Source organism: Jaculus jaculus, chromosome 9 (assembly GCF_020740685.1).
Source record: "Jaculus jaculus isolate mJacJac1 chromosome 9, mJacJac1.mat.Y.cur, whole genome shotgun sequence".
Classification (NCBI taxonomy): domain Eukaryota; kingdom Metazoa; phylum Chordata; class Mammalia; order Rodentia; family Dipodidae; genus Jaculus; species Jaculus jaculus.
The window spans coordinates 133653161-133795642 of record NC_059110.1 but is presented as its reverse complement, the minus strand read 5'-3'; the positions used below and the strand labels follow the sequence as shown (position 1 = coordinate 133795642).

General features: G+C 46.6%; 5 protein-coding genes, 1 non-coding gene and 1 pseudogene across 9 annotated transcripts in view; 5 read left to right on the top strand and 2 right to left on the bottom strand.

Annotated features, from left to right (window-relative positions):
- Gosr2 (golgi SNAP receptor complex member 2) overlaps positions 1–2488 on the top strand; it is a 20475-nt gene extending 17987 nt beyond the window's left edge. For all 4 annotated transcript variants that reach the window (XM_045158558.1, XM_045158556.1, XM_045158557.1 and 1 more), the window contains one exon: positions 1–2488. This exon is cut by the window's left edge and continues 193 nt beyond it. The gene's annotated coding sequence lies outside the window, so the exon portion shown is untranslated.
- Positions 2489–41800: 39312 nt separating this feature from the next.
- On the bottom strand, positions 41801–42953 carry Rprml (reprimo like). Its single transcript, XM_045159482.1, has one exon. The coding sequence runs from the start codon at positions 42704–42706 to the stop codon at positions 42353–42355; it is 354 nt and encodes a 117-aa protein (XP_045015417.1). The 5' UTR covers positions 42707–42953; the 3' UTR covers positions 41801–42352.
- A 17751-nt stretch (positions 42954–60704) lies between these two features.
- Lyzl6 (lysozyme like 6) lies at positions 60705–64401 on the top strand. Its single transcript, XM_045158023.1, has 4 exons — positions 60705–60843; positions 61679–61837; positions 62929–63007; positions 64332–64401. Exons 1-4 carry the CDS (start codon positions 60705–60707, stop codon positions 64399–64401), a joined length of 447 nt encoding a protein of 148 aa, XP_045013958.1.
- Positions 64402–78755: 14354 nt separating this feature from the next.
- LOC101616918 lies at positions 78756–82917 on the top strand (annotated as a pseudogene).
- LOC123463634 lies at positions 80727–80917 on the top strand. Its single transcript, XR_006639038.1, has one exon. It is a non-coding gene; the product is annotated as a U2 spliceosomal RNA (small nuclear RNA).
- A 2971-nt stretch (positions 82918–85888) lies between the features above and the next one.
- Positions 85889–118497, top strand: LOC123463555 (leucine-rich repeat-containing protein 37A3-like). Its single transcript, XM_045159572.1, has 15 exons — positions 85889–86185; positions 86783–86931; positions 89544–89615; positions 91163–91234; positions 95499–95570; positions 97106–97186; positions 98800–98871; positions 99458–99532; positions 102013–102131; positions 103994–105708; positions 106807–106911; positions 110807–110826; positions 116040–116085; positions 118123–118265; positions 118419–118497. The coding sequence occupies exons 1-15, from the start codon at positions 85889–85891 to the stop codon at positions 118495–118497; spliced, it is 3117 nt and encodes a 1038-aa protein (XP_045015507.1).
- On the bottom strand, positions 89186–89477 carry LOC101617204 (thymosin beta-10-like). The gene is made up of 2 exons (XM_045158398.1): positions 89384–89477; positions 89186–89334 (listed from the first exon to the last, which is right to left on the bottom strand). The coding sequence occupies exons 1-2, from the start codon at positions 89475–89477 to the stop codon at positions 89186–89188; spliced, it is 243 nt and encodes an 80-aa protein (XP_045014333.1).
- Positions 118498–142482: the final 23985 nt, after the last annotated feature.

Genomic DNA, 142482 nt, shown 5'->3' with positions numbered 1-142482 from the left:
CCATGTGCGAGTGTGTGTATGCGTGCGAGTGAGCAAGCAAGCGAGTAAGGAGGCGGGGAGGCTGCCTTTCAAATGTATGCCTGCCTTCACTGTGAAGACACCCCGCCCAGACTAACCACGGTCTAGTTTCAAACCTGCTCTGCTTTCTGTGACATCTTGGGAGGGGGAGCTGATGCCGCCAAGATGCCATGGTGCTTAGGAAGTGGAGGACATCCCTGTCTTCTTGCCCTCACTCTCACTGGGAGAGGGAAGGAATGGCCCTGGTGGTTTTGTCTACACAGCTGGTGCGCACCCTGAAAAGTTTACGTGGTGAGCCTTGCACGTAGGCCTGCCCACACCTTGTCACCCAGTCTTTGTGGCTCCTGATGGGTGGGTTGGAGCACAAGTGGAAAGAGGGGGAAGAGGCCATCTTTTCTTGCACCTTCTTAAGTATATTAGTTTTTACACACTTGCTCCTTGCCAACACCCTACCAAAAAAAAAAAGACATTTAGATGACTAACTGCTGACACCCGTCATCCTTCCCCGGAAACAGTTTCCTCAGGAAGGCAAAGATGTTGAACTATTACTGATAATGTAAGCTTTTCCATTCTGTGGTTGCTGGGTGTTTGTCCTTCCTGTAATGAGGCCAGTGGTGTTCCTGGGAGGGTTCAGTCTGAAGACTGCGGGCCCAAGTCATTTTTCTTTCCAGTCACTAATATAGTGGTTGGCTCTTATAGTTCAGAGACTTCAGCTTAGCACCTCCACCCAAGTCTCCTTAGGCCTTTGCCTCTTAGAAAGTAGTGATGAACAAAGGCTAGTGACTTGTCAGTTACAGTCTCTTCTCTACTTCTGCCATCTCGAATGCTTCGACTTTTTCTTGAAATATCTCAGCAACTGCCAGCTAAGCCTTCCCTGCATTCTGCCCATAGTAGGCTGCCCTGGAGATGTCCCTGGTCAGTATGTGTTTGTGAGACAATTTCAAGGACCATGTCCTTTTTTCCTTCTTTGTCCAGACTTAATTAGGACTGTATCAGTACCTGGTGTACTGTAGAATTTGTTAGATCATTAATCTGTCTTGAAGCTCATCTAATGTGATTAATCTCTGAGAGTACCAGAAAGACCTGGCAAGCATATTTGTTCGTTGGTTACAGGCCACACCTGCCTTGTCAACTCAGCATAGTAGCCTCATGGCAGGACAAAAGGACACTCAAAATTTCCCAGAGCTGGGAACTTGGTCAGTATTAACCCCACCTTTTTCTTACCCCACCTACTTCCTTCCTTTTATGCTTAACTCTCCTGTCCTATTTCCTCTTCACTGTATGTGTCCCATCCCAGCTCCCTTACTCCCATTGATACAGCAGAATGGGTCTGTTGTGTAAAACTGTGGCATAGGTGAACCTACTCAACTGTCAAGATTTTTAACATGAGTTTCATAGCTAATAATTTCATACTTCTGGTCAGATATGGTATCCGATGGTCCTACCTACCCCTCTAACCAAAGGAGCCCAAGATAGTCAGAAAGGAAGATTCTGTGACCCTCTTCTAGGAGGGATTGTTAAACCTGCAGAGTTAAAACTGGCCCCTGGCAGGGACAGAGCTGTGGCATCTTCACACCTATATCTGACTTTGGGAAGGCAGTGTAAAATTTTCATCACACTGAGCACAGAGCTCTTGACTGGCTATAAAATGAAATTTTAGACTGCACAGACCTGGCTATTCTGTCTCCTGGGCTCCTGAGGATCGTACTAAAGAGCATGCTTTGGAGGAGGGTATGTAAGCCACAGCTGAGCCACTTGACTTGAGCCATGAGTGGCAGGAACTCCCGTCCCCATGCCTTTTGTAGTGGATCATGGCGTTTCCACACTTGCCTTATAGCCTTATGAACTTGATGCTGTACCTTTAGAAACAGGTCTCCCTGCTCTGGTATAGAACTTGTGGTAGGCTGGAGATCTCTACTGTTTGAGGCTAGGGAACAGCAACATGGACCCCTGGGTGAGGAGGGCACACTGAGTTGGTTGTCATATAACTGCCAACTTTCACATTCCCATGTGTCCAGTGAGAACGCTTTGATATGATTGGGTGAATGCAGCTGTCTCCACAGCAGAGAGAAGGGGCCCATGCCAAGGAGGGAGCGCCCTCTGGCGGAGTAAGGGTGAATTCTTCATGGAGCTGGCTAGACGCTCCAGCTCGTGGTCTCTGCCCTTCGGGTGCAGCAGTTAGGTGTACCTGATACAGTTTGAAACAAGTGAGGTACCAGGAAGAATTTTGAGCTTAGGCTGTATTAATTGGATGAGTATTCCTGGCATAGCCACTTAAGAAAAGCTAAGTACAAGGGACCAAATAAAACAAGAGTCTTGGTTTTATAGTAAGATTTTGTTGCTGGATTTTCCCCTAAAATCAGCTTGCCTTGTTGAATTTGAGTGGGTTTGATTTGCAGATTTGGATTTACGCTCCTTGTTTTCAAAACATGTCAGCAGAATAAAATTGAGATCTATTTTACTTAGGAAACATTTTGTGCAAATATGTTTGCCATTCTTCATCCTGACTTACCCTTTTTCGTGTGTCTAGGCCAGAGGCACTCGGGGCTGGGTAGCTGAATTAGAACAGTAAAAAGAAATTATTGACGGGGGGGGGGGGCCAGGCAGAGGAGAAAGTCCAGCAGGACGTCTAGTCATGCCAGGTGCACGCACCACCGTGTGTGTCTGGCTTTATATGGGCACTAGGAAGTTGAACTCAGGTCCTTGGGCTTTCAGACAAGTGCCTTAACTGCTGAGCCATCTCTCCAATTCTAGAAAGTTTTTAGGTCTCTAAAGTTCTGATGTGTGTGTTTTGGAACCACCATCTCACAGACAGGCTTGTGTTTTAAAGATGATAGCATTGGAAAATAGCTCAGCACATATCTGTGACAGGCAAAAAAAAAAAAAAAAAAAATCTAAAAGAGGTGTTGTGCATCACCTGCCTAACTCCAGAAGTGTTGGAACTGGAGGAGATAACGGCTGGGGCTGTCCTCTCGCAGAGCACTCGCCTCACGTCACAGGGTCCTGGGTTCCGTCCCCAGCACCACGGGAGCAAAGTGGGAAGCAAAAATAAGGAAAAACTGAAACTGAAATACACAGTGAGGACCACAACCAGGTCACATCAGAGCAAAATGTCAATAAAAGAAAACAAATGCAAGTCGTGAAGTACTGCAGACGCACTCGGGGAGTCCCGCCTGTGGCTGTGGGCCGCAGCAGAGAAATTCGACCTGTTACTGGCTGAACAGGGGATGTGTCACCTGTGCTCTGGCCAAGGTCAGGCCCTTACTGTTGCCTTTACTGCAGGTGAGGCAATCTCTCCTTCCCTCACTGCTAATCTTTTCTGTACTATGCTGTACGAATAAGGGTCTGAGCCTGAGTGACTTCAGAGGCCACCCAGGGGCCCCAGAGAAGCTGGCCCTCGTTTGGCCAGTCTCATTGCCCGGCTCTGTACCGTCCTGCCTCGTTCTGGAGCTGCTCTGCTTGGCTGGGAGTCAACCACAGGTGTGTGCAGACCCAGGTGGCCTGCTAGTCCCGAGTGAGGAACTCTCAAACACGGCTTGTTGCAGGCCATTCAGACTGCATGGCTGGTTCTCCATTCCAAATTGTCTGAAAGTGGAAGATGGAACTGTGTTTGCACCTTGCCACTAGAGGGGACTGTAGCCCAACCTCTGGGTCTGCCCAGAGTCCTAGCAAGGGCTTCAACTGCAAGTTGGTTGGCTTCCTTTCAGATCCAGATTCTCTCGAGTGCGGCCAGAGCTAACCTTGGAAACCCCAACTGGTCTGGAGGCTCTGTCCCATTCCGCCCTTGTCTCAGCATACAGACAGGCATGGAGAACATTTCCCAGAGCATCATCATTCCTTGTGTGCATTCACTTTGTGTGGCATGTGGGGTAGGAAGGGGGTAGGCTGAGTGTGGCAGAGGCTTACCCTCTCCAGTGCAGTTGGTAAGTGTCCCACCACAGAACCTCTGACATCATCCCTCCCCTACCTCATTCCTGTGGTTCCAGCAGTGGACCCTACTCCAGAGTCCTGCGAAAGGTCTTAGAAATACCCATGTGAAGGTCTTGCTTTGACCCCTTCTGACTAATTGGCAGGGTTGGGGCTCGGCATTGTGCACTGCCCAGGTGATTGTCAGGAAGGTGTGGCTCATTGTCACCTCAAGCCACAAACTTCACGCTGGTGACACTACATTAGAGCAGCTGGAGAGGATGAAAGCCTGGTTATCTGGCTGGGAAAACAGCCAAATCCTTGGCCGCTGGTGCCTCTCACTGACTGATGTCCCTCTGTCTGCTGAGCTTGGCACTCCAGGGAGACAGGCAGCCCTGCCGTGCCTCTCAGGAGCCCCTGCCCCTCCCCCCCAGGGTTTCATGCTCCCTGACGCTTTCTGCGCTTCTGCACAGACGCACACGATGTTCCCTTTGCGCATGTCACACCCGGCCCCACAAGCTTGCCTTCTACCCCCATGCCATTAGCTCTGCTGTCTCCCGGGGAGCCGTTCTTTACGACAGGGAGGTACATCTCTTCCTCACAGCAAGCAGTCAGGAGCTATTGGGTCAGAAGCTGCCAGGAGGTGCTTGAGTCAAGCCCTTGTAGGTAACAGACTCCGAGATGGGTGCAGCTGTCCTGAAAGCTGCTGTGTGTGGCCAGGCCCGAAGGAAGCCGAAATCCAAGGGCACTGCTGGGCCACTATGGGCCGTGTGTTTCTAGGCCTTCGGCAATAGTGGGTCAAGTGAAAGGGAAAGTGGCTTTATCCCCCATGAGGGAAAGTGTCAGTGAGGCTGGGGTGTAACCATCTTATCTGCATTTGCAACAAGAGCCTCGGGCTCTTGCAAAGCCTAAGGACCCATGTTCAACTCTCCAGGTCCCACGTAAGCCAGAAGCACAGTGATGCAGGGTTGCACATGCACACAAGGTGGCACATGTGTCTGGAGTTTGATTGCAGTGGCTGGAGGTCCTGGTGTGCCAATTCTTTCTTACATTAAAAAAAAAAAAAAAGACCAGTCTGTTGGACTTACCTCAAAAGAAAAGAAAGAAAGCCTGGATCCTGGCATCCTCCTCAGTTCAGAGTAAATGGGGCTGGTCACCCTAAATAAGCTACCGGTTGACAGTTGTGACTAATGCAGAGCACCAAGGAAGGGGACGGTAGCCTCAAGGTACATGCAGGTACTGGTGACATAACAGAGCTAGCCAGGCCCAGGAAGGAAGAGGGGGGTTGGCCACAGCAACAGTCCATACGCTTCGGTGTGCTCTGGCTTCCAGCGCCTGCTGGCAGAGCCCTGCTTGTCCAGCACCATGTCCCCTGCCCTCTGCCATGTGCAGGAGTCAGGGAGCATGAGGCAGAGCCCCTCAGGTTGCAGCCCTGATGGTGGCAGCCACATGTGACCCCTCTCGTAAACTCAGCATTCTCCTCATTAGAACCAACTGACAGCTGGGTCATGTCCCTTCCCTGGTGGGCACGAGGCCTAAATGGTGGACTAGTGTTGGTGATGGACTCCAGAGGACCTGAAGTGGTACTCTTAAGAGTTAGCTGCCTCCTGGAATCCCTGGAGGGTTTTTAAAGCCTGACTCGGGCTGGGGATGGCTCAGTTGTTAAGTGCGCTTTCTGTGCAAGAACGAAGGGGCCTGGAAGTTCTAACCCCAGCTCTGGAGAGTGGGGACTGAAGAATTGCTGCGGTTCATAAACTGCAAAGTGGAGACAGGTCACAAGGGTGAGTCATGGGGGTTGCTGACGTTCTCCTGCCAACATCGGTGAACACACACAGTACACACAAGCAGGGAAAGATAAAAAGTCCTTATTTGGGGTTGGCAGATGCTCTGAACTGCGCAGTGGGCCGAGCCTGGCCTCAGGACCTCTTCAACTTCCGAGGGACTACTCTCGGAAGGCCTGTCGGAATGTCCTCTGGGTGTGCCAGGCCGTTAATGCTATTTAGCTGCCAAGACAGCACTGTTCATGAGTCCAAGTAGCACAGTCCCTGCAGTTGACGGAGGTTCCGAGTGGCCGTCTCAGAGAGGGAATTGACCAGGGAGGGCTTTCACGGAGACGACAAAGTGATGAGCAATGGCTAGGTTTTAGATGAGTGGCCTGGGGTATTAATAAGCCCTGACCAATTTTTTTTTTTTTTTAAGGGAGAATGGGTATGCCAGGGCTTCAAGCTGCTGTAAGCAAACTCCAGACTCATGTGCCACCTGGTGCAACTGGCTTACATGGGTCCTAGGGACTTGAACCGAGGTCCTTTGGCTTTGCAGGCAAATGCCTTAACCTCTAAGCCATCTCTCCAGCCCCTGACCAACCTTTTGTTGTTGAAAGCAGTGAGGCAGCCACTGGAAGTGCTGTGACCCCGGTTTCTGTGGCTGACTTGAAGCCCATGGAGAACCAAGGCAAAGGAGCCTTGGTGGATGGCTGTGTGGTTTATCTTCCTCATTGCTTTGACCAAATGCCGGACAAGAAGCAGCTCCTGGATGACAGCGCTTGTTTTGGCTCACAGGGTTAGTGACTACAGCCCACCATGGTGGCAGGAACAGGATGAAGTTGGTCACATTGTATCCAGTCAGTCAGGGCCCTAAGCTCATGAAGTGGTGTCACCTACATTAAGAGTGGACCATCTCATCTCAATTAACCTGATCTAGAAAACTCACAGACATGTCCAGAGATTTGTCTCCTAGGTTACCAATCGAGATTAACCGTCATGGTGGTGACTCATCAGAGGAACAGGTGTGGGCTGGGCAGAAAGAAATTGATTTGTTTCTTCCCCTTTACAACCCGGCAACAGGCACTATGTGGGCAGAGCCAATCCCCAGTGGCGCCGTCCTGCATCTCTGCTAAGAGTTTCTTTGCCCAGGGCGTGTGTAGGGACCCAGCGAAGGGCAGAGAGTGGGTGCCTCTGTAGGAGGGCCAAGTAATCATGCTGCCCCAGGACCGCTGCAGGTGAGAGTAGAGAAAGATGTTGTAGAGATAAAGACGTGGTCTCCAGGCACTAGTCAAATGCCCGCGGCTACATGACGGTGTGCACTCAGTGACCATGGCAATCTAGTCCAGGAAACCATTTCTTTTTCCGCTGTGGCAGTTGGCAGTCCAGGAGCCTGAAACGCCTTCGGCAGGGAGCCCCACAAGTTGAGTTTCTGGATGAGAGCTGTGGCGACCTTTGGGCCAGCAGACATTTTAGAATGAATGAGTTAAGATCACTCTTTATCTGCCTTTCACTGAAGACGTGGGAGAGTTGGGAAGTTCACTGAAGGAGAAAAATGGCTTAGGTTCAGTATTAGCACCTTATAACACAAAAAGCCAATTTTGGCTGGATATGGTGGGACATACTTGTAAACTCAGCACTTGAGAGGCAATGACGAGAGGATCATGAGTGAATTTGAGGACAACTTGGGCTGCACAGGGAGAACCTGTTTTTGTGGGGTTGTTGAAATTTCTTTTTAATTTTGTTTATTTTTATTTATTTGAGAGTGACAGACAGAGGGAGAAAGGCAGAGAGAATGGGTGCACCAGGGCCTCCAGCCATTGCAAACAAACTCCAGACGCGTGCGCCCCCTTGTGCATCTGGCTAATGTGGGTCTGGGGAATCAAGCCTCGAACTGGGGTCCTTAGGCTTCACAGGCAAGCGCTTAACTGCTAAGCCATCTCTCCAGCCCTTTAATTTCTTTTTTAAAGATTTTATTTTTATTTGTTTATTAGGGAGAGAGAGAATGGACATGCCAGAGCCTGTAGCCACTGCAAGTGAACTCCAGATACATGCGCCACCATTTGCAGCTGTCTTAAGTGGCACCTGGAGAATCGAACTGGGGTCCTTAGGCTTCATAGACAAGCACCTTAACCAGTAAGCCATCTCTCCAGCCCCTGTTGTTGTTGCTTTTTAATTTATAACTTATTTATTTGAGAGAGAAAAATGCCGAGAGAGAATGGGTGCACCAGTGCCTCCACCTGTTGCAAATGAATCCCAAATACATGCACCACCTTGTGCATCTGGCTTATGTGGGTTCTGGAATTCAAACCTGAGGTCCTTTGACTTTGCAGGCAAGTACCTTAACTACTAAGCCATCTGTCCAGCCCCCCCGCCTTTTTTTTAAATGGCTAGACTAGATTGCATTCTCACCAACAGTGTAGAAGGGTTCCTCTTTTTCCGCATCCTCACCAGCATTGATGGTCATTTGTTTTCATGATGGTAGCCAATCTGACAGGAGATGGAATCTCAACATAGTTTTAATCTGCATTTCTCTGATGACTAGGGATGTAGAACATTTTTTTAGATGTTTATTTGCCATCTTTATTTCTTCTTTTAAGAACTCTCTATTTAGTTCCATAGACCATTTTTTAAAGATTTTATTTTTATTTATTTATTCATTAGAGACAGAGAGAATGGACATGCCAGGGCTTCTACCCACTGCAGATGAACTCCAGATGCATGTGCCACTATGTCCATCTGGCTTAGGTGGGACTTGGGGAATCAAACCTGGTTCCTTAGGCTTCACAGGCATGTGCCTTAATCGCTAAGCCATCTCTCCAGTCCCATAGCCCATTTTTTAAATTGATTGTTTGATTTCTTATTAATTTTTTGAGTTCTTTGTATATCCTAGATATTAATCTTCTATCAGATGTATAGCTGCAAAGATTTTCTACCATTCTGTAGGTTGCCTCTCTGCTCTATTCATGGTGTCTTTTGCTGTACAAAAGCTTTGTAATTTCATGAGTTCCAGTGGTTAATCTGATTTTGTTGCCTGAGCAATTGGGGTTATATTCAGAAAGTCTTTGCCAAGACCACTATGTTGAAGGGTTTCCCCCACTTTTTCCTCTAGAAGTAATTTTTTTTTATCAATTTTTATTAACATTTTCCATGATAATAAAAAACTCCCATGGTAATACCCTCCCCCCACACTTTCCCCTTTGAAATTCCATTCTCCATCATATCCCCTCCCCATCTCAATCATTCTACTTACTTATATAGAATACCAACCTATTAAGTACCCTCCTTGCTTCCTTTCTCTTCCCTTTATATCTCCTTTTTAACTTACTGGCCTCTACTACTGAGTTTTTTCCTTCTCATGCAGAAGCCCAATCATCTGCAGCTAGGATCCACATATGAGGGAGAACATGTGGCGCTTGGCTTTCTGGGCCTGGGTTACCTCACTTAGTATAATCCTTTCCAGGTCCATCCATTTTCCTGCAAATTTCATAACTTCATTTTTCTTTACTGCTGAGTAGAGCTCCATTGTATAAATGTGCCACATCTTCATTATCCACTCATCTGTTGAGGGACATCTAGGCTGGTTGCATTTCCCAGCTATTATGAATTGAGCGGCAATAAACGTGGTTGAGCACGTACCTCTAAGGAAATGAGGTGAGTCCTTAGGATATATGCCTAGGAGTGCTATAGCTGGATCATGTGGTAGATCAATCTTTAGCTGTTTTAGGAACCTCCACACTGATTTCCACAATGGCTGGAGAAGATTGCATTCCCACCAGCAGTGTAGAAGGGTTCCTCTGTTTCCACATCCCCACCAACATTCATGATCATTTGTTTTCATGATGGTAGCCAATCTGACAGGAATGAGATGGAATCTCAATGTAGTTTTAATCTGCATTTCCCTGATGAGTAGGGATGTAGAACATTTTTTTAGATGCTTATATGCCATTTGTATTTCTTCCTTTGAGAACTCTATTTAGCTCCATAGCCCATTTTTTGATTGGCTTATTTGATTCCTTATTAGTTAACTTTTTAAGTTCTTTGTATATTCTAGATATTAATCCTCTATCAAATATATAGCTGGCGAAAATTTTTTCCCATTCTGTAGGTTGCCTCTTTGCTTTATTCATAGTGTCCTTTGCAGTGCAAAATCTTTGTAATTTCATGAGGTCCCAGTGATTAATCTGTGGTTTTATTGCCTGAGCAATTGGGGTTGTATTCAGAAAGTCTTTGCCAAGACCAATATGTTGAAGGGTTTCCCCTACTTTTTCCTCTAGCACTTTTAGAGTTTCTGGTCTGATGTTAAGGTCTTTAATCCATTTGGACTTAGTTCTTGTGCATGGAGAGGTAGAAGGATCTATTTCATCCTTCTACAGATGTATATCCAGTTTTCCCAACACCATTTGCTGAAGAGGCGGTCTTTTATATATATATATATATATATATATTTGCAAAGAGGGAGAGAGAGAACAGACAGAATAGGCGGGCCATGGCCTTCAGCCACTGCAAACGAACTCCAGATGCATGTGCATCTGCCTTATGTGGACTCTGGGGAGTCAAACCTGGGTCCTTAGGCTTTGTAGATAAGCACCTGAACCACTCGGCTATCTTTCCAGCCCCAGAGGCTGGAATATTTTTGGCATTTTTGTTGAATATCAGGTGGCTATAGTTACCCAGATGTACATCTGGGTCCTCTGTTCTGTTCCATTGATCTACATGTCTGTTTTTGTGCCGGTGCCATGCTCTTTTTGTTACTATGGCTCTGTAGTGTAGGTTAAAATCAGATATGGTGATACCACCAGCCTTTTTTTTTTTTTTTTTTTCCAAGATAGGGTCTCACTCTAGCCTAGGCTGACCTGGAATTCACTATGGAGTGTCAGGGTGGCCTCAAACTCATGGCAATCCTCCTACCTCTGCCTCCCAAGTGTTGGGATTAAAGGTGTGTGCCACATGCTCTGCTCCACCAGCCTTATTTTTGTTGCTCAAAATTGTTTTAGATATTTGAGATTTTTTGTGCTTCCAAATGAATTTTTAGATTGTTTTTTCTATTTCCATTAAGAATGCCATTGGAATTTTGATGGGGATTTCATTAAATGTGTAGATTGCTTTTGGTAAGATTGCCATTTTTACAATATTGATTCTCCTGATCCAAGAACAAAGGATATCTTTCCATTTCTGTCTTTTGCAATTTCTCGCTTGACTGTTTAAAGTTTTCATTGTAGAGATCCTTCACTTCCTTGGTTAGGCTCATTCCAAGGTACTTTTTTTTTTCTTTTTCAAGGTAGGCTCTCACTCTGGCTCAGGCTGACCTGTAATTAACTATGTAGTCTCAGGGTGGCCTCAAACTCACCCTACGATAGTGTCCATCTTTTGTAGAAAGGTGAGTTTCTTGGAGGCAACAAATTGAAGAATCCTGCTGTTTAACCCAGTGTGCAAACCTATGTCTTTCGGTTGGGGCCTTGAGGCCATTGATATTAAGAGTTATTATTGAAAGGTGTGTATTTATTTTTGCCATATTGCTTATTTTGTAGTTCTTCCAGTCTTATCTTTGCCTTCTTGTATTAACTAGTATTTGAGTATGGATTTTATTTTCCAGGATCCTTATATGTGTGCTTTTCTTTCTCTTCAGCATAGAGGATCTTTTCAAGTATTTTCTGTAGAGCTGGTTTTGTTTTCAAATAGTCTGTTAGCCTGATTTTGTTGTGGAATGTCCTTATTTCTCCATCTATTTGAATGGGTAGCTTTGCAGGATAAAGTAACCTTGGTTGATAGTTGTTATCTTGCAGAAATTGAAATATATCATTCCAAGCCCTTCTGGCTTTTAAAGTTTGTGTTGAGTAATCTGCTGTAATCCTGATGAGCTTGCCTTTGTATGTGACTTGATTTTTCTCTCTAACTGCTTTCAATATATTTTCTTTGGTTTGTATGTTTGATAGTTTAATTATAATATGGCAAAGAGAGGTTCTTTCCAGGTTTTGTCTGTTTGGTGTTCTAAAAGCTTCCTATATCTGCACTGGTATCTCTTTCCCAATTTGGGGGAAGTTTTCTTCTATGATTTTGCTGAAAACATCTACTGTGCCTTTGGAGTGAAATTCTTCTCCTTCTGCTATACTCTGAATTCTTATGTTTGATCTTTTCATAGTGTCCCAAATATCTTGAAATTCCCATTTGTAATTTTCTATTAGTTTGTCTTTCTCTTTATTGGACTGTATTAGATCTGCCACCTGGTCTTCTAGTTTAGATATTCTGTCCTCTCCTTCATACATTCTACTGGTGAGATTTTCTAGAGTTTTTTATTTCATTGTGTTCTTCATTCCTAGTAATTCTGACTTGTTTTACTTTGTTATTGCTGCTTCCTTATTTATGTCTTGTATTGACCTTTTCCTTCATTAAATTGGTTTCCTGTATCTTCTTTGATTCCTTTGATTTCCTCTTTGATTTCTTTAAACATATTTATAATCATCCTTTTGAAATCTTTCTCAGGCATTTTGTTTAAATCAGTCTCACTGGAGGTCATTTCTGATACATTAATACTTTTTGGTGGATTTATATTGTCTTGATTTTTTTGTGTTTCTTGTGTTATAATGTATATATTTTTGCATCTTAATGCTTTTGGATTTTCTAATTATCTACAGTATTATTAGATGTATCAGTCAGTCTGATGTTATATATCTTCAGGGTAGGAGCTTAAGGTGCTAGATGTGGCTTAAGACTCTCAGAGTATCTACAAAAGTGACCCTACATGTTGGGTTTGCCTTCTATGAGAATATTCAAGAAGACTGAGTGGAACAAAATACAGGCAGATTCTAAAATTTCACTAAACAATGTATACATTTAACGAAAAACAGTGCAGAGGACTGGAGAGATGGCTTAGCGATTAAGCGCTTGCCTGGGAAGCCTAAGGACCCCACTTTGAGGCTCAATTCCCCAGGACCCACATTAGCCAGATGCACAAGGGGGTGCATGCATCTGGAGTTCGTCTGCAGTGGCTGGAGGCCCTGGTGCACCCATTCTCTCTCTCTATCTGCCTCTTTCTCTCTCTGTCACTCTCAAATAAATAAATAAAAATAATAAAAAAAAAATTTTAAAAAAAGAAGAAGCCAGGTGTGGTGACACACACCTTTAATCCCAGCACTTGGGAGGCAGAGGTAGGAGGATCGCTGTGAGTTCGAGGCCACCCTGAGACTATGCAGTTAAATCCAGGTCGGCCTGAGACAGAGTAAGACCCTTCCTCAAAAAAACAAAAAAAAAGAAAAAGAAAAACAGCACAGAGTATTTATGCAAGAGTAGGTATTATGACAACCAGATCCTCTAACAAAGTCACAATCCCTAAGGTTATATGTTGCCCCACACCCTTAATCCTGTCAAGTAGGAGACTAAGATTTCTGGTCTGTTGGGGGTTCCAAGTCAGCTTGTGATCAAGTGAAACCCTTCCCTGGTGAACAACAGAAGAGGAAACAAAGGCATTATAAACCAGGAAGCACCAAATGACAAGCCCAAAATATAGGTTGTTTAAGAATGGAAAATCTGGCCACCCATCGGATTTAACATATAATTTATACTGACATGGAAGGTGCAAGTAGCACTTCTGATTCAAGCCTATATGCTAGGCTTATTTGGCAGGTACTGGCCTGATGTAATCCCAGTTGCTTTTTGGGATGGTTTTGGTCTCAATTATGGTACACTTCTGCTTGGGTCCCTCCTTGCTGCGCTGTGGGCTCAGGTAAGCTGGCTGAGTTGCTGGGTCGCTGCTCTGATCACCTGTGCTGGGTGCTGTGCAGGTGAGCTCCCTTCCCCAGGTCTCTGGTGCTTGTGCTGGCAGTGGGGGAGGGGAGGCTGTGGATGGTTGCTAAAGTTCCCTCACTGGTCCTCATAGTGATCCTCTTCCTCACGAGCTGCTCTTCCATTCTTCCCTGCTGTCTTCCCTTCACGTTTCTTGAGTTTGCGAACAGGCTGGTGTGAGTGAAGAATCCCCTCACCTGGCTTTTCCTGTGGCTGTGGCCCCGCAGACCTGGTGCCTCCACTGGTAGAGCTGCTTCTGCCTGCTTCTGTGGGCTCTAGACAGTCTGGATCTCTCCTACTTCTCTGCTGCAGTTGATAATTTCTTATACACCTCACTTTTTAGTAGAAGAGTGTATTTTGCTGGGTTTTGTTGTTGTTGTTGTTTGTTTTGGCTTTTTCTCCCCTAGGCTGCTTTGGTGTGGTTCCTACACTGCCATCTTAACTGGAAATCTCTCCTTTTTTTTTTTTTTTCTTAAACAAGCCAAAATTTAGTTTAAAAATTACAAAAGATATCATAGGGGCTGGAGAGCTGTCTTAGTGGTTAAGGAGCTTGCCTGCAAAGCTTAAGGACCCATGTTCAATCCTCCAGATCCCACGTTAGCCAGATGTAAAGGTGGGCAAGTGCAAGTTTGCACATGCCCACTAGGTGGCGCAAGCATATGGAGTTCGATTTCAGTAGTTGAAGCCCTGGTGCCCCGATTCTCTCTCTCCCTCTGTCTCTCTTACTCTATCTAAAAATAAACTTCTAAAAAAGATGTCATAGGGCAGCAAGTAGGTATCAGACAGATATTAGAAATCTGCATTCAGAGGGCAGAGAGCGCCAGAGGGGGAAGGTGCCAGCAATGAGGCTTCCTTCTAGGGCTGCAGTGGGCTGGAAGTTGAGGGAAGGAGCTGGGCTGAAGGGAAGAGTGGGGACCCAGTTCTCAGTGGATTGGGCTGGGGGACTGCAAAACATAGGGAGTGTTGGGGGGAAGCAGGTGAAGGCATGGAGTGGGTGCACAAGGAGGCACCAAAGGTAATGTCCTAGAGCCACAGCACTAGGGAAAGACCCATCAGGCCCTGGATCCCGTGGTCCCGGGAGCCACTGCTTGGCAGCCTCCTTTTGGGTGTAAACATACAGGAAAGGGGCATATTGGGGCTCTGTCAGTCTCCCCAGGAGCACCCAGTAACCCGGACTCCCCATCATCACCATGTGGTGAAGCCATTCACTGATCAGAAGCGGGGGTTGGGGGGTCAGTGCTGGCATTGCTAAGCACCAGAAACTCATGCTCACTTAGACACATTGCCGAGACCTAGTGGGAAGACTGCCAGTCGGGTGTGGGGTGTACACAAGCTTTATTCCTAGGAGGAGCCTTACCACCAGTGACCTTGGACATGACCCACTGGGATACATCATGGTGGTGTTACACAGGTGGCAGCCATGGCTTTGAATCCTGACATGAGCATTTGGTCACAGCAGAACCCTGGGTTTCATCACCTGAACCTGTTTCCTGTCTAATGGGGATCACACCTCCCCAAGGGTGGCTCATGTGTCTGTGTTTGAAAGCCCAGCCAATGGAAGTAATTTTTGTAAGAGGACAAAAGAGTCTACGTGACCTGGATGTGACCATCAGCTCTGCTCTAATGGTAAGAGACGTGTCACCTCTCCCTTGTCTCTCTCCCCAATGATGCCCTGGTTCCAGGGCAACTACAGCCAGCACCAGCAAGTCCTACCATGCATATGCAAAGATTGTCCTCCAAGCTTGGTTAATTAGCATTATGTAAATCTGGCATCAGAAGACCTGCCTTCAAATCCTCAAGTTGTTTCTTGGCCCTCACTCACGCTGCTCATCTCCCTAGCAGTCTGTGTCCTCTTGCTGGGAATGCTAATGATGGCTCTCAGCAGGACGGACTTTGAACTCCATACACCCTGCAGGTACTGCAGATCCCAACAGGTTGATGGAGGACTCACTGTGATCACTACCACTGAGACAGGCTTGGGCCTCCTTGGGTTTCCTGTGACCAGTGGGGACAGGACATAGGGAAGATGGCAAGAGTGGTTGAAAGGCCAGACTGGAATCGGTCACCTACTGCATTGCTGGTATTTCTCGCTGCTATGATAACATATCTGACAAGAGCGACAAAAGGAAGGGTGGGTTTATTCAGGCTCACAGTTTGGGGTTCAGTGCTTTGTGGTGGGGAAGGCATAGCAGCAGGAGTGTGGGGTGGCTGGTCACATTGTGCTGGCAATAGGAAGTAGAAAGAAAGATGAATGCTGGTGCCCAATTCAATCTCTCCTTTTAAAACTCCCTCCCCCCATTTTATTATTTATGTCTTTATATGAGAGAAAGAGGCAGATAGAGAGAATGGGCGCACCAGGGCACACACCACTGCAAATGAACTCCAGATGCATGCGCCACCTTGTGTATCTGGCTTACATGGGTCCTGGGCAATCAAACGTGGGTCCTTTGGCTTTGTAGGCAAAGGCCTTAGCGGCTACGTCATCTCTCCAGCACAATTTCTCTTTCTCATTCTATCTGGGATCCAAGTCCTCGGAATCTTACTAGCCACATTCAGGGTAGGTCTTCCCACCTCAGTTATGCCTTTCAGAAAAGACCTCACACAGGTGCACAGAGGTTTGTTTTTCAGCTCATTCTAAACCCTGTCAGGCTGACAATCAAGATTAATTAACAGGCCCTTGGTTTCCCACCAGAAATAGATGGTAAAACCCTATTGCTGAAGACTCCACATACTTGGGCTGCAAGGCCACTGAGTAATCCTGCTGGAACTGAACTGATAACCTCCTCCATGTAGACCAGCTGACAGAAATCCATTCTGCTTGCAGTTCAATGGGAGAGAGAGAAATCACCAGTGAAGATATTCAACAGTGGACACTGCAAGCCTTATATTTTGCCAGCCAGGCCAAATGAGCCAATAGGTGCAATAGTGGCACATCTGTCATGGTAGAAATCAACTGCCCTCTAATTGGATTGGAGGCCTGCTCCATGGGAGGGAATACACCCCTGATACTTAAAACAGGGGTAGTCATGAGCCCTAGGAGTGTAACATCTGCTGCTGTCTGGATAAATGTATATACTATGCTCATCAAACTGCCCAGTAAGCACTTCTCTTAATGTTCATACCCATATATTAATGCTACTCTCACTTTTGGTAGAGAACCTTCTCCTTTCAGATGGCAGTGACCTTGGGATGACTCAGAAGGCATCATGGTGCTGGAAAGAAGTGACAGGAGTGCCCAGCACTGCAATATATCCATCACACTTTCCAAGGCTCAGGGTCTATTGTGGAAGAGATGGCAGAAAGAATGTAAGAGCCAAAGGAAGGGTAGGACCCCTTACAATGTGCTCCCCCCAGACACAAAATGGCCTGGATATCCTTGACCTCACAGTGCCTGACACTACCTACATAAGACCATCATAAGAGGAGGAAAAGATGATGACATCAAAATAAAAGAGAGACTGATTGAGAGGGGGAGGGGATATGATGGACAATGGAGTTTCAAAGGGTAAAGTTAGGGGATAGAGGGCATTACCATGGGATATTGTTTACAATCATGGAAGCTGTGAATAAAAAAAAAAGATTAACATACCTGCCATAGTCCATTCATCCATTTGTTCAATCACTACAAGCTGAACGCCCACGAGGTACCAGTCACAAGGCTGGACTTTGGAGTCCACACACAATTCAAAAGGCCCTGTCTGTGTCAGTGACCTAACCCTGTGGCTGTGTGACAGACCCCGGCCTATGGGTCAGGATTTGGGACCAACACATGGCTAATGCAGTACGTCACTGCTCTGTGACATCTGTGGTCTCAGAAGGAAGATTCTAGAAGTGCAAAGGAGACATCTGAATGTCTGCACACCCATACCACCACATCTGGAGGTCAGTGTTGGCTAAGCCCTGGGCTGGAGCTGTCCACCCAGCACCTGCACACAGCTGCTCCTTTTGGCCACACAGCATGGCTCCTGGGATACAAGGCTGAGTGTCTCCAGAGCAGGAGCCAGGCAGGCGCTGTGTCCTTTCCATGCATTCCTTGCAGGGGTTACTGGCATTATTTGGGCATGCCGCTTGGGTTACAGCGGTCACGAGCTCCCAGCTCCCTTTCTCGCTAGGAGGAAGAGTGGGTGGCTGGGTGGATGAGATGAACACATGGGTGCGGCTGTCTGGGAAGTACAGTCGGCCATACTCCTCCAGATCACGCACACGCCTGGCTGAGAAAACTCAGTGATAAAATGCGCAAGTTCCGTCACTAGGCACAGCACTGTCCATGCATCTTGGGACAGTGGCTGAATTGGAGGCTCTGAGCTGAATGTCAATTGAGTGAGCCGTGATCAGGGAGGAAGGGCCGGGAGGAGGAAGGGCTGAGTGGAGGGGTGTGCTCTGGGAAGCGCCAGGGGACCCCAGACCGGAGCTCAGACTTGGGGTGGAACGTGGCAGGAAGGTGAGCCGAGCCAGACGCACAGTGCCTTGAGAGCAGGCTCTGCCCCGAGCTCCCCGTGTCTGCACACAGCAGGCACTTGATAAACATTGATGGAAACGAGAGTGAGCATGGAGGTGAGGAAACCATCTCCCACAGGTATGTAGTGGAGCCTTCTAGAAATATGGAACAAAGACAGGCCAGTGGTCAGTTTCTTACTGCAGGAGCCTGAGTTCTTCTTTCTTAGTTGTTGCTTTATCCATGTCTCAGAATCCACAGCAGCTGGTGGCCCCTGAGTCACTTCCCTTTCCTATCCCTGGTCCCCTGCAAGATTTTTGGGTTTTCTTCTCTCCAGGGCACACCAGCCCATGCTCTGAGCTTTTCCTTGTAGGGTAGGGGCCGAGGCCACTGGTTAAGAAGGTAACAGAGGAACAGTGATAAGGCCAGGAGGGAGAGGAGGGCGGAGAAAACGAGGCTGAGGCATGTGTGCGCAGTGGCAGAGCTAAAAGCCCCCGCTGCAGATTGCTTTTTCCTTCATCCTTGTCCCAGAGGAAGGCCCAATTAAAATAGCATCTGTGGGAAATGGAAGCGCAATTGCAACGGGCTCTTTATTAGGACCAGCGCAGGGCGAATGGGGGCTCAGCGGTGAGCTTCAGGAACCTCTGGGCGTGAGTGAAAACAATCCGAGCTCCTCCAGGGCTGTCCCAGCACCTGGCCTGCTGTAGAGAAGAAGGTGCTCTGTGTGGGGTGGGGTCATTTAGGCCCAATGAGCTCAAAGCTATGCAGTTTAAATGTAAGAACAGAGGAACTGTGGGGCTGAAAGGACATTTAGAGGCCATTTACCAAAGGCCACCCAGTCAGCTGGGGATGACAGATCAGGAATCAGAGAGGAAGTGACTTATTTGAAATCCAGTGCATTTGTCCCTTTGAGACAAGCCGCCCCGTGCTAGCCCTGGCCTGTAGCCATAGGCCCAGCTTCAGGGCCACATCCTGGCACTGGACAGTATTCCCGTCAGGCACAGCTGGTCAGGGAGGTGGGAGCCATGCTCATGGTTTTCCTGGTATGAAGGCATCCCACCAGACCCCCCAGGGATCGACCTAACCTCTCATATGGTCAGATTGTGACGTCCCTAGAAGAGACAGACAGATGAACAGAGGCCCCGAGCTGGCTAGAATGATACAGGAGGCTTCAGAGGTGTCTGCTGTCCGCCCACAGTGGAGCCGGGTGGTGGGTGGCATTCTCCCCACAGTTACCCATAGGGCCATGTCTCATTTACCCATAATTGGTTTCCATGACAACAGCAAACTCCTTACCCATCCGGTTCATCCTTAAAGATTCCCACCCCAGCTGTCTGAGCCCAGGCTCCTCGCCCAGCTGCTACACCAGCCCACGGGCTCCAGACCGAGGTTTAGCAGCGAACTGTCAACGCGCCAGTAAGAGCCTTCTGGGAGGTGCCCGGTGACTAACAAGCCCTGAAAACACCCACCTGACCGCTTCTTAATTGGATTAGGGACTCGTTCCCAGGGGCTGTCTGCTCTCCTCCAGAATTTAGCATTAGCGATCTTTCCTGTTCCCTGCCTAACTTCCCAGGCCAAGAGTGCCAACCAGGGCTGCCCCCAAAGCCAGTCACAGACCCCGTGGGAAATGAGTGTCCACTTGGCACAGGGGGATCAGGGGCCTTCTGTAAGAGAACCGGCCCCAGCGTGGCTACGCTCAGGGCCCATCCCACGCTCTCCCAGCCCGCGTGTTCCCGGCCTCTGCTTTTGCATTAACCTCCCGCTGCTTCTCTCTACACACCCCCAACCACCTTCACAACCCAGCTCCCAATTCCCTCCCATCAGGAAGTCTTCCTTCCTAAGCCATTCTCCTCTGGGTCTTCTCAGAGTGGCTATATTTGGTTCCTGAAGCCTAACGTGGTATATTTTGTATTGCAATAGGAGGGGGGATCCCTAAGGCTATTTATTTTCTGAAGTTATTTTCTGGTGGTTTTTTTTTTTTTTTTCTATGCTGAAAAATTCTTACAATGAGCACATGTTGTTTATCTGCCCAGCGCCCTCTCTTCACTACAAGGCCTGTCTCCTTGTGGAAATCCTGTTCTGTGGGCCAGTTAGGGCTGTGTCTTTCAACAGGGGTACGCCCCTGAAGCAGGCCAGGCCCTTCGGGACACTCACCAATTGGTAGGTCATAAAGGTTGGTTCAGGAATGATCACATGACTATGCAGGGCTAATTCAAATCTTCCCTGGTATTTGTGGGCTAGGGAGATGGCTCATCCTGTAAGAAGACTTGTGGTACAGACGTGAAGATCTTAGTTCGATCCCCCACACTTACTGGGCTGGGCTATGCATGCCTGTAACCCCAGCGCTGGGTGTGGGGCACAGACAGAATTGCTGGGGCTCGCTGGTCAGCCAGTCTCAGTGAAAAAACAGCAGTTCCAGGTTAAATGGGAAGTTTTATCAAGGAAATAAACCAGAAGAACATTAAGGAGGACACCCAACATTCTCTTCTGGCCTCCACAGATGTGAACATGGGGTACACACACACACACACACACACACACACACCCTTCCCTAGTAGTCCTATGGACTCTTCTGGTCCCTTGACCAATATCCATTGTCCCCCTGGTTCTCGCTTAACAAAAACAGTTGGAGATACTTGCAGTTAGGGCTGGTGGTGGCATTCAGTTCTGGTCAATAAGATGTGGGCGGAAGTTGCTGGAAGAGACATCTGGGAACAGACTTCAACGGGTGCGGCTCCTTTCACCATTACTCTAACGGAGCAGTCCCCTGATATCACTGCATCTCAAACTGGAAGCTTTTGTTTCAGCCATGTGGGGGGCCGCCCGACCGTGCAAGGCCCCAACGCCCAGCTCTGGAGCCAGAGCTGACAGCGAAGGGTCCATGGAAATAGCCATGAAGCCCCTGCACTGAGCCACACCGGGGGCTTAGGAATGTCCCCCTGTGGGGCTCTGTGTCCTCTTCCTACCTGAGCAGGCTTGCACTGGGTGTAGCAGTCACCTTCTTGTTGCTCAGACAAAACCTAGCCAGAAGCAGCTAATGGAAGGAAAGGGTTCATTTCGGCTTCGTTTTGGGGGCGTCTCAACATAGTGAGGAAAGAGTGGCGGAGCAGACAGCTGGGTGTCACGTCTTCATAGCGGCAGGGAGGAAGAACATGGAGGGAGCTACGCGTGCAGTGGCAAGGGGGCTAGACCACCAAGGTCCTCAGTGACACACCTCCTTCAGCTAGGTTCCACCAGCTGGGAATCAAGTATGAGGTTTAACCACAAACATATAAGGCTGTGGAGGACATTTTGCATTCAAACCACCTCACTAGGTTTCTTTCTTTCAGGAAAGAGGAAGAATGAAAATCTGCATAAGACCACAAAACCATCTCTTTGCCTGTCTGTTCCCTGCCCTCTAGGCGATCCCACATGACAAAATACTAAATACACACATGACATACTGTAAATATTCACTCAAGTGACTTGGAGCTCCCAAAATTCTTATCTCAACAAGAAGAGTCAAGATCATGGAAAATGTTAATAAAAATTAAAAAAAAAAAAAGAAGAGTCAAGAGACTGAAAAGACTTTGATATTCAAACTAGATTCATTCACTAAGGAACAGCTGCCGTAATTCTTGATGTAGATCTCAGGCCAAGAACACCTTGGAAGTGGTACATGACCTGGAATCCCTTTTCTTCTTGCCCAACCATTCCTTTAGCTCTCGCCCCTCCAGGAAGCTGCCACACCCAGTCTCACTCGCATCGCCCTGTCCCTGTGATCAGTCCCATTGGCTTTCCTCACTGCTGAGGGCCATAGCCCTGCACAAGTTAGGCACCTGTTATTTCACATCCCCAATGACCATTTACTCATTTTATTGATCTGAGAGAGAAAGAAGAAGATAGAGAATGGGCGTGCCAGGGCCTCCAGTCACTGCAAATTAACGCCAGACACATGCAAAACTTTGTGCATCTGGCTTATGTGGGTATTGGGGAATTGAACCTGGGTCCTTAGGCTTTGTAGGCAAGTGCCTTTATTCGCTAAGCCATCTCTCTAGCTCTCACTTATTTTTAAAACTTGACCCAGCTGCAGCTAGTTTCATGTATGAGCATAGTTATGTGTGTATCTATTCCAGACGCTCCCGACAAGATGACTGAAGAACTCTCTAGAACATGCACCGTGTCTCTATTTCCAGAGTAGGAAGTCCGTAAGGGTAAGGGCTCTAACTCTCCCAATGAGATTGGGGATACGGAAGCTACCTCTCCTTCCATCAGACTGGGCAAACCATCTGTCCATTTCTCAATGGTGAGATAAGAAAATGCAGAGTCTAAACTGCTACCCTGTGAAGATGGAGGGGGAGAAAATGGAAGAGAAGTGACCAGCAAGAACCAACCTAACCCCTAGGGAAAATGAATCAACAGCCGATAAGGACCAGCTGTGGATCCGAATCCATTACTCAATAACACTTAGGACATTTCGACCCCGGTCCTGTCCCTTCCTACGTGGCAACGTACGTGGAATGTGGCTGAAATCCTGCCTTCAAGCTGTCAGGTCTGTGTAGGCATGGCCGAGAGGGTGGGTGGCTGTGTGTTTGCGCCCCATGGCTCCCACTGACCACGAGGAGCCCACGGAGTTGACAGGCCTGCAGGAGAAGGCGCCGCTGTGCCATTCTCTCCAACATGCTGCCCTGTCACTGCCCTCCCTCTGTCCAAAACACTGAAGCCACTTAAACAGCAGCTGCACAGTGCACGGCATAGAGAAAGGATTCTCGCAGGAGGTCTTTTAATATTTAGAGAATTTTAAAACCTTTATATGGTTTTTAATTTTTAAAAATATTTTCTTTATTTATTTGAGAAAGGGAAGGAGGGAGAGAGAGAGTGAGCACGCCAGGGCTGCCAGCCACTGCAAGCGAACTACAGATGCATGCGCCCCCTTGTGCATCTGGCTTACGTGGGTCCTTTGGCTTTGCAGGCAAGCGCCTTAACCATTAAGCCATCTCTGCAGCCCCCAAATTTATATTTTTGACCATTTCATACATGTATATAATGTATTCTGATTATATCCATGTCCTATTATCCTCTCTTATCTCCTTTGCACTCCACCTAACTCTCTATTCTTCCCAATTACTTTCATATCGGGGTTTTTGTGTGTGTGTGTGATCCGCGGAGTTTAATTAAGGTTGCTTGCACAAGCGTGGGTGGGTTTATTTACTGGAGCACGGACAACTGACCAGTGGCTACATCCCAGAGGAAAATGATCTCACCTCCCCCACCAAGTAACCATGAATTACCAATCACTCCTCAGAGAGGACTGGGGCTTCATAAGCCCCTCCCCCACCCCTGAGGAAATCTAACCCAGAGTCCTGAAGAAGGTGATGGATTCCCAAAGAGCCAGGCACAGCCTCACGGGAGGGAGAGGTAGCCCACAGGCTGACAGCAGGCGAGCGTGAGGGAGTACAGGTGACCCTCCGGACCTGAGCTGAGCTGAGCTGAGCTCCCTGGAGACACTGAGAACAGACAGCCAAGGCGATGACAGAAGAGAACTGGTGGACATTTCAAATACAGTTTGAGTCTGTATTTATATATACATGTGGGGAGATGAGCCGGTCCTTGGGCAGGAGAGCGAAGTGAAAAAAACAGTGCTGATACCCAGACGTGTGCACGTGGAGGGTGAGCAACACGGGACACATGGTGGGCGTAGGGAAGCCGGAGGAGTCGGGAAGCTGACATCGGCTCCTCGACTTTTACACAGGCTTTATTCCTCAGAGAAGGGTGACAGAGTGCTGGCTCAGTTCCCTGAGGGGACTAGGCACCTAGGATTCATTGGCTGCCCAGTGTCACTGACTCTGGAATGTCCCCTGTGAAGAGGAGGAACCTCAGCTGTCTACGACTCTCCATTGTCGGAGATCGGCCAGCGCCTAAAGCAGATGGAACCGGCTGCCCAGAGACCCGGGAAAACCAAGTTGGAGGGCAATGAGGAATCATGTAGCGTCGTCAGCTCCCACACTTCCCGAGCATCCCTATCCCACACCAAATAAGGAGAAAGATGGGACACATTTGCACAATAACTCAAGACAGGGTCTCCATAGCAACAATTACCCAAAACTCCACTCTTGGTAGCTGCAACAGCAGGAGCTTGCGAAGAAGATTCTGGGGGTGGGAGGCGTGTGTGGGAACTCAGAGAACGGATTCCTTTTGTGCTTACACTGAGGAAAGGGCTGATGGTAGGACCCAAGGCATCTCAGGGCCCTGTAAGCCCAGAGCTGTGGGCAGCAGGGTCTGCAAGCAGCTGCAAGGCCTGGGTAGAGGATGTGCCAGGCGTCAAAGTCCCATGACCTGGCCCACCTGGCGGACAAGAGTCCTTCCTGTTTCTTAGAGGTCTTGGGGTTGGCCGAGAATGGACCCAAGTTCATGGAAGACAAAGGTTATCACTAGCTGGACTCTGCTTGAAGACCCAGCGTAGCCCATAAAAGGCTGTAGCCTGTTCTGCCCCACTCCCAAAACTTACTGTGTGAGCACTCAGTTTCCCCCACAGTAAAGTGTGTGGCCTGCCTCCAAGCTCTCTTACCAGGCTGAGTAAGCAGCATGAGATGGGAAATGGTTTTACAAATTTATTTGAGAAAGAGGGAAGGAGTAAGACTCCAACACAAAGACATGGCCAAACCAAAGGCAGCCACGCCCAAAGCTGTCCTCAGCAGGCCCACACAGTTCCTAGGTGGGCGAGAACCAGTGGAAGGGATGTGATGGAACCCAGCATGTTGGCCCACAGAGGTACCAGGGAGAAGGGGCCAGGTGGAGGGGGTGGCTTAGCTGCTGAAATATCATCTGCTCCCCACCAGCAGACAGATGGTTAGGCTGGCAGAGTCAGATCAAAGGCAGGCAGTAAGATGTGTAGCCTCCAATTTTTATTTTAGTTTTGAAATCACTTTGGCTCAAAAAGGAAAAGCATTCTGCTTTCTTTTTGGAAAGCCCTAAATGCAGCCCTCCTAAGCCCCCACACAGTTTTCCGGTTTTCTTCATCTGGTTGCACATGGAAACCACTGACTATTCTTTTCTGATATTAGAGCTCAGTTTGCATTCATGTCTCTGGGGAAAAGAGAGGACTTTTTTTTAAAAATCTTAATTTCAAGGACAAAGGGGAAAACTGTTTCTTCTGGGGGAGAAAAATGACCCAGTGTGTCTTGCCTGCACTTGGAAGCCCAGAATTTTGGAAGAAAACCATGCTGGGAACTTATGAATATTATAAGTGTTTCTGCCACGTGACTGTTCCTTACTGTGTGAGGTAGGAGCTACCCAAGATGTTCCCTAGATGTCCCTGGCTAGCAACCCCTTACACTGTCACTGGAGGGGAGGTTAGAGCATCGAGCACTTTCCTTATCCCATGGGCACTCCTTTGCCTCTCTTTCTCCAACTCAGAACACCCCTCCTTTCCTCACATCCCCAAGCACCAAAAAGCCCTGTTTCCCATGCTCATTCCTCCCAGCCTCACAGCTGACTTGCTTCCCTCCTCTTCTGAACCATGTTCTGTCCTTAGCAGCAGAGGCTGGGAACTTAGTTGGACCAGGATACCCCAAAGGGGTCAGCCTCTTAGGACTGCCTCCCACTGACCAAACTCAGTGGTGGACAATCAGAATGCTACTTCCTTAGTCTTATATTCGTGAAAGACCTGTATCCAAAAGATGAGAGAGAGCTAAATGATAACAACAGCAGCAACCTAACTTTAAAAAGAAGCTTCAGCTGCTTTGCCAAAGAGAGAGAGAGAGAGAGAGAGAGAATAAGCACGTGAATAGATGTGCATCACTCTCATTTGTGAGGAGGGTTGGTATTCATGTCACACACATACCAGCAAGGTGCACACCTAAGGCAAACCAGTCAAGTACAGGATGCTGGAGACGCCAAGGATCAGAGGCTACAAAGCCACCAGACAATTTCCCCTCTGCTGGCAAGAATGCAGGACACATTGAACAGGGATGGGGAGGTAGCTTGGTTGATAACATGCTGGTCTTGCAATCGAGAAGACCTGAAACCAATCCCCAGAATCCCTGTAAAATGTGGGCCATAGTGGTATGTGCCTGGAACACTGGGGCTGAGGAAGCAGAGACAGAAGGTTTCCTGGGGCTCACTGGCCAGCCAGTCTAGCCTGATTGGCAAGTGCCAAGCCTATCATGACTGTCTCAGTGCGAGAGAGGAAGAATAGCTGAGAGGGCCCTCAGATAGCCACAGACATATATGCATCCACATAGACGAACATGCACACACACATGCACACGTACATGTGCATGCAAATTTCATTCTTCTTATTTTTATTTTTAGACAGAGAGAGCATATGGGTGTGCCAGGGCCTCCTGCTGCTGTAAATGACCTCCAAATGCAAGTACCACGTTGTGTGTCTGGTTTCACTTGGTACTGGGGAGTTGAACCAGGACAGTCAGGCTTTGCAAGCAATTGCCTTTAACCACTAAGCAATCTCTTCAGCCCAGTATGCAAATTTTTTTTAATATTTTATTTTTATTTATTTATTTGAAAGAGAAAAAGGGAGGGAGGGAGAGAGAGAGGGAGAATGGGCATACCAGGGCCTCTAGCCACTGCAAACGAACTTCAGACACGTGTGCCCCTTTGTGCATCTGGCTAACATGGGTCCTGGGGAATCAAACCTGAGTCCTTTGGCTTTGCAGGCAAGTGCCTTAACCCCTAAGCCATCCCTCCAGCCCCAGCATGCAAATTTTTAAAATGCATTGATAGGCTGGAGAGATGGCTCAGCAGTCAAAGTGCTTGCCTGTAAAGCCTAACAACCTGGGTTTGATTCCCCAGTACCCACATAAAGCCAGATGCTCAAAGTAGAGCATGCATCTGGAGTTCGTTTGCAGTGGCTGGAAGCTCTGGCATGCCCATTCTATCTGTCTCTCTCTGCTTGCAAATAAATAATTTTTTTTTTAAAAAAAGCACCGAACACCTCTATGGTAAATGGTCTGCAGTTCCCGTACAGTTAAGCACATACTTCGTATGTGACCCAGCCATCTCCCTTCTAGGTCTTTGCCCAAGAGAAATGAAAGCTTTGATTCGCATATGCATAGATATCCATACATGAATATTCATGCTGTCTTATTCACAGTCACCCCAAACTGGATATAACCCAAATATACTTCAAAAAGAGATAAAAATAAAAATTCAAATCTAAAAACTTGTGACATGGCATGGCGTGGTAGCAGGTACCTGTAAGTCCCAGCACTCAGAAGGAGGAGACTCACTGGAACCTAGGAGCTCAGGACGACCTGGACCACACAGTAAGACATTAGCTCAACAAAACCAGACCGGTGGCTTCCCCATCCAGTGGGCTAGTACCTACTTTTCCATAAAGAGGAATGAGCTCCTGTTACCTGAAACTAACTGAGTGAAGTCAAAGAACAAAGAACAGATCAGAGGTCATCAGAGTCAGGAGAAAGAAGGAACACTCGATGACAAGGACACAGCAGAAGGAGTCCGGGGAGTCGGCTCAGTGGATGAAGGGCTCACCTCACAGCAAGGCTGCTTCTGTAATCCCAGTGCGCCTATGGTGAGAAGGGAGGAGGAGGCAGAATTTCCCAGAACCTCGAGCACAGAGCCATGAGCAGAGGGAGACTGCTTCAGCGATGGAAGGTAAGGGCTGACCTCCAAGTCACCCTTTGACCTCCGCCCACGTGCTGTCGCACATGCACATTTGCCTTCACACATGCGTGCATGCACTCAACAAAGAATAATAATAAATTTTGAGTTGAGTATTATTGCACATGACTTTAATCCCTGCACTCAGGAGGCAGAAGTAGGAGGATCATCATGATTTTGAGGCCAGCCTGAGACTACATAGTGAATTCCAGGTCACCTTAGAGTGAATCCCTACCTCAAGAAAAAAAAAAAAAAATTAAAAACTATGCTGTACACCCAAAAAGTGAATTTAAATTTAAAATAGAACCGAAAAGATATATTTATAATGACTACATTGGGAACAGTTAAAAAAAGACAAGACGTGGCTGAGTGTGGCGGTGCACACCTTTAATCCCACCACTCAGGAGGCAGAGGTAGGAGGATCACTGTGGCAGTCAGGCTCACATTGCTGGCAGAAAACACCTGACCAAAAGCAGCTGGTGGGGAGGGGAAAATGTTCATCCTGGCTTATAGGAAGCTCCATGATGGCAGGGAAAATGATGGCATGACGGGCATGGTGGCGCACGCCTTTAATTCCAGCACTCAGGAGGCAGAGGTAGGAGGATCGCCATGAGTTTGAGGCCACCCTGAGACTCCATAGTGAATTTCAGGTCAGCCTGGGCTAGAGTGAGACCCTACCTTGAAAAAAGAAAGAAAGAAAGAAAATGATGGCATGAGTAGAGGGTAGACATCTCCCCCTGGCCAATATCAGGTGTACATTAGTAACAAGAGCCAAATACTGGCAAAGGGAATCTGGCTATAACACCCATAAGCCCACCCCCAACAATACACTCTCTCTAGGTGGCTTTAATCCCCAAACAGCCATCAGCTGGGGATTTAGCATCCAGAACACCTAAGTTTATGGGGGACACCTGAGTCAAGCCACCACATTCCACCTCAGCCTCTCTAAACTGATAACCATACATGATGCAAAATGAATGTATTCATCCAACTTTAAAAGTTCCCTTTTTTTTGGATTTTCGAGGTAGGGTCTCACTCTGGTCCAGGCTGACCTGGAATTAACTCTGTAGTCTCAGGATGGCCTTGAACTCATGGCGATCCTCCTACCTCTGCCTTCCGAGTGCTGGGATTAAAGGCGTGCGCCACCACGCCCGGCAAAAATTCCCATATTTTTTAATCAATCCCAATGATGTTAAAACATCCTCATAGTCCAAGGTTTTTAAACTGAGCTATAATACAAAAAAAAAAAAAAAAAAAACAAACCTTAAAGTAACCCATTTAAGCAATACAAGATTTAAAAGGGCAAACATCAAATTCTATAGCTCCAAATCCAGCAACTCTAGTCAGTGACAAATATCCAAGTCTGATAATTGTAACCAGCAATAAGTCTCTGGAGTCCCAATTCTGCCCCTCCAGCTAGGCTACTCATAGTCCTGGAAAACTTCATCTGGGGCTACCAGTTCTTCTTAGCAGCCATCTCGTGGTCCCAGCATCTCCATTGCAACCCACAGTTCATCTTCATGGCTCTGTCGGGTCTCCATGCAGGCATCCAACAAACCTGCTTTACACTGCCCATGGCCATTTCCAAAACACAAGACCATGTTGCAAATTCAATGACCCTCTCTTTCCTGCATTTCTCATACTCCACAATCCCAGGTGGGGTGGCAATTTGTTAATGCAGGGGAGAATAAAGCAGACTTTGCAGAACAGGACACTCCTCGAGCGCTCAGGCCCCTTCAAAAGAGTCTGCATTCTTCCTGTTGTCTCAGTGCAGGTCAGTTGGCGCAATCACAAAGGTTGTAATCCTACCATTGTAGCTGAATGGGCAGAAATTTCACCCCAAGGACTTCTTTCTGTGCCATATCCCTCTGCTCACACCAGTCCATTTCTACACAATGCAACCCTGCACAACTTCTCAGGACACGGGCATAAAAGCAAGCCTCTCACACAAACTGCTTCTAGCCCAGGCCAGGGAAAGCTTTTTCTCACCTTCACAAGCCAAACCTGACAGTCCATAGTTCTTACTGCATTCAGGTCTTTCAACTCTGACCAGAATAGCCCATCAAGCTGTACTTACAGCACTGCAAGGCGTCTCTTAGCCAAGGTTTCAAATTCTTCCACATGGCGACATAAGATGTGTCAGAGAAGAAAATACGCCAGTTAGGAAAGCCAGGGGCTTCTGCTGCATCACTTTGGGAGGAAAGCTGCCCTGTAGTAGGTATAATTTTCCTCCTCTGCCGGCTATGCGGAGAAGGTGAGGCCGCAGGCCTGAGGAGGGGTGGGAGGTTCAGCCATCCCACCTGAACCCAGCTCTCCCTACCCAGGTGCCAAACCTGAACGTCATAGCCAGCGTCCAGATGGCTGCAGTGCCAGCTGACATCACACACTACAGCGGGACAGCCTGCCTGAGCCCAGCCTCACCCACAGAATCAAGAGATATGATAAGATGGCCCATCGATCTAAATCACAAAACTTTGGGCTCGTTCGTTATATAGCTAACAGCCACCATCACCTTCAATGTGCGCTGAACACTGTGCTTGGTCATCTTTCCCCATAATGGTCTCATTTCAGTCTTTCAACACTTGAAAAGGTATGTGTAACTCAGTCCCACTTTCCAAGTGGAGGCTGGTGCTTGGGAAGGATATCACACGCTACTAAGGAAAAGAAGCTGGGCTTGAGCGAAGGGCTTCTCCGTTGTAGACTCTACATTCCCAGTAAATTATGTAGCCAGGCATTCCAGAGCAAATTATGATGCCTGTGTGCCTCTAAGTGTGAGGTCTTTTAAGCTTCCCCTCCTTCTTGAGGAGGGAAGGGCCACTCTGGAAGGATGATTAGATAAGTTGGTAGATGATATAGTCAGGGCTTTTTTTTTTTTTTTTTTTTTTGAGGTAGGGTTTTGCTCTAGCCCAAGCTGACCTGAAATTCACTATGTACTTTCAGGGTGGCCTCGAACTCAGGGCGATCCTCCTATCTCTGCCTACTGAGTGCACCATCACACCCGGCAAGTCAGGGATTTATTATAGTTTTTTAAATATTTAATTTATTTTTTTAGCATTTACTTGAGAGAGACAGAGAGAAAAGAGGGAGGGGGAGAGAGAGAGAGAGAGAGAGAATGGGCACGCCAGAACCTCTAGAAACTGCAAACAAACTCCAGATACATGTGCTACCTTGAGCATCTGGCTTATGTGGGGACTGGGGAATAGAACCTGGGTCCTTAGGCTTCACAGGCAAACACCTTTACTGCTGAGCCATCTCTTCAGTCCTAGTTTTGACAGTTTACACAACAAGTACTAATCAGTGTTCAGCTATCATTTGAAGACATGTAAGTGCTGCATCTATGCAGTGCCTGTCCTCTCTTTCAAAATGAGCGTGTGTTCCTGACAGGACTGTGTCTTTTTCCCCATCTGCAGTCACCACAGGAAAAGTTGAGTTTCACACAGACGGAGAAGAAACAAAATGTTTCTGAGCCAGCCTCTTCCCATAGCCCAGGTAAGCTTCCCGACTCTTCTGGTCCCATTCAGGGCTAGCGCTCATGGAGCCCCACCTCCATTTCACAGATGAGGAAACAAAGGCCACATTCCTGAGATTCATCAGTCAGGTTAAGCAGCACCATCTGATTCCTGCTCTAGGATTCCCCGAACTCCAAGGGACACTGGACCCTCTTCTCAGGCTCACAAGGCTCATGGACTTCTAGTGGTGGAGTTCTGAGCCGAAGTGGGATCGATGAATGCTGAGAACAGCCAAAAACCTGGGGAGACTAGAAGTTAACCCAGGGGCCAGCATTCCAGTGTTCAGCACCACGGACAGCTCCACCCGCCTCCTACCTTGGAGGCAGGAAGGGGATGGTAGGTTTCTCAGCAATGCAGACTATTGAGAGGATCCTAGAGCCCACTTAGTCCAGCATCTCATTTTGCAGGGAGGAAAAAAAAAAAAAAAAAACTCAGGAAAAGAGAGAAGTTACTTTTCCAAAGTCACACGTCAAGTCAGTAGAGAGCCGATTCTGGAATCTCACCTCTTCAAGGCTTTCAGATACGAGGCCCCATATCATTGATGCACTCAGGGCTTGAATCAAACTGTCCTAAATCAAAACTTCACTCTCTTGGGAATGACAAGGAGAGATAGGAGACAAGAGAAAAGGAGAGACAAAAGGAGTTGAAAGAGCACCTGGCCCTGGTGGGAAAGCCAGTGGTATGGCTGATAACCGCAAATTCTTGGGTATTGTTTGTTTGCTTAATTTTTTTTTTTTTTTTGAGGTAGGGTCTCACTTTAGCCCAGGATGTCCTGGAATTCACTATGTTGTCTCAGGGTGGCCTTGAACTCACAGCGAGCCTGCTACCTCTGCCTCCCAAGTGCTGGGATTAAAGGCATGTGCCACCACACCCGGCTGTAACTGTAAATTCTTAATGGGAGCTTCCTACTTCTCCAAGGTGATTTGGCCTTTCAGAAACACTTTAGTTGCTATGGCAATCTCATCCCAGGTTTCATCTCCATGGCAATTCATTAGATTTTCACCCTCTGGTGCGTATATATATGAAAGCCCATATATACACCACAGAAAAATCAATACGAAATCATACTTCAGAAGTAGGGTATCTCATTACCAAGTGCGCAGGCCAGGAGCATTTTAAGACACATTCTAGGGTGGGCAGGGCCTAGGTCACAGACAAAGGGCCCCAGTGCTCTGGGGGTAGCTCTTCCCTCTTGCCGTTATTACAAACCTCTCCTAGTCTTTATACTCCAGTCTATTTTAAGCTTACCATAAGTGTCCTCCCCTGTGTCCCCCCAAGTGCCCTGGCCATGGCAAAGCCCCCTGTTGCCCATGCTAGGCCAGAAGAGAAGAGGCTGGTCCCTCTGCCCGTTGGCTCTGCAGCACTCACAGGTGCTCCTCGTGCTGCCTTTGTCCACCGGGCCGTCCCGTCCCACAGCTGCTGGGCTGGGAGGCAAGAGCTCAAAAAGCAGACTCCCTCCATTGAAAGGCTGATTCCCAATGGAGAAAGGGCTCGGAAAGAAAGTAAGATCCAGAGGTTGGGGAAGAGTGTTCTGGAATGCTGCTTTCAAAGCATAAAGTGAGGCTGGAAAGATAGCAGTTACGGTGCTTGCCTGCGAAGCCTAAGGATTCATGTTCAGACCTCCAGGTCCCACGTATCCAGACACACAGCGACACAAGCATGCACTGTTGCACGTGCACACAAGGAGGCGCACGCATCTGGGGTTCTTCTGCAACAGGGTGGAGGTCCAGCACACCAATTCTCTCTCTCTCTCTCTCTCCCTCCCTCTCCCTTTCTTAAAAATAAAGAAATAATAATAATTAAAAAAAACATGAAGTGGTTGACTAGATGATCACTAACACCGGATAGGCCCAGAAGAGTGCAAGCATGCCTTTGCTATGGGGGAAGAAGCATCCAGAAACACTCAGCTCTTCCCTGCCTGTATGACTTCACAGCAGCTGCTGTTACCTGCACAAGACCTATGTCACATTGGGACTGTCATTATGCTGTCATGTACGATGGAGGAGGGCAAAAAAGACATCAAAATAGGAGAGGAAGTAGTTGGAAAGAAGGGGCCCAGTAGAAAAGGGACAGGGGAGGGGACAGAAAAAGGCACTGGGGGAATTATGATCAAAATATATGATGTAGTTTATTTTATTTTTAGCTTTTGTTTGTTTCTTTTTCAAGGCAGGGTCTCACTCTAGCCCAGGCTGACCTGGAACTCACTATATATTCTCAGGGTGCCCTCGAACTCACAACAATCCTCCTAATTCTGCCTCCCTAGGTGTGCACCACCATGCTCAGCCAAAAAAAGGTTTACTTTTTAATCTTTCTTTCTTTTTTATTTATTTATTTATTTGAGAATGACAGAAGGAGTGGAGAAATTATGGGTGTGCCAGCGGCTCTTGACACTCAATTGAACTCCAGATGCATGCTCTTCTTTGTGCATCTGACTTTATGTGGGTACTGGGGAATCAAACCTGGGCTGGCAGGCTTTGCAAGCACGTGCTTTTAACTGCTGAGCCATCTCTCCAGCTCAAAAGCTTTTGAAAACATGGCTTCCACCTCCTCTGGCCCCTGAGCCTTGGTTTTCTCTACTTCACAGTGAAAGGGCCTCACAACATCCCTAGCCCCACCTGCTCAGGCGCGGAGCTGCTTCTCTGTGCTCCTAGATCTTGGACATCCATGGGATGGACAGACTCCCTGCTTTGAGTTGCGATCAGACTGTCTTGATGGGTAGAAGGTTCGTTTAGCATTGTAGATGGTCAACAATTCCATTCTGCGGTAAGGAGTAAGGGAGTGGACTTGTTCATGAAACAGCAAGTAATGAAAAAGGCTGTCGGGGGCAAATGATTGGACCCCAGGGCGAAGGGCCTCACCCTGTGGAGGCTTCCAGGCCTGACCTGAGACTCCGATTATAGAACCACATGAGGCCCTGCCTCCTTCCTCATGGTGAGAGAGGTGTTTACTGTCTTTCGTCACTTTGCATACCTCTAGCACCAGCTCTCTCTCTCTCTCCATCCCTCTACCCCCACCTTGCCCAAGCCACCTTAGTGATGGCACACAGCGGAGCAAAAGTCACAGGCTGTGGAGACCAGCACGCAGACACCAGATCCTAGGCCTGCTACCGTCTAGCCAGATCTGACCTCTCCGATCTCCCGTGGTTTCATCTGGGAATGCCTACATCGAGGGCTGCTGTGAGGATTAAATAGTGCGAGGTCTCCAAAGGCTTGGCTCATAGATAGGACTCATTAAATATTGGTTCCTCCCCGCTCAGCAGCCCTTCCCTGTCCTCCCTATCACCGATGAGTGATTTTAGGTTCCATCCTGGGTCAGGAAGGTGCTTCTTACAGAAACAATCCCAGAGCAGTGGCAGAAAGCTTGGGTGTGAACACTCCAGCTTTTTTCTTCCTTCCTTCCTTCCTTTCTTCCTTCCTTCCTTCCTTCCTTCCTTCCTTCCTTCCTTCCTTCCTTCCTTCCTTTCTTTCTTTCTTTCTTTCTTTCTTTCTTTCTTTCTTTTTTTTGGGCTAAGCTTTTTTCATCGAAGTCCATTTGCAAGCAGGGATGAAGGAGAGGATTGTACTGGAGGCATTCCACTGGGGACAGAGCCTAGAGGACTGGAAACAGGGTCATGTGAACCAGTAGGAGATCAGGGAAGTGTGGTTTGTGCACTAAGGAGAACTATATGTAGTCCTTAAGACGGTGGTGCATATGTCTATCGGCTCTTGCCATGAAATTTCATCACCATATGCGGCTCAGTGAGAAAACAGGCTAACTGCAAACAATTCAAGTTTTAGCCAGGCGTGGTGGCGCATGCCTTTAATCCCAGCACTCAGGAGTCAGACGTAGGAGGATCGCCATGAGTTCAAGGCCACCCTGAGACCTGCATTCCAGGTTGGCCTGGAATAGAGCAGGCCTCTACCTTGAAAAAACAAACAAACAAACAAAAAATCACAAAAAAAGAGAAAAAAAATCAAGTCTTTTTTCATTACAGTATGTATACCACTGGGCATGGTGGAACAGGCTTATAATCCCAGCATTTGGGAAGCTGAGGTAGGTGTGTCCTGAGTTTAAGGCCAGCCTGGGCTACATGGTGAAACTGCCTCAGGCTATCTTCCCCTATGCCACCTCCCCTCAAGCCCAGTAGGTATACTATTAATAACATTTTTGGGGAGTAAAAGCTCAATGTTAGCTCTATTTATCCTGAACATGAAAGGATCTAAGGCAAAGACTGGTGGTGACTCTTCCTGGATCTCACATGGCCTCATGACTACGTTTTACCCGAGTTCTTTTCTTTGCTGCTATACATGCTAATTACTTGTGGGATAACTTTATTTTTTAAAGTCAATTTTTTTTTTTTTTGAGAAAGAGGGGGAGAATGGGCATGCCAGGGCTTCCAGCAGCTGCAAACAAACTCCAGATGCATGCACCACCTTGTGCATGTGGTTTACGTGAGTCCTGAAGAATCAAATAGGGGTCTTTTGGCTTTGCAGGCAAGTGCCTTAACCGCTAAGCCATCTCTCCAGCCTGGAATAACTTTATTTTTATTTTTTTAAGTTTAGTACTTTATTTTAATTTATTTTCTTATGAGAGAGAGAGAGAATGAGCGCTCCAGGACCTCTAGCCACTGCAAACAAACTCCATATGCATGTGCCATCATGTGCATCTGGCTTACATTGATTCTGGGAAATCGAACCTAGGTCCTTAGGCTTGGCAGGCAAGTGCCTTAACCGCTAAACACCTCCAGCCCCTGGGACAACTTTAAAAGGAACTGAACGCTGAGGATGAATTCCACAGGTTCTGTGCACTGGTCTGAGCTGACAGTCAGGGTCCTGGCACGGCTTGGTTGTCCCTTACCCTGGGATTAGGGTCTCTGCGATCCCGTCTCATGCTGGCCTGACTACACCTTTTGTTGATCTTGAACCTCACATGGATCTGGACAGAGCTGCATGGACACTTTCAGACATCTTTCACTTAGTTTACTGTGTTGAGAGCTTTTCAGGCATGCTTCTCATTTAACTTTCCCAATCACATGTAATGAACCCCACTTTACAGATGAGGAAAATGAGGCTTTGAGAGGACAGGTGGCTTTCTATGACAGCTAGAAAGAGTGGAGATGGTCTGGAGAGATTGCTTAGTGGTTAAGGCACTTGCCTGCAAAGCCTAAGGACACAGGTTCAATTCCCTAGGACCCATGTAAGCCAGATGCACAAGATGGTGCATGTATCTTGAGTGCCCATTCTTGCCCCTCTCTCTCTCTGTTTCTCATAAATAAATAAAATATTAAAAACAGAGCGGAGATGAGGCCTAGTCCTGCCTGAACCAGTCTTGTCTCTGCAGCCTCAAGCCTCGCTGCCCGCGCACATTTACTCAGCCCTCCATCCTTTGGCTCACTTTGTTTGATGAGCTAGGTGGCAGCCTTCTCTCCCCTGCTGGTGGTGACACTTTAGGAAGTCTGGTGACCAGGGCCCAGGCCTGGCCTTTGAGGAGGGATTGCCTTTGCTGGAGGTGACCTGGGAAGCAAAAGGTGGTGACAACCTCCCACAGCCCAGCCCTGGATCTGTCCAGTAGCCCGTGCAAGTGTGACCGCCGGTGACGGATGTTGGCCTCTGCCCATCTGGCTACATCATTATCAACATCCAGATCATATTCCTGGCTTTCTTCTAGACATGTCCCCATAAAGCAAGCCCCAGGAGTATCCTGGGATCACAGCTGGCCTGCCAGCTTCCACCCAGCTCCATATCGCCCTGACTCATGCTGGTTACCCCAAAGAAATAGTTTAGATACAAAAAGAGGCCACAATAGGACTCGGTGGGATTGATTGTGGACATGGTCCTAGTAGTAATATCTGAGGACAAAGAATGAGCTGCCTTTATCCTAGTGACCCCCACGGCGCCAGCACCCAGAGTGTCCCCACAGATATACCTGAGAAATACCAGGACTGGCTGATGTATTAGGAAGACCCAGGTTGGCATGTCACCTCTCCCCTTTAGCTGAAGGTATGACCTTGAACCCCTTGCTTAGTCCCACAACCAGATGACAGTCTTAGGAGAGCGACACTGCTTCTGAAAATTGTTGAAATCAAGTGTCCCCAGGGATTGGACTGTCCCTATTCATGGACTAGCATGCCTACAATAGAGCCTCAAGGAATGGAGCAGTGGTAAGCACGCCCTGCTCCCTGGATGCTCCCCTAGGTCTATCTCAGAGGCTTGGACACCTGCCTGCCTGGCCTTGGATGGGGTTCGGTGTGCCTGGTGAGACTTTGATTGGTAAGGGAGGATCATAAGGGGTACTCCTCAGAGACCCCCCTGAGTCCTTCATGTTAACTGCATGTGTGTTCTACATGCATTCACACATGTGTGTGCATATCCCTCCCCCACAAATTACAGTAGGATGTAAAGCGTCTGTCCACATCCCCGCTTCTGCTCCATTCTTTCCCTCCAAAGCCACCTCTGACACTCAGGGCTGCTGCCGATCTGCTGAGGCTCCCAGCAGCCGTGGCTATGTGGCCCTCTGTGGGCACTTGGTTTGCAGGCAAGGGGCAGAGCAAGCAGAGGTTGGGAAATCAGCCCCCCTTACTGTTCCAGGGGTCATCTGAGGGTGAGGGTACATCCAATTCTAGAAGTACTTCCCTGGCTCAAGAGGACAGGACATGGAGGGCATGACTGGGTCCCAGCTACCCAGCCCCAGGTCTGGTGCCTGGGACGTTCGGAGCAGCAGGCTGGGGCTAGACTCTCGTGAACTCCTGGCACAGAACAAGGTCCACAGTAGATTTACGGCCGACACTAGTTGAGCAATGATCTCGGGCAAGTCCGTTAAAGCGATCCCCTCAATTTCCTCTCCTAAACACATGAAACTAAGACAATGTCTGCTTCTTCTACTCACCAAAGTTCTGTCTGTGTGACCTCAGGCGAACTCTTTGGATCTCACTTTCCTCATCAGTAAAATGAGAGTGGTTCTGAACCTTCCTCAGCAGAGAAGGAACAGTGCTTGGCATATTAGACACTTGGCCCTAGTGCTTTGTTCTTGTTTATTTATTTGAGAGAGACAGAGGCAGAGAGAGAGAGAGAGAGAGAAAGAGAGAGAGAGAGAATGGGCACACCAGGGCCTCCAGCCACTGCAAACAAACTTCAGATGCACGCGCCACCTTGTGCATCTGGCTTTACATGGGCACTGGGGAATTGAACCTGAGTCCTTTGCCTTTGCCGGCAAGTATCTTAACCGCTAAACCATCTCTCCAGCTCTGATCACAGTTTTTTTTTTTTATCTTGTTTATGAAAGGACTTAGAAAACTAAAATCTGAAATGCAGATATGAATTATTATTTTTTGTCCAGAGTTCCCATTTCAGAGAGCCAACTCTACTTTACTAGGGGAAAAGTCTGTACAATGCACAAAACCAACCATGTTCCTAATAATTATCCTCACTGAGTGTTCATTATATACCAGGCCCTAAGCTGACTGCTTCTTTGTTTTTTTATATATATTTTATTTTTTTTATTTTATAGAGAAAGAGGGAAAGAGAGAGAATGGGTGTGCCAGGGCCTCCAGCCACTGCAAACAAACTATAGATTCATGCACCCCCTTGTGCATCTGGCTAACGTGGGTACTGGGGATTCAAACCTGGGTTCCTTGGCTTTGCAGGCAAATGCCTTGACCGCTAAGCCATCCCTCCAGCCTCTGGGCTGGCTTCTTTACCCATATCATTGTTGTCCCATTTTGTGGATGAGGAAACTGAGGTCCAGAGAGGCTGAACTACTTCTCCAAAGTCACAGAGCCAGGAAGCAGAGCAACGAGGATTTCACAGACAAGGATCCTGGGCTTCTCCCTCAAGGTTTGGCCCCTGCTTGGTGAGCTCGTGTAGGAAAACCTCTTGCTGTGCAGGGGTTCACCCACGTTCCCAAGACTCCGGATTCTGATACCTCATCGTCCTTCCCTGGAGTACTGGACCTCTCTGGCTCTATTTTATATAACTCCATCTTTCAACCCTGAGTTCACATGGGGCAGCTCAGGGCACACACTGCAGGCTTTCAGGGCTTCTGGTAGAACTAAGAAAGCTACAAACTGTGACCACTCCTCCTTGTCTCCCAGGGTCCTGTCCCTACCATCTGTTTCCTCCTTGAGGCTCGAGTGTGGCTTTTGTGTGCCTGCACGTGGGAGTAACGGCCATGATGCACGTTGCCCATGAGTGCCTGCCTGAACCTCGTGGGATGGAGGGCCAAATGCCCATGGTCAATGCATGTCTGCCCGTGCCTGCCCGAACCTCGTGGGATGGAGGGCCAAATGCCCATGGTCAATGCATGTCTGCCCGTGTCTGCCTGAACCTCGTGGGATGGAGGGCCAAATGCCCATGGTCAATGCATGCCCGCCCGTGCCTGCCTGAACCTCAGATGGAGGCTCAAATACCCATGGTCAATTTATTTGACGTGGTAGTGTGCACACATAATCCCAGCACTGGGGAAGCTGAGGGAGAAGTATTGCAAGCTTGAGGCCAGCCTGGGTCACACGGGGAGACCTTAGTGTTTTTGTCTCAGAAAACATCAAAACACTGGAAGTACTGTATAGGCATGTGGGGTGTGTGTGTGTGTGTGTGTGTGTGTGTGTGTGTGTGAGAGAGAGAGAGACAGAGGTGGTGTGGGATGTGGCATGTATGTAGCACATGCAGATTATGCAGATACACATGCCCTGTGTGCATGTACGTACGTGGAGATCAGAAGAGAATGTCAGCTTTCCTCTTTTCTCTCATCTACCTATTTCCTTGAGATAAAGTCTCTCACTCACCCCAAAGCTGCCATTTTTTTTTTCTGCCAGTGAGCTTGGGTGAGTCTCTGGTCTCTGCCCCCAGCAGAACCAGGCTTATAGAACTGTTCACGTGGGTACCAGGGAATCAAACTGAGGGCTAGCATCTCATACCCTCGTGCTTAAGCAGCAAGTCCTGTTGACCTGAGCCATCTCCCAGTCCCTCTTTTTCTTTTTAAAAATTATTTATTTATTTATTTATTTGACAGAGAAAGAGGGAGAGAGAGAGAAAGGGGGGGAGAGAGAGAATGAATGGGCTCCCCAGGGCCTCCAGCCACTACAAATGTACTCCAGATAGTGTGCCCCCTTGCGCATCTGGCTGACGCGGGCCCTGGGAAATCAGACTTCGGTCCTTTTGGCTTTGCAGGCAAACGCTTTAACTGCTAAGCCATCCCTCTAGCCCCTTCCCCCTCTTTTTTTTTTTTTTTTTTCTTAAATAAGTGAGAGTCTCGCAAAGCTTCCCCACTAAGACTTTTCTTTGTCAGCACATTCAGGAAACTGAAGTCATGAACCACCTCCCTTGGGCCACAGTTAGTAGCAGAGATTTGTTATAGGACATTCTCAGAGTGTGCTCTGGAACCTGGCCAGGCAGAAAAGTGAAGCTTGGGCTTCTTCCAAAGCTCTCATTTCCGGTCATTTGGGGGTTTAGTTGACTTCTCTGTGACAGTCTAGGTAGCGTCCTCCTGACCAATGAGTTGCCCAGACTCCAAGGACCTGTACTAACTGGAACCACATGTCCAGAAGCAAGGTGTCCAAGTTGTCTAAATGTTCAGAGACCCCCCCACACACACAACCACCTTCAGGCTACACACGAACCACATCAAACCCCTCACAGATCAACCTCCAATTCCAGGAGCCTTATCTCATAGGTCCTTCGCAAGAGGTCTCTGACCACAGAGGATGCCCTGTTCCATCCCACTGGATGAAACCCCAAATCAGATTAGGGAGACAGGATGAGGGAGCAGGGACCCATATCAATATCTATGACTCCACAGGACTGTGAAGGAGCCAGAAAGATTCTGGATTCTTGAGACTCAAGTCACCATTTCTGCTTTTTTTTTTTTTTTAATGAGAAATTCCCCCTACCACCTCCTTCCTTCCTGAACTGCTGCCAAAGCCCGAAGATTCTCTTGGTTTCTCATCCAGAGCAGGGGAAGGCTTCAGCCATCTTCCCTCCCATTCTCCTTCCTTTGCACTCCGGGCATCCCACAGCCTTTCCCTGGAGGACGCTGTAAGCATGGGATGCCTGAGTGGGGCGGGCACAGGTGCCCGAGGCCAGTGTATAGGGTGACAAAGGTTGGCGGAAGGTTTTCTCTCTGTGGTAGCCCCAGGCTCGGCTGTCCCCCAGAACAGGGGCTTACAGACGACCCGGGTGGCCTCTGTCCCCCCATTCCCTTTAGCCAGTGAGCACTGCGGTTCTTGCTGGGTTTCTGGGCAGGGCTGGGGCTGGGGGGCACTCATTTCTTAAGGGAAGCTCCAAGTGCCTGGAAGACCTTTGCAGTTGGGAGGCCATTTTCTGCGTCTGAAGCATTCGGTGTCTCTCTCCTGGCCACGATCAGGGCTTGGTGCAAGTTTACTGACCGACCCTGTACAAGGGTGGGGCAAAGCCAGCCCTTGGATAAGGTTTCTGGCCTTACCATGACAATTTTAACTAGATCCAGCTCCTACCAACCCAAATGAACTTCATTCATTCACTTTTCTGATTTGTTAATTTTACTGTCTTCCCCCTTTTGGACTCAATTCACTAATTCCCCCTCCCCCATTTTTATGAAGAAGACTCGAATTTCCAGTGACTTAATCTCACCAACTGTCTGGCCTCTCTCCCTAAAGAACTGGTTTCCTCCATTGTAGCAATAGAAAACAGTTCCTTTCCATTCTCCTTGCTGTGGGAACCAGAAAACTTCAGAGCTTCCCCGCAGCTCCCTAGGAGGCCCACACTGGGGCTAGAACCACATATTACCACCACCACCACCACCACCACACAAAGGCTCAGTTAGAAAGTGGCAGGAAGCCCAACGGCTGCAGTTTTATTACAAAATTTCTTTTCAGATGCAAAAGGAGATCAGATGGCAAAAAACCCCCAAAATCTGAGCGACTCTTCCAACCTCCATCCTGCTGGAAATTCGTCCCCACCAACACCCCCACAGTCGAAATTCCCACACCAGCGACCCCACACTCACCCCCACCCTGCCCGGAACTTTTTATATGGAAGGAAGGAAGGAAGGAAGGAAGGAAGGAAGGAAGGAAGGAAGGAAGGAAGGAAGGAAGGAAGGAAGGAAGGAAGGAAGGAAGGAAGGAAGGAAGGAAGGGCCCCTTTTAAGAATCCTCATTCCTTCCCTCCCTCCCCCGCAGCCTTCGCTGATGCGCACACGGGACGGAGCCCCGCGTGGAAGTCCCGCGCCATCGCCTGGAGCTCGCGGTGGACGGTGCGTCCGGGGTGCGCGCGGCTGTCCCCTGCGGCCAGGCGGAGGAGGACGAAGCTCGGGTCTCCCTAGGGTCCCTTGTCAGCAGCCGCGCTGGCAAGGGTGGCAAAGGTGCGAGGTGCTCAGTACAGTCCCAGGATGGCTGCGCCCACGTCCTTGGAGGGCCGGCGCTCTTGCACCAGAAAGTTGATCATGCTCTCGGACTTGATGAGCAAGTTGCATCCCAGGAAGAAGACGCCGAAGACCACGGTGAGCGACAGGACGCAGAGCACGGCGATCTGCGCCACGCGGGACACCCACAGGCTGCGCTCGTCGGGCGTCAGCCCCGCGGGCACCCCGTCGCTGGCGGTCAGCGGCGCGCCCCCGGGGCAGCAGTCTAGCCACGTGCCCAGTCCGTGGCTGTGGTTGCCCAGGGCGGCCCGGTGGCCGCCGCCCACCTCCTCCAAGCCGCTGTGGTTGAGGAAGGTCGCGTTCATCGCCCCGGCTGGTCCTCGGCGCGCGCGCGGTCCCGGGCAGGGGGGGGCGACCCGGGAGGCTCTCCGCGTCCGCGCTCTCGGGCTGAAGACGACGATGCCCCCGCGCGCCGGACCACCGACCCGGAGGCGGGAGGCTGCTCACGCGCTGGCACTCTCTCCGTCCGACTACCTACGCCTGGGCACCCGCTGCGAAACGGTCACCCCGCCACCCCGGCAGGAGCGAGCAACAGGCGGCGCGGGAGCTGGAGCGAGAGCCAAGCGCGCGTGGCTTTCGCCCGCGGAGCTCCGCCCCGCCCCGCCCCGGCTCCCCAGTCCCGCCCACGGCGCGCAGCTCCGCCCCGCCCCGCTCCCCGAGGCTGCAGAGGGTCGGGACTCCAGGGCACCCCACCCCCACCCGTGCCCGTGAACCTTGACTCTCTGCACAGCTGCTGACTGTTCTAGGGCAGAAAATCTCCCCAAGGTGCCCAATGTAGGATTTGGGGGCTCGTGTTGCTCAAATGCTTCAGGAAATCTGTGGACTCTTTTCCAGAGAATTGTATCCCCAGATTTTGCTCCCTTCACTGGATCCGGGATAGGGTGCGGGGCTGATTCACCAGGCCACACTCACAGTTGGACCATCCAGGTTTTCCTGCTGAAGGGTGTTGTAGCCACAGCGCTTCCTTGCCTCCATCCCATAGCCTTACACCCCTCCCCATTTATTTTTTAAATATCTATTTGAGAGAGAGTGAGAGAATGGGTGCGCTAGGGCCTCCAGCCACTGCAAACGGACTCCAGATGCATGCGCCCCTTGTGCAGCTGGCTTACGTGGGTCCTGGAGAATCGAACCGGGATCCTTTGTCTTTGCAGGCAAATGCCTTAACTGTTAAGTCATCTCTCCAGCCCTTCGTTTTAAATTAGTGTGTGTGTGTGTGTGTGTGTGTGTGTGTGTGTGTGTCTGTGTGTCTGTGTTTTGCCACTGCAAATGAGCACTTGTACGACTTTTTGCCGCAGGCTTTTTGCACGTCTTGGAAGTTGAACTCGGGTCAGCCGGCTTTGGAAACAAGCACCTTTTAACCCACTGAGTCATCTTCGCAGTCCCTCTCTCCCATTTAATTTTTTTTTAAATTTATTTATTTGAGAGCGACAGACACAGAGAGAAAGACAGATAGAGGGAGAGAGAGAGAATGGGCGCGCCAGGGCTTCCAGCCTCTGCAAACGAACTCCAGACGCGTGCGCCCCCTTGTGCATCTGGCTAACGTGGGACCTGGGGAACCGAGCCTCGAACCGGGGTCCTTAGGCTTCACAGGCAAGCGCTTAACCGCTAAGCCATCTCTCCAGCCCCCATTTAACTTTTTTAATAAAAATAAGCATTAGCATTTTTCTCCTTTCATGTTTACCAAAAAAAAAAAAAATCAGTTGTTATATAGACTATAGCCAAGTGAGGGGGTGCCCAGAAGCTGTAAGTCTATAGTCTGGTGAAGGCTGATGTTATCAAGTCGGTACGAACTCTTCCAGGTCTCTTCTATTTGTGCAGAGCCGCGGTCCTCTATTGGAAGTGGGATGCCCTCAGTGTCCTGTTTACTATAATGTACGTGCTGCTTTGTACAGAAATATCTGGTCTGGACAGTTTGTTCTTGGCGTTTGGCACTCGGATTTCTTTAGATGAAATAGTCATTTCTTTCTTCATCCTTCTGTTAAGACCAAAACCTGACCTGGACTTGGAGCCCACACCCTTGCTGCTTCATGCAGGGGCATAGTAAGGGAATTTTCAGGGTGCCGCCTTCTCCAGTGAAGCCAGGGGTCCTCGGTGTTTGCCTTCTCCCGCAGCGTACTCAGCTCACGTGGGCCAGACATGTTTTGTTCCAAAGCTAGGCTGTCAGTTATTCCTGTCCCCTCCCTTCCATCATCCCTGAGCAGCTTTCTCTAGATACCTTAGTATAGAAGGATTAAAAAAGAAGGAGGAGGAAGAGGAGGAGGAGGAGAAGTTGTAATTGACCTGGGGCAGAAAGGAAGAGAGAGAACTTGGCTTTGTGGAGATAAAGACCATCCAGGTGGGCTGGGGAGATGGCTCGGCAGGTAAGAGCCAGTGCCGCAGAAGCGTGGGGGACCGAGGGGGCTTGATTTGTCCTGAGTGCCATTCCCCAGCACCCTTGTAAAGAGCCGGGGGTGCTCACCCATGCCCACAACTCCAGTCTTGGTGGGGTGGGGGGTGTTGAGGCAGAGACCAGAGAATCACTAGGCCTTGCCGGTCACCCAGTCTGACCAAACATGTCAACTCTGGGTCCAGTGAGACAGTCCCTCTCAAGGAAACACACTGGATGAGTCATTCTCCTCTGGTCTCTGCATGTGCGTGCACAGGGCACACATATATGTACAGACACATGCATACATCCTACATACACAACCACCCCCCCCACACACACACACAAAAGACCACCCAAAAGAGAATAAGCCTAGAGCATTCATTCAGAGCTCACCGAAACAAGAATCAGCCACGTGGTTTGTGTGAAAGACAAGCGGGTGGAAGAGGAACACGGGGCTGGGAGAGGGTGTTAGGTGTCACCTGGTTGAGCGTTGTCAGCCGTGGACAGCTGTAGGTGGGCTCAGTGGAACCAGAAGCATGGGGGGGGGGCTTAGTTAGGAGAGCACAGTGGCTTCCTTTGTGGAATTCTCTTTATTTCTTAATTCCTATAGAAATCCCATCTGAATTAAGGACAAAAATTGGGAAAGCCGTCTGTGGTGGTTTGAATAGAATAGATGACCCCCAATACATTCAGTTGTTTATTTGTTTGTAGTTTTCATCTGCAGCCACCTGGCTGGAGGCAGTGTCACTGGGTGGATCTTTAGGTGTGGTGGTGGGTTCCAGATTTCAACCTAAAGATATACAAAGTGTGCCTAGCTGGAGTTCCTGAAGTGTGCTGTGCTGTGTGGCTTTTGGCTTATACTTGTTTCTCTTTGCTGGGGCCTGTGAAGGCAGGCCAGCTTCTTCTGCCATTTATGGAACTTCCCCTGCATCTGTAAGCTTCAATAAATATCCCTTCCTCCATAACTGTGCCTGGCCGGGAAGTTCACCTCAGTGAACCTGCAGCTGTCTGCTACAGCATCAGTTATTTGATCAAGCTCAGGCCTGCTTGCTGAAGGAGGCCTGTTTGGCTTCTTGACTACTGGCTAGTATCCAAGCTCTGTTTCCACATAGGGTCTACCGGCAACTGTCTTTATAGATTTGGTCTTTTGGGCTCCTCTACCTTAGAAGTGGGGGTCTCAGCCAGTGCTCCCTCCTTCTGGTTCTTGCTTCTGCCCTTTCTGGAGCCACTGGCCCCCAACAGTCTGATATGCATGGACTGTTAATTCCTGACAGGTATTTATTTAATTATTAATTTACTTATTTACAAGCGGAGAGAGATAGAGAGAAGAGAGACAGATAGATAGAATGGGTGCACCAGGGCCTCTAGTCACTGCAAATGAACTCCAGATGCATGCATCACTTTGTGGATCTGGCTTTTCGTGGGTACTGGGGACTTGAACCCAGGCTTTTCAGGAAAATGCCTTAACCACAGAGTCATCTCTCCATCCTTCAGGGTCTTTTTTTAATCCATGGCTGCTTCACACACAGAGCAAACACTGATTCTCTCCCACAGTTTCCGAGGGACAGGAATCTGAAAGCAGCTAAGTTGGGTAGCTCTGACTCAGGGTCCTTCATGAGGTCAAGATGTTGGCCAAGGCTTTCTGCGTGAGAAGAAAAATACTTAGTAGCAGAGGCCAGTAAGTTAAAAAGGAGATAGAAAGAGAAGAGAAAGGAAGAGGGTACTTAATAGGTTGGTATTGTATATATGTAACTACAATGATTGAGATGGGGAGGTAATATGATGGAGAATGGAATCTCAAAGGGGAAAGTGCGGGGAGGGAGGGGAAGGTATTACCATGAGATATTTTTTATAATCATGGAAAATGTTAATAAAAATTGTGAAAAAAAAAGAAAAGATGTTGGCCAAGGCTGAGGTGAGAGACTCAGTTCCCCGCCCTCTCCCTCATCTGTTGGCAGTGGGGAACCTCGCCCTTCCCATGGCCTTTCCATGGGACTGCTTGACTGTCCTCAAGGCGTGATGGCTGCCTTGTCTCTGAGCCACTCTTGGAGAATGTGCTAGAAGATAGGTGACTGGCAGAAGGGAGAGGAAGAGAGGAATGAGGCTGCAAAATGAAGCATGCCAGCGGTGCTTGTTGAATCTTACAGCAAGCCTTGGGGGGAAGAAAGTCCTTCGTCCCATTGGACAGATGAGAACATAGAGATTTGATGGGAGAAAAATGTTGCCTCAAGTCACAGAGTGGGTAGTGGCAGAGCCAGGATGTAAACCCATTAAACTACCTTACATCAAGTCCAAACTCTTCCCAGCACTTGGTGTGTGTGGGTAGCGATGTGTGAGGACTGCTCTGCTGTTAAGGAAAGACCAGAAGTCGAGGCATGGGGAGGGCCTCAGGAACACCGGGAGGTGCCTGTCACCTGAGTTACCTCCCTGTCTCTAAAGAGAAATCAGGTGTCTCTGGGCCTAGCTGCCACCCACACGGGACTATTTTTACCCTCTACCCCAGCCACAGTCTTCAGCTCTCGGCTCTGGAAGGGCCATGTGGCCAGTCTGGCTCCCAGAGAGGAGCTGCCACCCGGAGGCTGAGATGTCCTGCTGTCCCCACAGCTGTTTGAGTGCTCTCTGGCATGCCTGGGCCATCGGGACTGTAAGAAGTTACCCCGCCCCCAGTCCCAGAGGTGACTAAAGCTCCGGCATTAGTGCTGCTGGCTGGCTGGCTGGACATGTGAGGACTAAAATGTCTACATCATTCACATTGTAAACAAGGTTAATGAAGAGCTCTTTGCGTGCATGAGCCATTGTAATGAAGACGTACGAATGATTTCATTTGCATATCCAACTGTATCACCGCCCCTCTTAGGAGAACGTACAGTGCACTTCAGGGAGGCCTGAGAGCTCTTGAACGGAATTTATTTTGTGAAGCAGTTCCAAGCAGCCCCCTTCGGATCCTGTTTACGTGATTCTTTTTTTTTTTTTTTTTTGGCAAGCTTTTCCTGGAACAGGCGAAGCTGTCTCCTCCAAAGTTCCTGTCTAAATGGTCTGCCCCAGTTGGCAGAAGGGATGCTCATGACGTTTTTACTGCATTGGGCACAGGGTTAAATGCTGCCGGCCCTGTCTATCGCTTGCTCCCATGACAATGCCGCTGGGCCCTGGCCCTTTCTCTGCTTATAGCAAGCGGGTGGAGGGAGCGGGAGGGCCCCAGGCTGCTAAGGCCAAACTGACTTTTCCTCGAATCCATGGAAGCAAGGCAGCGGGATCTTACAGCTGTGGGAAGGACAATGCAGATGTAAATACTATACAGTGGAGAGCAGAGATCCGGGGAGCCCATACCTTGCCTTCTGCCACCTGTTTGATTGATTGATTGAGACAGGGTCTTGCTGTATAGACCCCGATAACCTAAAACTCACAATGCTCCTGCCTCAGCTTCCCAAGGGCCTAGGCTATAGGCTGACCACCACACCCATCCAAGTCATGTTTTAGAGAATATTTGGGATACAGAAACTTGGGATTTATTTGTGCCTAGCCCCTCTCTGGGCTTTGACTGGTTCATTCATTAATCAAGGAAGCTTGATCAGAAAATCTTTGCTACAAATTTGTTTAGTAAGACAGACCAGTATGCCAGATGGGCCACTGCGTGCTTTCCCCCGCTCTGTACATGGAGAAGCACGAAGCCCACAGTCTGTACCCTTTCTCACCCCAGCATGCCTGGGCTTTCTCACCCCACCTGGAAGGTGAGGAGGCTTGTCACTATGTGCAATCTCCAAACTGTGCCGTCTGGAACAGTGCGGTCTGTGGGGTCTACAATAGAAGAAACACTGACCTAAATGGATTTCTCTGCTGTAGGACTTCTCTGAGCCCTTAGTTGTGGCATGCTTTGTGAATTCCCTAGGGGGGATTCAGGATTCAGCATTTGACAATGGAGCCTTTTTTTTTTTTTTTTTTACCTCCCTGTCTTAACACCAACTGATATTTTGTGCCACAAGGTAGCATTCAGTGCAGTTTGGGAAATTCCCCGCAGCCTCTCTCTAAGCCTCAGTTTCCTTCCCTGTGATGGTGCAGAAGTGAAGTAGGGTCAGGCCTGGAAATGGGCCCGTCGCAGCCCTGGCTCAGAGTAAGAACTCAGTAAAAGCTGCTGGCTGTGATCTCTAACGAGGTCCTTCCTTTCCAGGGCTGACAGTCTGCGCTTCCAGCTGCAGCGTATAATTAAACTGCAAAGCATCTGGCTTCCCGAGCTGAGAGAACAAGCCCGGAGGAAGGCGCAGAGAGAGACGGATTCTTCTGGGTTGGCCATGTGCGCATTAGCCAGCACAACAGGGAATGGAGCAAGATGTCAGCCCCTGATGACAGGGCGCGGAAAGCCTGTGGCTCCCTGCTTGCTCGGGCCCCTGGGGAGTAGTGGCCAGTGCCTAAAGCTGGGGGAAAAGGGAGGGCTGACCTATGGTCACTATGGTTTGTATATGGATGGAGGATCCCCAGGGGTCCATGTGTGGAAGACTGTTCCCATGGTGCCTCCAGGAGATGGGGAAACCTTGAAGAGGTAGGGCTGGGTGTGGTGGCGCACACCTTTAATCCCTGCACTGGAGAGGCTGAGGTAGGATGATTGCTGTGAGTTCAAGACCAGCCTGAGACCGCACAGTATATTCCAGGTCAGCCTGGGCGAGAGTGAGGCTCTACCTCAGGTGGCTCACTCCTATAATCCCAGCACTCAGGTAGGAGCTGAAGCAGGAAGATTGCCATGAATTCCACACCAGCTTGGGCTACCGAGTGAGACCTTTCTCAGACCAAACAAAAAGACCCACTAAAGAAATACATTTTCTAGGGCTGGAGGGATGGCTTAGCAGTTAAGGCGTTTGCCTGCAAAGCCAAAGGACCCAGGTTTGATTGCCTAGGACCCACGTTAGCCAGATGCACAAGGGCACACACACCTCTGGAGTTCATTTGCAGTGGCTGGAGGCCCTGGTGTGCCCATTCTCTTTTTCTCTCTATCTGCCTCTTTCTCCCCCCTTTCAAATAAATAAATAATACATACATACATACATACATACATACATACATACATATCTATATCTCTCTCTATATATATTTTTTAAAGTTAAAAAGTAGCAGGGCATAGTGGTGCAGGCTTTTAATCCCAGCACTCAGGAGGCAGAGGTAGGAGGATCACTGTGAGTTCAAGGCCACTCTGAAACTAGTGAATTCCAGGTCAGCCTGAGCTAGAGTGAGACCCTACCTCAAAACAACAACAGCAAAAAAAGTTAAAAAATGTACTTTTGAACTTACATGTTTAAATTTATACAATGATCCTCTTGTTTAGATGAAATTTATAAAGTTTCATTTGAAGTTTACTCCTACTTGTAAATATAAATAGTATAAAATCATTATCAAAAGAAAATGATCACTCAATAGCAGAAGGGTTAGTTTCAGAGGAGACTCACTACATGTTGTTTGTAAGGGCTAGTAAACTGTGACTGATGGACCAAATCTGGCCACCACCTGTTTATGCAAATGGTGTTTCACTGGAGCACAGCTAGACTTCTTCATTGTCTGTGGTGGCTTTTGTGCCAAAATGACAGAATTGGGCAGTTACAACAGATCTTGCTGCCTACAAATGCCAAATAAATATGCTACCTAGTCCTTTATAGAAAAAGCTAGCTACTTCTTGTTTCTTAAAAATAATTTTAAGGGCTGGAGAAATGGCTTAGTGGTCAAGGCATTTGTCTGCAAAGCCAAAGGAACCAGGTTCAATTCCCCAGGACCCATGTAAGCCAGATACACAAGGTAGCACAGGTGTCTGGAACTTTTTTGCAGTGGCTGGATGGCCTGGTGTGCCCATTCCCTCCCCCCCATATATGAACACAGGCATCTGGAGTTCATTTACAGTGGCTAGAGGCCCTGGCACGCCCAGTCTCTCTCTGTCTCTCTTCTACCCCCCCCCCCCGATTACAAATAAATAAATTAAATTAAAAGTTAAAAAAATAGTAATAATTTTAAAAAGAGCAGGGTCTGGAGGGATGGCCTAGTGGCTAAGGCACTTTCCTGCAAAGCCAAAGGACCCAGGTTTGATTCCCCAGGATCCATGTGAGCCAGATACACAAGGTAGCACAGGTGTCTGGAACTTGTTTGCAGTGGCTGGATGGCCTGGTGTGCCCATTCCCTCCCCCCCATATATGTATACATATATATATCTATCATAAATAAATAAAAATAATAATGATAAAGGGCCAGAGAGATGGCTCAGAGGTTAAGGTGCTTGCTTGCAAAGCCTGAAGGCCCAGGCTCATTCCCCAGTACCCATGTAAGTCAGATGCACAGAGTAGTGTATGCATCTGGAGTTTGCAGCGGCAGGAGGCCATGCCACACCCTCTCTCTCTCTCTCTCTCTCTCTCTCTCCCTCTCTCTCTTCTTGCAAATAACTAAAGATATTTAAATTAAACTTAAAATAATGTAACCTAGCCGGGCGTGGTGGCGCACGCCTTTAATCCCAGCACTCTCGGGAGGCAGAGGGAGGAGGATTGCCATGAGTTCAAGGCCACTCTGAGATGACAGAGTTAATTCCAGGTCAGCCTGGACCAGAGTGAGACCCTACCTCGAAAAACCAAAAAAATAAAAACAAAAATAATGTAACCAACTTAAATTTCCAAGAAAATGGAGTCAATTAACTCACAATGTTATCACTTTAGCCAAAGGAATGCAAATCCCTCTCTTGAAAACTGTTGCGCTAGGGCTAGGCCGCAGTGCTCCAGCTCAGCTGCCCACCGGAACTACCTGGGGAGGTTTAGATACCCAAAACCAAGCTGGAAAGATTGCTCAGTGGTTAAAGGCACTTGTTTGCAAAGCCTCGTGCAAGAGGCCCTAGCATACCCATTCACCCTCTGTCTTTCTCTCCCTCCTTCCCTCTGATCACAAATAAATAAAATATATTTTTTAAAAAGCAGAGATGCCAGCCAGGCATGGTGGCACATGCCTTTAATCCCAGCACTCAGGAGGCAGAGGTAGTAGGATTGCCGTGAGTTCGAGGCTACCCTGGGACTACATAGTGAATTCCAGGTCAGCTTCGGCTAGAGTGAACCCTACCTTGAAAAACAAAAAACAAACAAACAAAAAATAACACGAAAAGCAGAAATACCAACATTGATAGTGAATTTGAAATCATCTGAAAAAAAATTTTTTTTTTTTTTGAGATAAGGTTTCACTCTAGTCCACGCTGACCTGGAATTCACTCTTTCTTCTCAGGGTGGCCTTGAACTCACAGTGATCCTCCTACCTCTGCCTCCCGAGTGCTGGGGTTAAAGGTGTGCCCCACCATGCCCTACCTAATCCCAGCGGCAATTTTATAGTGAGATGGGGGGCAGAGACAGGAGAATCCTCAGAAGTTCATGGGCCAGCTAGCCTGGAACACACAACATTGAACAACAAGAAATCTTGCCCCAAACAAGGTAGAAAGCAAGGACCCACACCTAAAGCTGGCTTCTGACCTCTAGTGGCATGCGCACACTATACTCGTACACATGAGCATCCCCCCATGTCCACACACAGAGATAAGTAAAAAAATAAAAAACAGAAACAGAATTGAGCTTCTAGGGCTGGGGAGATGGTTCAGTGGTTAGGGCGCTTGCCTGCTAAGACTCAGGACCCGAATTCAATTCCCAAGTACCCACATAAAGCCAGATGCACAGAATGGTGCATGCATCTGGAGTTAGTTTGCAGCAGCTACAGGCTCTGGCACACGCATTCTCTTTCTCTTTCTCTGCCAGGTACGCCGGTGGCACACGCCTTTAATCCCAGCACCTGGGAGGCAGAGGTAGGAGGATCGCTGCCCGAGTTTCTCCCGTGCTCACACCTTCACAGTGTGAAGATGAGGCGCCTGGCTCCCTCCGTCCCTAAGACTGACAATCTGTCCCTGCTCAGCTACTTTGCTGGAGTGGAGCCGGCCGCCGCCTCCGCGTACTCTTTCTGTCACATCCCCGTCTTTGGCCAGCACCCTGGGCCCCGAGAGCCTGGCAGCTCTCTGGCTCTCTGCAGCGGAACCCACGCTACGGGCACCTTCCGCAGGGCAGTGTCAGGAACCAGCCAGTTGCCCACGTCCGGAGACGACAGCACCGCGCTCATTGCCTCACGCAGCACGCGCGCATCAAGTGCTCGTCACGGGCGCTGGGCACCCCGCAGGACCCACGAGCGGGCCGCGTGGCAAACCGGGTGCCCTGTGCAGAGCGCGGGCTGCGCCACGAGAGTGTCAGGCAGGGCCACCCAAGGCCGGAGCTGACCTCGGGGAAGGTCCCACAGCTTCCTTTAAGGCTGCCCCCCCCCCATCCCCCGTGACCTGGGTTACATATGCAAGCCTGGGCCCATCACTGTGCCTCTGGGGACTCAGCTGCCCCGGTACCCATGACAAGGCTGACCAGGGTGCTGTTAACAACTGAAACTTGGAGCCAACGTAAGTATCACCTCCTAAAAACAAGTTTCTGGAGCTGTGGAGATAGATGGCTTTGTCAGTAAAGCGCTTGCCTTGCAAACAAGAGAACCTGAGTTCAGTCCCCAGGACCCACGTAAAAAGCCTGGCGTGGAGGCTCACACTTGCAACCCCAGCGCTAGGGAGGCAGAGACAGGTGGAGCCTTGGGTCTCACTGGCCAACCAGTAGAGCCTACTTGGAGAGTTCCAGGCCAGTGAGAGACCCTGTTTTAACAAGGTGAATAAGGGCTGGAGAGTTGGCTGAGCAGTTAAGGAGTTTGCCTGTGAACCCTAACCACCTGGGTTCAATCCCCCATGCAAGCCAGAGGCAAAAGGGGGCACACGCATCTGGAGTTCGTTTGCAGTGGCTAGAGGCCCTGGCATGCCCATTCTCTCGGTATATCTGCCCCTTCTCTCTCAAAACTAAATAAAATAAAAGTTATATACCTGAAAACAGGTGGATAGCATTGCTAGGGATGACACCTGAGGTTGTCCCCTTGCCTCCACAAACACAAACGCACCTCATGTACATGATTGTGCATCTGCTCACACACACATGCACAACTTTTGTGCAAGTCTGCCTCCCAGTGAAAGGAGAAAGGGGTCAGGCCTCTCAGCCTACTCTAAGGCCTTAAACAACCTCCTTCTCGTTACGCTTCTTTACACTGGCCGAGGTCCTGCAAGGGCCCTGCCGGCGATCGTCCCCCCACCTCTCTGACCCCAGTGTCCTCAAACAGACGTGGGAATAATCCCACGTACCCAGAACCCTCAGAACAGGAAAGTCAATGCCCCATGGGGCTGAGTAGAGGACACTGGGAATTGTTTTAATTTATTTGTTTGAGAGTGACAGACACAGGGAGACAGACAGATAGAGGGAGAGAGAGAGAATGGGCCCGCCAGGGCTTCCAGCCTCTGCAAACGAACTCCAGACGCGTGCGCCCCCTTGTGCATCTGGCTAACGTGGGACCTGGGGAACCGAGCCTCGAACCGGAGTCCTTAGGCTTCACAGGCAAGCGCTTAACCGGTAAGCCATCTCTCCAGCCCAGTCATGGGATTTTTTTTTAATTAAATATTTTATTTATTTGAGAGAGAGGGAGAGAGGAAGAGGCAGAGAAAGAGAGAATGGTTGTGCCAGGGCCGCTAGCTACCGCAAAAGAGCTCCAGACACATGCGCCCCCTTGTGCTTACGTGGATTCTGGGGAATCAAACTGGGGTCCTTAGGGTTCCAAGGCAAACTACTTAATCACTAAGCCATTTCCCCAGGCGGGGAATTTCTTTTCATAGAACCAGTGATGACAGCAGGGTGGGTGGGAGACGACCTGTCCCAACCCTCAGTGAAGTAGCACGTCTGGATATTGAGCACCAGCAGCTGTTGATGTCACCAAAGGAAGTCACGAGGCATATTCCTTTCAGGGGAGAATGAGTCTGGTCAAAATATCAAGGCTTGCTGGGCATGGCGATGCACGCCTTCAGTCCCAGCACTCAGGAGGCAGATGTAGGAGGATCACTGTGAGTTCAAGGCCAGCCTGGGACTACAGAGTGAATTCCAGGTCAACTTGGACTAGAGTAAGATTCTACCTTGAAACAAACAAACAAACACAAGTCTTAATCTGATCAGGACTCTTGACTAAAGTATCAAATAACAACAACTTCAAAAAACAGAACTACAGGGCTGGAGACATGGCTTAGTGGTTAAGGTGGTTACCTGTGAAGCCTAAGGACCCAGGGTGAGTCCCCAGCACCCACGTAAACCAGATGCACAAGGTGGTGTGCGCATCTGGAGTACATTTGCATTGGCTAGAGGCCCTGGCATGTCCATTCTCTCTCTCTCTCTCAAATAAATAAAATTAAATAAAAACAGAGGGCTGGAGAGATGGCTTAGTGGTTAGGCGCTTGCCTGTGAAGTCTAAGGACCCCCGTTCGAGGCTAGATTCTCCAGGACCCATGTTAGCCGGATGCACAAGGGGGCGCACACATCTGGAGTTCATTTGCAGTGGCTGGTGTGCCCATTCTCTCTCTCTCTCTCTCTCTCTCTCTCTCTCTGCCTCTTTCTCTTTTAGTCTCAAATAAATAAATAAAAATGAGCAAAAAAAATTTTTTAAAAAGAAGTGACTTTGCAGTCATTTAAAAATAAATAAATAAATAAATACAGAAATGTGGCTGGGTGTGGTGGCACGCATCTTTAATCCTAGTGATGGCTCAGTGGCTAAAGGCACTGGCTTGCACAGCCTGCTGCCTCAAGTTCAATTTCCCAGTGCTTACATAAAGCTGGGTGCAAAGTGGCACATGTATATGTCATCCCAACTCCCTAAGATAATGGGAGGCGAAGCAGGAAAAAGAAAAGAGCTTGAGGACCAGGCACACTGGCAGTTGTTTGCAGTGGCAAGTGACCCAGTCTTAAAGAAGGTAGAGAACACAGATACCTCGAGTTTTTTAAAAATATTTTTTTGTTCATTTTTTAAAATTTATTTGAGAGTGACAGAGAGAGAGAGAGAGAAAAAAAATGGGTGCGCTAGGGTCTCCAGCCACTGCATATGAACTCCAGACATGTGCGCCCCCTTGTGCATCTGGCTAACGTGGGTCCTGGGGAATCAAGCCTTGAACCGGGGTCCTTAGGCTTCACAGGCAAGCGCTTGACTGCTAAGCCATCTCTCCAGCCCACCTCGAGGTTTTCACACTATATGAATGCATACATACATACATGCATACCAGACATACACACACAAATTAAGAAGAACCAGTAATGTGTCAAACGGTGACACAGGTCTGTGAGCAGCAAGATGATGGGTAACCGGCGGGATTGATGCGGCTACTTCACTACAGCGGTACTGAAGGGAAGTTGAGCACTCTGACGCTCACCGGCACTTGGAAAGCTGAGGCAGGAGGAGGATGACAAATTTGAGGCTAGCCTGGGCTACAGAAGGAGGCCTTGTCTCAATTAAAAAGAAAAAAGAAAAAGATAGAGATAACTGTATATGTGAGTGCTACAGAACACATAGCCTATAGTGGCCGAGCCCATATGTCAGTATCCAACCTGGTTTTAGTCTTAACTATCTTTTATTTATTTATTTAATTTATTTATTTATGCACCCCTTGTGTATCTGCCTAACGTGGGTCCTGGCAAATCGAACCTTAACTGCTAAGCCATCCCTCCAGCCCTTAAGCACTTTTTTTTGAGATGTTGACATACCATAATAGGTAAGTCTTCTTTGATGGCGTGTGACAGAAACCCAACTTAAGCTTCTTTCTGTAAAAAAAAAAAAAAAAAAAAAAAAAAAAAAGGAATATGCAGGGGCTGGAGATATGGCTCAGTGGTTAGGGTGCTTGCCTGCAAAGTCTGAGGACCTGAATTCTACTTCCCAGTACCCACGTAAAGCCAGATGGACGAAGTGGCACCATGTGTCTGGAGTTTGTTTGCTGTGGCTGGAGGCCCTGGTGTGCCCATTTCTCTCCCTCCCCCTCTTTATCAAATAAATAAAGGATATGTATTGACTCTTGCAGGGTAGAAAGGGAAGAATTGTGGGTCCTTGCTTTCCACCTTGTTTGGGGCAAGATTTCTTGTTGTTCAATGTTGTGTGCACCAGGCTAGCTGGCCCATGAACTCCTGAGGATTCTCCTGTCTCTGCCCCCCATCTCACTATAAGATTGCCTCCAGGATTAGGTAGGGCATGGTGGCGCACACCTTTAATCCCAGCACTCGGGAGGCAGAGGTAGGAGGATCACTGTGAGTTCAAGGCCACCCTGAGAAGAAAGAGTGAATTCCAGGTCAGTGTGGACTAGAGTGAAACCCTATCTCAAAAACAACAACAAAAAAATATTTTTCAGATGATTTCAAATTCACTATCAATGTTGGTATTTCTGCTTTTTGTGTTATTTTTTGTTTATTTGTTTGTTTTTTGTTTTACAAGGTAAGGTTTCACTCTAGCCGAAGCTGACCTGGAATTCACTATGTAGTCTCAGGGTGGCCACGAACTCACGGCGATCCTCCTACCTCTGCCTCCCAAGTGCTGGGATTAAAGGTGTGCGCCACCATGCCCAACCTAATCCCGGCGGCAATCTTGTGAGATGGGGGGCAGAGACAGGAGAATCCTCAGAAGTTCATGGGCCAGCTAGCAAACACTTTAACTGCTAAGCCATCCCTCCAGCCCCTTCCCCCTCTTTTTTTTTTTTTTTTTTATAAGTGAGAGTCTCACAAAGCTTCCCCACTAAGACTTTTCTTTGTCAGCACATTCAGGAAAGAGTCACTCTCTCTCCAAACTAGTCCTGGAGCCGTGCACGGAGCTCAGTAACTCTGCCTAACTCTAATTCAAAATGTACATGATTAATCATGATGTACACACAGGGCTGGAGAGATGGCTTAGCGGTTAAGCGCTTGCCTGTGAAGCCTAAGGACCCCGGTTTGAGGGTTGATTCCCCAGGACCCACGTTAGCCAGATACACAAGGGGGCGCATACATCTGGAGTTCATTTGCAGTGGCTGGAGGCCCTGGCGCGCCCATTCTCTCTCTCTCTCTCTGCCTTTCTCTCTCTTAAATAAGTTGCTCTTAAATAAATAAATAAAAATAAACAAAAAAATAAAAAAAATGTACACACAGGGGCATAGACATTTCTGTGGCCTGAAAACAGCTCTGGGACTGACTGGTATGGTATGTCTGGTATGGTAGCTCCCATCGAGGAGGCCCTGTCTAGGAGTTCACCGTAAGGTGAGTCTGTTCCCAGAAAGGAAGGGGGATGACAAGCAGACCCCTGTCCTGTCCAGTAGTCTGCCTCACACTGGGTTCACCTGCCACATCAGTGAAATGGACAGTTGAAACCAGCACATGTCCACCACACGATGACATCATAGAGCCTGAGTTCCGGAAGACTAAGGTTGCCAAGAACACTCACATTCTCGAGAGGAGAGTCACTGTGCAGGGCTGGAGAGTGGCTGCTGAGAAGAGGAGGCCTCCTGCCCAGACTACCTTGTTCTCTAGACGCGCACCCTGAGTTCCAGGGCCAGGAAGGGATACGACAGAGGTAAGCTTTGGAAGCAGGATGGAACCACATTCTGAGACCACCGTCCTCCCCAGTGGGACCCCTGAGGAGTATAATGGGCCAAGCCAGACTTTCCTGCTTCCTAAGGCTCGGAGACAATTGTCTGTGAGAGACTTTCTAAGTCAGGGTGGACAGGGACACATGACATATCTTTCTCATTTGCCTGAAATCCTAATTCATCGAAGCGTTGCGCAACTCTATATGATAAATGTAGCACTGTGTGATTCTGTATGCTAAACCTGGCAATGCTGGGATGAAGGCATGAAAACAGCCAAAGGCTGTCGCCAGGGCAGGCTGAATGGAAAAGAGACAAGAGACCAGGAAGGAAGCAAGGTCTCCAGACAGGCCCGCTTGTCCCCACAGAAGCTGCCCAACCTGGGGGGTGGGTAGTTGGAAGACCCCAAGTCTTATGCTTCAGCACACCCACTGGGTTAAGGGGAAAGACACACAGCCAGTGACAGAAAGAGCCCCTGCCTAGTCTCAGGGTGGTGAACATTTTGAAGGACATGGCCAGTTATTTTATAGGTGTTCCCTCCCCTTGGCTTGGTTTCCTCATGATTAGAGGCAGGCTATGCAGCCCTGGCCAGAGTATCACGTAAGGGGTTTATGCGTCCGTTTCAGGGTTTCACATTTAGAGACATGCAGTTTCCCTCAGTGTCAGTATTAGGTTTTCTTTTTATTAGTAGTAGTATTTGAGAGAGAAAGGAGAGAGAGAGAGAAAAAAAAAATGAGCACAGCAGGGCCTCCAGCCACTGCAAACAAACTCCAGATGCGTGTGTCCCCTTGTGCATCTGGCTAATGTGGGTCCTGGAGAATCAAACCAGGAGCCTTTGGCTTTGTGGGCAAACACCTTAACAACTAAGCCATCTCTCTAGCCCCTCAGTATTAGGTTTTTTTTTTTTTGTTGTTGTTGTTTTTTTTTGTTTTGTTTTTTTTGGTTTTTCGAGATAGGGTTTCACTCTGGCCCAAGCTGACCTGGAATTAACTATGTAATCTCAGGGTGGCCTTGAACTCATGGTAATCCTCCTACCTCTGCCTCCCGAGTGCTGGGATTAAAGGTGTGCACCACCACGCCCCGTTCAGTATTAGTTTTAATTGCAAGGCCCAAACACTGTCTTGGTTCTCCATGACATAGTTACTCTCTTCCCTATGTATTAATCTACCTATGGGAGACACACACGCCTGAATCTCTGCTTAGCTTCCCACCACCTCAGACCAGCAGTGCAAATCCAGAGCCCTGATCACCTGCCTCCCACACACATATCAGGAAAACAGTGGCTATTTCTACAGATACGTCCATTTTCATTTGCTTCCTGATAACCTTTGAGGGAAACAAAAGGGTAACAAAGGGTAGAACCTACAACTAGCCCACCAGTGATTTCACACCCCTGGGGAAGGTCGTCTTTCATGGGAAGTGGGGTTGGGGGAGTGAGCATCCAGCGTTCCAACCCTTCCTCTGAAGATACTCAAACACACGCCACAGACACTGGTGGTGTGAGTTTTGCTAATCTCCTTAGACAGCCTCACTCCCTGCCCACTATGGCAATACCGCCCATGCCTGGGTGCCCACTACAAGAGGACCTGCAGGGGAGACAAGAGTGGCCTTGACTTTGAACTGTTGAAACTGGGAGATCGGTTTATGGAGGCTCAGGAGAGTACTCTCTCTCCTTTCGTAAACATTCAGGTTTTCCAGAGATCAAAAGTGAGGAATCTAACGGTGGCGGCTCAGGCCAGTCATCCCAGTACTTGGGAGACTGAGGTAGAAGGATTGCCAAACATTTGAGGCCATGCCAGGCGTGGTGGCACACGCCTTTAATCCCAGCACTTGGGAGGCTGAGGTAGGAGGACCTCTGTGAGTTCGAGGCCATCCTGAGACTATATAGTGAATTCCAAGTCAGCCGGGACTAGAGTGAGCCCCTACCTCGAAAAACAAAAGACGAAAAAAAAAAATTAAGTCCAACCTGGATACACAGAACAATAAAAAAAAAAATAACAGTAAATGAAACCGGACTAGTGGCACACGCCTTTAATCCCAGCACTCGGGAGGCAGAGGTAGGAGGATCATTGTGAGACAACCTGAAACTACATAGTAAATTCCAGGTCAGCCTGAGCTAGAGCAAGTCCCTACCTTGAAACTCCCTACTTTGAATTAAAAAAAAAAAAATCAGAGCCGGGCGTGGTGGCGCACGCCTTTAATCCCAGCACTCGGGAGGCAGAGGTAGGAGAATCGCCGTGAGTTCAAGGCCACCCTGAGACTACAGAGTTAATTCCAGGTCAGCCTGGACCAGAGTGAGACCCTACCTCAAAAAACAAACAAACAAACAAAAAAATCAGTAAATGAGAGGAACAAGACTGAAGTGTGCAGCATTGGGCAGTGAGGATGGAGGGAAAGCTGACTGCTCTGTTCAGACCCCCCAGGCTTTCAGAGACCAGCAGAACCCCTGCCCGCTCAGAGGATGGCGAAGGTGCTGTTCGTCTGCGTGGCCAGTTTTCTCCTTGTGGTGAATCATGCTCTTCTCATTGATCGCTGTGATTTGGCCAAGGTGCTACACCGCCTTGAGTTGGACGGATTTGAGGGCTACTCCCTGAGTGAATGTGAGTGCCAGCTCTCGGTCGTCCTCCCCACCCTCCTCTTCCAGTCTTACTCGTGACCTGCCTTTCTCTTCTCCTCTTTCTTTGAAAATTGTGTGTGTGTTTCAGGGTCTCTAGCTGCTAAACAAATGCCCATCCAGCTTTCTGTGGGTAGCTGGGGAGCTTAACATCGGCCGGCAGGCTTCGCAAGCAGGCTCCTTTAACCACTGAGCCATCTCCCAGACCCTCTCCTTCCTACTTATCTTTCAAAGCCAAGCTCGTAGCCGGGCGTGGCGGCGCACGACTTTAATCCCAGCACTCGGGAGGCAGAGGTAGGAGGATTGCCTTGAGTTCGAGGCCACCCTGAGACTCCAGAGTGAATTCCAGGTCAGCCTGGGATAGAGTGAGACCCTACCTTGAAAAAAAAAAAACAAAGTCAAGCTCGAAGAAGAGCCTCACCAAGAGGCCTTTCCTAACATTTTGTATTTCACCTAACAATCATTAACAGAACACTTACTACACACCAGGAAGTATCTTAGGCTCTGAGAATATAGAAATACACAAAGCCCCCCGCACCCCACAGTGTTCACATTCTAGAAGGAGAGTTAGCAGTGGACACATACACATACAGAAACTATTGGCTGGTGTTGGTAAATGCTCAAAGAAGCTGTACAGATGACGGGCAGACAGGCTGAAGGACGGGAGGAGAGGTCTGTGGGCGTTTGCAGCTTTTCAGCTCCCTCTAGCCTCTTGGGCCCTCTTTCCTCTTCTCATTCCTTGCCTTCCTTTCACTGTCCTTTCTCTTCTTGCTCAGCTCACCCCACCCTCAAATCCTGCACCTCTTCTCCCTATCCTCCAGGGCTGTGCCTGGCTTTCGTGGAAAGCAACTTCAACATATCGAAGGTTCACGAGAACGCGGATGGCAGCTCTGACTACGGCATCTTCCAGATCAACAGCCACTACTGGTGCAACGACTACCGGAGTCACTCAGAGAACTTCTGCCACGTGGACTGCCAAGGTCTGGCCAGGGACTTAGGCTTGGGAGAAGGGAGAGGGGAGACCAGGCTTTCCTCATGGGACCTCTCTTCCCACCCACAGACTGAGCATGCCCTTCCAGGGAATCTTTTGACTGAGCAGAAGCTTAGCCTCAGGCTCCTAAGGCCCACCTTGTTAGGAAGTCCATGTGTCTGGAGTTCGTTTGCAGGGGCTAAATGCCCTGGTGTGCCCATTCTCTCTCTTAAATAAATAAAAATATTTTTAGAATATTTATTTATTTATTTGTCGGAGAGAGAGAGAGATAGAATGGGTGCGCCAGGGCATCCAACCACTGCAAACAAACTCCAGATGTATTTGTCCCCTTGTGCATCTGGCTTATATGGGTCCTGGGGAATTGAACCTGGGTCCTTTGGTTTTGTAAGCACCTTAACTGCTAAGTCATCTCTCCAGCCCCCCAAAATATATGTTTTATTTTTTTTTATTTTATTTTATTTTTATTTTTTTGAGGTAGGGTCTCACTCTAGCCCAGGCTGACCTGGAATTCACTACGTAGTCTCAGGGTGGCCTTGAACTCACAGTGACCCTCCTACCTCTGCCTCCCAAGTGCTGGGATTAAAGGCGTGCGCCACCACACCCGGCTTTAAAATATATGTTTTTTTTTTTTTTAAAAGGTAATTTTTTTTCTTTGTTTTTATTTATTTAGTTGAGAGCAACAGGCAGACACAGAGAGAAAGACAGATAGAGGGAGAGAGAGAATGGGCGCGCCAGGGCTTCCAGCCTCTGCAAACGAACTCCAGACGCGTGCGCCCCCTTGTGCATCTGGCTAACGTGGGTCCTGGGGAATCGAGCCTCGAACCGGGGTCCTTAGGCTTTACGGGAAAGCGCTTAACCGCTAAGCAATCTCTCCAGCCCTAAAATATATGTTTTAAAAAGAACAATAGTGGACAGACCCAAATCCCGGTCCTCCTACCTGTGCCCCACCCCATCTCTGAGACCCACTGAGAGGGTGTCTAAATGGGCCCTCAGGAGGGTGTTTCTTGCCTAATCTGGAAGTCGGCCTATCTTGTGGGTCATCATCTGTGCTTACCCCTGGTAATCCCTTGCTCTTTTCAGACATAATGCACCCCAACCTCCTCTCAGCCATCACCTGTGCAAAGAAGATCGTGTCTGCACCTGGAGGGATGAAGAACTGGTGAGGAGTGGGACTAGCGTTAGCAGTCAGAACCCGAGGAAGGAGGGTGTGATAGAGAAAGGGGTTGTAGGCAGGGGTGCGTGGGCATTCCTTTGCAAGACAAACATGGACCAGTAGATGGGCTTAGAGCTTTGTGTCAGAAGACCTGAGTTTGGTTCTTTCTCTGATATTGTATGAAACAAACCCCTTTTGGTTCTGAGTAAAAGCAAACAACTTGAGATACCTGAGGGAAATTTATTTTGAGAGGTCTCACTGGATGCAACTCAAAGGATGTGGCTGGGCCTCAGGAGGGGGCAGAACCAGGTCTGGAAATTGTCAGAGGTTTCCATGGCTGGTTTTTGCTTCTGTTGGTGTAGTCACGTCAATAGTGTCTGCAGAACAGCTTCTTGGGCTCTCTAGTCACAGGACAGACTACTGGCCCCACACTTAGAAAACATAAGCAACCACCAGGACTGGCTCGCCTAAGTTCCTGAGACAGGGTCCGACTCCATGTAAACCATGTCAGATCTTAGCACGGGAGGAGCTAACCAACGCACACCTGTCTCCACAGCCGCCCTCTCAGAGCTGGCTCTATTTCCTGTTAAAGTGCAGGGCTCAGTCGGACGCTCAGCAAAGCTTTCCTCCTCAAAGTTCCCTCTGCTGTGGTTCAAACTAGAAGTAGGACTAGAATAACTGGCTCCCTCTACAGGCAGCTCTAAGAGTAGAAGGAGTTATGCGAAAGCCAAAGGCTGTAGCTGGTGCTTTTCCTTTTCCTTTTCCTTTCCCTTCCCCTTTCCTTTCCTTTCCTTTCTTTATTTATTTGAGACAGAGAGAGGAAGGGAAAGAGAGAGGAAAAAAAATTGGCACTCCAGGGCTTCTAGCCACTGCAAATGAACTCCAGACTCATGTACCACCATGTGCATCTGGCTCATGTGGGATCTGGAGAATTGAACCTGGGTCCTTAGGCTTCACGGGCGAGTGCTTGAACCGCTAAACCATCTCTCCAGCCCTGGTGTTTTCTTTTTTAAGTAACACTCAGTCCTTTAAAACATTATGAGACACTGTCCACCTTCCAAAGGAGATGAGGACTTAAAATGTGAGTGAAAATAAATAAATAAATAAATAATAAAAAAGAAATGTGAGTGATTACCAAACCAGAAAAGTGGGCAGCCCTGGGGTGAGGGACCTTAAAGGCAGCATGAGGAAGGATAGGCCAGAGCTCTAGTAATGAAGAGGACACGCGGCGCTGCTCGTCAAGGACACACTCCAGAAAACTGGGTCGGGCACGGGAGAAGCAGAGATTAAGTAGAAAGCAAGGATCTTATCTTTTTTATTTCCTCCACAGGGTAGAATGGAAGTTGCACTGCTCTGGACGGCCACTCAACCACTGGCTGACAGGATGCAACCTGGGATGAAAGGGCACAGGCCCCGGGGAGTCACTTCGAGGCTCCTATACTCACTCGAAGATCCCTCTCTCCCCCAGCCCCATGCCCCCCCCCACATTAGTTTCTTACCTTCCCATGCTCAAGTAAAATTGACCAGAGTCCCAACCCTTCCTCCTTGTGCCCACCTAGGCCCAGTTCCCTCGTTCCTATAATTGTCAAAGCAAGAGGACCACAATAAATACATTCCTATTTTATTTGTTTGTGAAAGCACTCCTTGGTCAAAGAATGTGGAATTATTGATTCCACATATATTGGAGTACCTACTGCTGTAAGAGTATTCTAGGCATGAAAAGAAGGAAGACAAAATATCACTATTGTTCTTTGAAAATTCATAACTGGAGAAGCAAAGATATACACACATTATAATGGATAATGAAAGTTATGATAAAACATACAATTATTTGTGAGAAACAGTACCAAGATGTGAGTAATTTTCCCCAAAGACAACTGTTTTTGTAGATAAAGTTCAGATGTAGGTAGTGAGTGGGCTAAGGGTCTAGTACTAAGGTAGAAAAGGTATTGATATGATGGCGAAATGGGGCCAGGAGCCAGTGATTTTTGTTTGCTTGTTTGTTTATTTATTTGAAAGTGACAGAGAAAGAGGCAGAGAGAGAGAGAGAGAGAGAATGGGTGTGCCAGGGCCTCCAGCCACTGCAAATGAACTCCAGACACGTGCGCCCCCTTGTGCATCTGGCAAGTGTGGGTCCTGGGGAATCGAGCCTCAAACCGGGGTCCTGAGGCTTCACAGTCAAGCACTTAACCACTCAGTCATCTCTCCAGCCCCAGATGATTTTTTTAAAAAAATTTTTATTTATTTATTTGAGAGCCACAGACACAGAGAGAAAGACAGATAGAGGAGAGAGAGAGAATGGGCGCGCCAGGGCTTCCAGCCTCTGCAAACAAACTCCAGATGCGTGCGCCCCCTTGTGCATCTGGCTAACGTGGGACCTGGGGAACCAAGCCTCGAACCGGGGTCCTTAGGCTTCACAGGCAAGCGCTTAACCGCTAAGCCATCTCTCCAGCCTCCAGATGATTTTTGTTGTTGTTGTTTACTCTGAGAGAATGAGCTAGAATCTACATGACTGTTTTTTTGTTTTTTGGTTTTGGTTTTTGTTTTTTTTTTTCTTTTTGGATAGAATCGAGGATAGTTATGTGAAGTAGAATCTGATTTAGGACGAAGAAAAGGGACTGGAGAGATGGTTCAGTGATTAAGGGCTCTTGCTCGTAAAGCTTGACAGCCCAGGTTCAATTCCCCAGGACCCACGTACATCCAGATGACAAAGCAGCACACGCATCTGGAGCTCATTTGAAGTGGCAAGAGGCCCTGGGATGACCGTCTTTTTCATTCCCCCTCCTCTCACATAGTTTTCAAAAAAAGGACTGTTGCAGTCAGGTTCGCATTGCTGGCAGAAATCACTCGACCAAGAGCAGCTTTTGGGGGAAAAAGGGGAGGTTTGTTTTGGCTTACAGACTTGAAGGGAAGCTCCATGATGGCAGAGAAAACAATGGCATGAACTGAGGGTGGACATCACTCCCTGGCCAACATCAGGTGGACAACAGCAACAGGAGAGTGTGCCAAACACTGGCAAGGGGAAATGGGCTATAACACCCATAAGCCTGCGCCCAACAATACGCTGCCTCCAGGAGGCGCTAATTCCCAAATTGCCATCAGCTGTGGCTCTAGCATTCAGAACACCTAAGTTTATGGGAGACACCTGAATCAAACCACCACAGGAACAAAGAAAAGGTAGGAAAACCAAAAAGGGACAGTCAGAGGGATGTTCTGCTCAGAGACACTATCAGTATTACCTGGAAAAACTGGGTTTATTCCCTTAGGACACTTATTCCTTAACCTCTGAACCTTAACTGTATCAACTATAAGATAAGAGATTTGATTTGACTAGTCAGTGGTTTCCTAAGTTTCCTATTTCGCAGGTCAATAAAAAGTCAAGTAAATGGTACAGTTCTGTACTAGCTACTTGTTAATGTGAAAAAAAAAATACCCATCAAAAAGCAACTCAAGGAAGTAAAGAAAGGCTTATTTTGGCTCACAGTTTAAGGATCCAGCCCATCATGACAAGGAAGGCGTGGTGGCCACAGCGTGAGATGCTGGCCGCCCCATGTTTGTAGTCAGGTCGTAGAGAGAGATGGATGCTGAGAGAAATGAGTGCCCAGCTTGCTTTCTCCTTCTGTTTCGGTCTGAAACTCCAACCCACGTTCAAGAGAGTCTTCCCTCCATGGTTAAGCCTTTCTGGAAACACCCTCATAGACCCATCCAGCATGTGTCTTCATGGTGATTCTAAATCCAGTTAAGTTGACAGCCAGGATTAACCATCATAAATCCACTGCTCATCAACTTGACACCCAACCACATCACTAAATCAACATTCTACCTTTTCCCCCCTAAAGTTCCATTTTCATTTCATAAGTTATAAGTTGTTAGAATCATCTTGTGGGGCTGGAGCTCTGGAAAGAATTAGATATACATAATGATGGAAGAGACCCCCAGTTTTGTGAGCCCCCAAGTCTCGGGTCCTTGTCCAAGTTATCAAAGGACTAAAAAACATGGGAGTCAGGGAAGAGAGTTATGGTGAGGGCTGGAGTATGGCTCAGCGATGAAGGAACTTGCTGCAAAGTCTGATGGCCTGGATTCAATTTCTCAGTATCTACTTATAGCCAGATGCACAAAGTGGCACGTGTCTGGAGTTTGTAGCAGCAAGAGGCTTTGGCATCCATTGTCTCTCTCTTTCTCTGCTTGCAAATAAATGAATAAAAATATTTTTAAGAGCCAGGTATGGTGGCGCACATCTTTAATCCCAGCACTCAGGAGGCAGAGATATAGGAGGATCGCTGTGAATTCGAGATCAGCCTGAGGTCACATAGGGAATTCCAGGTCAGTGTGGGCTAGAGTGAGACCCTACCCTGAAAACCTAAAATAAATAAATAAAGGTTGGGCATGGTGCACACACCTTTGATCCCAGCACTCAGGAGGCAGAAAATATTTTTAAGAGCCAGGTATGGTGGCACACACCTTTAATCCTAGCACTCAGAAGGCAGAGGTAGGAGGATCACTGTGAGTTCAAGGCCACCCTGAGACTACATAGTGAATTCCAGGTTAGCCTGAGCAAGAGTGAAACCCTACCATGGAAAACCAAAATAAAAATAATATAATAAATAAATAAAATGGGCTGGAGAGATGTCTTAACAGTTAAGGCACTTGACTGTGAAGCCAAAGGACCCAGGCTCAGTTTCCCAGGACCCACATAAGCCAGATGCACAAGGTGGCTGGAGGCCTTGGTTTGCCCATTCTCTCTTTTTCTCTCTCCATCTTTCTGTCTGTCTCTCTCTCTCTCTCTCAAATAAATAAACAATTTTTTTTAATTTAAAAATAAAATAAACAAGTAAAAAACAGTCACATACTTCTGTATACAATGGCACAGAACAAACATTCTCATTCCAAAAGGTAAGAATGGGAAAATAGCAAGGAAAGACTGGGCCAAAGCAAGACCCAAACCCACCAGGGCAAACACCACCCATGCCACTCCACATGTGGCATCTGGGACTCAGGATAGACTCATCTGTGCTGAGCAGTCCTGCTCCTGCAATGGCCACCTAGCACAGGTGACCTTTCTCTTAGAACACTTCCTGCACCCTGTGGCTGTAGCTTTCCATGACGGAAGTCCTGGAGTCCTGGCACCTGAAACATCCTGAGGTCTTCACTACGCTGAACCTTCGCCTTTCTAGCTCTGTGAAACAGCCTCTGAAGACCTCCTTGCAGAGAATGCACCCCATCTACACACGGGCTGGCCTTAGCAGCTCTTGAAGCCTTGGTATAAGCCTCTGTGACCCCCTTCAGCTGGCATCTTTCATACCTGCAAAGCCAGTACCACGTGGATGTTGCTGCCAGGATTTTTCTATCAGCTCAAGATGTAGCCTGGCCCCTTGGACAAGAGCTGTAGGAAAGGCTGTGTGCTTTCACCGCTGACCCTGGGAAAACCCTTCCCTACGTGGCCATTTTGGAGCAGGGAACCCCTTTGTGCTGCATTCTCAATCGAAGCTTTCTCATTTCTAACTTATTTGCAAGCTTGAACCTTCAATGAGTTGGGTCTTGCCCTCAGGGCACCTTTCCTATTGTTCCAGTGAAGAGCAGGAACTTCTCAGTAATTTGCTAATCTCTTTAGTAGTCACAGCTGATTTGACTCTACCTTCCTTGTGCATAAATTGAAACACTCTTATGTATCTTTCCCCACCAAACTCTACATTTGTTCACATCTTTCTGTTCCATTTACTGCTCTTCCGCTTTAGGCCTGGATAAGAGCAGGGAGCAGCAGGCACTCTACAACCTGAATGATATCCTGTCTTGAAGTTTCTGCATCCAGACAAACTAGCTCATCGCTGTTGAATTCAGCCTCACACAAGTTCTCAGGATGTGGGCAGAATGAAGCTTGAACAAAACCCAACAGTACAGTCCTTGTTCCTCCTTGAGATCTCATGAGCTGGGCTTCTACTGTTGGCCTTTCTCTCAGCATGCTGTTCTTCTAAAACACCACCAGAATGTCCCCTTAGGCGTCTAGGGCTTTGCTAGCCCACAGCTCCAAGCTCTTTCACATTCCGCCTGCAAGTCAGTTCCAATGGCCTATACACTACATGGTCAGTTTTTTTTTTTTAAATATTTATTTATTTATTTGAGAGTGACAGACACAGAGAGAAAGACAGATAGAGGGAGAGAGAGAGAATGGGCGTGCCAGGGATACCAGCCACTGCAAACGAACTCCAGACACGTGCGCCCCCTTGTGCATCTGGCTAACGTGGGACCTGGGGAACCGAGCCTCGAACCGGGGTCCTTAGGCTTCACAGGCAAGCGCTTAACCGCTAAGCCATCTCTCCAGCCCTTGTCAGGCATTTTGTCTCAGTAATGAGAAGGTTAATGGATATGGAAACTGAAGGAAGTCAGGGTTTAACTCACAGGTTGAGCGAGCAGGTCATCATGACTGGGAAGCCATGACACCAGAAATGTGAAGCAGATAATCACTTTGTATCCATAGTCAGAAGTGGAAGGGTTGCTGGTGCTGTTTGGTTTTCTTTTTATTTGGTTTAGGACCCAGCCAGTGGGGTGGTTCTACCCACACTCAGAGTGGGGCTACTCAGTCAAAGTCACAAGCAGAGGTGTGTTTCCATGGTGATTCCAGCTTGTCATCATCAAGTTGACAATGATTAACCGTCACAGGTTCCAAATTGTGTCTTTTAATGCCTAGGCTATTAACATTTAGCCTCCATTTCATGATCTTCTTGTGAAATAATTTTTACCATCAAAGGTGTACCATGCATGTAGGAGAATGGAATTTGTGAAATTAAAGTCATTGTACTATCATTTTTTTTTTCCATTTTGCAGAAAATGGGTAAAATACTTCATCACAGACTCGTATGGAGGGCTGTCATTTAGGACCCACAGGAAATAGTTCTGCAGGTCCCCTCTGGCTCTGACATCCTAGGACTGAAATAAAGGTCCTTAGGCCTCGTCTTCTCTCTGAACATCACCCCTACAAGTAACCCATATGTTACCTGGAGCACTTTTCTCAGGCACCATCAGCTCTAAGTGTGGTGCTCTATTTGGACCCACTCTGATTTCTTTCCAAATCCTCCCTCTCACTCTTCCTGCTAGCTTCCTATATCCTCCAAATCCTACAAGTACAGACACTACCAGAAATACTGGGACAACCAGGGAATTCTCTTTAGGAATTTCCTGCTACAAGGCTTTGACTTGCATATTTAAAACTCCTGAAATCTCTTGATTCAAAGGACTTAATTTTTGGAGGCCATTTACTAGAAGTTCAGCAATTAGTGCAAACTGACTTAGTCTTCTCCAAAAGTGAAGACAACACCAGCTACTGCAAAGATGTCCATACTGGGTCCTCTAAGTCCACTCTTAAGATTACTGTAAAAATATACTTGAGGGCTGGAGAGAGGGCTCAGCAGCTAAAGGTGTTTCCTTGTAAAGCCTTATGGCCCAGGTTTGATTCACCAGTACCTGCATAAAGCCAGGTGCATAAAGTGGTGCATGTGTCTGGAGATCCTTTGCAGTAGCAGGAGGCCCTGGCGTACCTATTCTCTTGCCCTCTTCTCTCTCTCATAAAAAAGCATTTAAAAAGTATGCTGGGTGTTGTGGTGCGTGCCTTTAATCCCAGCACTCAGGAGGCACAGGTAGGATGATCTCTGTGAGTTTGCAGCCACCCTGAGATTACGTAGTGAATTCCACATCATCCTGGGCATAAATAGAGCCAACTCCATGGTTTTGTGGGGACGTGGCTGGAGCAGTCAAAAAGCCCACCCTGTGCCAGGCAAGGGAACAGTGGAAGGTTGGGTCCCTTGCCCCTTTACATGTTCCTGGGCCTACCTTGCACAGGCGCTGTTCTGCTTGAGAACTAACTTCCTGGGGAGGGAGTTGATCTCTTTCAAGGTCACTCAAGGAGAGCGACAAGACAGCGTTGTGTGGGAGCTGAGCTCCGGACCACAGGGCCTGCTAAAATCCAGGAAGACTCTGTGGCCCTTTGCCCACTGTGGGAGATGCCAGGCTCTCCCCTCCTGCGAGCCGATGGCACATACATCAGCAGTCCAGCGACTGTTGTCCATTAGCCCTTCACCACCTACCTCTTGAACTGGCAGCAGCACACCCCACGCTGTTCTGGGAAGCCCCAGGCCCCGAGAGACTTGCTGTCTTCCGTCATGGAAACCCACAGGCCACCGCGGGATGACTGCCGCCAGCTACTTGCCACACACTCTTTGACTGTGAAGAAAGGTGTCGAGTCCTCCAGCTGGAGAGAACGTGGCTGGCAGCACAGGCTACAGCTGGGACCATGAATCCAGAGAGCTTCACAAATGATGCCCTGCCTAATGTCTGGCGGAACTGCGGCCCAAATACAGACCTGGGGCCCAATCTCTCAACCAGATGAGATAAGATTTTTTTAAAATAACTTTATTATTTATTTATTTATTTGTCAGTGACAGAGTGAGAAAGAGGCAGATAGGGAGAAATAGAGACAACGGGTGATCCAGGGCCTCCAGCCACTGCAAACGAACACCAGATGCGTGCGCCCCCTTGTGCATCTGGCTAACGTGGGACCTGGGGAACCGAGCCTCGAACCAGGGTCCTCAGGCTTCACAGGCAAGCGCTTAACCACTAAGCCATCTCTCCAGCCCAAGATATTCTTTTAAAATAATATTTTATTTATTTACTTATTTGTTTGAGAGGGAGGGAGAGACCCAGAGAGAGAATGGACAGGACCTCTTACCACTGCCAACAAACTCCAGATGCATGCACCACCGTGTATGTATGGCTTAATTGGGTCATAGGGAATCAAACATGACTCCTTAAGTTTCACAGGCAAGTGCCTTAAGTGCTAAGCTGTCTCTCCAGCCCAACACAAGATACTCTTAAAAGGGCCAGAGCCGGAGCATGGAGTGTCACTAACTTGACATGAGCAAAGTGATTCATGGAGAACAAGCAAGCCCTAGACAGCTTTATGACAGACTTTGTGATATAGTGCATGTACACCCCAGTTTGATCCAGAGGCCCTCCCAATAACTCAATCAGCCAATGACATGAGATGCAAGTTGCAGCACCTGGAAGGCTTTACAGGAAAGAACATAAGTGAATTTCTTGAAATTGCTTCCAAGGTAGTTGCCAATAGAGAGGCTGCCACCAGGAAGAAAAAGGATGACAAGATTAGAGGGGAGCTCGGGTGCTCATGGTTGCCGTGAAAGAATCCATAGACCCCACAGATCCAGGGCAGAGACAAGGAGGAGAGGGCAACACCCCCTTAGACAAAGATCAATGTGCCCGCTGTAAGAAGAGAAGCCATTGGAAGAACGAATGCCCTGAATGGGAGGAAGGAGCAAACATGCCTAGGAAAAGACTCCAGGAGAGTGATGCATTCAAACCTGCAGGAGTCACAGCTTTTGAGCAGGCACAGGCCCCTAACTTGGAGAGCCTCAGTTGGGACTCTGAATCACACAGGACAACTGGGCTCACTTGCAATTGGCCCCCAGGAGCCTGTGGTCAGAATTTATCTGGGGTGCCAAACCAAGGACTTCATTTTGGACACTGGTGCAGCCATCTCCACTGTTACCACTTCCACTGGAAGAGTCACCAAAGATTCCATCACCATCGTAGGGACAACAGAGACCACCAAGAAATACTGGTTCTGTGAACCACAAGAGTGCTCAATAGGAGGCTATTGGGTCTGTTACCAACTCTTGTCCCAGGACCTCGACTAGGGAAAGACTCTCTAAACTGGGCACTACAGTGACCATGGATTTGGGTCCAGCCACCAGCCCTGGCCCCCTGCCTGTACTGATGCTGGAAGTCTACCCAGAAGAGGAATGGAGGCTTCACCAGGAGACAACAAGAGAAAAAACTCAGGATGCCACAAATAATATTAATTGGTACCTAGAACTGTTTCCCCAGGTCTGGGACATACGAGGAGGGACTGGCCTTACTAAGAGCCACCCACCAGTGGTGGTGGCACTAAAACCAGGTGCCATCCCAGTGAGACAGAACCAATATCTGGTTTTCCAGGAAGCCTGCTTTGGTATACCCTCCACTCCATCAAATGGACGGGGCTGGAGAGATGGTTTAGTGGTTAAGGAACTTGCCTGTTAAGCCTAAGGACCCATATTGGACTCTCCAGATCTCACGTAAGCCATCCACACAAGGCAACACGTGCATAAGGTTGTACATGTGCATGAGGTGGTATGTGCATCTGGAGTTTGACTTCAGTGGCTGGAGGCCCTGGTGCACCAATTCTCTCTCTCTCATAGAAAAATGGCTCAAGCAAGAGGGAGTTCTATGAGAAATCCAATATCCATGGAACACCCCCTTATTCCCAGTGAAAACGCCAGGGACCAATGATTATCGGCCAGTCCAAGGCCTCTGCAGGGTCAGTGATGCTGCTGAGACCCTGTACCCTCCATGGTCCCCAATCTGTAGACCTTGCTGAGTATGATAACTCCTCTGGCCACAACCACTGTCTTCATGTGCCTGGACTTGAAGGATGCCTTCTTCTACCTGAAGTTAGCAGAAATAAGCCAACTCATTTGCCTTTGAATGGGAAGACTGGCTCAAAGGGACAGCTGATGTGGACTTGCCTGCCCAAAGGGTTCAAAAACTACCATTTTGGGAGGAACTCCCAGTGTCCCCAGAATGGCCCATATATAATACGAAAGAGACAACAGACCAAGGAACAAACAAGAATCTCGAGAACTGGCTAATCACCTCAGATGGGAAGATGATAGCTCCCAGGGGGCTGCTCCCAGCATGGCCTGGCAAGCCCATAAAGTGACTCGTGGGAAGATGGCCTTGCAAGACCTGTGGATGGTTTCAAGACCGGCAGTGTTAGCCCAGCAGCAAGCGGAACCTTCCAACAGTGTACACAAAATAACCCCAAGCAGGGGCCCTGGGCGCCATTGTTGCTACAGAGATGGGGATGCTATCTTTTTGAGCATCTAGAAGTGGATTTCACGGGCATCCAGCCCCATAAAGGACATCAGTACTTGCTAGTTATAGTCTGTACATTTTCAGGCTGGGTAGAGATCTTCCCCACCCACACAGAAAAGGCCCAAGAGGTGTCCCAGATTCTGGCAGAAGAATCATTGTGCATTTTGGAGATCCCAATGAGCCCTGGGTCAGACAACGGTCCAGTTTTTGTCAGCAGAGTTGTTCAGCAAGTGTCCAAAGCGGTGGGTCTAACTTGGGATCTACAAACGTGGCTGTCACCCCCAATCCTCAGACTGAGTTGAGAGGATGAACAGGACCTGTTTGGGCATGCTCCCCTGCTGCTCTTGAGAGACGCTGGGGACCTCTGGAGTATGGACAAACTCACCTCCAGTGGTTCTTAAGGGACTCAGTCAACACTGCAAAGGAAATTTCTGGACACTTACATCTGCCTCCTCCTCTCATGACCCAGGAACCCCTACATCCTTGAAACCCAAGAGATTGGGTCTGGGTAAAGATCCCAGTCAAGGGAAGCCTAGACCCCAGGTGGGAGGGGCCATGCCAAATTATGCTAACTACTCCTTCAGCTCTTAAAGTTGCAGGTGTCTAGCCCTAGATCCATCACCTATGCAAAGGCAGCCTCCGACTGCAGCAAACGTGCATGGTGATTGCAGACTCCCAAGATCCCTTGAGGCCAAGACTCTCCAAGAATGGCCAAAATGAGAACTCTGCCCACACCCCAGATCCTGTTGGCGATCAGCCTGATGACGCCCCGACTGAGGCTACTGGTACTCATCTTACCCTCAAGGCCACTCTGTCTTGTGGAGACAGGGCCCGTGGACTACAGCGACCTCTGGAGATTCCGTTCCCCAACACCTACGTCAAGGCAGATGCACAAACTGGTGCTGCACCTGGAGTCCACTTGCAGCAACTAAAGGCCCTGGCATGCCCGTTCTCTCATCGCTCTCTGACTGCAAATAAATAATCAAGAAAAAAATCTTAAAAAAATACAAGTTCGGGCTGGAGAGATGGCTTAGTGGTTAAGGCGTTTGCCTGCAAAGCCAAAGGATCCCGGATCGATTCTCCAGGACCCACATAAGCCAGATGCACAAGGGGCGCACGCATCTGGAGTCCATTTGCAGTGGCTGGAGGCCCTGGCGCACCCGTTCTCTCTCTCTCTCTCTCTCTCTCTCTCTCTCTCTCTCTCTCTTCTTTCTTTCTCTCTCAAATAAATATATTTCTAAAAATACAAGTTCAAGGTCATTTTGGGCTACGTTGGAGTCCAGCCTTGTCTAAAAAAATAAGAAATATGAAAAATATTTAGAATTAACACTACAAAGACACACTATGAAAGAAGCTTGTTATTGCAGATGAGGCCCTGATATGATAGTTGCTTGGCAAATCCATGGAGATAGTATATTTTTTTTTCTTTTCCCTGGGGTTATAAGTTGGAGAGGGCTGGCAAGTTCGGTCTTTGGTTTTTCACCAGGAGCTACTAGATGGTAAAACAGAAACAATTTATTTGCTCACTTACAATCCTTTGCTTTCTCTGCACAGCTTCCTTAGTTGTTTTTGTCATCTCTGTTTGCTACCAGAAGGCAGTTAATCAGGGGGATCTAAAAATGATGCAGAAAAACACTGTGCCTCAAAACGGACAACATTTATTTAGGGCTCGTTGTGAACACAACACTTCAAATATTCTTCACACCTCCTCCATGAAATCAGTACTGGTACAAGTTGTGTCTCCAAAATAAAATCTCTGGTACGTTGTGATATTTGTGGATGTCGCTTCTGTGAGTTAGGTTCCTCTTGACACTGGATATTAAGCAGTTTGATATCAAGCTCTGAAACAGCTCCAGTTGCCAAAGATGGCAAATTGCTACTTGGGTTTCCACGTTGGTCAAACAGGATCATGAAGGTTGACGTTGTAGATTTTCTTTAATGCTTTCAGCCTTATACTTCTAGACTTCAGAGGAATTAATTGGGTAGTGGGGAGGACATGAGAGACCAACTACTGCTGCAGGTGATTGGATGTATCTGAATTGGCCCACCTCCCAGGATTATTTATTATCTCATCAATTGCTTGCACAGTGGAGTCCATAGTTTTCTCTACTGTTTGTGTGGTGTGTAGTTAAAAAAAAAAGAAAGTTGCTTTTTATATCTAGTAATTCTTTTGCAAATCTCACTTAGTTCTGAAGTCATAGGATACCTCAATGTTAGAACATAGATGTGGTCATTTTAAGAGGCCCTGATGTCCAATCTGAGGCAACCCTGAACTACAACTTTCCTTTCTGAATCTGTGTCCCTTCCTGCCTCCACATAATCCCCACCCCTTCCACAAGCAGGAACAGAACAGCTGCTGTCCCTTAGAGACCTTGAAGAACCAGACGCCTTCATCTCCCACTCATCATTGCCTCCACGACTCCTACCTCATAGGCTGAGTCACATGGAGTAGAACTTACATCCTCTCCTGAAAACATAAAAAGCAAGAAGAAACTTTTGTTTTTGGGATCCCCAGTCTCCTCTCTCTCTGGCTTTGGGTCACTACCATGCCACCTGTGAAATCGTGCAACAACTTTCATAATAAAGCTCTAATTCTAAAAGGGTCATTCACGGGCTGGAGAGATGCCTTAACGGTTAAGGCGCTTGCCTGTGAAGCCTAAGAACTCACGTTCGACTCTCCAGATCCCACATAAGCTAGATGCACAAAGGTGAGGCAAGTGCAAGGTCGCACATGCCCACTAGGTGGTGCAAGCATCTGGAGTTCAATTGTGGTGTCCCAGGCCCTGGCATGCCAATTCTTTCTTTCCCCTCTCTAAAATAAATCACACACACACACACGTACACACACAAGTGTGTGTATGGGTCATTTATTTCAGCTGCTTCTCATCAAATCTGCCTGTTCTCTCACTGCTCTTCCTCGTTTTTATCTTAACTGATAGCCAGGACTATTGAATTTTAGCTTTTCTTTCTCTCCATTAAAGTCACAGGGGAGGAGGGGCTGTGGCTCGGTGGTACAGAGTTTGCTTGCAGCATGGATGAGTTTGGGTTTCAATGCCGCAAAAATAAAACAAATCCTAAGAAGGATGTGAATTCAAAATCCTAACAGCTTCAGGAACTTTCTGACTGTTACAGCTACATTCACATTGCTGGGAAAAAAACACCCAGGCAAAACCAGCTGATGGGAAGAAAAGCTTTATTTTGGCCGACGGTCTTGAAGGGAAGCTTGGTGACGCAGGAAAGGAATGGCAGCACAGAAAGAAGCTGGGCAGCACCTCCCCACAGCAGGTGGAAAACAGCTGTGAGAAAGTGAAGCCAAGCTCTGGCTTGAGAGTTGTATGTAACATCCCAAAACCCAACCCCAGGAACACACTTTCTTCAGCAAGGCGCCACCTCCCCCGCCCCCCAAATTGCCAACAGCTAGGAACCAACATTCAGAACACATCAATTCACAGGGAACATCTAATTCATACCATCACACTCCACCCCTGGCCCCCATAGACTCTAGACCACCTCAAGAAGTAAAAATTCATTCATTTTAACTTTAAAAGTCCACATTTAAAAAATATTGTATTTATTTATTTGAGAGGGAGAGAGAGAGAGAGAGAAAGAAAAAGAGAGGGTGTGCCAGGGCTTCTAGCCACTGCAAATTAACTCCAGGCACAATGTGCCACCTTGTGCATCTGGCTTTACGTGGCTACTGGGGAATAGAACCTGGGTACTTAGGCTTCACAGGCAAGTATTTTAACCACTAAGCCATGTCTCCAGCTTAGGGGTTTTTTGTTTGTTTTTTTGAGGTAGAGTCTCACTCTGGCTCAGGCTGACCTGGAATTCACTATGTAATCTCAGGGTGTCCTCAAACTCACGGCGATCCTTCTACCTCTGCCTCCCGAGTGCTGAGATTAAAGGTGTGTGCCACCATGCCCAGATCCAGTCTAGTTTTTATCAATCACAACACTGTTCAAATTCCAAGGTCTTGGCCTGGTGTGGTGGTGCATACCTTTAATCCCAGCACTCGGGAAGCAGATTTAGGAGGATTACCATGAGTTCAAGGCCACTCTGAGACTACAGAGTGAATTCCAGGTCATCCTGGGCTAGAATGAGACCCTACCTTGAAAAAAAAAAAAGATCCAAGATCCAAGGTCTCATCTAAGAATCAAGACAGCCTCTTAACTCTAACCCTGTAAAATTACAACACATGTTAAATACACATAATGCCACAGAGTAAAAATTCTCACTGTGGCAGGGCATGGTGGCACATGTTTTTAATCCCAGCACTCGGGAGGCAGAGGTAGGAGGATCGCCATGAGTTCGAGGCCACCCTGAGACTACATAGTTAATTCCAAGCCAGCCACTAGAGCAAGACCCTACCCTGAAAAACCAACAAAAATTCCCACTATAAAAGGAATAACAAGGGGCACTCCAGGCTCCGGAGTGAGATGGTGAGGGATGTCTCCTGGGGGAGTGGAGGCAGGCAGACAGGCTCCTTCCTGGCAGGGGAGGCTGGGGTAAAGGGACAGTGTAGGCACCCTGGTGACCGCCGTTCATCCTCAGGAGGAGCCGCTTGCACGCCTGGCTGGCCAGCTGCAGAGCAGGAGGTGGCCCAGGAATGGGCAGTGCCCGTGAGGTCCCTGGCATTGCACCTGGTGCACAAGGCACTCGGGTCCGGATCCCACCCCTGGACCAAGAAGCCTCTGCAGCTCCTACCTGTCCCCTGTGGGGGCCGGGCTACAGTCACCTTTGCCCGGAGACCCTGGAGGCAGAGCTTAGTTCTCCCAAAATTATAAAGCTGGGAAACTCAAGACAAAGCAACCCAACAAGGCATTTTATTGATATGGCAAATTGACCAACACCAAGTGAATTAGTGAACGGTGGATCTCAGAGTGTCATCATCGAATGAAATAAAAAGCCACAAATCAGCAAAGCAGAAGAGGACATTGAAGAGAGAAGCAACAGTTGAGAGCCAAGAAAACCAAGAAGCAAAATTAGACAGTCCTGCCGAAAACGTCAGTGAGGACAAGGCTCAGTCAAGGAGCCAGTGGTACCACTGCATTTAGAGGTCGTGAGATCAGATAGTCAGGAGAGACCTGGATCCAGGAATAGTTCTAGATGTCAACCTGAAGCAAATAAAGCAGCACCAAATAATAGGGGGAAATAACAAACACTCGAGGCTGGAGACGAGACAGAAAGAAGAAAGATGATCAAGATGAAGTGTCCTGTGTGATGAGTGAGGGCAGCAATACCCGAGCTTCCTCCAGAGTCCAAGGAAGAGGATGTGGATGGGGAAGAGGACCAGGCCGAGGAAATCCTCCATTGAACTTCGATTATTCATATGGCTTTTTGAGAACATGGTGATCAGCTGATCAGCCATTTCCAACAGAACTCAACACCAGCATGATGTATCACTGTGATGATGACAGGGGCGTACAGGCGTGTCCTGTGGAAGATGCTTTGCTCAAAGGGTACATTTAGCATCAAATAAGAGTATTGGGCTGGAGAGATGGCTTAGCGGTTAAGTGCTTGCCTGTGAAGCCTAAGGACCCCGGTTCGAGGCTCGGTTCCCCAGGTCCCACGTTAGCCAGATGCACAAGGGGGCGCATGCGTCTGGAGTTCGTTTGCAGAGGCTGGAAGCCCTGGCGCGCCCATTCTCTCTCTCTCCCCCTCTGTCTTTCTCTCTGTGTCTGTCGCTCTCAAATAAATAAATAAAAAATTTAAAAAAAAATAAGAGTATTACTTCAGCACAGAAAATTTGCGTGGGCGTGGTGGCTGGCGCCTTTAATCCCAAAACTAGCGAGGCAGAGGCAGGAGGATCACTGTGAGTTCAAGGCCACCCTGAGGCTACATAGTGAATTCCAGGTCAGCTTGGGCTAGAGTGAGACCCTACCTTGAAAAACCAACAAAAGAAAATTTGGAGGGGGACTTCTTTCTTCGGAGAAAGATGAACAAGGTTTCTTGCCTATTTCCTTGATTACTAGTTTTCACTGTTTGTGAGACCCACAAACTTTAATCTAATCTTAGAAGCACCGAAGGATAGCACAGAAGTAGAGATTGTGGATGAGAAAATGAGAAAAAATGGGGGGGGGGAGGATTACCATGGGTTGTTGTCTACAATTATGGAAGTTGTCAATAAAAAATAAATAACATGAAAAAAAAAAAGATAGACCCATAAAAATGGCTAACCCCTAGCCTTCTTCTACGGAATGTGCCACAAACAGACATCTCTCAATTGATTGATTGTCCTGAGTCTATACCAGGCCAAGCCTTTGGCTCACACACGCCCCGTGGCCGGTCACTGTGGGGCTGGGGTCTGTTCTGGCCACTGACACATTCTCCTGCTCCCGTTTGTTCATCTCTTCCGAAACCAGGGCCAGACGGTTCCTCAGTGGATGGAGCGTCGTGTGCGTGAGGTCCGAGGGGAGAGACTGACCGGCGGTGGCTGTTGTCGAACTGCGGCCACGCAAACTACGCGCTCAACACGCAGCACGAAGCTCCGCGGAGCTGCCGCGGGCCGCTGCTCCGGGTCGCGCTCCTTCCTGCGCAGGCGCAGACGGGCGGCGGCGCTTCCGGGGCGGGGCATGCAAATATGATGGCGGAGGCCTCCCCGCGGAACTATGGGAACGGGAGAAGGAATTTAAAAATTCTCCAAACAAAAGATTCCAGAATTTGTTTTGCGGGTTAAAGGTTGTGTCCGTGACATGCTATTGAGATCCTGGTGGGATGGGTGTTTGGAGGCGCATGCGTTTGCTCACCGTGAGCTGAAGGTGTGTGGGGGCTGCAGTACCACGGGTGCAGTGGAGCCGTCGGTATCGCTTCTCGGCCTTTTGGCTAAGATCAAGTGTAGTATCTGTTCTTATCAGTTTAATATCTGATACGTCCTCTATCCGAGGACAATATATTAAATGGATTTTTGGAGCTCGGAGTTGGAATAGGAGCTTGCTCCGTCCACTCCACGCATCGACCTGGTATTGCAGTACCTCCAGGAACGGTGCACCCCTTTGGGGGAACTCACGGCTTGGTTAAAAACAGAACGTGAAGATTATTCAATTCTGGCTATTGTTTCTATCTTAATTCTTCAGTTTTGTGGTTTTCTTTCCAGTCCTGAACGACTTTAGAAAGGAGAAGGATAGTATTTACCAAGGTTGTCTTTTGCTTTGTACGCTCACATCTACGCGAGTCTATGTGTGTGTGTGCCCAGAAACACAAGAAAAACGTAAGTTTGGAGAGTTAACATTTGTATCTGCCACCTCAACAGGTACCCAAGGTGCTTTAATGGTTATTTCCGATTACTTCAGCGGGACTTTTCAGGGAACCTTGGGCAGCATCAGTCTTTCTTGGGCAGCTGAAGGCCTGTCTTCCTCTTAGGACCGGAGGGACATCATCCATTATAGCGATTTCCCTCTTTGCAGAAGGGACGGAATCTGCCATTTAGAATTTCACTTCATACACTTTTCTCCAGTGCTCTGGTTTCCCAGAGCCAAAGCAAGCATTACTCCTTAACAATCTTTTTTTTTTTTTTTTTTTTTTTTTTTTTTGAGGTAGGGTCTCACTCTGGCTCAAGCTGACCTGGAATTCACTATGTCGTCTCAGGGTGGCCTCGAACTCACGACGATCCACCTACCTCTGCCTCCCGAGTGCTGGGATTAAAGGCGTGCGCCACCACGCCCGGCTAACAATCTTTTCTTTTTAAAAAATATGTTTTATTATTTTTTGAGAGAGAGAAATGGAGCTCCGGCAGACGGCTTATTACCCGTCAGAATGGCTGTCATTAAGTAATAGGTAACAGGGCTGTAGAGATGGCTTAGCAGTTAAGGTGCTCACCTGTGAAGCCTAAGAACCCATGCTCAATTCCCCAGGACTCATGTAAGCCAGATGCATAAAGTGGCACATATGTCTAAGTTTGTTTGCAGTGGCTGGAGGCCCTGGCACATCCGTTCTCCCTATTTGCCTCTCTCTAATAATAAAATAAAATAGGCAATAAAAAAATAAATAAGTAACAGGGCTGGGGAGATGGCTCATTGGTTAAGGGTACTTGCTTGCAAAGCCTGCTAGCCTGGGTTCAATTTCCCAGCCAACTATATAAAGCGGGATGGGCATTTGTTTGCAGCAAATGGAGAGATGCTCAATGGTTAAAGGCATTTGCTTGTAATGCCGGCCGGCCCAGATTTGATCCCGCACTACCCAGGTCAAAGCCAGATAAGAAAAGTGGTGCAGAGTTCAAGTCAGCATTTCACAGAGACACTTTGGACATCAGTATTTGTTGCAGCACTATTCACAACAGATAAATTATGGAACAACAGAAGGATGAATAAATAAAATATGGTATGTATACACAAAGGAAATTTTTTCAGCCATGAAGTCATGTTATTTGCAGAAAAATGGGTGCAACTAACTAGAGATAATAAAAAAATTAAACCAATCTCAGAAAGATAAATATCATGCTTTCTTTCATTTGTGATTCCTAGATTTTATGTAGTAACATAAAATCATGTGTGTCCATGCATATATACAAACATATATGGGGAGGGCAGGCAGGCAGGCAGGCAGCCGGCGGCGGGTGCTCGTCCCCGCAGAACACGGCAGCCTCGCCCTCGCCGGGCTTCCCGCGAGGCTGCGCCGCGGTCCGGGCCCTTGGCCCCGGGAAGACGGACGCTCGAGCGCGCTGCGCGGCCCTGCAGCCGCCGGGTCCTCCCTGGCACCTGGAGGGGCGGCCCTCCTCTCTCTCTTCCTCCCGGCCCTCCTCGTCCCTGCGTCCGCGTAGGAGGCCCAGAAGACGAGGAGCCTGTTCCCGACCCGGGCCTCGCTCCCAGCTGCGCAAAGCTTGCGAGGTGGCCCTCGAGGAAATAAAAGCTGAGACTGAGAAACAGTCCTCCTATGGAGAAGCAAAAGCTGGGTCAAGCACCCTTCCACCAGTGAAGTCAAAGACAAATGTTATCGAAGCAGGCAAGTACTTCTTACCTTTTGAGCTGGCATGCCAGGCCAAATGTCCCCGCACTTAGTACATAATCTAGATTGTTTGCAGAAACGTATTGCTTATGGGGCACTTGACTGGTAATGCTCCAGATAACACAACGCCGGGCAACAAAATTAATTGAGAGAATTATTGAAACAATCTGTGGTTGCTTTCAAGACCCTCAAACAGATGAAGGAGTTCAGTTGCAGATAATAAAGGCATTACTCACTGCACTAACATCACAACATATAGAAATTCATGAAGGAACTGTATTGCAAGCTGTGAGAACATGTTACATCTATCTAGCAAGCAAAAATCTCATCAATCAGACAACAGCCAAAGCTACTCTCACTCAGATGCTAAATGTTATCTTTGCACGCATGGAAAACCAAGCATTACAGGAAGCCAAACAAATGGAGAAAGAAAGACATCGGCGGCAGCATCATCTATTACCATCTCCAGTAAGCCATCGTGAGCCTGAATCACCTCAACTTAGATATCTGCCACCTCAGACTGTTGATAATATAGCCCAAGGACATGAAGGGGACCTTGGTCCTCGTACAGATGATGTGGATAAGAATCTCCAAGATGATACCGAGCCTGAAAATGGATCTGATATTTCCAGTGCCGAAAATGAGCAGACTGAAGCTGCTCAGACAACAGCAGCTGAAAGTAATCTTGAGAAGGGGATATGGGTGTGTGCATGTTAAGGGAACTGGGTAGATGAGAGATTTTGATTAAGAAATGTGAATTCCAGGCCAGCCTGGGCAGGAGTGAGACCCTACCTTGAAAAACCAAAACTTAATGGATAGAAAGCCCATTAGAGTAATTGAACTTTTTTTCCATTGTCAATGGGAAAGCTATTGATGTCAACTCACAAAATATCTCAATGATACTTTCATTCAGTAGTATCTTATAAGCAGTACTTCATTTGGAAGAAACATGTCTTTCTAAAAAGAACCACAAATATCTGTTAGCATATTACATAAGAAATTCAGTTTTCATCTTGAGATTAGTTTTGTAGCAAACAAAAGACCTATGTAGTAAGTTTTTCTTCTGGATTATTATTGAAAATGTTATGAAGTCATTATCAATTTGAAAATATACTCAAAAAATTACTGGAAAAAATATATGGGACTGAGGAGATGGTTCAGAGGTTAAAGGCACTTGTTTGCAAAGCTTGCTGACCTGGGTTCAATTCCCCAACACCCACATAAAGCCAGGTGCACAAAAGTGCCATGTGTCTGGGGTTTGTTTGCAGTGGCAAGAGGCCATGGCACAGCATACACATTCATTCTGTTTCTCTCTTCTCACAAATAAATAAATAAAAATATGTGTATATCATGAAAGTAGAAATAAAATTGTCTAGGGGGATAAGGGGACTAATCTAATGTAAGGTGAGGGGATGAGAAAAAGGAGGTCAGGAGCATTGAGGAAAAATGCATTCTACATAAAATGTATACATGTACAAAACGTTATAAAAAGGCGGGTGAGGTGGGGTTGCTGGGGTGATGGCTCAGCAGTTAAAAGCACTTGTGTGCCAAGCCTCCCAGCATGGGCTTAATTCCTCAGCCATCCTTGTAAACCAGATGCACAAAGGGGCACAAGCCAGGTGTGTTGGCGCACGTTTTTAATCCCAGTACTTGGGAGGCAGAGATAGGAGGATTGCTGTGAATTCAAGGCCACCCTGAGACTACAGAGTGAATTCCATGTCAGCCTGAGCTACAGTGAGACCCTGCCTCAAAAAAAAAAAAAAAAAAAATCCAAAAAAACCAAACAAACCAAAAAGGGCACAAGTTGCAGTGGCAACAGACCCTGGTACACCTACCCATATGTACACACACATGTGCAAATACATAAAAAAAAATTTAAGCAAAAAAAATCACCACATTGTTCCAATGTAACAGAACTGAGAAAAAATTATGGAGAAAGTATAATTAATTTATAAAGAACAAGTCAGGCCTTTTCAGGAAGAAGGAACTATGTCTTACCACCAAGAAATAACCATTTGTGCTAGGATTTAATATGCAATGTAAACAAAGCCCATCTTCTTCCCTTTTTTCTTTTTTTTTTTTGAGATATGGTCTTACTCTGGTCCAGGCTGACCTGGAATTCACTATGTAGTCTCAAGGTGGCCTTGAATTCACGGCAATCCTCCTACCTCAGCCTCCTGAGTGCTGGGATTAAAGGCATGCGCCACCACACCTGGCTCATCTTCTTTCTTTTAACCTAATCTTCTGTCACAAATATGTCTCAACATCAATGGATGAGCAGAGCTTTGTGGTTCAAGCCTGTAATCCCAGCACTGGAAAGGCCGAGGTTTGAGACCAACTAAGGCTACAGAGTAGATACCAGAACAGTAAGATTTGTCTTTAAGAAAAATGAAATGAAACAAACAAATGGGAGGTGGAAACTCACTCTAAAGACAATGATATTCGTGTTTATACTAATAGCGGGCTCTTTGTCCCTCTAGGGAAACATCATACTATCAAACAAGTGAAAATAAGGGTGTACTTAGAAAAAAATAAAAATAAAACCATTTTAAGCATCTCTGGCTTTGCCTTGTGGATAGGAAGGGCATGGTGAGCAGACATTGAGACTGTGTCTCTTGAGTGTTTGCTGCCCTCCAGAGCTAACAAAAATAGTACTGTATTCTAGAACATCGACAAGCTTTTGACCTCTTCTGATGTCCATAATTGGGGATTGTGACAGAAAAGAATTCAGGCTAGAGTTGGGCAAGCCCTTCTGAAAGGCCCCGAGGCCCTCCGGGTTACTTTCTTAAGAAGTTTTGCTGGGCCCAGTCAATGCGCTGCTGGCACCAGGCTGCACAGTTCTGAGACTCCACAATGCTGCCCAGCTATGGGGTAGTAGGTGTCTCTGCAGAAGCCAGTTGCTTTTGTCATAAATGAAGGGCAGGGCCAGGGGTTGCCAAGGCTCTCGGAGCTCTGGCTCTCTCCCATCCAGTTTGTCTCCTGCCAGCAAGAGCCAGCACTGAGCGTCGCATCGCTGTTCGCGCCATGTTCCTACTGCGCTACCGCAGCCCAGGGCTTCTCCTGAGCTGGCAGCTTTTGTGGCTGCTGGCCCAGGCCACTCCCGTTCAGGAGTGGGCTGGAAAGCCAGTTCTGTTGACCCCGAAGCCCTGGGGACTGACCAAGCTCTCGTCAGATCTCCCACCCAAATCCCTCCACGGAGCTGCCCTGTCATCAGACCCCAAGGATTTTGATTACCTGGGGTCCTCCTCTCCCTTCCAGATGACCACCCTGCCACCTGAGACAGATCAGCTCCCTGTTCCTCATCAGGATCTTCGTGACAAGGTGACTCACTCTGGGAAGCTCCCGGAAACTGTTATGAGGCTAAATGGCATTAAAAATCAGGGCCCTGATTTGCCTCTTCAGTTTAAAAATATTAGTCTTCAGGGACCAAAAGTAAGATCCAATAGGGGGGCTGAACTTTCTCCAAACCTACAGATGACCCTCACTGAGCCTCAGACAAATAAGGAACTTGTTGCACCTCCAGGCCGGACTCATGCAAGCACAAATGATATCACACTTCAGAGTTTACGTGTGGAACATTCTACAACTTCACAAACTGCTACACTGGTTCAACAGGCTTCATCTACAAAGAAGACCCTAGCTCAGCCTCCAGAGCCACCCAAAGAAACGGTATCTCCGTCGCCAGGTCCAGCATCAGGTCAGGGTCAACTTCGGAGCCTAGTATCACCAACCCCAGAGGCTGCACGTTCTGAGGCCTCAGATGCTACAGGTCCTTCTCCAAAGCCCTCCGAGGTGACATCCGGAGACCAGGGTCAGACTCAAAGTCCAAACCCAGCTGAAATCACTGCTCTTTCTCTGGACGCGGGAACCATACCCGAGTATTCTGGAAGTTCCATAAATGACTCTGCTGTGTTAAAGGATCAAACTGTGACCACAGGCGGCTACATATGCAAGCTCTGCTGGTGCCAAAAGGAGATACTGTCCTGCGTTGGTCTTAGCCCAAGGCAGAAGCTCCACCAAGTGCCCGTGCTCGAGCCCAACAGCTACAAGGGCACCTTCACCACCTTGTAAGAGCCGCCTTTCCTTCCTCGGCCCTCAGCCCACACTGACAGGCTCTCTGCTCTCCCCTGCGCTCTCAGCCTTTCCTCCTCTCCACTCTTCTCACCGCAGCGCCCTGCCCAGTCCTCTGCGCGTGAGCCCCTGCCCTGCCCGCAGGGCCTTGCCAGGGCGTCCTGTTGCAGCACTGCGTAGCCTTTGCTTTTCCACACCCGCTTTTCCACACCCGCTTTTCCACACCCGCTCCTCCTCTAGTTTACATCTCCAGTGCTGACACCACAGTGGGTAAGAGTCCGTTCTGGAACCAGACTGCCCGGGCTTAGCACCAGGTCCTTCCTGGATTAACTCTGCAACTGGGGACAGGTTACTTAGCTCTGTGACTCAGCTTCCTCACCTGTAACATGGGGCTTTTGATAGCTACCATTTTATAAGCTTGTTGTGTGAGCGAATACATGTATTTACTTCAGTATCTAACATATATGTAGATATTTGTGGTGAGATTAAGATGAGTGAATATATATTATGCATCAGTATCTAAGACATATGAATGATAGCTATTAAAATTATTAATCCCAAGGATATCCAGAAGTCATCTTTAGTCTTGGTTTCTATATACTTCCCCTATTTTATGTACAACTCATGCAGAAAACCGTGAGAGCTAGAGAAGTGTGACATTGTCTTCAGAATGTGAAAGTGGTAGATGGTCCAAAAGGGGAGGCGTATAAAAAGGAGGCGGCACATAGCGGAGCACTGAAAGAACATGCAGACCACAGGTGCTGTGGTCTTTCACACTCATGCTGAGGTAAGAGGTCAGGGAAAGAGCATGGACAAGCTGAACCGTTACCTTTGGCTCAAAAAGTGTGCATAATTATTAGAAGAAAAAACAAACAAACAAAAAACCCAAAGAGTAGAATCTAGGCAAAGGCATATCTGCAGGAATTCTGAGGATTTATATCGAACAGTCTGCCTGCAAAAAACTGTGTTAGAAAGCAATGAAAGACATTATCATGAAAAACCTTCAATATCAGTTATGGTGGTTTGGAAGGTACACTGAGATATAGAGTCATTGAATGTTTTCAATCAAGAGATAAAAATGAGCAAAGTATGAGGATTTTTTTTTTTTTTTAGACAGAACCTTCCCATATAGTACACGTAGGTACAGGTATAGAGCTCATGGTCCTCCTGCCTCAGCCTCTCGAGTGTCGGGGTTTTAGGCACGTGCCGCCCCACCAGATCTCAGGTCATCTTAGCAGCTGTGTGCATAGTGGTTTCCAGAGGGCCACGCAGCTCGGGAGCAGCTCTTAGGAAGCTCCGGCTCCATCTAGGATGAAGTGAGAAGGGTAAGTTGGCACGGTCTTGAGGAAGGGCAGACAGGACTTCGGGCTGACTACACAGTGGGTGCTGGACTGAGCCACAAAGGGAAATAAGGAACAGGAGTAATAGCGCCCCACGGTCCCACCCTGGATGAAGATGGGAGTGATGGAGGGAGAAGCCGGTTTGAGGGACAGCGGTCAGCTTCCGGCATTTTCACTGCAGAGCGCGACGCATTCACAAGCTCTGGTTGAGTGGAGATGTCCACTAAGCGCATGAGTGGACTTGTTTGTTCTTCCTGTCCAGGCAGCTATGTATAAAGTTGAAAAGGAAAGTCTTCCATTAGCCTAAGAATAGCATTGGAAGTAAAGACACAGTTATCCATAGGGCTGAAACAGAACAAACTTTTTTTTTTTTTTAAATATGTTTCATTCATTGATAGATTCCCACTGGGGAGGGGAGGAACAAACCATGGAAGCCAGGAATGGTAGGGATTTTGATTAAAACAAACAAACACCTTACAATCTAAGTAATTAAACTGGTGTTCACTGTCCAAGAAATGTGATGATTCTTGTTTGTGCTAATGGCCCCAGATTGTTTTGTCCTCATGGCTCTGAGTAGCGTGGCTACTGATTTCCTTATTCTTTTCCTTTTTCTTCTTCTTCTTCTTCTTTTCTCTTCTTTTTGTTTTTGCCATGCCATGAGGTGTCTTTTATTTTCACTAATCATACAAATAATTTTCTATAATATCCCAGACCAAACTGGAGAAATTTGGCAGTCGGATTGGGGGTCCCTAAAGAAGTCCGTAGGCTGGTGGCATCTGCGTGGAGTGCCTGGGTTCAGAGGGCAGCTGTGGCTGGAGTCCATCTTGCAGCTGGCTCTCCCTCCACATCACGAGGGGACTCAAGAGATGGTGGGGCGGGTGGTGGGGTGAGGTGGGGATTCTCTAGGCTTTTAGGAAATCGCACTCCACTTTTCCTGCTGAGTGGTCTGTTTGGTCAGCAGGGTGTTTTTCTCCTGGGGTTCGGTTTTCTTAAGCTCGGCCTTGTGGAATTTGGCGATTTCCCCCACGTCTGGTTGGTCTGCTGCTTTCTTCAAGCCATCTGTGTGGAGTCTCGCTCCGAGCCCGGACTCCTGGTGCCCCCCACTTGCTCCACTGCAGCAAGAGACCCTTTTCCTTTATTTGCTCTGCATAGCTCTGAATTAGGATAACTGTTGGTTTTCTTTTTCCGTTGAATGCCTCCATGAGGTTGAAGCGATTTATTCCAGCTTTTCCTACTTACTTAAGCATTTGATTTGTGTTTCTTCACAGATATTTCCCAGGAAATAAAATTTCTGACATCGATAATAGAGTATGGAAAGACTACCCTTGGACTGAAAAACTGTGAGTATGTAAGCTCCAAATATGAATTCAAAAGGTAACATTGCAAGGCTATTTGCTGTTCAGAATTTTGAAGTCAATACTTTTTAAAAATTTTTTTGTTTATTTTTATTTATTATTTGAGAGCAACAGAGAGAGAAAGAGGCAGAGAGAGAGAGAGAGAGAGAGATGAGTGCATCAGGGCCTCCAGCCACTGCAAGTGAACTCCAGATGCGTGTGCCCCCTTGTGCATCTGGCTAACGTGGGTTCTGGGGAATCAAGTCTCGAACCAGGGTCCTTAGGCTTCATAGGCAAGTGCTTAACCGCTAAGCCATCTCTCCAGCCCACTTTTTATTTTTTTAAACTTATTTATTTATTTGAAAGAGAGAATGAGAATGGGCATACCAGGTCCTCCAGCTGCTGCAAATGAACTCCAGATGCATGTGCCATCTTGTTTATCTGATTAATGTGGGTCCTGGGGAATCAAACTTGGGTCCTTTGGCTTTGCAGGCAAACACCTTAACTACTAAATCATCCCTTAAACCCGATGTCAATACATTTTAGGCAAATCAAACTGTATTGATTGAAATTCTATGATTATTTAAAAAAAATAGGGACTGAAGGTGTGATTCACTGGCTAAGCACTTGCCTAGCACGCATGAGACACTAAATTGGGCCCTCACCACTACAAAAAATTTAAACTAAATGTCGTAGACTTTCTTCAAAATAAGGGACAAGATGGATTTGAATTTCCAATCTAAAGATATGCAAAGTGCCTGGACGTCCTGAAGTATGCTGTGTGGTGTGTGTGGTGTGGCTCCTCCCTCCCCCCCCCTCCCCCCGCTCCTGTAAGAGCAGGCCAACTTCTTCTGCCATTATGGAACTTCTGAATCTGTAAGCTTCAAATAAATATCCTTCCTCAAAAAAAAAAAAAAAAAAAAAAGAAAAAGAAAAGAACAGAAATAAGGGACAATTTAAGTCACTTTTCAATGTAGAAATAACACATGATCACATTCATAGTGGAGACACAAGAAATACAGGGTGTAGTAGAAACCCTGCTTTTGTCCTTTTATCACCCCCTCTGACATAGCCTCTGCTCTGAGTGTGGTATCTACCTTTCCAAACATGGTTAAATATAGCAAAACACGGTTTTCATATCTTCTTTTTGCATAAATGGTAACATCCTGCAACTTGCTAGTTTCACCTTATCCTGTATAGACGGTTACCCATTTATTTCATGTCCTGTATAGTGATTTGTAGTGTGTATAAATCGTGGTGAATGGGATCATACCCTGCTGTTATTGAGTGTAGGCCCAGGTTTCTTGTTACATGGCTGCAATGGACAGCAAGTATGTTTAATGGACGAGATCTCTAGAAATGGAATTGTCAGGGTGGAGACTTATTATAGATAAGAAATTTTCCTTGCCCTAAAACTGGCAATAGCTTACACCTAGGCAACAGAACGTGACAGCATTCATTGTCTCCCCACCTCGGCCCCCATTTCACCACTGGATAGTTAGTCTTCATCTGTTTGATGAATTCTGTCCCTGAAATAACCTTTCATCCTCCAGAATTCTCAGTGACAATCGGCTGACTGAATTATACAAGGATTCCTTTGAAGGCCTGCTATCCCTCGAATATTTGTAAGTTAATCATATTTTTTTGTGAGTTGTGAGTTATGTGTGAAATGAATGGCGGTTCAAATTTAATAATAAAACTCTACCAGCATCGACATTCTGCAGTTATCAGCTGGGTGTGGTGGCACACACCTATCCCCCCCCCCCCCACACACACACTCAGGAGAACTGCTGCAACTCTGAGTCCTTCCTGGCCTGCAAAGTGAGTTCCAAGCCATCCAGTGTACTTAGCAAAGCCCTGTCTCAAAACAAAACAAGCTACAAGCACATGAGCCTGTGTCAGTTTCAGTTCATTTCCAATAAAATTTCAGTTTTTAAAATTATGTAAAATAAGTAAAACATTTTTTAAAACATTTAAAATTAGTAGACAAGTTATAGATGGAAAACCCCACTTCTAAAAAATATTAAAATAAGCCAGGTGTGGTGGTGCACGCCTTTCATCCCAGCACTAGGGAGGTAGAGGTAGGAGGATCACCATGAGTTCGAGGCCACCCTGAGACTCCATAGTGAATCCCAGGCCAGCCTGGGCTAGAGTGAGACCCTACCTTGAAACCCCCCCAATAAATAAAAAAAAATGAAATATCTGACCCATCATTGAGACATGTATGAACTTTGCTCTATAAGCCTCATACTTTTGCTTATATTTCTGGGTCAACTCTGGTCCAGTCTTTATCTTTTTTTAATTTATTTTTGAGAGAGAGAAAAAGAGGCAGATAGATAGGAGAGAGAGAGAGAGAGAATGGGTATGCCAGGGCCTTCAGCTACTGCAAACTCCAGATACATGGGCCATGGGCCATCTTGTGCTAGGTTACATGGATCCTGGGGAATTGAATCTGGGTCCTTTAGCTTTGCAGGCAACTGCCTTGACCACTAAGCCATCTCCCCAGCCCTGTATTTTTTGTTTGTTTTTGAGGCAAGCCTAACAGACTGGCCTTTTTTGTTCGGGAGAGAGAGCGAGAAGGAATTGGCTCACTGGGGCCTCCAGCCACTGCAATCGAACTCCAGATGCCTGCCCCACCTTGTGCACATGTATGACCTGGCGTGCATGCATCACTTTTACATCTGGCTTATGTAGGACCTGGAGAATCGAACATGGGTCCTCAGGCTATGCAGGCAAGCGCCTTAACCGCTAAGCCATCTCTCCAGCCCAGCCCTGTGTTTTTTATGCTGTGTTTACGTCTCTGCATGTGGTGTGTGTGTTGTATTCCCGTGGGTGTGCCCTTGCAGCACTCACGCTCTTGCCTGCATCAGGAGGTCGTCGCCTGTGGTGGCTGGAGCAGAATGTCGGACATCCTGCTCTATCGCTGCTCTGCCCATTCCTGGAGACTCTTACTGAGGCGGGAGCTTGCTGTCTTTTGCAAGCCTGGGTGATTCTCTGGTCTCTGCTCTGCTTTGCAGGACCGGTGTTACTCTATTATAGACGTGTGCAGCAATGTCTAGCTGTTTATGTGAGGTCCGGAGATTCAAACTCCCATGAACTCAGGCCCCACAGGCCTTCATGCTTGTACAGGGAGCTCACTTAACTGTTGAGCCATCTCTCCAGCCCTAGTTTCTTTTCTTTCATTCTGTCTTTTTTTTTTTTTTTTTTTGGAAGTAGGGTTTCACTCTAGCCCAGGCTGACCTGGAACTCACGATGGAGTCTCAGGTTGGCCTCAAACTCATAGCAATCCTTGTACCTCTGCCTTCCAATGGAATCAATGGCGTGCACCACTATGCCCAGCAACTGCCTTTTCTTTTATGAGAAAGAGAGAGGGAGAGAGAGAAATTGGCACACCAGAGCCTCCAGACACTGTAATTGAACTCCAGACACATGTGCTAGCTTGTGTTCATGTGTAACCTTGTGTGCTTGGTCACTGTGTATCTGGCTTATATGGGACATGGAAAATCAAACATGAGTCCTTAGGCTTCACAGGAAAGCGTCTTAACTGCTGAGCCATCTCTGCAGCCTTCTAGTTTCTGTTTAAATAGCCAATGAGTAAAGAATGATAGTTAAATTTTACAAAGTAGTATTTATTCATTTGTCTCCGTGTATGTGTGTGTCTTATGTCTCAGCATGTGTGGGGGTGGAACTTAGAAGACAATTTCGAGGTGTCAGGGCTCCACCTTCTTTTTTTTATTATTTTTATATATATATATATTTTTAATTTTTTATTTCTTTATTTGAGAGGGACAGACACAGAGAGAAAGACAGATAGAGGCAGAAAGAGAGAATGGGCGCGCCAGGGCTTCCAGCCTCTGCAAACAAACTCCAGATGCGTGCGCCCCCTTGTGCATCTGGCTAACATGGGACCTGGGGAACCGAGCCTCGAACCGGGGTCCTTAGGCTTCAGAGGCAAGCGCTTAACCGCTAAGCCATCTCTCCAGCCCGGCTCCACCTTCTTTGAGGCAGGGTTCTTGCTGCTACAAAAGAACTGCCAGGCTGCAAATAACTGTCAGATCAGTTGGCTTGCAAACTTTGGATTCCCCTGGCTGTGCCTCCTATAGGTACACTGGGATCACAGATGCATGGGCCACTTTGCACCCAGCTTTATTTGGGTTAACCTATCAACTGGCCCTAACTCTTCACTGAATTGTAAAACTCTCAACAACCATGTTACCATGAAAGGAATGTTTGCATAGTAATGTATGTTTAGAGATTAAAAACAAAATACTAGAGCTGAACCAGGCATGGTGGCATACACCTTTAATCTCAGCACTTGGGAGGCAGAGGTAGGAAGATCACCGTGAATTCGAGGCCACCCTGAGACTACATAGTGAATTCTAGGTCAGCCTGGACCACAGTGAGACCCTATCTCAAATACAAACAAACAAACAAACAAAAATACTAGAGCTGAGGATGGAGCATGGTGGGTAGAATGCTTGGCTAATGTGCATGAAGCTCTGGACTCAATGGCCAGCATCATATAAACCAGGCCTTGGGCTGGAGAGATGGCTTAGTGGTTAAGCACTTGCCTGTGAAGCCTGAGTACCCTGGTTTGAGGCTCGATTGCCCAAGGACCCACATTAGCCAGATGCACAAGGGGGTGCACGCATCTGAAGTTTTCAGTGGCTGGAGGCCCTGGCATTCCCATTCTCTGTCTCTCTCTCTGTCTGTCGCACTCAAATAAATAAATATAAATAAAAACAATTTAAACCAGGCCTCTTGGTGCTGTAATCCCAGCACTCAGGAGGTGGAGGGAGGAGGACCAGAAGTGCATGGTCATTCTTGACTACATAGCAAGTTTAAGGCTAGCCTGGGAATCATGGGGCTCTGGCTCAACAAAGTAGAAAACATGGACACTAACGGGTATGGACTGTATGGAAAGCACAGAAAAGGAGAGGAGACTTCGAGTTGTGTCAGGGAAGATGTTTCTAGAGCAATGCTAGTGGAACAAGACCTTGAAGAACATCTTGGGGAGAACACATTAATCTTCTTAAAGCCACAGTGGAGATAAAGACAAAACACAGATAGATTGAGAAGCGTCTTGAACACAAAGAGAGAGAGAGAATGGAGCCTGGAGCTGGAGCCTATGTAAGCATCATCACCTGAGGGCTTGTTAGAAGTGGGTTCTTGGGCTGAAGGGATGGCTTTAGCATTTAAGACACTTTCCCACAAAGCCAAAGGACTCAGGTTCGATTCCCCAGGGCCCACATAAGGCAGATGCACAAGGTGGTTCATGAGTCTGGAGTTCGTCTACACCCTGGTGCATCCATTCTCTCTCTCTCTCTTTCTCTCTTTATCTTCCTCTCTCTCATAAATAAATAAATATATTTAGAACTGGGTTCTGACACACTCTGATGTTCTGATTCAGTAAGTTTCAGGTAGGCCTGAGAATCTGCATCTTCAAAAGGTCTAAGAGCCAAGGGCGTGTGTGTGTGTGTGTGTGTGTGTGTGTGTGTGTGTGTGTGTGTGTGCGTGTGTGTGTGTGTGTGTGTGTGTGCATGCCAGCCATCCCAGGACTCAGGACACAGATGCAGGGGGATTGGGAGTTTGAGAGCAGCATGGGCTACACAGAAAAAGACCTTGCCTCAAAAAAGTCACTTAATAATTTTCTATATCAAAATTTATCAATATCTATAGTTATATGTTTATTTAAGAAAAACATGAAGGTAAGATTTGTGGGAGAGGTCTGCGATGGTTAGTGGTTCTAGAAAGTTCAAATTCAAGACCAAAAGTTTAAAGTTTAGAAAAACCAATGTATTCAATATTACCAATTCTAAATTCTATTATTTATTCATATTAGAGACCTAATAGCTAATCAGAGCAACAATGTCCTTTCACTTTTGCTAGAGATTTACACTGCAATAAAATACGCTACATTGAAAGAGGGACATTCGACTCATTACCTTTTCTGAAGTCTATGTAAGTTGTAAATGTAACTCATATTTGGAATTTTATAACCCACTTTGTTGCTTATTTTGCAAATTGACTAACATTTTGCTAGTTGGAAATTAGCCATTTTCTCTCATATGCAAAAAATAGATATGTGATTTCTTTTTGCTTCTGGGAACCAAACCCAAGAGTGACTTGCACATTTATATTTACATACACACACACACACACACACACACACACACACATGCACACATGCACATGTCAAGAAAATAATCTATCGGGGCGTGGTGGCACACACCTTTAATCCCAGCACTTGGGATGCATAGGTAGGTGGACGCTGTGAGTTCGAGGCTGCCCTGGGACTAGAGTGAGTGCTAGGTCAGCCTGGGCTAGAGTGAGACCCTACCTCAGGAACAAAAAAGAAAAGAAAGGAATTTAGAAGGATGAGGAATAAAAGGGAAAAACGGGGAAAAGAAAGAGAAAATATCAAATTCTCCTTCATATTTAAAATCTAAACTTATATGCATGAATGCATATACAAGTGAATGTATATATGAATTCAGAAGGGGGACTCTGTAGAGGTTAGGGGACAAGCAAAAGGAGAAAGAGGATGGACAAGGGAGGATTGTAGGTACAGTAAGAGCAGAGTAAAATAATATACATATATGAAAATATCACAATGAAGGCTATTATTTTGTATAATTAGTTTTTTCTGGTTTTTTTTTTTTTTTTTTTGAGGTAGGGTCTCACTCTAGTTCAGGCTGACCTGGAATTCACTATGTAGTCTCAGGGTGGTGTCGAACTCACGGCAATCCTCCTACCTCTGTCTCCTGAGTGCTGGGATTAAAGGCGTGCTCCACCATGGCTGGCTAGATTTATTTTTTATTTTTATTTTTTTTTTACTGGTAGACAGACACATCATTCCATGTCTAGAGGGGATGAGTGTGAGAATTCCTTTTTGGTTTTGCTTTTCAAGGTAGGGTCTTACCCTGGCTCAGGCTGACCTGGAATTCACTATGCAGTCGCAGGGTGGCCTCAAATTCATAGCAGTCCTCCTACCTCTGTCTTCCAAGTGCTGGGATTAAAGGCGTGTGCCACCATGCCCAACGGAGTGTGAGAGTTCTTCTGAGTCAGAGTGGGTCATCACACAGCACTGTGGCTTTGCACCCAGGCTGCACGTGGCATCTGTGGATGTGCTACTGTCCGCCCGTGGGCAGCCCAGGGATGCTGCTAAATATCCTATGGTGACCCACGTCCCCAACACAGAACAGTGCAGCCCAGCATGTCAGTGGAGCTGAAACCATGAAAGCCTATTCTAGAGAAGGTCACTTCGTCACCTAATGAGCATTCGCTGTCTGATGCACCGCATGGGCGGACATCCAAATAGAATGCTAAGCCCGTGTCATCCACAGTGACATTTTCTTAGTGAGTGGAAAAACACTGAGGCTTTGTTTGATGATAAATTAATTAGAATCACTGGCAAATGGAATGTGCTCAAAGAACATTTCTTCTCATTATTATTATTATTGATATTATTATTTTACTTCTGTCCTCTTTTGTAGAAATCTCGCTTGTAATATGATAACAGAACTAAGCTTTGGAGCATTTCAGGCATGGCATGGAATGCAGTTCTTAACCAAGATGTAAGTGAAATAGAAGACAAACGCGTGTGGACTTGATTTCTGTGTCAGACGCCTCATGTAGCAAGTGGTTAGCTGGGTGTAAGCCTTGTGGGCACTCTGACACTTATGTCCCAGTGGATATTCATTCTTTTCCAGTGAGGAAACTAAGGCACAAGAGGCCAAGTGGCTTGGGTAACGTCCCCGCCACGCCCTGCTTTCCTTAGTCGTGACTGTGAGCATGGGCGCTACAGGACACCACGCAGGTCAGCACTATCATGGGGCCCCGTGGTGCTGATCTGATACGTGATGGATGGTCCTTGAAGTCCCACTTGTGAGGTCTGGATTCCTCTTGCATGCAGAGTTCCCAGCGGCCTGAAAGGAGGCCAGGCAGAGCTGCACAGAGCAAAGTCTAACACAAAGCCCTCCAGGGGGCAATGGTGTGGGTGCCATGTCGGTGTGAGGGGCTTTTGGAGGCAGCCCATGGTTCTGCCTTAGCTTCGCTGTTTGGCCTGTGCAGGACCTCAGGGTCAGCCAGGTGACCATCTCAGTGTTTTCCCAGGCTTTTCAGTCTGTGCTTCTTCCCACATTTGTGTATGGCCTTGTGCATTCCCAGACACATGGCGCATGCTCTCCCAGTGTCCCTGGGCTGGAAGCATCTTACTCCTCAGCAAACCTAGGACACATTATGTAACCTCTGTGTGCCTCATTGTCTTCATTATTACAAAGGAATAATAGCAGCTACCACCTAAGTCACTGTCACAATTAAATATTAAGTGATGACTGAGGATGCCCGGCAGCCCAGTATTATTGTGGCAATTATTACTTTGTCGTGTAAAGTACAGTGATTCTAGACTAGTCAGTCCAAAGTAAATTTTCTATTCTGTTTCACTTCTTTTTTAAAAAAAAATATTTATAAGCAGATACAAAGAGAATAGAAACAGAATGGGGTGAATGGGAGTGCCAGGGCCTCCTTCCACTACAAACAAACTCCAGATGCATTGCCACTTTGTACAACTGGCTTTACGTGGATAGTGGGAATCACATACAGGATGTCAGGCTTCGCAAGCAAGTGCCTTTAGCTGCTGAGCCATCTCTCCAGTCTGTTTTATTTCTTACGTTCCTTTTTGTTTTTGTTCTTTTGCCAATGTGGGCAACTTAATCAGGTCCTGTTTAAACAGACAAACAGAGAGAGAACTTATTCATTTTACTGATATGTAAATAATATTTTAAAAAATCAGTGAAGGCTTTACTTTTTCTTAGTTATATGAATTGACTATGATTTGTTATATTTATAAAATTGAATCAGCAACTTGATTTGTAGAAGACTTGCAAATAGTGTTTCCAGCAGTGAAAGAGCCTTTTACCACTATAGTCCTTTCTAGAGTTTTTGACCTAAAAATGCTTTGATATATAGTTTTCCTCTGACATATAATTTTTAAAAATTTGTGATCCACTTTTTTCTTTGTTCTTCACTATTATATTTATTTACTTTTTGTATCCTAAAGGTAGTTTATAGAAAAAATAAAGTTATGTTTTTCCTTAATTATCTCATACCCAAGAAACAAGTCTAAACATTTCAAGTAGTAGTCTCATGCACACAGAAAACACTAATAATTTTTCACGGCATTTTTCAGAATTCTCAACCGTAATCCTCTGATAGTGGTTGAAGATCCTTACCTTTTCAAACTGCCAGCACTGAAATATCTGTAAGTACCGTGTTCATCTTAGAATTCCTGAGCTGATTGATTCTCTTCTTGCTTGCTTTCATCCGGGACATTTTGCCTTGAGTCACAATTTTAGTTTTAACTAGGTAACTGAGAACAATTATTGACAAATAAAAGGAGGGAGAAAGGCTGTATAGTGGGTAAGATGCCCAGCAGGGTACAGACCAGGGCAGAAGCACACAGAGACATGGAACACGCGAGCACATGAGGGAATGTCCTCCTCCCAGAAAGCCTGTTGCTCCGTAGGCATAGGTGTATATAGTTATTTAAAAGAAGGAAGAAAGGAAGAGAAAATGGTGGTAGGTATAGGGGTGCATGTAATAGTAAAATGAGAACACAATGACACAAAAGGGTTCTATGCAAAGCCAGGTCACTAATATGCTACTGTAAACAGTGAGCTCAAGCGTCTTCAGTAAGAGCTCTCTGAAATCATCTTCTAGGACAGACAAGCTCGATCCAGGTTTCTTACAGAAAAGCCAAATTTTAAGTAAGTACATGGGCTAACAATATCTTTTTAAGTACAGACTTTTTCTGGGCTCATCATGAATGTCTGGGCTTTCTCCTTCAGAGACATGGGGAAAACACACGTGCAACTTAAGACAGTTGAGAAGATCCTCCTGATGAGTCTTGAGTTGGGAAAACTGTAAGTTTTTTTTTTTTTTTTTTTTTTAAGGATAAATTTAGTTCGACTTTTTAAGGATTTTATTTTTTTTCTGGGTCATATTTATCGAGGTCTGATTTTCACACAGTAGAATCCATGCGCAGAGGTCGCTGAGGTTGCATAGTTAAACGTCATTACCACCTTGCTGGTACAGGACATTTGCCATCCCTGCAAAGGCCTCTCATTTCCCTTTGCAGTCCACTCATCCCTCCCACCATCAGCCTCTTGGAAACCAGCCGTGAAGAATGTCATGGCCCGATCTTGTGCTGGCCTCGGTCAGGTGATGACAGCCTTGGTGAGGTCGTAAAAGTGTCTCATCTAGAAGACGGAGCTGCACGGCACTCTTCTCCTTCCTCTGCCTCTGACATTCTTTTCATCCTTCTTCTATAGTGTTCCCACAGCCCGGAAGGAAGGGATGCAGATGTCCCATTTAGCTCTGAGCACTCACCAGTCTCTTCTTTTTCACAGCACTTACTGAGTTTTGAGTCTTCCCAGCAGTGCCCCCCACCCTGCAAAAAGAAGTTTCTCTGATCAAAGCTGAAAGCATTTCACCATGGGCATGAACATGGGCATTCAGATGGCAGTTCAAAGGAAAGAACATACCCATTTTGCCAAACAACAGTAGTAGCAGTGTCCATCCTAGGACCCATGACCTGTCCAGCTGTAGGCTTTCGACTAGGTTCCAGTACCTGGCATGAATTCCCTCCCATGGAGCAGGCCTTGAATCCAATCAGAAAACAGTTGTTTATCCCCCACACAGGGGTACCACTTTTGAACCAGTGGGTACATATTGTTTGGCCTGGCATTTTGATTTTTTTTTTAAGACCTATGACTCTGGACATCAAGTAAGATATTTTTAGGACCAGAATAATTTCTAACATTTGCCACTCCCAATAGAAGGTGAAAAGGGAATCCAGGCATTGGAGGCTGGCTCATGCCTGGCTTAGAAGTCTACTTTTTTCCTGTGCACACTTTTGGATTTTTGGTTTTTTGAGGTAGGGTCTCACTCTAGCTCAGGCTGAACTGGGATTCATGCTGTAGTCTCAGGGTGGCCTCGAACTCACAATGATCCTCCTACCTCTGCCTCCCGAGTGTTGGGATTAAAGGCATGTGCCACTGCACCTGGAGTTGCATACTTTTTTATGTCTATTTTTTTTATAATTTTTATTTATTTATTTATTTGAGAGTGTCAGACACAGAGAGAAAGACAGATAGAGGGAGAGAGAGAGAATGGGCACGCCAGGGCTTCCAGCCTCTGCAAACGAACTCCAGACGCGTGCGCCCCCTTGTGCATCTGGCTAACGTGGGACCTGGGGAACTGAGCCTCGAACCGGGGTCCTTAGGCTTCACAGGCAAGCGCTTAACCGCTAAGCCATCTCTCCAGCCCTTATGTCTATTTTTAATATACAAAGAATTACTTGGACAAGAAAATTATACATACTTGAACTTGATATTTCTACATATTGCCCTTGGTGAAAGATTTGAAGTACTTGGTCCACTCTCCTGCCCACACTTCCAGGATGGTTGGAGTAGACCCTGGCATCTCCCGCCAGGTGCTCCCGCATCTGAATGGCCTTGAGGTTGACTCCTGGCTGAGCTGAGCCAAGGCAATCTGAGTTAAAATGTCCAGAGTCAGTCTTTTGAGTTGAGAGGAGATGGTTCTGAATACAAAGATCAATCTCCCCAGTCCTGATCCCTACCACCTTTATTTCAGGTGTTCCCCACCCGCCATCACACTCACCCTTCTGTTGGAAACTTCTGTCCTCCTTCCTATTTCTATATTTTAAAAGCTATTTTTAAATTAAATTAAATTTTTTTTTTTTTGGCTTCTCAAAGTAGGGTCTTGCTCTATCCCAAGCTGACTTGGAATTCACTATGTAGTCTCAGGGTGGCCTTGAATTCATGGTTATCCTCCTACCTCTGCCTCCTAAACACATCCAGATTTATTAATTAAAAAGGGAGGGGGGAGGAAAGAAATGAGCACTCCAGGGTCTCTAGCCACTGCAAATGAACTCCAGATGCATATGCCCCTTTGTGCATCTGGCTTATATGGGTACTAGAGAATCTAACCGAGGTCCTCAGGCAAGTGTCTTAACCACTAAGCCGTCTCTCCAGTCCCCTGTTATCAATATTTGACAGAAGCTATTTGCCCTTAAGTCCCTACCCAACTTTCTATGCCACGTGCTTCAAGAACTCCTTCCTGGGCTTTTGTTTTTGTTTTTTTTGAGGTAAGGTCTCACTCTAGCCCAGGCTGACCTGGAATTCACTATGGAGTCTCAGGGTGGCCTCGAACTAACGGCGATCCTCCTACCTCTGCCTTCCGAGTGCTGAGATTAAAGGCGTGCGCCGCCATGCCCGGCAAGAACTGCTTCCTGAACAACCCTGTGGTAGCCTCAGCCTGCCTCTTCTACCCCTCAGCAGCTCGTTTTCCATTGACTCACTGCTCTGTGTTCTGTTCACAGGATCTTACCTAGCCATTTGTCCTGCTGCCTCTGCCAATTTAAGAGCAGCATCGAGGTCATGTGCAAGACTGTCAAGCTGCGTTGTGAGAGTGGATGCCTGACGAACACCACACGTTGTCGTGAGTCCCTTGCATGACAATAAATGTTTTAATTATTTTAGTTTTTATTTATTTCTATTTATTTGAGAAGGAGAGAGAGAGAGAGAGAGAGAATATGGGTGCACGAGAGCCTCTACCTACTGCAAATGAACTCCAGATGCTTGTGCCACTTTGTGTATCTAGCTTACGTGGGATCTGGGGAATCATTCCTGGGTCCTTAGGCTTTGCAGGCAACCACTTTAATCACTAAGCCATCTCTTCAGCCCAACTTTTTTGCTTTTTAAATATTTTAGTTATTTAATATTTTACTTTTATTTGTTTATTTGAGAGAGAGAGAGAAGAGGGAGGGAGAGAAAGAGAGAATGGACAAATCAGGGCCTCCATACACTGCAAACAAACTCGAGATGCATGTGTCACTTTGTGCATCTGGCTTTATGTGGGTTCTGTGGCTTTGCAGGTAAGTGCCTTAACCACTGGCAAGGAATGCCTGTCCCATGTATGTGGGTGGCTGGGGTGCTGAGGAAGGACAGCCAACAGACTTTGCAAGCAAGCTCCTTTAACCACTTCGCCATCTTCCCAGCCCTGGAAATGTTAAAACGTTTAACTAATGATATAGTTGCTTTATTTTGCTCATGCATCTGTCCAGAGTAAAAGGCACTAAACTTCTGAACATCTACCATCTCCCTTGCTGAAAGTCAGGCTGTCAACTTTTCCTGCATGAATTAAACTGTACCTGTTCTATGCGCATAAGGACCGAGAGGAAGACACGGAAGAGGGAGGGGCTGATACTGGCCACAGGCGTGGACTGAGCTCTGCTTCCTGCTCTGCCTTCCAACGGCCACTGGTTCCTATAGCACAGTGCAGTTTGTCAGCTGGATTTGCATGCGTTAGGTCTCGAGTGCCCTCTGTCTTACACAGAGGGGATGGATTGGTTTTGTTTTGGAATTTGTTAAGAGAATAAGCGATGCTATTTTACTTGGACTTAGAGATTCTTCTAACTGGCAGCGCTGCCTGGATCTCCTACTGGAACGGAGGCTTGCGCAGGCCCGAGTGTCCAACTCTGGACTTGCTCCCCAGCGCAGCCTCTCTATCCACACAGCACTCAGGTGCTTTACAGGGTGTTTTTGTTTTTGTTGTTTTGTTTTAAAGCTGAGTGTGGCGGGTGATGCTTATAATCCCAGCTGCTAGAGGCTGAGGCAAGAGGATCAAAGTTCAAGGCCATCCTGGGCACCTTAGTCAGGTCAAGTTTCAAAACTTAAAAAAATACACAGTGCTGTGGATGTAGCTCAGTGGTAGGACCTATACTTAGCGTACATGAGGCCCAGGCTCCATTCTCAGTACCTCAAACAAAGTGTCATATATATATATGGATTATTAGCACTAACCTCATTCTAAAATGTGACCATTCCATACACAGATAGCTTGAATACCAGAGATTTGGGGCAAATAATAGCACTTTTCTACCTTTGTAAGCACAATAGTGCTTATTTTTCAATCAAGTGTTTTGGACTTTTGTTGTTGTTGTTGTTGTTTCTTTTGTTGTTTTAGAGGTAGGGTTTTGCCCTAGCCCAGGCCTGGATTTTTTCTCCTAAGAAGACTGTCCATCATGGTCACCTGTGGTCTTACTAACAAGAGGGCAGGGCTCACTGAAGACATAAAGGGAGGGAGCCTTGTGTGCCCGTGTCTGGGTGTGGATGGAGGGTTCTCTGCATAGCAGGTGTGCACAGGAACTCCAGATGTGTGTGCCCCCTTGTGCATCTGGCTAACATGGGTCCTGGGGAATCAAGCCAGGGTTCTTAGGCTTCACAGGCAAGGGTTTAGCACTAAGCCATCTCTCCAGCCCCCAGACATCGTTTCTAAAAGCAGTCTCTTCTTCTCGACAGTTGAAGGAGCGTCCATAGGCGACCCGGAAGGAGCGTTCATGAAGGCGCTGCAGGCCCGGAGGGAGAGGACCAGCACCGAGCTGACGATTGAAGCACGCTGGGATTATTTTGACCAAAATGGTAGCAACTTTTTAGGCCTTAGTAATGAAAACCTAAATTTTGAAGACGAAAGTGATATTATTAACTCACTGAACTACATTTTGCGGTATTTCACTGAGGGAAATCTGGAAGATGTTGCATCTGTGTTGTTGCCATTCATCAAACTACTGTTTTCAGATGCTGAAAAATTAAATAATATCCCAGATTCTGTAAAAGGGGATATGAAAACTTCCCTTAAGTCCAATTCTAAAAAATTTGCTTATGAAAATAACTTGAATAAGCTGTATTTGCTGGAGAAGTTGATAGATGCAGATATCCAGGAAAAAATTGATGAAGTTAAAAGCATGCACCAGACTCGGCTTTTAGGCCCCAAATTTAAAAGGCAAACCTTTGCTAGGGAATTGGCCGCCTCCCAGGAAGAAGCAAACAGCCTAGGAGAAATTGAGAACCAGGAGAAAGGACGCCAGAGGGGACAGAGAGTCCACGAGACGCCCGGAAGCACACAGGCAAGGCACCCCAAGACAGCGAGGAGAAAGAGCCGCTGGGGGACACCGAGGGCCCAGCCACCCGAGGAGAGCGCTGAGGGCGACCAGGGGCAGCTCTGGGGTCCAGCCTCCATGGAGCCGGGGCGGCGGGAGCCGGGGCAGGAGCCCTCGAAGTCCGTGGACAGCTCCTTCCTAGCTGAGCCCTCGTTGACAACGGAATACGAGGCGGCACTCTCTTCCTCCCCAGCACAGTACTGGCTCAGCCTGGATTCCAAACCCACCCCTGAAAAATTGCTACCTGATTTCATTAACAAAAAGAAAGACTTAACTGATACCATTTTCGTTTTGGAAGATGCAAGTGCTATGGTTAGAGGTATGGTGAATGCTAAACCAGTCTTACAATCTGCAAAAAAGCATCAAGACTTAAGAAAGAAAAAGTCACATCAGATAGTTGCAGAGAGGCCTCCGGCGCCTGCAGTAAGGAGCCTCATAAATTCCCTACCCCGAGGGGCTTTGTCATCTTCAGGAGACCTGAGTTCTCTGGCAAACCCTTTTCCAGAAATATATACTCTTGCAGATCCTTCCACAGAAAGCGCCTCTGTGGAAAATCAGACTGCAGCAAGTACTTTTGAAGGAACTGTTTCAACCACTGCTGTACCAGAAGAAACTGAACCAGAAAATACAAACTTTGAGAATCCTTATGGAGAGGCCCCGCTGAATACACTTAAGATTACTCCACCCGATAAACAAACTGGTGAGGCGCAGTGGGAACACCCCAGCATGACCACCGCTGCACCCGCCACAAGCCAGGACCTCCCGCAGTGGTCCGCAGGCGATCGGTTTGAAAGTGAGCTGTACGAGCAGATGCAGCCCCTCATCCCCAACAAGAACGTGAGGAAGCTGCTCGCTCACGTTGTCAGGATTATGAAGATGGACTGCTCCGAGACCCGCGTGCAGCAGCCCTGTGCCAGGCTCATGTCCGGAACAGGCCTCCTGATGAAGCTTCTCAGTGAGGAGCAAGAATTTACCATGTCCAAGGTCGACTGGGATACGGAGCAGTGGAAAACTGAGAACTACCTCAGTGAGAGCACAGAGGCCCAGAGTGGACCGAAGGAGCGTCAATCAAGTGAGGTGAGGACAGTGGCCTGACATGAGGCTCCAACTCTCCCATCACTGACGCTTTGTCATTGAAGCAAGAAGCTCAGGGGCTCCCAGGCCAAATACTGAGTTGCCCATAGACCTCTGTCCAAGACAGTGTTACCTCAGTTTGTTTCTAGATTTCCAGATTTAAAACTCCAATAAACTATAAAATGTTTATTTAATAAAAAGCAGGAAACACATTAGATATGGTGTATTAAGAACCTCCAAGTGAGGCTGTGGAGATTGCTTAGTTGGTAAGATGCTTACTGTGCCACCCTAAGGTTGTGGCATCAGGTTTCTGCACCTGTATAACAGCTGGGTAAGATGGCATGCACCTGAAAATCCAAGTACTGGGGAGCCGGTGGCAGGGAGGGTCCCTGGGGCTTGCTGGCTAGCTAGTATCGCTGAACTGATGAGCCCGAGGTTTAAAGAAAGACCCTGTCTCAGGCTAGACACAGTGGCTCACACCTGTCATCCCAGCATTCGGTAAGAGGATCACAGTGAGTCCACACCAACCTGGGCTACCGAGTGAGTTCTAGATCAGTCTGACCTAGCTTGAGAGGCTTCCTCAAAAATAAATGAATACATAATAAAAATAGTGATAGATAGACCCTGCCTCAAAAGGTGGAGAATAACTGAGCAAGACACCCAACATATCGGAAACACACACACACACACACACACACACCCCTAACAGCTACTCACATGGAAGAGATGTTTATAGGGTTTAGCTGCTGGGGTTGGTTGCTTTTTGTGCGTTTGCATGTTTTGTTGTTCATTTGCAACGCTGGGTCCTGAACCTGAACCCTTGCACACCCTATGCAAGGGCTCTCCCACAGAACTCCATCACCAGTCCTTCTCCTTCTTTATTCCTGAGTCAGGGTCTCACTATGTAGCCTGGGATGTCCTGAAACTCACCTTATGGCCCATGCTGGCCTCCAACTGATGCCAATCCTCATGCTTCAGTCTCTCAAGTTCTAGATTATACTCCTCAGCTGCCATGCCCAACTCCAGAATGGGTTTTGAGTAATTAGCTTTCATCCTTCATAGGAACTCAATTGTTTAACAAAAAATTCTATTTATTTTTAGATCATAAAAGAAGTCCCTGGACATGGCTATAAGAACAAGCTCATCTTGGCAATATCTGTGACCGCTGTAGTGACCATTTTGATTATAATTTTCTGTCTCATTGAGGTGAGGACATCAATTCCTTCAGGTTTCTAGAATGTTCTCTATTTATGAAATATATTTAGAACTCACAAAATGAAATTCATGTCACACCCCCTCTCTATAAAAAAGTGATTCTTGTGGCTGGAGAGAAGGCTCCATGGTTAAGAATGCTTCCTGAGCAAGTGTGAGGGTCAGGGGATGAGACCAGAGTTTTCTTTTCACCCATGTACATAAGCTGACTGTGGCCATGCACGTCTGTCACCCTAGTCCTTCATGGAGCAACAACCAGAGAATCACTGAGACTCATGAACCCACCTAAATTCCAGAAACCATGAAGAGATTCCCTCTCAAGAAAACAAGCACCTGGGCAATGAAGAGGGACCTTCCATGTTCTCCTGGGGACCCCCTGGGGGTGCACGTGCAGACACCACAGACACAACACACCACACCTGCTGCACATTAGGCCACAAATAAAAGGCAATTCACAAAAGGAGTGTGGAGGCTCACGTCTACAATCTCAGCACTCTGGAGGCTGAGGAAGGAGGATCACTGTAAGTTTGAGGCCAGGCTAAACTACAGACTGAGTTCCAGGTCAGTCTGGGCTTGAGTGAGACTGTGCTTCAAAAAGCCACAACAACAAAGGAATCAAAGGTAATTCTTTTTTTTTTTCTCAATTTTTATTAATATTTTCCATGATTATAAAAAGTATCCCATGGTAATACTCTCCTCCCCCCAACTTTCCCTTTTGAAATTCCATTCTCCATCATATACCCTCCCCATCTCAATCAGTCTCTCTTTTATTTTGATGTCATGGTCTTTTCCTCCTCTTCCGATGGTCTTGTGTAGGTAGTGTCAGGCACTATGAGGATATCCAGGCCATTTTATGTCTGGATGGAGCACGTTGTATGGAGTCCTACCCTTCCTCTGGCTCTTACATTCTTTCCGCCACCTCTTCCGCATTAGACCCTGAGCCTTGGAAGGTGTGATCAAGATGTTACTCAGTACTCCAGTCACTTCTTTCCAGCACTATGATACCTTCTGAGTCATCTCAAAGTCACTGCCATCTGAAAAGAGAAGATTCTCTATCCGAAGTGAGAGTAGCGTTAATATAAGGGTTTAAATAGTAAGAGAAGTGCTTACTGGGCAGTTTGATAAGCATAGTATATACATTTTTCCAGACATCAGCATATGTTACACCCCTACGGCTCATGACTACCCATTTTAAGTTTTCAGTATCAGGGATGTTTTCCCTCATGGAGTGGGCCTCCAGTCCAATTGGAAGGCAGTTGGTTTCCACCATGACAGACGTGCCACTATTGCACCCATTGGTTCATTTGGCCTGGCTGGCCAATTATAATGCTTCCAGTGTCCACTGTTGAGTATCTTCACTGGTGGTATCTCTTTCTCCCATTGAACTACATGTAGAATGGCTTCTTCCAGCTTTCTGTCAGCTGGTCTACATGGGGGAGGTTATCAGCTCAGTTCCAGCAGGATTTCTCAGTGGCCTTGCAGCCCAAGTATGTGAAGTCTTGAGCAGTAGGGTCTTACCATCTATTCCTGGTGGGAAACCAAGGGCCTCAGGAATGGCCTATAAGGTTTTGGGGGCATCAGGGACCTCCCTGGCCAACAACTCACTGGAGGTATCTCATCTCTGGCACTGAAAATTTTCTAACAACGATCTATGGCTCCTGAGTATTCCATTGTTCAAAACTGGAGGAGTCCATATGATTTATTTGCATACTCTTAGATTTTGATTTGCCCTCCCTCCACCTTTCCTTTACTCAATCTCTTCCCTTGACCTCACTTTGGGCCTTTTCACCCCCATTAATCTATTCTTCTACTTACATATATACAATACCAACCTATTAAGTACCCTCCTCCCTTCCTTTCTCTTCCCTTTATATATCCTTCTTAACTTAATGGCCTCTGCTACTGAGTTTTTTCCTTCTTACACAGAAGCCCAATCATCTGTAGCTAGGATCCACATATGAGGGAGAACATGTGGCGCTTGGCTTTCTAGGCCTGGGTTACCTCACTTAGTATAATCCTTTCCAGATCCATCCATTTTCCTGCAAATTTCATAACTTCATTTTTCTTTACCACTGAGTAGAACTTCATTATATAAATGTGCCACATCTTCATTATCCACTCATCAGTTGAGGGACATCTAAGCTGGTTCTATTTCCCAGCTATTATGAATTGAGCGGCAATAAACATGGTTGAGCATGTACTTCTATGGAAATGGGGTGAGTCCTTAGGATATATGCCTAGGAGTGCTATAGCTGGGTCATATGGTAGATCAGTTTTTAGCTGTCTTAGGAACCTCCACACTGATTTCCACAATGGCTGGACCAGATTGCATTACCACCAGCAATGTAGAAGGGTTCCTCTTTTTCCACATCCCCGCCAACATTTATGATCATTTGTTTTCATGATGGTGGCCAATCTGACAGGAGTGAGATGGAATCTCAATGTAGTTTTAATCTGCATTTCCCTGATGACTAGGGATGTAGAACATTTTTTTAGATGCTTATATGCCATCCATATTTCTTCTTTTGAGAACTCTCTATTTAGTTCCATAGCCCATTTTTAATTGGCTTGTTTGACTTATTATTTAACTTTTTGAGTTCTTTGTATATCCTAGATATTAATCCTCTATCAGATATATATCTGGCAAAGATTTTTTCCCATTCTGTAGGTTGCCTCTTTGCTTTATTCACAGTGTCCTTTGCAGTACAAAATTTTTGTAATTTCATGAGGTCCCAGTAGTTAATATGTGGTTTTATTGCCTGAGCAATTGGGGTTATATTCAGAAAGTCTTTGCCAAGACCAATATGTTGAAGGGTTTCCCCTACTTTTTCCTCTAGCAATTTCAGACTTTCGGGTCTGATATTAAGGTCTTTAGTCCATTTGGATTTAATTCTTGTGCATGGAGAGAGAGAAGAATCTATTTTCATCCTTCTATAGGTACATATCCAGTTTTCCCAGCACCATTTGCTGAAGAGGCTGTCTTTTCTCCAGTGAGTATTTTTGCCATTTTTATCGAATATCAGGTGGCTATAGCTACCTGGACTTATATCTGGGTCCTCTATTCTGTTCCATTGATCTACATATCTGCTTTTGTGCCAGTACCATGCTGTTTTTGTTACTATGGCTCTGTAGTATAGGTTAAAATCAGGTACGGTGATACCTCCTGACTTATTTTTTTTGCTCAGTATTATTTTAGATATTAGAGGTTTTTTTTTTATTCCAAATGAATTTTTGGATTGTTTTTTTCTATTTCTGTGAAGAATGCCTTTGGAATTTTGATGGGGATTGCATTAAATGTGTAGATTGTTTTTGGTAAGATTGCCATTTTCACAATATTGATTCTTCCAATCCAGGAACAAGGGATGTTTTTCCATTTCCTAGTGTCTTCTGCAATTTCTCATTTGAGTGTTTTATAGTTTTCATTGTAGAGATCCTTTACTTCCTTGGTTAGGTTTATTCCAAGGTACTTTATTTTCTTTGATGCAATTGTGAATGGGAGCAATTCTCTGATTTCATCCTCTGTATGTTTGTTGTTAGCATATATGAAGGCTACTGATTTCTGTGTATTTATTTTGTATCCTGCTACATGGCTGTAGGTGTTTATCAGCTCTAACAGTTTGCTGGTAGAGTTTTTAGGGTCCTTTATATATAGAATTCTGTCATCCACAAATAATGATAATTTGATTTCTTCCTTTCCAATTTGTATCCCTTTTTTGTGAGTCTCTTGCCTTATTGCTATGGCTAAGACTTCCAATACTATATTAAATAAAAGTGGGGGCAGTGGAAACCCTTGTCTTGTTCCTTATTTTAGTGGAAAAGCTTCCAGTTTTTCCCCATTTAGTAATATGTTGGCTGTAGGCTTGTCATAAACAGCCTTTATTATATTGAGATATGTTCTTTCTATTCCCAGTCTCTGTAGGACTTTTATCATGAAGGGATGTTGGATTTTGTCAAACGCTTTCTCTGTGTCTAATGAGATGATCATATGATTTTTGTCCTTCCGTCCATTTACATAATGTATTACATTTATTGATTTGCGTATGTTGAACCATCCCTGCATCTCTGGGATAAAGCCTACTTGGTCAGGGTGAATGATCTTTCTGATATATTCGTGTATTCTGTTTACCAATATTTTGTTGAGAATTTTTGCATCTATGTTCATGAGGGAGATTGGTCTGTAATTTTCTTTTTTTGTTCTATCTTTGCCTGGTTTTGGTATCGGGGTGATGCTGGCTTCATAGAAGGAATTTGGTAGTATTCCTTCTTTTTCTATTTTATGGAAAACCTTAAGAAGTTATGGTGTTAGTTCTTCCTTGAAGGTCTGGTAAAATTCAGCAGTGAATCCATCTGGGCCCGTGCTTTTTTTAGTTGGGAGATTTTTGATAACTGTTCGGATCTCCATGCTTGTTATAGGTCTATTTAAGTGATTAATCTCATCTTGATTTAATTTAGATAGGTCATATAAATCAAGGGAATCATCCATTTCTTTCATATTTTCATACTTTATGGAGTATATGCTTTTATAGTATGTCCCTATGATTATTTGAATTTCTCTGGCATCTGTTGTGATGTTACCTTTTTCATCCCTAATTTTATTAATTTATGTCTCTTCTCTCTTTCTTTTGGTCAGATTTGCTAAGGGTTTGTCAATCTTGTTTATCCTTTCAAAGAAACAACTCTTTGTTTCATTGATTCTTTGGATTGTTTTTTTTAGTTTCTATTTCATTAATTTCTGCCCTAATCTTTATTATTTCTTCCCATTTACTAATTTTTGGTTTGCCTTATTCTTTTTCCAAGGCTTTAAGGTGAAGCATTAGGTCATTTACTTGCAACCTTTCTAATTTCTTAATAAAGGCACTTAAGGCTATAAATTTACCTCTTAGGACTGCCTTCATTGTGTCCCAGAGGTTTTGGTATGTTGTGTTCTCATTATCGTTTGACTCTATAAACTTTTTTTCTTTTTTGATTTCTTCATTGACCCATTCAACATTTAGTAGAGTGTTGTTTAATTTCCATGATTTTGTGTATGCTCTATAGCCTTTCTTGCTATTGATTTGTAGTTTGATTCCATTGTGGTCAAGCAGAATGCAGGGAATTATTTCAATTATCCTGTATTTGTTAAGATTTTCTTTGTGTCCTAATATATGGTCTATTTTACAGAATGTTCCATGTGCTGCTGAAAAGAAAGTATATTCTGCAGCATTTGGATGAAAAGTCCTGTAGATATCTGTTAGGTCCATTCCTTCTATGACCTCATTTAGTCCACATGCCTCTCTATTTTTTCCTGGGATGACCTGTCAATTGATGAGAGTGGGGTGTTAAAGTCACCCACTACCACTGTGTTTGGTGTTATCTGTGACCTTAGTTCTAATAGTGTTTGTTTGATGAATTTGGGAGCCCCCATGTTAGGTGCATATATGTTTAGGATTGTAATGTCCTCCTGTTGGAGTGTGCCCTTAATATAAAGTGACCTTCCTTATCTTTCTTGACTAACGTTGGACTAAAGTCTACCTTGTCAGATATTAGGATAGTAACCCCTGCTTGTTTTCTAGGTCCATTTGCTTGAAACACCATCTTCTAACCTTTCACCCTAAGATAATGTCTATCCTTTGTAGAAAGGTGAGTTTCTTGGAGACAACAAATTGTAGGATCCTGCTTTTTAACCCAGTCTGCAAACCTATGTCTTTTCGTTGGGGCATTGAGGCCGTTGATATTGAGAGATATTATTGAAAGGTGTGTATTTATGTTCGCCATTTTTTGTAGTTCTTCTGGTTTTACCTTTGCTCTCTTGTGTTAACTAGTATTTGAGTATTGTTTGTTTTTTCCTGGTTCCTTATATGTGTGCTTTTCTTTTTCTTCAGCATGGAGGATTCTTTCCAGTATTTTCTGTAGAGCTGGTTTTGTCTTCAAATACTCCCTTTAGCTTGCTTTTGTCGTGGAATATCCTTATTTCCCCTCCATGCCCTTCTGGCTTTTAAAGATTGTGTTGAGTAATCTGCTATAATCCTGATAGGCTTGCCTTTTATAGGTAACTTGATTTTTCTCTCTGACTACTTTCAATATTTTTTCTTTGGTTTGTGTGTTTGGTAGTTTGATTATAATATGACGAGGAGAGGTTATTCCAGGTTTTGTCTGGCTGGTGTTCTAAAGGATTCCTATATTTGCATTGGTACCTCTTTCCCAATTTGGGAAAGTTTTCTTCTATGATTTTGTTGAAGACGCCTACTATGCCTTTGTAGTGAAATTCTTCTCCTATGCCCTGAATTCATATGTTTGATCTTTTCATAGTGTCCAGAATATCTTGAAATTCCCACTCATACTTTTCTATTAGTTTGTCTTTCTCTTTGTTGGACTGTATTAGATCTGCCACCTGGTCTTCTAGCTTAGATATTCTGTCCTCTCCTTCATCCATTCTACTGGTGAGATTTTCTACAGAGTTTTTTTTATTTCATTAACTGTGTTCTTCATTGCTAGTAGTTCTGACTGATTTTTCTTTATTATTTCTATTTCCTTATTTATGTCTAGTATTGACCTCTTTATTTCATTAAATTGGTGTCCTATGTTTTCTTTGATACCTTTGATTTCCTCTTTGACTTCTTTGAACATATTTATAATCATTCTTTTGAAATCTTTCTCAAGCATTTCCTCTAACTCATTCTCACTGGAGGTAATTTCTGATGTATTAACACTTTTTGGTGGATTTATATTGTCTTGATTTTTGGTTGTTTCTTGTGTTATAATGTATATATTTTTGCATCCTGGATTTAATGATTGGATTTTCTAGTTAGCTGGGTATTATTAGATGTATCAGACAATCTGATGTTATATATCTTCAGAGTAGGAGCTTAAGGCGTTAGGTGTGGCTCTCAAGACTCTCAGAGTATTTATCCATAAGTAGGTATTATGACAACCACATCCTCTAACTGTCCCTTAGGGTGTGTGGTGCCCCACCTACACCCTTAGTCCTGACAACAAGGAGGTTAAGATTTCTGATCTGTTGAGGGTTCCAAGTTAGCTTGTGACCAGGTGAGACCCTTCCCTGGTGTAATCCCAGTTACCTCTGCTCCTGCTTGGGTCCTGCTGTCGGTTCAAGTTGGCGTGGCCGGGTCCCTGGACCATTGCTCTGTTCGCTGGAGCTGGGCACTGGCGGTGGGGGAGGGGAGGCTGCTGATGCTACTCTAATTCTCTTGCTGGTCCACGTGTTCTTCTACTTTGTGATCTCCAAAGGTAATTCTTATAGCCTATGATACAGGACTCCTCATTGTTCTCACTGGTGTTAGTTTGAGACATGTCATCATATAGACCAGATTACCATAGAAGCTACTACATACTTTAGATGGGCCTTGGAGCTCTGCCACTATATCCCTAGTACTGGGACTATGGACATGTGACATCACTGCCAACAGTTATTGATATGTTTTAGTCCCCTAGAATCTGTTTCATTCATTTGTGCTAATACAAACTTTAAAAATCTTGTATTTGAATGGGAAAAATGTAATTTGTAGATCTATTTGGGAATTGAAACAACGTTCTAAAAACATGATCTCACTTCATTTCTTCTATTGCTTTCTTCCTTTTTTGTTTCCTTTTTTAATCTTTTTAATTTCGTGAGACAGGGTCTTAACTTTGTAACCTAGGTCATTCTGTCATTTCTTACTATGTCCTCTAGAAGAGTTTTATAATTTTTAAGAATTTTTTTTATTTATGAAGAGAAAGAAAGAGTCAGAGGGAGAGAGAAAGGAAGGGAGAATAGGTGCACTAGGGTCTCTTGCCATTGCAATGGACTCTAGATGCATGTGCCACTTTGTGCATCTGGCTTTACATGGACACTGGGGAACTGAATGTGGACTGAGGTTCCATCAGGCTTTGTAAGCAAACACCTTTAACCATTGAGCCATCTCTCTAGCTTATAGTTTTTGTATATAGAACATGCATATTTTTCATTTTGGTTTTTAAATGTTTTATTCATTTGTTTGCAAGTAGAAAGAGATAGACAGAAGAGAGACAGAGAGAATGGGCATGCCAGGGTCCCCAGTCACTGCAAACAAACCCCAGAAGCATGTGCCTCTTTGTGCATCTGGCTTTATGTGGGCACTGGGGAATCAAAAACCAGCCTTTCAGGCTTTGCAGGAAAGTGCCTTAACTGCTGAGCTATCTCCCTAGCTCTCTCTTTCTTTCTCCCTTTCTCTCTCTCTCTTTATTTTTTTATTTTTATTTTTGTGCATGGTCTCACTGTACCACAGGCTAATCTGAAACTCACTCTGTAGTTTAGGTTGGCTTAGAATTCATAGTGTTCATGCACTGCAGCCTCCCAAGTGCTAAGATTAAAACTGTGCCATCATGCCCAGCAAACTGCATATCTTTTGTTAACATTAGTCCCAGACACTTTATATATATGTTACCTGCCATTATAAGTAGGATCTTTGCTCCACTGTCCTGATTTATATTTGAGGTACAAAGAAAGCTATTGAGGTTGTATGTGATTCCTGCATTTTTTACCCGACACCACCTGGACTTCTCATGTTACTTCCACTAAGATTTTAGTTGGTCCTCTTGGGCTCCTGAGGTTGTCTGTCATCTCATGGGTAAACAAAACTTTCTCCTTCTGTTCCCAGCACTTATGCCCATTTCCTTACTGCATTGCATCATTGGGACCTCTTCCTTCTCTAGTTTTTTGTTTTGTTTTGTTTTTCAAGGTAGGGACTCTCTCTAGCCCAGGCTGACCTGAATTTACAATACAGTCTCTGGTTGGCCTTGAACTCACAGTGATCCTCCTACATCTGCCTCCCAACCATGTCCAGTTGAAAGAGAGAGAGAGCGAGAGCACAAATGGGCACACCTTGGTGCACATGGGCCTCCTCCTGCTGCAAACAAACATGTGCCACATGTTTGTGCATCTGGCTTTGGGTGGTTCTTGGGGAATTAATTGAACTCAGGTTATTAGTCTTTGCAGGCCAAGGGCCTTAACCACTGAGCCATCTCTCCAGCCCTTATTCTTGATTTTGAAACAAACCAATGCTGGCCAATACCTGTAATCAAGTTAAGAATATTCCTTCCTTTTTCCTTTTTAATGATTCAAAAAAAATTTTTTTTATTTATTTGAGAGCAACAGACAGAGAGAGAAAGGGGGAGAGAGAGAGAGAGAGAGAGAGAGAGAGAGAGAGAGAGAGAGAGAGAGAGAATGGGTGTGCCAGGGCTTCCAGCCACTGCAAATGAACTCCAGACGCGTGCACCCCCTTGTGCATCTGGCTTATGAGGGTCCTGGGGAATCAAGCCTCAAACTGGGGTCCTTAGACTTCACAGGCAAGCACTTAACCGCTAAGCCATCTCTCTAGCCCCCCTTTTAAGTGATTTTTAATAATATTTGCTGGATTTTGTCTGTAATTGTCAATACAATACATTAAATGTCAGCTGCATGTGACATCTAAGGTAGATAGAAGAGAATAATATCAGGGGAGACTCCTGGGCTCAAAATAGTTATCACCTCATGGTATAGGTCAGACTGAAAGTAAGTAAAAGGACTGAGCAAAGATTTGGAGAAGGCTTTCATTGTGATAATCATTGTTTTCTTCCAAAACAGATTTGTTCTCACAGAGGAGCAAGGACGGGCAATGAACAAAAATCCTCAGGGTAAATATGTGGTTGACTATCTTTCAAGGACAATCTGAGAACTTGGAACTCAAGAAACTCATCCATTTTAATCCCTCGTTTTACAGAGAGGGACCCTGCAGAGGCAGGAGGAATGTGATCTCCCTGGCGTACTTGGCTCCCCAAAGAGATGGAGGCTGCAGGGACTAGCATGGATGACTGGGATGTCACCAGCTCTCCAAGAGGGTGGAGGGGAAGAGGTTGGGCTGTGCCTGCTCCCGTGGTGGTGGCATCAGCCCTGGCCAGAGGCTGCTTGGAAGCTTGGGCAAGCCCAGAGTGTTAAGGGGCAGGACTGGTAGCAGGTGGATCCCATATGCACCCTTTCTCTGCAAAGGCAGGACACCCCACCTTCTTCTCATCCCAGGATCCCCTTCCCACCCCATTCTTTTCCTCTAGCAAACATCACAGGTATGAGCCGGAAGAGGCCCTAGACAGTAGTTTGTCTCTTTCTGTGATAATGAGGACATGGAGGAGGAGAAAGGAAATACGTTGCCCCTGGTCACACTCTAGGGTGTATCACAAAGAGAACTGTTCCCTGCTGGGCACTGGTCATTGGTGACACTGCTCAGGCTGTGGCTGCATCTTGGATCTCGAAGCAGTGCACATGCAGTGTGCTGATGTCAGTGGTCTCTGGAACAATCCACCCTGACTTTTCCTGTTGTTTGGATGCAGGTGGGAAGCTTGGGCTTGGTGCTGAGCACTCATTCTCGTCCTTTACTGCCTTTCTTTTCTTGTTGGAGGGGGAAAGGGTCTCCCACAGTATGTAGCTCAGGCTGGCCTGGAGCTCACTGTATAGCCCAGGCTGGTCTCAAACTCATGGCAACCCTCCTGCCTCGGCTTCCTGAGTGCTGGGATTATAGGCATGAGCCGCCATGCTGCTGTCACTTGTGTCCTTTATGTAGGTTCCACAGCTGCTCATGAGAGACAGCCTGCAGGGTGAAGTCTGTGAGCTAGGGACTTCACTGTGGGACTCAGGCACTGCTTCACGTGATTGTCCTTTAGGATCACGTGGCTAGACATTAGAAGCACCTGTCCCTCAGGCAGGATCATGAGTGTGAGATGCGGTCTGATGGGAACTGATGGGGAAACTCTGGAGAGAGCAAGACGCTTCTGTCCAAGATGGTTGTTTGGTTTACTTGAAGGGATAAGTGGGGCTGACAGTCCTGCCCATGTTGTCTCTGCTCAGTGCCAAGCCACACACATAGGACTCCCAGAGACATTGTGGGGCCCTTGGGACAGACTGGAGAGTTACTGCAAGCCCAGCAGGCATGGGATTGTCTCTAAGCCCCAGACTGGTGAGATTTTTGTCTCTGTGATTATAGACCAAGGCACAATTTTGTCCCAGTGAGAATAGAGATGTAATCTACAAGATCAGAAAAAGAAAAGAAAGGGACAATCACTAATTTTTTTCTGCCTGCGTTTTCCTCTCAGGGACTGGTTCACAATTCACGGTCAGAGCCTCCCAAGGGATGGGGAGAGTCAGGTAAGCCTGGGACTTGGCGCTGCGCTGGAGCAGGCAGGGCCAGCAGAATTAATGCCTCCCTCACTGTTTTCTAGGAAGGCCCTTACTGGATAAAGTGGCCACTGTGGCTCAAGGATATGCACAAGCCTCTCCATGCCACACGCAAGAAGAACATGGTCAAGAGTCTACGCGACAAGGACTCTTCTGAGGAAGATGAGATTTTTGTTACAAACACAGGGTAAGTGGCTGGGGGTGGTTTACAATTTTTAGCTGAAATGAGGCCTGAAGGACAAGGTCAGTTGTTCCTGTTCAGTTTACAAGTCTTACTGCTTCTCAGCCTTTTGGCCATGATCAAGAGCAGTTTATAAGTTTTGGCCTTGTTCTCTTACAGGGAGCTCACTGAAGTCACCGTAGACACGCCGGAAGGACCATCAAGCCCTAATGAAAGTAAAGAGGTGGTGTCAGACTGACTCCATCTTTATGTTTAAATTCCCCTTTTATTTTTCCACCATATTTTAAAAAATAAATAGACTATAAATAAATAAAAATTACTACTTATGCACTTGTTCTCAATGTTTATGTTGTGTGTGTACCCATGCATGTGTGGTATATGCACATGTGTGTTCAGCTGTATATACCTCATGTTCATGCCAGTGAAAGCCTATGTTCTTCTCAATCATTCTTCCACATTAGTTTTTTCAGATGGGACCTCACCCTCTATCATTCTTACACACACATACACACACACACTCACATGCACATGCACATACAAATAAATAAAATTTTTTCCAAAAAAAATTAAATGTATTAAACAGGATCAATTTTATATTTGAGTATTTATTAATATAATTAACTTAATTTCTAATCAAAGCAGCATCATCCTTTTGCTTTTCCTAGAGATTTATCCTGCAATGGAATATCCTACCCTGGAAAATGAATGTTTATGCAGTTCCTTTTTTCAATGGTTAACATTCTGGACTTGAATGACATAAAATGCATCACTAACTTTTTAAATTCTAGCATTGGTGCTTTTGGAGGCATCTATGGCTCTGCCTTAGCTTCCCTCTCCTGCCTGTGCAGGGCCTCCAGGTCAACTAGGGCCTTCTCGGGTTTTCTGTCTGCATTTCTTCCTACATATGCACACAGTCTTCTGCATTCCCAGGCACATGGCTCATGGTCTTGCATTTCCCAGGGATCTGTGTTCCTGCAGCATCTTTCTCTCCTGCTTTCCTTATGAAGCTTGTTGTGGAGGCTATTTCTTGCCCCAACTATTATCCATTGCCTCATGCTCCTGCCATATTTAAACACCTCTGGGGACTTTTTTTTTTTTTTGAGGTAAGCTTACATGGGACCTGGAGAATTGAACATGAGTCCTTAGGTTTCACAAGCAAGCACCTTAACAAGTAAGCCATCTCTCCAGTCTTGGGGACTTTTTTTCAGACAGATCTCAGACCAAATAAAGACAAGTCTTTCAAGTGAGATCTTTCAGGAAACCACCAGTTTTCTGAAAATGGGGCTTTGAAAGGGCGCCAGCTCTATCCTGCTGCCTCTACCACTGTGATGTGGCTATCTCTTAAGGCCGCTACTGAGCTGGAGAGTGAGGAATGGTCTGGGCCAAGTTAAAGTGTCACAAATCTCACTTCTCTTACAGAATACAGCTGGTTTTCCTTTTTTTTTTTAATTTTTATTAACATTTTCCATGATTATAAAATATATCCCATGGCAATTCCCTCCCTCCCCACCCCCACACAGCTGGTTTTCTTTAATAAACATTGCTCAAGGTTCTGCAAGCCTTCAATTACATTTCTAGAATTTTGAAGAAGGTGATTCTGGCTATATTTGCTAATTTGTTGTTGCTTTTATGGAGAGATGAACATTCTGATGTCTTTACAATTTTCATTGATGTCATCACGTCATGCTTTTAAATATCGAAGGTCTCCATGACCATAGGCTAATTAGATATTAATCAAAGGAAAGGAATAAAAAATCTATTATTCTCAAAGGCACATGAGCATGTGAGGTTTAAAATGTTTTTAATAATTTTGCATGTGTGTAGGGTGTGTGCTATGAGTGTGGAATGCTTTGTGTCTGTACAGATATGTGCGCCCAGTATCCACCGAAGAAAGCTGAGTGTCTGTCTTGCATCTGCACATTCTCTTGAGACAAGGTCTCTCACTGCACTGGACCTGCCCTTTCTTAGGTCAGCTTGGCTGACCACTGGGCCCATGATGATCTGGGCTTCTAGGCCTGCATGGCCATGCCCAGCTGCAGAACTGAACTCAGCCAAATAAGCTCCTCTCAAGCACCATGCTTTGCAGTAAACAGTTACCTGCTGAGCCATCTCCCCAGACCCTAAAAAGTTAGTTTTCTCAACCAGGCATAGTGGTTAAGTCCCCTGTGATCCCAACACTTGGGAGGTGAAGCACAAGAATCTGGAGTTTGAGGGCATTCTAAGCTATATAGCAAGTTTGAGTTTAATACCAACCAGGGCTACATGAAAGACCCTGTCTCATAAAACTAAAAAAAATTTATGTGGGCTGGAGGGATGGCTTAGCAATTAAGGTGTTTGCCTGCAAAGCCAAAGGACCCGGGTTTGATTCCCTGGGACCCAAGTTAACCAGATGCACAAGGGACACATGCGTCTGGAGTTCGTTTGTAGTGGCTGGAGGTCCTGGCACACCCATTCTCATTCCCTCTCTCTCTCACTCTCTTTCTCTCCCACTCTTTCTCTGTCAAACAAATAAATAAATAAAAATATTTTTTAAGAAAGTTAAACTGGGGACTTCCGGTTAAGATGGTGGTGTAGGTACCACGCCAAAGCAGCCTAGGGGGGAAAAAGACTAAAAAAACTCAGCAAAATACACACTTTTACTAAAAAGTGAGGTGTATAGGAAATTGAAGCGGCAGCGGAGAAGTAGAAGAGTTCCAGAGCATCCAGAGCCTGCACAGGCGGTGGCTCCGGCAGCTCGGCCAACTGCCGCGGCCGCGGCGCACCAGAAAGCCGCCAGACTCTGCTCGAGCCACAGGAAAAGCCAGGTGCGGGATTTTCCCCTCACACCGCGCTCTCCGCAACTCGGAAACGTGAGGGGAGAGCGGCAGCGAGCAGCGGAGGAGCAGACCGCGAGGTAGAAGAACACGTGGAGCAGCAAGAGAACCGGAGCAGCCGCGGCTCCCTCCCCTCCCCCACCGTCTGAGCCCAGCTCTGGCGAACAGAGCAGCGGCCCGGGACCCGGCCATGCCAACTTGGGGTGACAGCGGGACCTAAGCAGGCGCAGAGTTCCGGAGCAACATCAGCGGCTCCGGCACCGGTAACAGCGGCCCCAGCAGTAGCAGATCCAGTAGCGGAAGCAGCGGCAGATCCCGCAGCAGCAGCTTCAGTGGCAGCAGCGGCAGTGGACACAGCAGCAGCAGCTTCAGCAGCAGTGGTGGCTCCAGCAGTGGCAGCTACAGCAGCAGCAGAGGCAGCAGCAGCGGTGGGTCCAGCAGCAGCAGCTTCAGCAGAAGCGGCTACAGACCCAGCAGCGGCAGCTTTAGCAGCAGCAGTTCCAGCAGCAGGGGTGCTGATCTGCAGGGCCACACTTGCCAGGCTTGGTTTGCCCCACAGGAAAAGCCAGTGCCCAGCTCCAGAAATCAGAACAGCAGCCTGACGACCCAGGCAGCAACTTGACTGAGACCAAAATCATCCAAGGTTTCTGGGATTGCACCAGGGAAGGGTCTCACTTGGTCGCAAGCTGACTTGGATCCCTCAACAGACCAGAAATCTTAACCTCTTTGTTGACAGAGGATCTGGTCATTATAATAACTACTCTTGCATACATACTTGGGGCTGTTTTTGATTGAATGTGTACAGTGTTTAGTTAAATTTTAGAATCTACCTGTATTTTATTCCACTCAGCCTACTTGAATACTCCCATAGCAGGGAAACTCAACCCCTAGGAACACCTTTGTAGATACTCTGAGAGTCTTAAGAGCCACACCTAACACCTTAAGCTCCTACCCTGAAAATATATAACATCAAATAAATTGATAAAGCTAAGAATACCCAGCTAGCTAGAAAATCCAAGCATTAACTTAATCCAAGATGCAAAAATATATACATTATAACACAAGAAACACTAAAAAGCAAGACGATATAAATCTACCTAAAAGTATTAATGCATCAGAAATGTCCTCCAGTGAGAACGAGTTAGAGGAAATGCCTGAGAAAGATTTCAAAAGAATGACTGTAAATATGTTCAAAGAGGTCAAAGAAAGTTAAATTGCCTTATAATCTCCATCAGCCTGCACACTATCTGAGCCAGAAACAGATTTCCAGGCAACAGGCCATAAACAACTCTAATAAATTTTCCCTACACCCCTTTCTGCTACTGCTCCTGCTATTAATGCTAATGTGCCCTGTAGAGACCAAACAGGAGTTAATCTGTTCTCTCTACCTGAGTTTTACAGATTAAGTCACTCCCAGTATATGTGGGAGTTCCTCCTTTAGAATTTAGTTGTTTGGGGTGTTTATTGGTCATTTGTGTATCTTCTTTAGAGAAATTCTTTGCCCATTTTATTAGTGGGTTATCTCATTGCTGTGTTGAACCAGTTCTGTATACTTTGGCAGCTGTCTTCTCTTTTACTGTGGACTGTCTTCACTTTAAAAAAAATTTCTGGGCTGGAGAGATGGCTTAGCGGTTAAGTGCTTGCCTGTGAAGCCTAAGGACCCTGGTTCAAGGCTCGGTTCCCCAGGTCCCACGTTAGCCAGATGCACAAGGGAGCACACGGGTCTGGAGTTCGTTTGCAGAGGCTGGAAGCCCTGGCGCGCCCATTCTCTCTCTCTCCCTCTATCTGTCTTTCTCTCTGTGTCTGTCGCTCTCAAATAAATAAATAAAATTAAAAAAATATATATATATATAAATTTCCCTTCTGCACTTAGACTTTTCTCTTAATTTTCATTAGTATATGTTAAGTGTATATAATGATGGTTTCATTGTGACATCTTCATAAGTGTATGTAATACACTTTGGATATTTTATACCCAGTCATTTTCCTTTTTAAACATCTATTTATTTATTATTTATTTGAGAGATAGAGGCGGAGAAAGAGAGGGAGAGCATAGTCACAGCAGGGCCTCCTGCCACCGCAAATCAACTCCAGATGCACCACTTTATGCATCTGGCTTTATGTAAGCGTTGGGGATTCAAACTTGGGCCAGTAAGCTTTGCAAATAACCACTGAGCAATCTCCAGCCCTCCCAGTCACTTTCTTGATAAAGTATCTTTTATTTTTTCTTTTCCCAAGGTAGGATCTCACTCCAGTCCAGGCTGACCTGGAATTCACTATGTAGTCTCAGGGTGGCCTTGAACTCACGGTGATCCTCCTACCTCTGCCTCCCGAGTGCTGGGACTCCTACCTCTGCCTCCCGAGTGCTGGGATTAAAGGCGTGTGCCACCATGACCGGCTTTGAAGTTCAATTTTTAAGTGTAAGATATTACTAGGTTATATAAATATCATAAAGTAATTCCAGCTGAGTGTCTAGCAGGCATCAGGTGAGGGAACACAGGGATAAATGGGCACACCACCTCAAGAATCCCATAGTTCAAACAATCAGTCTGCACAGCTCTTGCTAGCAGGCTGAGTGGGCTCCGGGCTCCACTCCAGAGGGGAATGGGGCAGGCCACGAGGTGAAATGCCTTGGCAGGGAAGTTAGTACTGGGGAGATGAAGCTGACCTTTCAGTGGCCAGGCATGGGAAGGCACATGTCTGACCACTGCAGTTTCTGTAAAGATGGTTTACCAAGGGAGCTGAAGCAGGAAGGAGAGGCCTCTCCCAAGAAGCCACCTCAGGGTTCCACTGGTCCCAAAAGCCTGGGGCAGTCTAGGGCCCAGCACAGGACAGAGGGATCCCAAACGGGGGGGGGGGGGGGCTCTGGTGAACAGGTAATAAACACTATATTTTTTCATTGAGAACTTTACTGCATACGCATGCATACTGATCATATACCCATTGGGTTATATTCATGTTTCCCTCTCCCCTACTCCCATTTCACTAAGGGCCCTCCTCAGTGGAGTAACGACATTCACTGTAGAGTCATGAATGAACCAGCCAGTCTCTGTTGGGGGGGGGGGGAGCCTCAGGTACACCTTCCTGCCCCTTGGCCCTTACATTCTTTCCACCCCCTCTTCCACAATGTTTCCTAAGCCTTGGAAGGCATGTTGTAAGTCGCCTCTAGTGTTGAGCTCTCCAGTCTCTGACTTTCTGCTTTGATGAGCTCTGAGTCTCCTCAGCGTCTGCCACCATCTCTCCAGAGGAGGCTCTCGGGCTGGCGATGACAGCAGCACTCACAGTTAATCTGCCACTTCCTCCGTAATGCCTCCTGGACCCCGGCAGATGTGATAGATGACTCATCTTGCACAAGGCAGGCAGTTTTCTTTTGTTCTACTGTTGAGTCTTGGGTCTTCCCAATCTTTACTGTCATCTATAAAAGCAGATTCTTTAGCCAAGAGTGAAAGCAGCATGGATCCAAGGGGACAAACATAGGACATTTGGAAGACTTTTTCATGGGCATAACCCGTCCTTTTAACCAAACAGTGGAATCTTCCCTCTAGGATCTATGACCTTCCAAGCTATAGGTTTCTGACTTGGTTCTCAGCACCAGGTGTGACTTCCTTCCCACTGAGCAGGTCTCATATACAACCCGAGAGCAGTTGATTACCCCCAAAGCCTGTGTGCCACTATTGCACTGGTGTGGACATCTTGCCTGGCTTGTGGGTTTTGTAGCTGGCAGGACCACTGCTTGCTTGTGCTCTTGGGTGACCTTTCTCCCCTTACAGCTCACATAGTGCTTTCCAGCATTATGAGAGCCACACAGCAGAGTCTGCTTCCATCTCAGTTCCTGCATACTGTCTTGCAACCACCGCCTATGGTGTCTTCAGCAATAGGGCCTTTCCATTTACATCTGGTGGGTGGGTAACCAAGTGCTTTCGTAAGGGAATGCATTGTTTGGGGGATCTTATGTGCCTCGCTGACCAACAAGTTTACTGTAAGGGGTGGTTAACCCAATTCTGGCCCTGGGATTTTAACAGCAACAGCCTATAGTTTTAGGTTGAAGCATTCTCCACCTCTGCAGAATGCTTCTGCCCAAACTATTCCACCTCTCTCCCTCTTATTAAGAGAGTTTTATCTGGGCTGGAGAGATGGCTTAGCAGTTAAGCGCTTGCCTGTGAAGCCTAAGGACCCCGGTTCAAGGCTCGGTTCCCCAGGTCCCACGTTAGCCAGATGCACAAGGGGGTGCATGCGTCTGGAGTTCGTTTGCAGAGGCTGGAAGCCCTGGCGCGCCCATTCTCTCTCTCCCTCTATCTGTCTTTCTCTCTGTGTCTGTCGCTCTCAAATAAATAAATAAAAAATTTAAAAAAAGAGAGTTGTATCTTTTATAATATATTTTCATTGAAAACTTCCATAATTGTAAACACTATCCCATGGTAATTCCCTCCTTCTCCCCACTTTCCCCTTTGAAACTCTACTCTCCATCATATTCCCTCCCCCTCTCAATCAGTCAAGAGAGCCATATCTTTTAAATTAGTTTACCAAGAGGAAGGTTTTTATGGCACTGATTCACACCATCACTACTTCTGTGCATCTCTTTTCTCCCCTCCCTTACATGAGTCCTTTCCATACCCGCCCACACCCCCTATTCTATCCCCCACTTCTCCCTCCTCTCAGCCCTCTCTGCTTCTCCTCTCTCCAAGCCTTATTCTAGCTTCCCTACCAATAGTGACAGCTGATGCCTCTTACAACTTATAGACAAAACAAACGACTCCATCTGAGGATTTGCTTATGAGAGAGAGCATGCAACATTTGTCTTTATGAGCTGTGGGACCTCAGTAGTTTTTCTAGGTCCACCCACTTTCCTCATTTCCACTTTTATTACTGCTGAGTAGAATTTCACTGTGCATCTGTAGCACACCTGCATCATCCATTCACCATTTGAAAACAGCAACAACCATGACTGAGCAAGCGTCTCTAGAGGAAAGAGGAGAGTCTTTAGGAGGTGTGCCCAAGGAGTGGTCCAGCTGGATTAAGTGGCAGATCTATTTTCAGACTTTTGAGGAGCCTCCACACTGATTGCTGTACAAGTCTGCAATTCTACAACACTGGGTGAGGTTCCTCTTTCCTCACACCCTTGCAGCATTTGCGTCATTTCTTTAAAACTTTGTCGTTTCATTTTTAAAATTACTTATTTATTTATTCATTCATTCATTCGTTCGTTCATTCTCTCTGTCTCTGTCTCTCTCTCTCCCTCCCTCTCTCTTCTTCCGCAAATAAATAAATTTAAAGGGAGGTGGGGGGAGAGGGGAGGGAAGAGAGGGAGATAGAGAAGGAAAGTGGGACGAGAGAAAAAGCGAGAGAAGCTGAGCAGGGTTTGAGACTCTTGGATACGAAAGGCAAGTCCGAATGCCGGCTGTAGGAGAAATTTAGAAATTTAAGGGGGCGTTGGATCATCTAGGTTACGTGGAGGAGCGCAGGGGAGCGAGGCACACCGGGGCAAAGGTAATGTGGCTCAGATGGGGTTGCCGCTAGCTTCAAGAGGGGTGAAGAAGGCTGAGTTTGGGTTAGGGTGGGAGACGAGGGATCCGGCCAGCTCGCTGGGGAGTCGGGTACCGCGGGGGAAGGGCTGACGGTTCCAACCCCCAGCTGGTCTCTAAGCAAGAAGGGTCCGAGGACGCCGCGAGGGCTGCGGAGCCATCGCCAGCCCCGCTGCACCCACGCTTCCACCCTGGGCCCTGGGCCTCGGACTCACCGAAGGGAGCGCGGATGCCTCCCGAGCCGGCGTCGCTGGTCCTCGGTCAAGGGCCCCCCAGGCCACGGGCGGGTGGGCTGGCGGCCTGGCCACGCCCCCGCCGGCCGAGCCAATCAGCGCCCGCGGGGAGCCGAGGGGCGGGGCCCGGAGCGCTGGCTTAAGCGAGGAACCCGCCCGCCAGGCCCGCGGAGCCAGGCGTGAAGAGCGGAGGCCGCGCTGCCGCCTACCGGTCCCCACCGGTGTCCAGACTAGGTCCAGGACTCTGGGCTCCTCACCTCGCTGAGCTTCGGCACCAACCCTACAACTTGTGGTACTGTCATTTCGCCTCCTTAAACTGAAGGTAACCAACCGCTTGTGCGTGGCTCCAAGAACCCCATGACAAGAGCATCTACTCCAGTTTTTTTTTCTCCCCAATTCTTTTTTTTTTTTTTAATATTTATTTATTTATTTGTAAGCAGAGAGAGATAGAAGAGAGATGGAATGGGTGTGTTAGGGCCTCCAGCCACTGCAACCTCCAGATGTATGTGCCAATTTGTGCATCTGGCTTCACGTGGGTACTGGGGAGTTAAACCCTGGTCGGTAGACTTTGTAGGCAAGCACCCTAACCCCTGAGCCATCTCTCCCAAAATTCCTTGTTGTTGTTGTTGTTTTTCAAGGTAGAGTTTCACTCTAGCCCAGGCTGACCTGGAATTCACTATGGAGTCTCAGGGTGGCTTTGAACTCACAGAGATACTCCGCCTCCCCCCAATTCTTTTAAGCAAGCAAAGAAAAACACAAAACAAACAAAATGAAACAGAAAAAAATGTATCTGCCTTCAGTTTTACTTTATTAAGAAAGAATCAGTGTACTTCGGGCTGAGGAGATGGTTCCGTGGGTAAAAAGCACTTGTGATGCAGGTGTGAATACTCGAGTTCAGGTCTTTAGCACTGTGTAAAACCAGACACACGATAGCGGATGCCTGTTAACATCTTAACAAAAAAAGAAAAGAACATATTTTTAAAAAATTTTATTGACAACTTCTATACTTACAGACAATAAACCATATTTCTCTCCCCTTCCCTCCCCCATTTTCCCCTTCACAAGTCTGCTTTCCATCATATCCCTTCCCTCTCTCCATTAGTCTCTCTTTTATTTTGATGTCATCATCTTTTTCTCCTATTATGAGGGTCTTATGAAGGTATTGCTAGGCACTGTGAGGTCATGGATATCGAGGCCAATTTCTCTCTGGACAGTTGCATTGTAAGGAGCGGTACCCTTCTTTTGGCTCTTACATTCTTCCCACCACCTCTCCTGCAACAGACCCTGAGCCTTGGAGGGTGTGAGATGTTTCAGTGCTGAGCACTCCGTCACTTCTCAGCACTATGTTGCCCTTTGAGTCATCCCAGTGGTCACTGCCATCTGAAAAGAGAAGTTTCTCTAACCAAAAGTGAGAGTAGCATTAATATATGAATATAAACATTAAGTGTAGTGCTTTCAGGGCAGTTTGGTGAGAATAATATGTGCATTTAGGCAGACAAAAGCAGGCTTTATACCCCTAAGGCATATGACCTCCTTGCCATAGGCTTTGATTAGGTTTTCAGAACCAGGCACATATTCCCTCCCATACAGCGGGCCTCCAGTCCAAATCAGATGGATGTAGCTGCCTGGATTAACATCTGGGTCCTCTATTCTGTTCCATTCATCTACGTGTCTGTCTTTGTGCTATAAATTTCCCTCTTAGAACTGCCTTCATTGTGTCCCAAAGGTTTTGATATGTTGCATTCTCATCACCATTTGATTCTATGAATTTATTGATTTCCTTTTTGATTTCTTCAATGACCATTCATCATTCAATAGTGTACTGTTTAGTGTCTATGGATTTGTGTATGCTCTGTAGTTTTTCTTGTTGCTGATTTGTAATTTAATCCTATTGTGGGCAGATAGAGTACAAGGGATTATTTTAATTTTCCTGTATTTGTTAAGATTTGCTTTGTGTCCTAATATATATGATCTATTTTAGAGAATGTTCCATGTGCTGTTGAGAAAAATGTGTATTCTGCAGCATTTGGATGGAATATTCTGTAGATATCTGTTAGGTCCATTTGTTCCATGACATCATTTAATCCAGATGTCTCTCTGTTTATTTTTTTGCTGGGACGACCTGTCAATTGATGAGGGTGGGGTATTGAAGCCACCCAATACAATCGTGTTTGGTGTTATCTGTGACCTTAAATCTAATAGTGTTTATTTGATGAAACTGGGAGCCCCATGTTAGGTGCATATATATTTAGGATTGTAATGTTCTATTGGAGTGTTCCTTTAATCAGTATAAAGTGACCTTCTTTATCTTTCCTCACTAGTGTTGGTTTAAAGTCTATCCTGTCAGATATTGGGTTAGCAACCCTTGCTTGTTTCCTAGGCCCTTTTTTTTTTTTTTTTTTTTTTTTTTTTTTTGCTTGAGCTTGTAGGCTTTTCTAGGCCCATTTTCTTGAAATACCACTTTCCATCCTTTCACCCTAAGACAGTGTCTGTCTTTCACTGAGAGATGAGTGTCCTGGGGGCAACAATTGTCAGGATCCTGCCTTTTAATTCAGTCTGGAAGCCTGTGTCTTTTGGTTGGGGCATTGAGGCCATTGATGTTAAGAGTTATTATTAAAAGGTACGTATTTATTCTATCCATTCTTCTTGGTTTGTAGTGCTTCCTATTTTCCCTTTACTCACTTGTTTTAACTGTTGAGTGTGGTTTATTTTTTCCTATTTCCTCGTGTGTGTGTTTTGTTCTGTCTTCAGTATGAAGGATTCCTTCAAGTATTTTCTGTAGAGCTGGCTTAGTTGTCATAAACTCCTTTAGCCTGTTTTTGTTGTGGAATGTCCTTATTTCTCCATCAATTTTAATATATAGCTTTGCAGGGTAAAGTAATCTTGGTTGACAGTTGTTATCTTTCAGAACTTGGAATACATCATTCCAAGCCCTTCTGGCTTTAAAAGTTTGTGTTGAGTAATCTGCTGTTATTCTGTTTCTTGTATTACAATGTGATTTTTTGCATCTGAGTTGATTTGGTGCTTGGGTTTTCTAATACTTTGCGATGCTTTTAGATGAGGAAGTGCAACTTTATGTACCTTCAGTGTAGGAGTTTCAGGTGCCAAATGTAGCTCTTGTCCTCCAGTCCAGGCACAGAAGTAATCCTAGGCATTGAGTTTGCCCGCTATTCAAGAATTCTAGTGGTCTGGGTAGAGCATTTTACTGGCAATTTCTAAAATTCAACTGTGCAGTATACACAATCAATAAAAACCTGCATGGGGTATGCAAGTGTGGGGATTGAAACAAACAGATAACCTAACAAAGCCACAAACCCTGAGAGTGTGTGTTGCTCTACACCCTTAGTCTTGTCAGCTTGTTCTGAAATGAGTCTCAGTTCAGCCTGGGAATCAGACCCTGCCCCCAGTAATGACAGAAGAAAAAGACAAAGGCCCTAAAAGTCTGAAAGCATTAAAAGCAACAATAGTCAACCCCTAAACACAAAACCTGCCCTGACATAGAAAGAGATTAGCACTTCCAGTGCAGGCCTGTGTACCTGCTTTTGTCATTTTTGTCATTTGGCCTCATTACCTTTTGGGGTGGCTTCAGATCTCCCCAATGCGAACTGCCCACCTCGATCCCTCCATGTTGTACTGTGAATCTGGTGTTCTGATCATTTGGGCTGTATGCCCTGCCACTGATGGGAGCTGAATGCCTTCCAGGGGGTTGTGGTTCGGTCAGGTGGGGGCTGGGAGAGTACAGGAAGCCTGGAGCTGTAGTGGAACTGCTCAGCTTGTCCTGCCTTCTCCCACTGGGCTCTCTCCCCTTCAGATTTCTTGACTTTGCAAGGAGGCTGATGAGGTTGGAAAATCCCCTTGTTTGGTCTCTGCTCCTGTAGCTGGGTGCTGAGCGGGCACCCAGATCCGCAAGCTCCTTGGTAGGATTCTGTCAGATTTCCTCCTTTCTGATAGATCTTAGTGTCTCCTGCTTCTCTGCTGTGGTGGGGAAAAAAACCACCAACAACTATACACCTTCACTTTTCAGATGAAGAGTGTACTTTGCTGTGGTTTTGCTCAAATCCCTCCCTAGGCTGGATTAGTGAGACTTCTATGGCACAATCTTACCCAGCAGTCTAGAAAAAAGCATATTAAGCTGGGCATGGTGGCACACAGCTTTAATCCCAGTACTAGGGAGGCAGAGGTAGAAGGAGTGCCATGAGTTCAAGGCCACCCTGAGACTTCATAGTGAATTCCAGGTCAGCCTGGGCTATAGTGAGACCCTACCTTGAAAAAACAAAAAATTATATATATATATATATATATATATATATATATATATATATATATATAAATGTATGTATGTGTGTATATATATATATGTATATATATAATTTATATATATATATATAAATGTATGTATGTGTGTATATATATATGTATATATATGTATATGTATATATGTATGTATTTGCCACACCTAATATCTGTTGGCCACCAGGCATCTGTGATCAACAATTCATATTTAATCCTGACAAAAACTTAGGTAGGGTCTTGCTCTAGCCTGGGCTGACCTGGAATTCACTATGTAGTCTCAGGTTGGCCTTAAACTCACAGCAACTATTTTTAATAATAGACTTATTGATATTAAGGTTAAAATTCAGGTTCAAATATGTTTAATTTTTATATCTTTATGAGAAAGAGAGAGCCTTCTGCTACTGCAAATGAGCTCCAGGTACATGACCCACTTTGGGCATCTAGCTTTATGTGGGTACTGGGGAATTGAACCCAAGCAGACAAGCTTTGTAAGCAAAGCACTTTAACCACTGAGCAAACTCCCAAGCCTCTCAACTATTTTTTATTTTGAGGTAGGGTCTAGTTCTAGCCCGGGATGACCTGGAATTCACTATGAAGTCTCAGGGTGGCCTCGAACTCATGGTGATCCTCCTGCCTCTGCCTCCTGAGTGCTGAGATTAAAGGCGTGTGCCACCATGCCCAGCTTCAACTAGTTTTAGTGATAGACTTATTTATAGCAAGGTTAAAACTTGATTCACTAATATTAATTTACTTATAGTATCAATGACAAAAACTCACTTAAAAATGTTCAATCTAGATAACCAATTTGACTTAAAGCCAAATTGAGAGGCTCTGTCCCCAAAGTATGCTAACTCCAAATTATAACACTAGGGCTGGAGAGATGGCTTAGTGGTTAAGGTGCTTGCCTGAGAAACCTAAGGACCCAGGTTTGACTCCCCAGAACTCTTATAAGCCAGATTACATGGGGGCACATGAATCTGGAGTTTGTTTTCAGTGACTAGACTCCCTAGCATGCATTCCCATTCTCATTTTCTCTCTCTCAAATAAATAAATAAATATTTTTTAAATATTTTATTTAAATATCTCAAAAGACTCCTGTTACTCTAAGGTAAATTAATTAATCAACTCTCAAGACATGGCATCTCTTGCTCCAAGACAGAACTTCACACTCAGGCAAGTCTTCATCTGATAAAAATGGTCCTGAGCTTTGCTGCTTCTGAAGTTCAAAGATGTGTCTCTGTTCTCAGCTCTCCAAAAATCACTGTATGCTCACCCACAGTGGTATACAGACTAACCAAAAAATGTTTGCAAACAAAAGTACATATGCTGTTATCAAATAATCTAATATTTTTTTCTAAGCAAAATGTATCACTCAAACTTGTCCTGGTGGTCAGTAGGTGTCCACGACCATAGGGCCCTTGGATATAAATCTGCAAGGTATTTCCAGTAATCAATTATGACAAATAGATGTCAATCATATGGCCCTTTTAATAAATTTTTTTTTGTTTTCTTTTGTTTGTTTGGTTTTTCGAGGTAGGGTCTCACTCTAGCTCAGCTGACCTGGAATTCACTATGTATTCTCAGGGTGGCCTTGAACTCACAGCGATTCTCCTACCTCTGCCTCACGAGTGCTGGGATTAAAGGTGTGCGCCACCACGCCCAGCCCTTTTAATAAATTTAAATGTATTAATGTGTATATCAACACATTCCCTGACATGCTCCATGCCACTTATGAAGATAGATTAAAAAAATAAAACTTCTCATGTCATTTATTTACTTACATCTTTCACAAAAATGAGAATCCCCAAACCATAAAAACAGACAATGGCCCGGCTTACATCTCCCATGGCCTTTGATCCTCTTTCATAGAAGGTACATACCTCATAAGACAGGTATCGCCCATTGCCCCATAAGTCAGGCCATTGTCAAATGAGCTAATAGTCTCCTCAAACTTTTATTAAACAAATAAGGGGACCATGAGGGTGGAACCTTTAGATAAGCTATATGTAGCTCTCTATACTTTTAATTTTCTCCACTGTGGCCAGAACCTACTTACAGTGGCAGGAAAACATCCTTGTTCATAGCCTCCTCACCTTAAGCCCCACATATTATGTAAAGTCCCTCTCGAAGAAGGCCCTGGGAAGGGTCCTGTGCCACTGCTAGCCTGGGGGCAGGGATATGCTGCTGTGCTTGTTCCCAGGAGAAATGGTGTGCATTCTAGCTAGAAAGGTTAAGCCTTGACCATGAGCTGACACCAGGGAATGCAGTACCCACTTCCCTCGATGCAAGTGCTGGCCATGACCCCACCATCAGGATAGAAACACTGACCAGGATGTAGGTTAACAAACCGTCCAAGGCACATTCCATAACCTGGGGTGACATGAAGGGCCTGACCTCACCTGCTGAACACACCCTACTGGGAACAGGGGCAACCCCCACCTGACTTCTGAAACTGGCCATGATGGCCTGAGCAACAAGTAACTCAAAAACAAAACAAAACAAAACAAAAAAACAGGATGGGAGAGATGGCTTAGTGGTTAAGGTACTTGCCTGCAAAGCCCAAGGGAGCCAGACCCACATAAGACAGAGGTACATGGTGACACATGCATCTGGAGTTCATTTGCAGTGGCTAAGGCCCTGGCACACCCATTCTCTTTCTCTTTGTCTCTCTTACTTTCTCTCTCATAAATAAATAAAAAATAGGGCTGGAAAGATTGTTCAGCAGTTAAGGCACATGGCTGTGAAGCTTAGGGACCCAGATGTCATGTAAGCTAGATGCACATGGTGGTACATGCATCTGGAGTTGGTTTGCAGTGGCTAGAGGCCTTTGTGCACCCATTCTCTCTTTCTCTCTCTCTTTCTCCCTGTCTCTATCTAATAAATAAAAATAAATCTTTCATAAATAAATAAATAAAATTAAAAATAAATATTTTTTAAAAAACAGATAAGCAGAAAAAAGAACAAAATAAAAAAAAGAAAGAAAAAAAAACCAGATAAGTAGCAAGGTGAGTATTTTATTCTTTTCATGTTTTTCCTACCTGCAACAAAACCCTTGGATCGCACTCACTGGGCTCATTTAATAGGCCCATCCGTCTTTCCCTTTTCACTTGAGATGATCATTCTTCTTTGTCTCTCTCTCTCTCTCCCCCTCCCTCTTTCTCTCTGACAAATAACTAAATAAATAAAGAAAGAAATATTGAATTGAAGCTTATTGTTATCCCACCAGTAAGGCCTGGAATCTTGGCTTTGCTGGTCCCCTTTGGAAAATTTCCCAAAAGGCCTTCTGTCTAGCAGCTAAAAGCCAAATTTGGCAACTGGGCCTACCATTACTCCCTCAAACCTTACTATGTAAAGATTACAAACTAGGGCTGAGTGTGGTGGCGCACGCCTTTAATCCCACCACTCTGGAGGCAGAGGTAGGAGGATCGCCATGAGTTTGAGGCCACCCTGAGACTACATTGGGGAATTCTAGGTCAGCCTGAGCTTGAGTGAAACCCTACCTCAAAAAGGAGAATAAAAGAAAAAAAAAAGATTACAAACTGTAACCTGAAATCCAGTAAGGGAGGTGAAGTGACCATATGCATCTCTCACTGCTATATCTTATTTTTTCTCTTTTGCTTATTTATTTACTTGAGGGGAGGGCAGATAGAGAATGGGAGCCCCAGAGCCTTCAGCCATTGCAAATGAACTGCAGATGCATGCACCACCTTGTGCATCTGGCTTACCTAGATCCTGGAAAATGGAACGTAGGTCCTTTGGCTTTGCAGGCAAGTACCTTAACTGCTAAGCTGTCTCTCCAGCCCTCAGTCCTGTATCTTTGCCATAGTCAATGATACTCAAAGAGCTTCCTGTATAAAATCAGTAGCCTAACTGTTCCTCTCCCCAGGAATGCAACGTAGTTCTGATCTTGTCATGCTACTTCAGACATCTTCACTAATACAACTCATATCTATATTCTTTTTTATTAATTAATTGACTTATTTATTTTTATTTTTTTGGTTTTCTGAGGTAGGTCTCACTCTAGCCCAGGCTGACCTGGTATTCACTATGTAGTCTCAGGGTGGCCTCACACTCACAGCAATCCTCCTGCCTCTGCCTCCCGAGTGCTGGGATTAAAGGTGCATGTCACGATGCCTGATTCATTAATTTATTTTTATTTACAACCTCCATAATTATAGACAATAACCCATGTTTTTTTTTAAATTCTAATTTGACTTATTTGCAAGAGATAGAAAAAGTGAGAAAGGTAGAGAGAGAGAGAAAATGGGGGTCTCCTGTCCCTATGAAGGCCACCTCTTGTCTGATGGCCACCTCTTGTCCCTATGACGGCTGTCTCCTGTCCCTATGATAGCCACTCCTGTCCCTCTGACGGCCTCCTCCTGTCCCTATGATGGCCGCCTCCTGTCCCTATGACGGCCACCTCTTGTCCCTATGACGGCTGTCTCCTGTCCCTATGATAGCCACTCCTGTCTCTCTGACGGCCTCCTCCTGTCCCTATGACGGCCGCCTCCTGTCTCTATTGCCTCTTACTCTTGGCCTTCAAATTCAGTTCATAGTTATCAGCTCATAGAGAGAAAGCTATGGTTTTCATTTTCAAGAAGGAACTTGGGGAGTGGGGAAGTGGCTCCATAGAAAAAGTGCTTGCCCCTAAAGCCAGCATACTTGTGTTTGAGAGGTAGAAAGCCAGAAGTCATGGCAGGCTCCTGTAGCCTCCACGTGTGGAACATGAGATGGAAGTCAGGGAATTTATGGAAGGTGTAGGTGAAGCAAAGAACAGCAACAGCAGAGCGAGATGCAGACAGAAACTCTGCCTCAGATGGGGGAACATGAGGAGGGATCTGAAAAATCATCCTCTTACATTTACACGCCTATGCAATGTGCTCTCTGGCTGACTGTCTCTGTCTCTCTGTCTCTCTCTCTCTCTCTCTCTCACACACACACACATAAATGCGTTCACGTGCACACACAATTCCAAAAACTAGGGAGTAGGGACTGAAGAGATGGCTTAGCAGTTAAGGTGCTTACCTGTGAAGCCAAAATACCCAGGTTTGATTTTCTAGTACCCAGATAAAGCCAGATGCACAGCCAGGGCTGGAGGCCCTGATGCACCTATTCTCTCTATTTCATAAATAAGTAAATAACATTTTTTAAAAACCTAAGTAGCAGCATTGGAATCTGACTCAGATCATCTTGTCCATCATAGCTCATTCAGCAGCCAGTGAGAACCCATGTGAAAAGCTGAACACTTCACTGTCTGCCTGTTACCTCAGCAGTGATGGGTGGTAGGGACACAGGAAGGATTCCTGGAGATTCCAGTTTACTCAATCTAACTGAAGAAGAATGGTAGCAACAGGTTCTGTGGGAGATTACATCACAAGAAAATAATGTAGGAGAATGATCGAGGGTGACAGGTCCCGTCTCAAGAAACTAATGTGGAAGAATGATTGAGGAGGATATAGGCTTTCACTGGCATGAACATGAGGCATGTACAGCTGAACACACATGTGCATATACCACACACATGGGCACACACACAACATACACATTACAAACACATACATAAGTATTAATTTTTATTTATTTCTAGTTTTTCGCTGTGGCGGGAAAACAGGATTTAAAATTAAAGAGGGAGCCACTCTCTGACACGTCTTTAGTCTCAGTGCTTGATTGTGTCGGTTCTACAGTGACTTCAGTGGGCTCCCTGTAAGAGAAGAAGGTCAAAACTTGTAAACTGCTCTTGATCATGGCCAAAAGGCTGAGAAAGCAGTAAGACATGTATACTGAACAGGAACAACTGACCTTGTCCTTCAGGCCTCATTTCAGCTAAGAATTGTAAACTACCCCCAGCCACTTACCCTGTGTTTGTAACCAAAGTCTCTTCCTCAGTAGGAGGTAGACTCTTGGGCTTGCTTTTCAAGCATGGGCAAAGGAAAGGAAAGCACCGTGGCAACTTTATCCAGTAAGGGCCTTCCTAGAAAACAGTGAGGGAGGCATTAATTCTGCTGGCCCTGCCTGCTCCAGCGCAGCGCCAAGTCCCAGGCTTACCTGACTCTCCCCATCCCTTGATGGGCTCCGACGGTGAAACTTGAACCAGCCCCTGAGAGGAAAACACAGGCAGGAAAAAATTAGTGATTGTCCCTTTCTTTTCTTTTTCTGATCTTGTAGATTGCATCTCTATTCTCACTGGGACAAAATTGTGCCTTGGTCTATAATCACAGAGACAAAAATCTCACCAGTCTGGGGCTTAGAGACAATCCCATGCCTGCTGGGCTTGCAGTAACTCTCCAGTCTGTCCCAAGGGCCCCACAATGTCTCTGGGAGTCCTATGTGTGTGGCTTGGCACTGAGCAGAGACAAGACATGGGCAGGACTGTCAGCCCCACTTATCCCTTCAAGTAAACCAAACAACCATCCTGGACAGAAGCGTCTCACTCTCTCCAGAGTTTCCCCATCAGTTCCCATCAGACCGCATCTCACACTCATGATCCTGCCTGAGGGACAGGTGCCACTTGACCATAAAGGACAATCACATGAAGCAGTGCCTGAGTCCCACAGTGAAGTCCCTAGCTCACAGACTTCACCCTGCAGGCTGTCTCTCATAAGCAGCTGTGGAACCTACATAAAGGACACAAGTGACAGCATGGCGGCTCATGCCTTATAATCCCAGCACTCAGTAGGCTGAGGCAGGAGGGTTGCCTGCAGCCTCCATCTCTTTGGGGAGCCAGGAGTACACCAGGGAGAGCACATTCCTCCTGCCTCTGCAGGGTCCCTCTCTGTAAAACGAGGGATTAAAATGGATGAGTTTCTTCAGTTCCAAGTTCTCAGATTGTCCTTGAAAGATAGTCAACCACATATTTACCCTGAGGACTGTTCTTCATTGCCCGTCCTTGCTGCTCTGTGAGAACAAATCTGTTTTGGAAGAAAACAATGATTATCACAATGACAGCCTTCTCCAAATCTTTGCTCAGTCCTTTTACTTACTTTTAGTCTGACCTATACCGTGAGGTGATAACTATTTTGAGCCCAGGAGTCTCCCCTGATATTCTTCTCTTCTATCTCCCTTAGATGTCACATGTAGCTGACATTTAATGTATTGTATTGACCATTACAGACAAAATCCAGCAAATATTCCTAATAACCCTTAAAAATGAAAAAAAAGAGGGCTGGAGGGATGGTTTAGCAGTTAAGGCACCTGCCTATGAAGCCTAAGAACTCAGGTTCAATTCTCCAGATCCCACATAAGCCAGATGCACTTGATGGCACATGCATCTGGAGTTTGTTTACAATAGCTTGAAGCCCCGTCAAGCTCTCTCTCTCTCCCCTTCTCTGTCTCTCTCCTCTCTTTTCCTGTGTGTCTCTAATAAATAAACAAATAATAAAATATTTTTTAAATGATAAAAGAGACTTCTGGTTAAGATGGTGGCATAGGAACAACGCCAAAGCATTCTAGGGGAGAACCCCCCCCAAAAAAAAAAACGCCAGCAAAATACACACTTTTACTAAAAGGTGAGGTGTATAAGAAATTAAAATGGCAGCAGAGAAGTAGGAGAGATCCAGTGCATCCAGAGCCACACAGGCCGGCAGAAGCGGCTCCAGCAGCGGCGGCACCAGGTCCGCGGGGCTGTAGCGGCCAGGCTCAGCTTGAGCTGCAGGAAAATCCAGGTGAGGGGATTTTCCACTCATACCAGAGCTCTTCACAAACTTAAGAAACGTGAAGGGAGAATGGCAGAGAACAATGGAGGAGCAGATCACGAGGTAGAGGATCACGTAGACCAGCAAGAGAACTAGAGTCACCATCGGCAGCCTCCCCTCCACCACCACCAGTGCAAGCGCCAGCAAGCACCAGAGACCAGTGGAAAGGAGATCCCAGCACCCATGACCCAGCCAGCCTACTTGAACCCACAGTGCACCAAAGAGGGACCCAAGCAGGAACGCAGCATTTCTGAGACCAAAATCATCCCAAAAGGTAACTGGGATTACACCACAGAATCTTCTCTTTTCAGATGGCAGTGACCTTGAGACGACTCAGAAAGTATCACGGTGCTGGAAAGACGTGACTGCAGTGCTCAGTACTATAATATCTCTATCACACCTTCCAGGGCTCAGGGTCTAATGCAGAAGAGGTGGCAGAAAGAATGTAAGAGCCAAAGGAAGGGTAGGACTCCTTATAATGTGCTCCTCCAGACACAAAATGGCCTGGATATCCATGACCTCACAGTGCCTGATGCTACCTACACAAGACCATCATAAGAGGAGGGAAAGATCATAACATCAAAATAAAAGAGGAGGGGGACTCATAATCCTCTCTCCGCTAGCAACTCTCTTTTGGTTTGTTTGTTTTTTGAGGTAGGGTCTTGATCTATCCTGGGTTGGCCTGGAATTCACTATGTAGTGGTGCGCCTTCACCCCTGGCTCCTCTAGCAACTCTTAAGAGCTAATTGCTCAGAGAGGGCCGGGGCTCATGGTGACAAACAGTCATATCATGTCAGAGACACTGCTTTAAAATACCCTAACCCCTTCCTCCAGCTTTTATACTCTTTCTCCACCTCTCCTGAAAATTCCCCAAGCTTTGGAGGGAGTGATATTATAGATGTCCCATTTAAGGCTGAACAATCAACATTATTCAGTCTTGCCATTTTGACAAGTGACAAGTCTCTGCAGTACCCAACAACCCCTGACAAAAGAAGCTTCTCTGACCAAAGCTGACAGCAATCTGATCTATAAGCAAATTCTTCTTTGTCTTTCTTCTTTCTTTCCTTCCTTCCTTCCTCTCTTTCTTTTCTTCCTTCCTTACTTCTTTTCACACCCACATTTCCTCCTTTGTCTCTTTCTTTTTCTTTTTCTTTTTTGAGGTAGGGTCTCACTCTAGCCCAGACTGACCTGGGACTCACTCTGCAGTCCCAGGCTGGCCTCAAGTTCATGGTGATCCTCCTATCTCTGCTTCCCAAGTGCTGGGATTAAAGGAGTGCACCACCACACATGGCACTTTTATTTTTTAATAAAGTCCAACCAGGTGATATTTGGTAGGCAAATTTGCAAGTATAGGTAGGCAATGCAGGGAGAAGATCAGAGTTTAGGTGCTTGTCCTACCAAATATATAACAAATTATCCAGCAACAAGGATTCCACTAATGTACAAAGCAACGGGGATGAAGTAGTGCTACCCTGGCGCTGGTAGAGGAAAAACACAGCATTAATGGAACAGTGCCCAGGGACACAGGGTGTTTCACATCAGTGAAGAGAGAGGGAAGCACCCACCAACAGCCATGTTAAAGCGGGATATGTACTTAGGGGGAGAAGATTCCCTACCTCAGCCACACTGAGAAACGAATGAAACAGATTCTAGGGGACTAAAACATATCAATAACTGTTGGGAGTGATGTCACATGTCCATAGTCCCAGTACTAGGGATATAGTGGCAGAGCTCCAAGGCCCATCTAAAGTACGTAGTAGCTTCTATGGTAATCTGGTCTATATGATGACATGTCTCTAACGCCAGTGAGAATAATGTCCTGTGTCATAGGCTGTAAGAATTACCTTTGTTACCTTTGTTTTGGTGGTTTGTTTTTTTTTTCAAATTTTTATAGACATTTTCCATGATTATAAAATATATCCCATGGTAATTCCCTCCCTCCCCATGTGGTGGTTTTTTGAAGCACAGTCTCACTCTAGTCCAGACTGACTTGGAACTCAGTCTGTAGTCCAGCCTGGCCTCAAACTTAGAGAGATCCTCCTACCTCAGCCTCCAGAGTGCTGAGATTGTAGACGTGAGCCTCCACACTCCTTTTGTGAATTGCCTTTTATTTGTGGCCTAATGTGCAGCAGGTGTGGTGTGTTGTGTCTGTGGTGTCTGCACGTGCACCCCCAGGGGTCCCCAGGAGAACATGGAAGGTCCCTCTTCATTGCCCAGGTGCTTGTTTTCTTGAGAGGGAATCTCTTCATGGTTTCTGGAACTTAGGTGGGTTCATGAGTCTCAGTGATTCTCTGGTTGTTGCTCCATGAAGGACTAGGGTGACAGACGTGCATGGCCACAGTCAGCTTATGTACATGGGTGAAAAGTAAACTCTGGTCTCATCCCCTGACCCTCACACTTGCCCAGGAAGCATTCTTAACCATGGAGCCTTCTCTCCAGCCACAGGAATCACTATTTTTAAGAGAGGGGAGGGCTGGAGAGATGGCTTAGCGGTTAAGCGCTTGCCTGTGAAGCCTAAGGACCCCGGTTCGAGGCTTGGTTCCCCAGGTCCCACGTTAGCCAGATGCACAAGGGAGCGCACGCGTCTGGAGTTCGTTTGCAGAAGCTGGAAGCCCTGGTGCGCCCATTCTCTCTCCCCCTCTATCTGTCTCTCTGTGTCTGTCGCTCTCAAATAAAAAATTAAAAAAAAAAAGAGGGGGTGTGGCATGAATTTCATTTTGTAAGTTCTAAATATATTTCAAAAATAGAGAACATTCTAGAAACCTGAAGGAATTGATATCCTCACCTCAATGAGACAGAAAATTATAATCAAAGTGGTCACTAGAGCAGTCACAGATATTGCCAAGATGAGCTTGTTGTTATAGCCATGTCCAGGGACTTCTTTCATGTTCTAAAAATAAATAAAATTTATTGTTAAACAACTGAGTTCCTATGAAGGATGAAAGCTAATTACTCAAAACCCATTCTGGAGCTGGGCATGGCAGCTGAGGAGCATAATCTAGAACTTGAGGGACTGAAGCATGAGGATTGGCATCAGTTGGAGGCCAGCATGGGCCATAAGGTGAGTTTCAGGACATCCCAGGCTACATAGTGAGACCCTGACTCAGGAATAAAGAAGGAGAAGGACTGGTGATGGAGTTCTGTGGGAGAGCCCTTGCATAGGGTGTGCAAGGGTTCAGTCAGGTTCAGGACCCAGCATTGCAAATGAACAACAAAACATGCAAACGCACAAAAAGCAACCAACCCCAGCAGCTAAACCCTATAAACATTATCTTCCATGTGAGTAGCTGTTAGGGGTGTGTGTGTGTTTCCAATATGTTGGGTGTCTTGCTCAGTTATTCTCCACCTTTTGAGGCAGGGTCTATCTATCACTATTTTTATTATGTATTCATTTATTTTTGAGGAAGCCTCTCAAGCTAGGTCAGACTGATCTAGAACTCACTCGGTAGCCCAGGTTGGCGTGGACTCACTGTGATCCTCTTACCTCAGCCCCCCGAATGCTGGGATGACAGGTGTGAGCCACTGTGTCTGGCTTGAGACAGGGTCTTTCTTTAAACCTCGGGCTCATCAGTTCAGCGATACTAGCTAGCCAGCAAGCCCCAGGGACCCTCCTTGCCACTGGCTCCCCAGTACTTGGATTTTCACGTGCATGCCCTCAAACCCAGCTGTTA

Bases quoted from the DNA above. Each gene is read 5' to 3' on its own strand.
- Rprml (XM_045159482.1), bottom strand. From the start codon at position 42,706: ATGAACGCGACCTTCCTCAACCACAGCGGCTTGGAGGAGGTGGGCGGC.
- Lyzl6 (XM_045158023.1), top strand. From the start codon at position 60,705: ATGGCGAAGGTGCTGTTCGTCTGCGTGGCCAGTTTTCTCCTTGTGGTG. The intron at 60,844-61,678 runs GTGAGTGCCAGC...CCTATCCTCCAG, and splicing joins GGGCTACTCCCTGAGTGAAT to GGCTGTGCCTGGCTTTCGTG. The intron at 61,838-62,928 runs GTCTGGCCAGGG...TGCTCTTTTCAG, and splicing joins CTGCCACGTGGACTGCCAAG to ACATAATGCACCCCAACCTC.
- LOC123463555 (XM_045159572.1), top strand. From the start codon at position 85,889: ATGTTCCTACTGCGCTACCGCAGCCCAGGGCTTCTCCTGAGCTGGCAG. The intron at 95,571-97,105 runs GTAAGTTGTAAA...CCTCTTTTGTAG, and splicing joins TTACCTTTTCTGAAGTCTAT to AAATCTCGCTTGTAATATGA. The intron at 97,187-98,799 runs GTAAGTGAAATA...GGCATTTTTCAG, and splicing joins ATGCAGTTCTTAACCAAGAT to AATTCTCAACCGTAATCCTC.
- LOC101617204 (XM_045158398.1), bottom strand. From the start codon at position 89,477: ATGGAGGCATTCAACGGAAAAAGAAAACCAACAGTTATCCTAATTCAG. The intron at 89,335-89,383 runs GCAAGTGGGGGG...GACTCCACACAG, and splicing joins GGGTCTCTTGCTGCAGTGGA to ATGGCTTGAAGAAAGCAGCA.